This window comes from Rhinoderma darwinii, chromosome 2 (genome assembly GCF_050947455.1).
Source record: "Rhinoderma darwinii isolate aRhiDar2 chromosome 2, aRhiDar2.hap1, whole genome shotgun sequence".
Taxonomy (NCBI): domain Eukaryota; kingdom Metazoa; phylum Chordata; class Amphibia; order Anura; family Rhinodermatidae; genus Rhinoderma; species Rhinoderma darwinii.
The window spans coordinates 4,256,243-4,400,421 of record NC_134688.1 but is presented as its reverse complement, the minus strand read 5'-3'; the positions used below and the strand labels follow the sequence as shown (position 1 = coordinate 4,400,421).

The 144,179-nt window shown below is 45.1% G+C and overlaps 2 protein-coding genes across 2 annotated transcripts; one reads left to right on the top strand and one right to left on the bottom strand.

Moving 5' to 3' along the window:
* The first annotated feature begins 39,601 nt into the window (after positions 1 to 39,601).
* Positions 39,602 to 105,679, top strand: LOC142740326 (short transient receptor potential channel 2-like). The gene is made up of 13 exons (XM_075849873.1): positions 39,602 to 39,634; positions 66,642 to 67,334; positions 72,880 to 73,083; positions 73,577 to 73,741; positions 74,497 to 74,671; positions 96,497 to 96,697; positions 96,958 to 97,120; positions 97,766 to 97,858; positions 99,295 to 99,487; positions 101,484 to 101,611; positions 101,939 to 102,008; positions 102,110 to 102,239; positions 105,282 to 105,679. Exons 1-13 carry the CDS (start codon positions 39,602 to 39,604, stop codon positions 105,605 to 105,607), a joined length of 2,574 nt encoding a protein of 857 aa, XP_075705988.1. The 3' UTR covers positions 105,608 to 105,679.
* A 3,211-nt stretch (positions 105,680 to 108,890) lies between these two features.
* On the bottom strand, positions 108,891 to 131,149 carry LRIF1 (ligand dependent nuclear receptor interacting factor 1). The gene is made up of 4 exons (XM_075851282.1): positions 130,880 to 131,149; positions 116,293 to 117,583; positions 112,937 to 113,152; positions 108,891 to 111,422 (listed from the first exon to the last, which is right to left on the bottom strand). The coding sequence occupies exons 1-4, from the start codon at positions 130,927 to 130,929 to the stop codon at positions 110,949 to 110,951; spliced, it is 2,031 nt and encodes a 676-aa protein (XP_075707397.1). The 5' UTR covers positions 130,930 to 131,149; the 3' UTR covers positions 108,891 to 110,948.
* Positions 131,150 to 144,179: the final 13,030 nt, after the last annotated feature.

Below are 144,179 nucleotides of genomic sequence, written 5' to 3'. Positions count from 1 at the left end.
CCATCCTCCCCAGGACCAGCCTTTATATACCCCTCAGGGGTGGAACCTCCTCAGAGTGCCGGCCGCAGCTTCATCTCTCATTATACATCCAGGAGATCCCCCTCCTCCGCAGGACATGCCCTTATATACCCCTCAGGGGAGCAACATCCACAGAGCGCCGTCCGCAGCTTCATCTCTCATTATATATCCAGGAGATCCCCCTCTTCCCCAGGACGACCCCTTATATATTCCTCAGGGGAGGAACATTCCCAGAGCCCCGGCCTCCACTTCAGCTCTCATTGTACATCCAGGAGATCCTCCTCAGGACAAGCCCTTATATGCCCCTCAGGGGAGGAACATCCTCAGAGACCCGGCCACAGCTTCATCTCTCATTATACATCCAGGAGATCCCCTCCTCCCCAGGACAAGCCCTTATATACCCCTCAGGGAAGGAACTTCCTCAGAGCCCCGGCCTCAGCTTCATCTCTCATACATCCAGGAGATCCCCCTCCTCCGCAGGACATGCCCTTATATACCCCTCAGGGGAGCAACATCCACAGAGCGCCGTCCGCAGCTTCATCTCTCATTATATATCCAGGAGATCCCCCTCTTCCCCAGGACGACCCCTTATATATTCCTCAGGGGAGGAACATTCCCAGAGCCCCGGCCTCCACTTCAGCTCTCATTGTACATCCAGGAGATCCTCCCCAGGACAAGCCCTTATATACCCCTCAGGGGGAGGAGCAACCTCAGAGCCCCGGTCCGGCTTCATCTCTCCAGGAGATCCCCCTCCTCCCCAGGATCAGCCCTTATATACCCCTCAGGGGGGGGGGACATCCTCAGAGCCCCGGCCACAGCTTCATCTCTCCATATACATCCAGGAGATCCCCATCCTCCCCAGGACAAGCCCTTATATACCCCTCAGGGGGGGAACCTCCTGAGAGTGCCGGCCGCAGCTTCATGTCTCATTATACATCCAGGAGATCCCCCTCCTCCCGAGGACAAGCCCTTATATACCCCTCAGGGGAGGAACATCCATAGAGCGCCGGCCGCAGCTTCATCTCTCATTATATATCCAGGAAATCCCCTCCTCTCCAAGACGACCAATTATATACCCCTTAGGGGAGGTACATCCCCAGAGCCCCGGCCTCCGCTTCAGCTCTCATTATACATCCAGGAGATTCCCCTCCTCCCCCGGACAAGCCCTTATATACCCCCTCAGGGGAGAAACATCCCCAGAGCCCCGGCCTCCGCTTCAGCTCTCATTATACATCCAGGAGATCCCCCTCCTCCCCAGGACAAGCCCTTATATACCCCTCATGGGAGGAACATCCCCAGTGCCCCGGCATCCACTTCAGCTCTCATTATACATCCTGGAGATCCCCCTCCTCCCCAGGACAAGCCCTTATATACCCCTCAGGGGAGGAACATCCTCAGAGCCCCGGCCACAGCTTCAGCTCTCATTATACATCCAGGAAATTCCCCTCCTCCCCAGGACAAGCCCTTATATACCCCTCAGGGGGAGGAACATCCTCAGAGCCCCTGCCTCGGCTTCAACTCTCGTTATACATCCAGGAGATCCCCCTCCTCCCCAGGACCAGCCCTTATATACCCCTCAGGGGAGGAACCTCCTCAGAGGCATGGCCTCAGCTTCACCTCTCATTATACATCCAGGAGATGCCCCTCCTCCCCAGGACGAGCCCTTATATACCCCTCAGGGGAGGAACATCCTCAGAGCCCCGGCCTCGGCTTCAACTCTCATTATACATCCAGGAGATCCCCCTCCTCCCCAGGATCAGCCCTTGTATTCACCTCAGGGGGGGGGGCATCCTCAGAGCCCCGGCCTCAGCTTCATCTCTCATTATACATCCAGGAGATCCCCCTTCCCAGGACAAGCCCTTATATACCCCTCAGGGGAGGAACATCCTCAGAGCCCCGGCCACAGCTTCATCTCTCATTATACATCCAGGAGATCCCCCTCCTCCCCAGGACGAGCCCTTATATACCCCTCAGCGGGGGAACATACTCAGAGCCCCGGCCTCAGCTTTATCTCTCATTATACATCCAGGAGATCCCCCTCCTCCCCAGGACCAGCCCTTATATACCCCTCAGGGGAGGAACATCCTCAGAGCCCCGGCCACTGCTTCATCTCTCATTATACATCCAGGAGATCCCCCTCCTCCCCAGGACGAGCCGTTATATACCCCTCAGCGGGGGAACATCCTCAGAGCCCCGGCCTCAGCTTCATCTCTCATTATACATCTAGGAGATCCCCCTCCTCCCCAGGACAAGCCCTTATATACCCCTCAGGGGAGGAACATCCTCAGAGCCCCGGCCACAGCTTCATCTCTCATTATACATCCAGGAGATCCCCCTCCTCCCCAGGACGAGCCCTTATATACCCCTCAGCGGGGGAACATACTCAGAGCCCCGGCCTCAGCTTTATCTCTCATTATACATCCAGGAGATCCCCCTCCTCCACAGGACAAGCCCTTATATACCCCTCAGGGGGGGGGGGACATCCTCAGAGCCCCTGCCACCGCTTCATCTCTCATTATACATCCAAGAGATCCCCCTCCTCCCCAGGACCAGCCTTTATATACCCCTCAGGGGGGAACCTCCTCAGAGTGCCGGCCGCAGCTTCATCTCTCATTATACACCTAGGAGATCCCCCTCCTCCCCAGGACAAGCCCTTATATACCCCTCAGGGGGGGAACCTCCTCAGAGTGACGGCCGGAGCTTCATCTCTCATTATACATCCAGGAGATCCCTCTCCTCCCCAGAAGAAGCCGTTATATACCCCTCAGGGGAGGAACATCCACAGAGCGTCGGCTGCAGCTTCATCTCTCATTATACATCCAGGAGATCCCTCTCCTCTCCAGGACGACCCCTTATATACCCTTTAGGAGAGGAACATTCCCAGAGCCCCGGCCTCCGCTTCAGCTCTCATTATACATCCTGGAGATCGCCTCCTCCCCAGGACAAGCCCTTTTATACCCCTACAGGGGGGGGGCATCCTCAGAGCCCCGGCCTCAGCTTCACCTCTCATTATACATCCAGGAGATCCCCCTCCTCCCCAGGACAAGCCCTTATATATCCCTCAGGGGAGGAACATCCTCCGAGCCTCGGCTGCAGCTTCATCTCTCATACATCCAGGAGATCCCCCTCCTCCCCAGGACAAGCCCTTATATACCCCTCAGGGGGAGGAACATCCTCAGAGCCCCGGCCTTAGCTTCATCTCTCATTATAAATCCAGGAGATCCCCCTCCTTCCCAGGATGAGCCCTTATATACCCCTCAGGGGAGGAACATCCTCAGAGCCCCGGCCGCAGCTTCATCTCTCATTATACATCCAGGAGATCCCCCATCCTCTCCAGGACAAGCCCTTATATACCCCTCAGGAGGAGGAACATCTTTTCAGTCTCTAATCACCTTCATTATAATGACTTTAGTTTGTATTTCTACTGTCTGTATGTGAGTTGTGCTCTTTTGTACTATTATGTGTATTGCCACACCTGGGATGAGGACACAGGGGGGGGGGGGGGGGGGGGGCGGAGATAATTGTCTCTGCTTTGTTCGCTGTTCTACACTCAGCTGAGTGATGGTGGTGCCTCGTGATGACCCCCTGTGGAGACTGGACAATGAGGACACTTTATCTGTTGTGGCTGCACCTCTGACTCTGATTGTCCATAGGCTGGAGACACCACCTGTGGTACCTGATTACAGAATCATTTCTCTTTGCTGAGGGCTCACAATAAACCACACATAATGCACCATCACACTCATCATTGTTTATTCGCCGTTTACTGCATTCTGCACCACGGCCACCAGTAAATAGTAACGAAAAAGGACGAGTAGCTCAACCTATTAACCTGCAGTCCTAACCCAGAGAGAGATTTTCATAGTGTGACTGCTCTTACAGTAGAGGTTCCATAGTGTGACTGTTCTTACAGTAGAGGTTCCATAGTGGGACTGCTCTTACAGTAGAGGTTCCATAGTGTGACCGCTCTTACAGTAGAGGTTCCATAGTGTGACTGATCTTACAGTAGAGGTTCCATAGTGTGACTGCTCTTACAGTAGAGGTTCTATAGTCTGTCTGCTCTTACAGTAGAAGTTCCATAGTGTGACTGCCCTTACAGTAGAGGCTCCATAGTGTGACTGCTCTTACAGTGGAGGTTCCATAGTGTGACTGCTCTTACAGTAGAGGTTCCATAGTGTGACTGCTCTTACAGTGGAGGTTCCATAGTGTGACTGCTCTTACAGTGGAGGTTCCATAGTGTGACTGCTCTTACAGTAGAGGTTCCATAGTGTGACTGCTCTTACAGTAGAGGTTCCATAGTGTGACTGCTCTTACAGTAGAGGTTCCATAGTGTGACTACTCTTACAGCAGAGGTTCCATAGTGGGACTGCTCTTACAGTAGAGGTTCCATAGTGTGACTGCTCTTACAGTAGAGGTTCCATAGTGTGACTGCTCTTACAGCAGAGGTTCCATAGTGTGACTGATCTTACAATAGAGGTTCCATAGTGTGACTGCTCTTACAGTAGAGGTTCCATAGTGTGACTGCTCTTACAGTAGAGGTTCCATAGTGTGACTGATCTTACAGTAGAGGATCCATAGTGTGACTGCTCTTACAGTAGAGGTTCCGTAGTGTGACTGCTCTTACAGTAGAGGTTCCATAGTTTGACTGCTATTACAGTAGAGGGTCCATAGTGTGACTGCTCTTACAGTAGAGGCTCCATAGTGTGACTGCTCTTACAGTAGAGGTTCCATAGTGTGACTGCTCTTACAGTAGAGGGTCCATAGTGTGACTGCTCTTACAGTAGAGGGTCCATAGTGTGACTGCTATTACAGTAGAGGTTCCATAGTGTGTTCTATGGAGTGACGCTTCGCTATATGATGTGTTCTGTGGAGTGACGCTTCTGTATGTGACGTGTTCTGCGGAGTGACGCTTCTCTATATGACGTGTTCTGTGGAGTGACGCTTCTCTATGTGACGTGTTCTGTGGAGTGACGCTTCTGTATGTGACGTGTTCTGTGGAGTGACGCTTCTCTATGTGACGTGTTCTGTGGAGTGACGCTTCTCTATGTGACGTGTTCTGTGGAGTGACGCTTCTCTATATGACGTGTTCTGTGGAGTGACGCTTCTCTATATGACGTGTTCTGTGGAGTGACGCTTCTCTATGACGTGTTCTCTGGAGTGACGCTTCTCTATATGACGTGTTCTGTGGAGTGACGCTTCTCTATCTGGCGTGTTCTGTGGAGTGAAGCTTCTCTGTGTGACGTGTTCTGTGGAGTGACGCTTCTCTATGTGACGTGTACTGTGGAGTGACGCTTCTCTATGTGACGTGTTCTGTGGAGTGACGCTTCTCTATATGACGTGTTCTGTGGAGTGACGCTTCTCTATATGACGTGTTCTGTGGAGTGACGCTTCTCTATGTGACGTGTTCTGTGGAGTGACGCTTCTCTATATGACGTGTTCTGTGGAGTGACGCTTCTCTATATGACGTGTTCTGTGGAGTGACGCTTCTCTATATGACGTGTTCTGTGGAGTGACGCTTCTCTATATGACGTGTTCTGTGGAGTGACGCTTCTCTGTGTGACGTGTTCTGTGGAGTGACGCTTCTCTATATTACGTGTTCTGTGGAGTGACGCTTCTCTGTGTGACGTGTTCTGTGGAGTGACGCTTCTCTATGTGACGTGTTCTGTGGAGTGACGCTTCTCTATGACGTGTTCTGTGGAGTGACGCTTCTCTATGTGAGGTGTTCTGTGGAGTGACGCTTCTCTATGTGAAGTGTTCTGTGGAGTGACGCTTCTCTATGTGACGTGTTCTGTGGAGTGACGCTTCTCTATGTGAAGTGTTCTGTGGAGTGACGCTTCTCTATGTGACGTGTTCTGTGGAGTGACGCTTCTCTATATGACGTGTTCTGTGGAGTGACGCTTCTCTATGTGACGTGTTCTGTGGAGTGACGCTTCTCTATGTGACGTGTTCTGTGGAGTGACGCTTCTCTATGTGACGTGTTCTGTGGAGTGACGCTTCTCTATATGGCGTGTTCTGTGGAGTGACGCTTCTCTATGTTGCGTGTTCTGTGGAGTGACGCTTCTCTATGTGACGTGTTCTGTGGAGTGACGCTTCTCTATATGACGTGTTCTGTGGAGTGACGCTTCTCTATGTGACGTGTTCTGTGGAGTGACACTTCTCTATGTGACGTGTTCTGTGGAGTGACGCTTCTCTATATGACGTGTTCTGTGGAGTGACGCTTCTCTATGTGACATGTTCTGTGGAGTGACGCTTCTCTATATGATGTGTTCTGCGGAGTGACGCTTCTCTATGTGACGTGTTCTGTGGAGTGACGCTTCTCTATGTGACGTGTTCTGTGGAGTGACGCTTCTCTATGTGACGTGTTCTGTGGAGTGACGCTTCTCTATATGACGTGTTCTGTGGAGTGACGCTTCTCTATATGACGTGTTCTGTGGAGTGACGCTTCTCTATAGGACGTGTTTTGCGGAGTGACGCTTCTCTATGATGTGTTCTGCGGAGTGACGCTTCTCTATGTGATGTGTTCTGTGGAGTGACGCTTCTCTATATGACGTGTTCTGTGGAGTGACGCTTCTCTATGTGACGTGTTCTGTGGAGTGACGCTTCTCTATGTGACGTGTTCTGCTGAGTGACGCTTCTCTACATGACGTGTTCTGTGGAGTGACGCTTCTCTATGTGACGTGTTCTGTGGAGTGACGCTTCTCTATGTGACGTGTTCTGTGGAGTGACGCTTCTCTATGTGACGTGTTCTGTGGAGTGACGCTTCTCTATGTGACGTGTTCTGTGGAGTGACGCTTCTCTATATGACGTGTACTGTGGAGTGACGCTTCTCTATATGACGTGTTCTGTGGAGTGACGCTTCTCTATATGACATGTTCTGTGGAGTGACGCTTCTCTATGTGACGTGTTCTGTGGAGTGACGCTTCTCTATGATGTGTTCTGCGGAGTGACGCTTCTCTATGTGACGTGTTCTGTGGAGTGACGCTTCTCTATGTGACGTGTTCTGTGGAGTGACGCTTCTCTATGTGACGTGTTCTGTGGAGTGACGCTCCTCTATGTGACGTGTTCTGTGGAGTGACGCTTCTCTATGTGACATGTTCTGTGGAGTGACGCTTCTCTATGTGACGTGTTCTGTGGAGTGACGCTTCTCTATATGACGTGTTCTGTGGAGTGACGCTTCTCTATGTGGCGTGTTCTGTGGAGTGACGCTTCTCTATGTGACGTGTTCTGTGGAGTGACGCTTCTCTATATGACGTGTTCTGTGGAGTGACGCTTCTCTATGTGACGTGTTCTGTGGAGTGACGCTTCTCTATGTGACGTGTTCTGTGGAGTGACGCTTCTCTATGTGATGTGTTCTGTGGAGTGACGCTTCTCTATATGACGTGTTCTGTGGAGTGACGCTTCTCTATGTGACGTGTTCTGTGGAGTGACGCTTCTCTATGTGACGTGTTCTGCGGAGTGACGCTTCTCTATATGATGTGTTCTGTAGAGTGACTCTTCTCTATATGACGTGTTCTGTGGAGTGACGCTTCTCTATGTGACGTGTCCTGTGGAGTGACGCTTCTCTATATGACGTGTTCTGTGGAGTGACGCTTCTCTATATGACGTGTTCTGTGGAGTGACGCTTCTCTATGTGACGTGTTCTGTGGAGTGACGCTTCTCTATGTGACGTGTTCTGTGGAGTGACGCTTCTCTATGTGACGTGTTCTGTGGAGTGACGCTTCTCTATGTGACGTGTTCTGTGGAGTGACGCTTCTCTATGTGACGTGTTCTGTGGAGTGACGCTTCTCTATGTGACGTGTTCTGTGGAGTGACGCTTCTCTATGACGTGTTCTGTGGAGTGACGCTTCTCTATATGACGTGTTCTGTGGAGTGACGCTTCTCTATGTGACGTGTTCTGTGGAGTGACGCTTCTCTATGTGACGTGTTCTGCTGAGTGACGCTTCTCTACATGACGTGTTCTGTGGAGTGACGCTTCTCTATGTGACGTGTTCTGTGGAGTGACGCTTCTCTATGTGACGTGTTCTGTGGAGTGACGCTTCTCTATGTGACGTGTTCTGTGGAGTGACGCTTCTCTATGTGACGTGTTCTGTGGAGTGACGCTTCTCTATGTGATGTGTTCTGTGGAGTGACGCTTCTCTATATGATGTGTTCTGTGGTGTGACGCTTCTCTATGTGACGTGTTCTGTGGAGTGACGCTTCTCTATGTGACGTGTTCTGTGGAGTGACGCTTCTCTATGTGACGTGTTCTGTGGAGTGACGCTTCTCTATATGACGTGTACTGTGGAGTGACGCTTCTCTATATGACGTGTTCTGTGGAGTGACGCTTCTCTATATGACATGTTCTGTGGAGTGACGCTTCTCTATGTGACGTGTTCTGTGGAGTGACGCTTCTCTATGTGACGTGTTCTGCGGAGTGACGCTTCTCTATGTGACGTGTTCTGTGGAGTGACGCTTCTCTATGTGACGTGTTCTGTGGAGTGACGCTTCTCTATATGACGTGTTCTGTGGAGTGACGCTTCTCTATGTGACGTGTTCTGTGGAGTGACGCTCCTCTATGTGACGTGTTCTGTGGAGTGACGCTTCTCTATGTGACATGTTCTGTGGAGTGACGCTTCTCTATGTGACGTGTTCTGTGGAGTGACGCTTCTCTATATGACGTGTTCTGTGGAGTGACGCTTCTCTATGTGGCGTGTTCTGTGGAGTGACGCTTCTCTATGTGACGTGTTCTGTGGAGTGACGCTTCTCTATATGACGTGTTCTGTGGAGTGACGCTTCTCTATGTGACGTGTTCTGTGGAGTGACGCTTCTCTATGTGACGTGTTCTGCGGAGTGACGCTTCTCTATATGATGTGTTCTGTAGAGTGACTCTTCTCTATGTGACGTGTTCTGTGGAGTGACGCTTCTCTATGACGTGTTCTGTGGAGTGACGCTTCTCTATATGATGTGTTCTGTGGAGTGACGCTTCTCTATGTGACGTGTTCTGTGGAGTGACGCTTCTCTATGTGACGTGTTCTGTGGAGTGACGCTTCTCTATGTGGCGTGTTCTGTGGAGTGACGCTTCTCTATGTGACGTGTTCTGTGGAGTGACGCTTCTCTATGTGACGTGTTCTGCGGAGTGACGCTTCTCTATATGACGTGTTCTGTGGAGTGACGCTTCTCTATGTGGCGTGTTCTGTGGAGTGACGCTTCTCTATGTGACGTGTTCTGTGGAGTGACGCTTCTCTATATGATGTGTTCTGTAGAGTGACTCTTCTCTATGTGACGTGTTCTGTGGAGTGACACTTCTCTATGACGTGTTCTGTGGAGTGACGCTTCTCTATGTGACGTGTCCTGTGGAGTGACTCTTCTCTATGTGACGTGTTCTGTGGAGTGACGCTTCTCTATGTGACGTGTTCTGTGGAGTGACGCTTCTCTATATGATGTGTTCTGTGGAGTGACGCTTCTCTATGTGGCGTGTTCTGTGGAGTGACGCTTCTCTATATGATGTGTTCTGTGGAGTGACGCTTCTCTATGTGACGTGTTCTGTGGAGTGACGCTTCTCTATATGACGTGTTCTGCGGAGTGACGCTTCTCTATGTGACGTGTACTGTGGAGTGACGCTTCTCTATGTGACGTGTTCTGTGGAGTGACGCTTCTCTATGTGACGTGTTCTGTGGAGTGACGCTTCTCTATGTGACGTGTTCTGTGGAGTGACGCTTCTCTATATGACGTGTTCTGTGGAGTGACGCTTCTCTATATGACGTGTTCTGTGGAGTGACGCTTCTCTATAGGACGTGTTTTGCGGAGTGACGCTTCTCTATGATGTGTTCTGCGGAGTGACGCTTCTCTATATGACGTGTTCTGTGGAGTGACGCTTCTCTATGTGACGTGTTCTGTGGAGTGACGCTTCTCTATGTGTCGTGTTCTGTGGAGTGACGCTTCTCTATGTGACGTGTTCTGTGGAGTGACGCTTCTCTATGTGACGTGTTCTGCTGAGTGACGCTTCTCTATATGACGTGTTCTGTGGAGTGACGCTTCTCTATGTGACGTGTTCTGTGGAGTGACGCTTCTCTATGTGACGTGTTCTGCTGAGTGACGCTTCTCTACATGACGTGTTCTGTGGAGTGACGCTTCTCTATGTGACGTGTTCTGTGGAGTGACGCTTCTCTATGTGACGTGTTCTGTGGAGTGACGCTTCTCTATGTGACGTGTTCTGCTGAGTGACGCTTCTCTATATGACGTGTACTGTGGAGTGACGCTTCTCTATATGACGTGTTCTGTGGAGTGACGCTTCTCTATATGACATGTTCTGTGGAGTGACGCTTCTCTATGTGACGTGTTCTGTGGAGTGACGCTTCTCTATGATGTGTTCTGCGGAGTGACGCTTCTCTATATGATGTGTTCTGTGGAGTGACGCTTCTCTATGTGACGTGTTCTGTGGAGTGACGCTTCTCTATGTGACGTGTTCTGTGGAGTGACGCTTCTCTATGTGACGTGTTCTGTGGAGTGACGCTTCTCTATGTGACGTGTTCTGTGGAGTGACGCTCCTCTATGTGACGTGTTCTGTGGAGTGACGCTTCTCTATGTGACATGTTCTGTGGAGTGACGCTTCTCTATGTGACGTGTTCTGTGGAGTGACGCTTCTCTATATGACGTGTTCTGTGGAGTGACGCTTCTCTATGTGGCGTGTTCTGTGGAGTGACGCTTCTCTATGTGACGTGTTCTGTGGAGTGACGCTTCTCTATATGACGTGTTCTGTGGAGTGACGCTTCTCTATGTGACGTGTTCTGTGGAGTGACGCTTCTCTATGTGACGTGTCCTGTGGAGTGACGCTTCTCTATATGACGTGTTCTGTGGAGTGACGCTTCTCTATATGACGTGTTCTGTGGAGTGACGCTTCTCTATGTGACGTGTTCTGTGGAGTGACGCTTCTCTATGTGACGTGTTCTGTGGAGTGACGCTTCTCTATGTGACGTGTTCTGTGGAGTGACGCTTCTCTATGACGTGTTCTGTGGAGTGACGCTTCTCTATATGACGTGTTCTGTGGAGTGACGCTTCTCTATGTGACGTGTTCTGTGGAGTGACGCTTCTCTATGTGACGTGTTCTGCTGAGTGACGCTTCTCTACATGACGTGTTCTGTGGAGTGACGCTTCTCTATGTGACGTGTTCTGTGGAGTGACGCTTCTCTATGTGACGTGTTCTGTGGAGTGACGCTTCTCTATGTGACGTGTTCTGTGGAGTGACGCTTCTCTATGTGACGTGTTCTGTGGAGTGACGCTTCTCTATGTGATGTGTTCTGTGGAGTGACGCTTCTCTATATGATGTGTTCTGTGGTGTGACGCTTCTCTATGTGACGTGTTCTGTGGAGTGACGCTTCTCTATGTGACGTGTTCTGTGGAGTGACGCTTCTCTATGTGATGTGTTCTGTGGAGTGACGCTTCTCTATGTGACGTGTTCTGTGGAGTGACGCTTCTCTATATGACGTGTTCTGTGGAGTGACGCTTCTCTATGTGGCGTGTTCTGTGGAGTGACGCTTCTCTATGTGACGTGTTCTGTGGAGTGACGCTTCTCTATATGACGTGTTCTGTGGAGTGACGCTTCTCTATGTGACGTGTTCTGTGGAGTGACGCTTCTCTATGTGACGTGTTCTGTGGAGTGACGCTTCTCTATATGATGTGTTCTGTAGAGTGACTCTTCTCTATGTGACGTGTTCTGTGGAGTGACGCTTCTCTATGACGTGTTCTGTGGAGTGACGCTTCTCTCTGACGTGTTCTGTGGAGTGACGCTTCTCTATGTGTTCTGTGGAGTGACGCTTCTCTATATGATGTGTTCTGTGGAGTGACGCTTCTCTATGTGACGTGTTCTGTGGAGTGACGCTTCTCTATGTGACGTGTTCTGTGGAGTGACGCTTCTCTATGTGGCGTGTTCTGTGGAGTGACGCTTCTCTATGTGACGTGTTCTGTGGAGTGACGCTTCTCTATGTGACGTGTTCTGCGGAGTGACGCTTCTCTATATGACGTGTTCTGTGGAGTGACGCTTCTCTATGTGGCGTGTTCTGTGGAGTGACGCTTCTCTATGTGACGTGTTCTGTGGAGTGACGCTTCTCTATGATGTGTTCTGCGGAGTGACGCTTCTCTATGTGACGTGTTCTGTGGAGTGACGCTTCTCTATGTGACGTGTTCTGTGGAGTGACGCTTCTCTATGTGACGTGTTCTGTGGAGTGACGCTCCTCTATGTGACGTGTTCTGTGGAGTGACGCTTCTCTATGTGACATGTTCTGTGGAGTGACGCTTCTCTATGTGACGTGTTCTGTGGAGTGACGCTTCTCTATATGACGTGTTCTGTGGAGTGACGCTTCTCTATGTGGCGTGTTCTGTGGAGTGACGCTTCTCTATGTGACGTGTTCTGTGGAGTGACGCTTCTCTATATGACGTGTTCTGTGGAGTGACGCTTCTCTATGTGACGTGTTCTGTGGAGTGACGCTTCTCTATGTGACGTGTTCTGTGGAGTGACGCTTCTCTATGTGATGTGTTCTGTGGAGTGACGCTTCTCTATATGACGTGTTCTGTGGAGTGACGCTTCTCTATGTGGCGTGTTCTGTGGAGTGACGCTTCTCTATGTGACGTGTTCTGTGGAGTGACGCTTCTCTATATGACGTGTTCTGTGGAGTGACGCTTCTCTATGTGACGTGTTCTGTGGAGTGACGCTTCTCTATGTGACGTGTCCTGTGGAGTGACGCTTCTCTATATGACGTGTTCTGTGGAGTGACGCTTCTCTATATGACGTGTTCTGTGGAGTGACGCTTCTCTATGTGACGTGTTCTGTGGAGTGACGCTTCTCTATGTGACGTGTTCTGTGGAGTGACGCTTCTCTATGTGACGTGTTCTGTGGAGTGACGCTTCTCTATGACGTGTTCTGTGGAGTGACGCTTCTCTATATGACGTGTTCTGTGGAGTGACGCTTCTCTATGTGACGTGTTCTGTGGAGTGACGCTTCTCTATGTGACGTGTTCTGCTGAGTGACGCTTCTCTACATGACGTGTTCTGTGGAGTGACGCTTCTCTATGTGACGTGTTCTGTGGAGTGACGCTTCTCTATGTGACGTGTTCTGTGGAGTGACGCTTCTCTATGTGACGTGTTCTGTGGAGTGACGCTTCTCTATGTGACGTGTTCTGTGGAGTGACGCTTCTCTATGTGATGTGTTCTGTGGAGTGACGCTTCTCTATATGATGTGTTCTGTGGTGTGACGCTTCTCTATGTGACGTGTTCTGTGGAGTGACGCTTCTCTATGTGACGTGTTCTGTGGAGTGACGCTTCTCTATGTGATGTGTTCTGTGGAGTGACGCTTCTCTATGTGACGTGTTCTGTGGAGTGACGCTTCTCTATATGACGTGTTCTGTGGAGTGACGCTTCTCTATGTGGCGTGTTCTGTGGAGTGACGCTTCTCTATGTGACGTGTTCTGTGGAGTGACGCTTCTCTATATGACGTGTTCTGTGGAGTGACGCTTCTCTATGTGACGTGTTCTGTGGAGTGACGCTTCTCTATGTGACGTGTTCTGCGGAGTGACGCTTCTCTATATGATGTGTTCTGTAGAGTGACTCTTCTCTATGTGACGTGTTCTGTGGAGTGACGCTTCTCTATGACGTGTTCTGTGGAGTGACGCTTCTCTCTGACGTGTTCTGTGGAGTGACGCTTCTCTATGTGTTCTGTGGAGTGACGCTTCTCTATATGATGTGTTCTGTGGAGTGACGCTTCTCTATGTGACGTGTTCTGTGGAGTGACGCTTCTCTATGTGACGTGTTCTGTGGAGTGACGCTTCTCTATGTGGCGTGTTCTGTGGAGTGACGCTTCTCTATGTGACGTGTTCTGTGGAGTGACGCTTCTCTATGTGACGTGTTCTGCGGAGTGACGCTTCTCTATATGACGTGTTCTGTGGAGTGACGCTTCTCTATGTGGCGTGTTCTGTGGAGTGACGCTTCTCTATGTGACGTGTTCTGTGGAGTGACACTTCTCTATGACGTGTTCTGTGGAGTGACGCTTCTCTATGTGACGTGTCCTGTGGAGTGACTCTTCTCTATGTGACGTGTTCTGTGGAGTGACGCTTCTCTATGTGACGTGTTCTGTGGAGTGACGCTTCTCTATATGATGTGTTCTGTGGAGTGACGCTTCTCTATGTGGCGTGTTCTGTGGAGTGACGCTTCTCTATATGATGTGTTCTGTGGAGTGACGCTTCTCTATGTGACGTGTTCTGTGGAGTGACGCTTCTCTATATGACGTGTTCTGCGGAGTGACGCTTCTCTATGTGACGTGTACTGTGGAGTGACGCTTCTCTATGTGACGTGTTCTGTGGAGTGACGCTTCTCTATATGACGTGTTCTGTGGAGTGACGCTTCTCTATGTGACGTGTTCTGTGGAGTGACGCTTCTCTATGTGACGTGTTCTGTGGAGTGACGCTTCTCTATGTGGCGTGTTCTGTGGAGTGACGCTTCTCTATGTGACGTGTTCTGTGGAGTGACGCTTCTCTATGTGACGTGTTCTGCGGAGTGACGCTTCTCTATATGGCGTGTTCTGCGGAGTGACGCTTCTCTATATGACGTGTTCTGTGGAGTGATGCTTCTCTATGTGACGTGTTCTGTGGAGTGACGCTTCTCTATGTGACGTGTTCTGTGGAGTGACGCTTCTCTATGTGACGTGTTCTGTGGAGTGACGCTTCTCTATGTGACGTGTTCTGTGGAGTTACGCTTCTCTATGTGACGTGTTCTGTGGAGTGACGCTTCTCTATGTGACGTGTTCTGTGGAGTGAAGCTTCTCTGTGTGACGTGTTCTGTGGAGTGACGCTTCTCTATGTGACGTGTTCTGTGGAGTGACGCTTCTCTATGTGACGTGTTCTGTGGAGTGACGCTTCTCTATATGACGTGTTCTGTGGAGTGACGCTTCTCTATATGGCGTGTTCTGCGGAGTGACGCTTCTCTATGTGACGTGTTCTGCGGAGTGACGCTTCTCTATATGACGTGTTCTGTGGAGTGACGCTTCTCTATATGACTCTTCTGCGGAGTGACGCTTCTCTATGTGACGTGTTCTGCGGAGTGACGCTTCTCTATATGACATGTTCTGTGGAGTGACGCTTCTCTATGTGACATGTTCTGCGGAGTGACGCTTCTCTATATGACGTGTTCTGTGGAGTGAAGCTTCTCTATATGACGTGTTCTGTGGAGTGACGCTTCTCTATATGACATGTTCTGTGGAGTGACGCTTCTCTATGTGACATGTTCTGCGGAGTGACGCTTCTCTATATGACGTGTTCTGTGGAGTGACGCTTCTCTATGTGACATGTTCTGTGGAGTGACGCTTCTCTATGTGACGTGTTCTGTGGAGTGACGCTTCTCTATGTGACGTGTTCTGTGGAGTGACGCTTCTCTATGTGACGTGTTCTGTGGAGTGACGCTTCTCTATGTGACGTGTTCTGTGGAGTGACGCTTCGCTATATGATGTGTTCTGTGGAGTGACGCTTCTCTATGTGACGTGTTCTGTGGAGTGACGCTTCTCTATGTGACGTGTTCTGTGGAGTGACGCTTCTCTCTGTGACGTGTTCTGTGGAGTGACGCTTCTCTATGTGACGTGTTCTGCGGAGTGACGCTTCCCTATGTGACGTGTTCTGTGGAGTGACGCTTCTCTATATGACGTGTTCTGTGGAGTGACGCTTCTCTATGTGACGTGTTCTGTGGAGTGACGCTTCTCTATATGACGTGTTCTGTGGAGTGACGCTTCTCTATGTGACGTGTTCTGCGGAGTGACGCTTCTCTATATGACGTGTTCTGTGGAGTGACGCTTCTCTATGTGACGTGTTCTGTGGAGTGACGCTTCTCTATGTGACGTGTTCTGCGGAGTGACGCTTCCCTATGTGACGTGTTCTGTGGAGTGACGCTTCTCTATATGACGTGTTCTGTGGAGTGACGCTTCTCTATGTGACGTGTTCTGTGGAGTGCCGCTTCTCTATATGACGTGTTCTGTGGAGTGACGCTTCCCTATGTGACGTGTTCTGTGGAGTGACGCTTCTCTATGTGACGTGTTCTGTGGAGTGACGCTTCTCTATGACGTGTTCTGTGGAGTGACGCTTCTCTATATGACGTGTTCTGTGGAGTGACGCTTCTCTATGTGACGTGTTCTGTGGAGTAACGCTTCTCTATGTGACGTGTTCTGTGGAGTGACGCTTCTCTATGTGACGTGTTCTGTGGAGTGACGCTTCTCTATATGACGTGTTCTGTGGAGTGGCGCTTCTCTATGTGACGTGTTCTGTGGAGTGACGCTTCTCTATGTGACGTGTTCTGTGGAGTGACGCTCCTCTATGTGACGTGTTCTGTGGAGTGACGCTCCTCTATGTGACGTGTTCTGTGGAGTGACGCTTCTCTATGTGACATGTTCTGTGGAGTGACGCTTCTCTATGTGACGTGTTCTGTGGAGTGACGCTTCTTTATGTGATGTGTTCTGTGGAGTGACGCTTCTCTATGTGATGTGTACTGTGGAGTGACGCTTCTCTATGACGTGTTCTGTGGAGTGACGCTTCTCTATGTGACATGTTCTGTGGAGTGACGCTTCTTTATGTGATGTGTTCTGTGGAGTGACGCTTCTTTATGTGATGTGTACTGTGGAGTGACGCTTCTCTATGACGTGTTCTGTGGAGTGACGCTTCTCTATGTGACATGTTCTGTGGAGTGACGCTTCTCTATATGACGTGTTCTGTGGAGTGACGCTTCTCTATGTGGTGTGTTCTGTGGAGTGACGCTTCTCTATGTGACGTGTTCTGTGGAGTGACGCTTCTCTATGTGACGTGTTCTGTGGAGTGACGCTTCTCTATATGACGTGTTCTGTGGAGTGACGCTTCTCTATATGACGTGTTCCGTGGAGTGACGCTTCTCTATATGACGTGTTCTGTGGAGTGACGCTTCTCTATATGACGTGTTCTGTGGAGTGACGCTTCTCTATGTGACGTGTTCTGTGGAGTGACGCTTCTCTATATGACGTGTTCTGTGGAGTGACGCTTCTCTATATGACGTGTTCTGTGGAGTGACGCTTCTCTATATGACGTGTTCTGTGGAGTGACGCTTCTCTATGTGACGTGTTCTGTGGAGTGATGCTTCTCTATGACGTGTTCTGTGGAGTGACGCTTCTCTATATGGCGTGTTCTGTGGAGTGACGCTTCTCTATGTGACGTGTTCTGTGGAGTGACGCTTCTCTATATGACGTGTTCTGTGGAGTGACGCTCCTCTATATGACGTGTTCTGTAGAGTGACGCTTCTCTATATGACGTGTTCTGTGGAGTGACGCTTCTCTATATGACGTGTTCTGTGGAGTGACGCTTCTCTATATGACGTGTTCTGTGGAGTGACGCTTCTCTATGTGACGTGTTCTGTGGAGTGACGCTTCTCTATGTGACGTGTTCTGTGGAGTGACGCTTCTCTATGACGTGTTCTGTGGAGTGACGCTTCTCTATGTGACGTGTTCTGTGGAGTGCCGCTTCTCTATATGACGTGTTCTGTGGAGTGACGCTTCTCTATTTGACGTGTTCTGTGGAGTAACGCTTCTCTATGTGACGTGTTCTGTGGAGTGACGCTTCTCTATGTGACGTGTTCTGTGAGTGACGCTTCTCTATGTGACGTGTTCTGTGGAGTGACGCTTCTCTATGTGACGTGTTCTGCGGAGTGACGCTTCTCTATGTGACGTGTTCTGCGGAGTGACGCTTCTCTATATGACGTGTTCTGTGGAGTGACGCTTCTCTATATGACGTGTTCTGTGGAGTGACGCTTCTCTATATGACGTGTTCTGTGGAGTGACGCTTCTCTATATGACGTGTTCTGTGGAGTGACGCTTCTCTATGTGATGTGTTCTGTGGAGTGACGCTTCTCTATATGGCGTGTTCTGTGGAGTGACGCTTCTCTATCTGGCGTGTTCTGTGGAGTGACGCTTCTCTATGTGACGTGTTCTGTGGAGTGACGCTTCTCTATGTGACGTGTTCTGTGGAGTGACGTTTCTCTATATGACGTGTTCTGTGGAGTGACGCTTCTCTATATGACGTGTTCTGTGGAGTGACGCTTCTCTATATGACGTGTTCTGTGAAGTGACGCTTCTCTATGTGACGTGTTCTGTGGAGTGACGCTTCTCTATAGGACGTGTTCTGTGGAGTGACGCTTCTCTATGTGAGGTGTCCTGTGGAGTGACGCTTCTCTATGTGACGTGTTCTGTGGAGTGACGCTTCTCTATGTGAGGTGTCCTGTGGAGTGACGCTTCTCTATATGACGTGTTCTGTGGAGTGACGCTTCTCTATATGACGTGTTCTGTGGAGTGACGCTTCTCTATATGACGTGTTCTGTGGAGTGACGCTTCTCTATATGACGTGTTCTGTGAAGTGACGCTTCTCTATGTGACGTGTTCTGTGGAGTGACGCTTCTCTATAGGACGTGTTCTGTGAAGTGACGCTTCTCTATGTGAGGTGTCCTGTGGAGTGACGCTTGTCTATATGACGTGTTCTGTGGAGTGACGCTTCTCTATGTGACGTGTCCTGTGGAGTGACGCTTCTCTATATGACGTGTTCTGAGGAGTGACGCTTCTCTATGACGTGTTTTCTGGAGTGACGCTTCTCTATTGTCTCAGTCGGTTGGCCGGTTGGTTGGTTGGTTGGTTAGCTGGTTCTTCAGTCGGTTGGCTGGTTGGTTGGTTGGGTGGGTGGTTGGTTGGTTGGTTGGTTGGCTGGTTCTTCAGTTGGTTGGCTGGTTGGTTTTTTGGTTGGGTGGTTGGTTGGCTGGTTGGTTGGTTGGCTGGTTCTTCAGTCGGTTGGCTGGTTGGTCGGTTGGTTGGTCGGTTGGCTGGTTTGTCGGGGGAATTTGGTTGGAAGAACTTTATTGGACGCACAGAGTCCTGACCTGACCCCCATCCAACAGCTTTATGATGAACTAGGACGGAGATTACGAGCCCGGCCCCTCCCCACAATATCAGCGTCTGACCTCACAAATGATCTTCTGGATGAAGGGGCAAAAATTCCCGCAGACCCCAAAATCTTGTAGAAACCCCCAGAGGAGGGGAAGATGTTTAGAGGGGGGGGGGGGGCTCCATATTAATCTCTGTGGATTTATAATGGGACGTTGTAGAACCTCCTGGAGCTGGAGCGTGGGTGCGTCCCAATACTTTTGGCCATATCGTGTATTTCTAGTTGTGGATATATTTGGTGCTACGGCCCCCCGCACTCTTCTGCCGCCCCCGGGTGGGATGTATCGGCTCTCGGGGTCGTATTCTGCGCTTAGTATGGGATGGTCATGTGACTGGCGCCTTCTCTCCGGCTATAACGCTATACAGGGAGAACGAGACGGGAATAGGATTAACCCTTTCCTCCCCTTCCGCTGACTGGCACTGAGGGTGACAGGTGCTGGTGCTGCCACCTGTACGGCACTGCAGGGGTTAATGACAAAGTGAAAAAAACAGCAACAAGAGGAACATTTCATTTTGTTGCGTCCCCCGGGGGTGAGATCAGAGGTTTACACTTTCCATAATGACTCCCGGGAGACGGAGCTGGAAGCGCAGGTGAGAGACTGCAAGAGGACGGCGACAGCAGCACGGGATCCGGGAGCGATCGGACCGCTGCTTCCATAGACGGAACCGCCGCCATGGAAAACTTAACGGTGAGTGTTAACCCTTCATCTCCCTTATAGAGCCGCAGCCCGGAACATGACCCCTAAGAATTTAATATTAATTCGAAGTGGCGAAGGGGCCCGATTACTTAGTGTAAAATATAAAATGCCCCCTCCCCCGCTGCGCTAGGGGAGATGTACTGACTGACAGCGCTGCGCTGATGACCCCCATGTACTGACTGACAGCGCTGCGCTAGTGACCCCCATATACTGACTGACAGCACTGCGCTGACGACCCCCATGTACTGACTGACAGCGCTGCGCTAGTGACCCCCATATACTGACTGACAGCGCTGCGCTAGTGACCCCCCCATATACTGACTGACAGCGCTGCGCTGACAACCCCCATGTACTGACTGACAGCGCTGCGCTAGTGACCCCCATATACTGACTGACAGCGCTGCGCTAGTGACCCCCCATATACTGACTGACAGCGCTGCGCTAGTGACCCCCATGTACTGACTGACAGCGCTGCGCTAGTGACCCTCATTTACTGACAGCGCTGTGCTAGTGAACCCCATATACTGACAGCGCTGTGCTAGTGACCCCCATATACTGACAGCGCTGTGCTAGTGACCCCCATAAACTGACTGACAGCGCTGCGCTAGTGACCCCCATGTACTGACTAATAGCGCTGCGCTAGTGACCCCCATATACTGACAGCGCTGCGCTAGTGACCCCCATGTACTGACTGACAGCGCCGCGCTGGTGACCCCCATGTACCCCATGTACTGACTGACAGCGCTGCACTAGTGACACCCATATACTGACTGACAGCGCTGCGCTAGTGACCCCCATATACTGACTGACAGCGCTGCGCTGGTAACCCCCATGTACTGACTGACAGCGCTGCGCTAGTGACCCCCATATACTGACTGACAGCGCTGCGCTGGTAACCCCCATGTACTGACTGACAGCGCTGCGCTAGTGACCCCCATATACTGACTGACAGCGCTGCGTTGGTGACCCCCATGTACCCCATGTACTGACTGACAGCGCTGCACTAGTGACCCCCATATACTGACTGACAGCGCTGCGCTGGTAACCCCCATGTACTGACTGACAGCGCTGCGCTAGTGACCCCCATATACTGACTAACAGCGCTGCGCTAGTGACCCCCATGTACTGACTGACAGCGCTGTGCTAGTGACCCCCATGTACTGACTGACAGTGCTGCGCTAGTGACCCCCATGTACTGACTGACAGCGCTGCGCTAGTGACCCCCATCTACTGACTGACAGCGCTGCGCTAGTGACCCCCATATACTGACTGACAGCGCTGCGCTAGTGACCCCCATATACTGACTAACAGCGCTGCGCTAGTGACCCCCATGTACTGACTGACAGCGCTGTGCTAGTGACCCCCATGTACTGACTGACAGTGCTGCGCTAGTGACCCCCATATACTGACTGACAGCGCTGCGCTTGTGACCCCCATGTACTGACTGACAGCGCTGCGCTAGTGACTCTCATGTACTGACTGACAGCGCTGCGCTAGTGACCCCCATATACTGACTGACAGCGCTGCGCTTGTGACCCCCATATACTGACTGACAGTGCTGCGCTAGTGACCCCCATATACTGACTGACAGCGCTGCGCTGGTAACCCCCATGTACTGACTGACAGCACTGCGCTAGTGACCCCCATATACTGACTGACAGCGCTGCGCTGGTAACCCCCATGTACTGACTGACAGCGCTGTGCTAGTGACCCCCATATACTGACTGACAGCGCTGCGCTGGTAACCCCCATGTACTGACTGACAGCGCTGCGCTAGTGACCCCCATATACTGACTAACAGCGCTGCGCTAGTGACCCCCATGTACTGACTGACAGCGCTGTGCTAGTGACCCCCATGTACTGACTGACAGTGCTGCGCTAGTGACCCCCATATACTGACTGACAGCGCTGCGCTAGTGACCCCCATATACTGACTGACAGCGCTGCACTTGTGACCCCCATGTACTGACTGACAGCGCTGCGCTAGTGACTCTCATGTACTGACTGACAGCGCTGTGATAGTGACCCCCATGTACTGACTGACAGCGCTGCGATAGTGACCCCCATATACTGACTGACAGCGCTGCGTTAGTGACCCCCATGTACTGACTGACAGCGCTGCGCTAGTGACTCTCATGTACTGACTGACAGCGCTGCGCTAGTGACCCCCATCTACTGACTGACAGCGCTGCGCTAGTGACCCCCATATACTGACTGACAGCGCTGCGCTTGTGACCCCCATGTACTGACTGCGCTAGTGACCTCCATGTACTGACTGATAGTGCTGCGCTAGTGACCCCCATGTACTGACTGACAGCGCTGCGCTAGTGACCCCCATGTACTGACTGACAGCGCTGCGCTAGTGACTCTCATGTACTGACTGACAGCGCTGCGCTAGTGACCCCCATGTACTGACTGACAGCGCTGCGCTAGTGACCCCCATATACTGACTGACAGCGCTGCGCTAGTGACCCCCATGTACTGACTGACAGCGCTGCGCTAGTGACCTCCATGTACTGACTGATAGTGCTGCGCTAGTGACCCCCATGTACTGACTGACAGCGCTGCGCTAGTGACCCCCATGTACTGACTGACAGCGCTGCGCTAGTGACCCCCATGTACTGACTGACAGCGCTGCGCTAGTGACCCCCATGTACTGACTGACAGCGCTGCGCTAGTGACCCCCATATACTGACTGACAGCGCTGCGCTTGTGACCCCCATGTACTGACTGACAGCGCTGCGCTAGTGACTCTCATGTACTGACTGACAGCGCTGCGCTAGTGACCCCCATGTACTGACTGACAGCGCTGCGCTAGTGACCCCCATGTACTGACTGACAGCGCTGCGCTAGTGACCCCCATGTACTGACTGACAGCGCTGCGCTAGTGACTCTCATGTACTGACTGACAGCGCTGCGCTAGTGACCCCCATGTACTGACTGACAGCGCTGCGCTAGTGACCCCCATATACTGACTGACAGCGCTGCGCTAGTGACCCCCATGTACTGACTGACAGCGCTGCGCTAGTGACCTCCATGTACTGACTGATAGTGCTGCGCTAGTGACCCCCATGTACTGACTGACAGCGCTGCGCTAGTGACCCCCATGTACTGACTGACAGCGCTGCGCTAGTGACCCCCATGTACTGACTGACAGCGCTGCGCTAGTGACTCTCATGTACTGACTGACAGCGCTGCGCTAGTGACCCCCATGTACTGACTGACAGCGCTGCGCTAGTGACCCCCATGTACTGACTGACAGCGCTGCGCTAGTGACCCCCATGTACTGACTGACAGCGCTGCGCTAGTGACCCCCATGTACTGACTGACAGCGCTGCACTTGTGACCCCCATATACTGACTGACAGCGCTGCGCTAGTGACCCCCATATACTGACTGACAGCGCTGCGCTTGTGACCCCCATGTACTGACTGACAGCGCTGCACTAGTGACTCTCATGTACTGACTGACAGCGCTGCGCTAGTGACCCCCATGTACTGACTGACAGCGCTGCGCTAGTGACCCCCATGTACTGACTGACAGCGCTGCGCTAGTGACCCCCATATACTGACTGACAGCGCTGCGCTTGTGACCCCCATGTACTGACTGACAGCGCTGCGCTAGTGACTCTCATGTACTGACTGACAGCGCTGCGCTAGTGACCCCCATGTACTGACTGACAGCACTGCGCTAGTGACCCCCATATACTGACTGACAGCGCTGCGCTAGTGACCCCCATGTACTGACTGACAGCGCTGCGCTAGTGACTCTCATGTACTGACTGACAGCGCTGCGCTAGTGACCCCCATGTACTGACTGACAGCGCTGCGCTAGTGACCCCCATATACTGACTGACAGCGCTGCGCTAGTGACCCCCATGTACTGACTGACAGCGCTGCGCTAGTGACCTCCATGTACTGACTGATAGTGCTGCGCTAGTGACCCCCATGTACTGACTGACAGCGCTGCGCTAGTGACCCCCATGTACTGACTGACAGCGCTGCGCTAGTGACCCACATGTACTGACTGACAGCGCTGCGCTAGTGACTCTCATGTACTGACTGACAGCGCTGCGCTAGTGACCCCCATGTACTGACTGACAGTGCTGCGCTAGTTACCCCCATGTACTGACTGACAGCGCTGCGCTAGTGACCCCATGTACTGACTGACAGCGCTGCGCTATACATGCAGATATTTCCGTAACAGTGTAACTCTTTATTTTATAGAAAAGTACAAAACATAAACTGAAAAACAAATACATAACTAATTCCATATAACCAAAAAGTCACAACCAAATTCTTATAAACAAATTTTCTTCTATACATCTCTGTATATGAGAAGAGAAAACTATACCAGACCCCGCCACATACACCCCACTCTTATATACTTACATCTACACTTCATCCGAAGCTAAACAATAACTAGAATATATACAAACATCATATAAACGTAATCAAAAGTACCAACAGAAAATCCCCCGACCCGCGTCACCCAAGGGCCTAAAGAAACAACATAATAATGATGATAATAATCAAACAACATAATAATAACAAATAAAATAATATAATAATAATAATAATAATAACAAGTAAAATAATAATAATAATAATAATAATAATAATAAACAAAACAATCCCAAATATAATCATAATAATAATACTAATCTATATATATATTTTATTTATTTACTTATTTATTTATTTTTTTTAAATCACACTATACACATCCTGACTTTCCCTAACCTTACCCTTCTTACCTAATCTCCACCACCCCAGCCAGCATCTCGCCTCATGTCCTCTCACGTCCGCATAGTCCAGATGCTGGCCCCCACCACCACACCCAACACCCCAGCCCAGCCCCCCGCCCCATGTCCTCCCATGTCCGCATAGTCCGGGGCTGGGTCAGGCACACCCCCCCCCTACCCCCCTCCCAACCTATCTATTAACCCCCTTAAGTCTATCCCTATTCTAACAACATTTCTACAATATAATACAATACACATCACCAACTTGTCCAAATACCAAACCATATACAAAATACACCGTACCCGAAAGCACCAAGTTCGGTCGCTTGTAAACCTTTTTCCTGCCATTTCAATCCTAAACAAAACAAAAATCTTCCTGTGCTTACCTAGCCCATCACCAGAGAGAGAGAAGGGAAAGCCCCCCCCAGCGGCCAAGGTACCACGTCCACCGCTGCACCCTCCCTATCGCTTGCCCTATCTCCTTACCCTATTACTAGCCCTTTTCTTGACCCTATTGAAAGCTGACCCTATGCTGACCCTCACCTTTCCCTTATTCCGAGCCCTATCGCTATATTTTTTTTGGTGCCTCAGCGGAACGCAGACCCCCACCTCCAGTTGAGCACCGGTGACGACCGCCCCCCCTCATGGAGGTAAACACATTAAGGCACCCAAAAGGAAAAGCCCCTCCAAAGACGAGAGGCTTTGGATGCTCCCAATCTGCCGACCTCCAAAGAATGCACCTTCACCAGGTCACCCATGATATTGCTAACAACCTCATCCACTAGGAGGATTTTCTTCTGGGTAGAAACTAGACATCGTGCATTCCACATAAAGTGCCTGACCACTATACTGACTAGAAACAAGGTGCAATGGTCCCTACCACCGAGGTCTATGAACACTCCATAGGCCCACCCAGCATAGGAGAGGATGGTTAGGCCAGGCCAACCAATGGAGGCTCCCACCCTTTTGTATACCTCTGTATTGAAAAGGCAATGAAGCAGGAAATGCTCCATGCTTTCCAGCACTCCGCCGCACTCCTCCCGGGGGCAATCCCGATCATCAGAGCTTCTGCACTTTAGATTGTCCCTCACATACAGTCTCCCATGGAAGCAACGCCAAGCCAGATCCCAAAACTTCTGGGGAATCCTCGCTGAATTTAAAAGTTTTAATCCCACCCCGAGGTCACTACTTGGGCAGTCTTTGAGCGCCAGGGGCTTCTGGAAGTGGGTCATCAGGACCCTCCTGTCAAGAAATTTTCTCGACATGCTCCTGATCTCCCACACCTCCAGACCCCACCGGCGAACAATCTTCAGCGCCAGGGTGGCATAAGCCGGGAGATGTCCGTGAGGTGTGCGCAGGTCTTTCACTTGCCCTCCTCTCTCCCATTCCTGGAAGAAAGGCCGAAACCACCCCCTGCAGGAGGATATCCATCAAGGAGCCCTCTCTTGCCAGAGGTTTGCCAGGTTGATCTTAACAAAGGTGTTCACTAGGAACACCACTGGGTTAACCATACCTAACCCGCCTAGTGTCCTTGGTAGGTAAGTAACCTCCCTCTTAATTAGGTTAAGCCTGTTCCCCCATAAAAGCTGGAAGAACAGGCTATCGACCCGAGTCCAGAGAGGTTCTGGCAAGATGCACACACTGCCCAGGTAAAGCAACATGGGCACCAGGTAGGCTCTGGCCAGGTGAACTCTTTGCCTCAGGGTTAAGGACCAACCCTTCCATTGGCCGACCTTCTGGGCAACTAGATTCAGCCTATCCTCCCAGTTCTTCTTGGGGTAATCACCCGGGCCAAATTCGACTCCTAAGATCTTAGCAGACCCCTGAGGCTCTGGAAGGGTGTCTGGGAGATCAAAACCAGGATCTCCTCCTCCCAGCCAGAGACTTTTGCAATTATCCCGGTTGATCTTGGACCCAGATGCCAATGAGTAACGCTCCACTTCCGACATCACCCACTCTGCCTCCCCTCTCGAGGAGACAAAAATGGAGACGTTGTCTGCGTACGCAACCACCCTCGGAGTGGCTTCCGGCCCCTCCAGGCCAGCCCCGACTCCCGCCAATGGCCCACGATCGATCCTTTTAAGAAAAGGATCAATTGCAAACGCATATAGCAAAGGGCTCAAGGGACAACCCTGGCGGACACCAGACCCAACCTCAAAGGGGGTTCCAACCCAACTGTGCACCAGCGCAAAAGTCTCAGCCCCAGTGTATAAGGTCTGTAGCCAATTGACAAACCCCCCCGGTAGGCCGTACCTCAGAAGGACCGACCAGAGGTACTCGTGGTCCACCCGGTCAAAAGCCTTGGCCTGGTCCAAGGACAGGATGTACCCCTCCCACCGACCAGAATTTCCCTGCTCCACTGCCTCTCTGACACTGAGGACAGCACTAAATGTGCTGCGGCCTGGAACAGAGCAATGCTGGACAGGCGAAAGGAGCCGGGATGCAAACTTCACCAGCCGATTAAACAGCACCTTTGCGAGAACCTTTCTGTCCGTATTGAGCAGCGCTATGGGACGCCAATTCTCAATACGGGTTGAGTCTTTACCCTTCGATAAAACGATCAAGGCCGACCTCCTCATTGACATTGGCAAAGTACCCCAGAAAAGGCACTCATTAAACACCTCAGTCAAGAGGGGAACTAGGGTTCCTTTAAAAGTCTTATAAAACTCGGATGTTAAGCCATCCGGCCCTGGCGATTTTTTGAGGGCAAGCCCATCAATCGCCAGTCCCACTTCCTCTTCCTTGATCGAGTCTATCAAAACACAGAGAGAGGGGTCTACCCCTGGCTCAGGGATGGTTTCAGTCAGGAAAGCCGACATCTCGTCTCGGTTTGGATCTTGCTTCCCCAAGAGGTGCGAGTAGAAGGATCTGACGACCTCCAAGATCCCTGATTTGGATCTCTTCAGAGATCCTGTACTATCAATCAGTCCTGTCACAACCTTACGACTCACTGACATCTTACAGTTCCTGTAGGGGTCGGGCGAGCGGTACCTCCCGAAATCCCTCTCAAGAATCAAAGATGCGTGCCTATCATACTGACACCTCCTCAGCAAAGCTTTCACCGCGGAGATCTCCTCCCCACTACCCCAGGTTGAGACCAGATGTTCGAGTTTCCTCCTCAGTTCCTGATATAGGCGGTACCTACTCATGGACCTGAGGCTCGAGAGCCTGCGGAATAATCCTGCCACCCAGCCTTTAAACAACTCCCACCACTCAGACTTAGTACCACTGAGATCCAACAAAGGTACCTGGCTCTGAAGAAAATCCTCAAAGGCCTGTCTTATCTCCGCTTCTTACAAGAGAGTTGAATTCATTCTCCATATACCTCTTCCCATCTGGAGGGACTCTGCAATGTTCAAAGAGAAAATAATCATACTGTAACGACGGGGGTAGGGAAACGAACAAGTGAGCCCTAATCTACCCGCCACTCTGTCCCTGCCTACTTGCAACGACCCGCCCTAGGCGACGGGGTACAACTGGGCGGCGGTCCCTACGCTCAGTAAGTGCACGAGACAAACATACAAGGGAATACAAAGCAAAGGGAAAGGGGCAGTTGCCCACAGCAACACCGTGAGCAACCAGAGTGGTGAACGAGCCAAGTCAAACCAGGAGAGCACGAGTTACCAAACGCAGAGCAGGAGAGTAGTCAGTAAGCCAGGGTCAGTATGGAGCAGGATCAAATAGTTAGGAGCTGTAGCTGGGACAGGAAACCACACGGAAAGAATCACAAGCAAAGGAGGAACAGGAAAGGCAGGTATAAATAGACAGAAGGCGGGAGCTAGCTCCGTCTGGCCAGGCTGCGATAGGCTCTCCCACTCCTAAGCCTGCCATCCTGAGTGGTGGAAGATGGAGTCAGTCTCAGAGGCATAGACTCAGGTGCAGACTGATTACCTATGGGAGTTAACCCCGAAGCTGTGCCTGCCAGATCCTTTACAGTACCCCCCCTTTTATGAGGGGCCACCGGACCCTTTCTAAGTGGACCTGGTTTACTGGGGAAACGAAGGTGGAACTTCCTGACCAATTCCCCAGCGTGAACATCCCGGGCGGGTACCCAAGTCCTCTCCTCATACCCGTATCCTCTCCAATGGACCAGGTACTGGAGGGAGCCTTGGACCATCTTGCTGTCCACAATCTTGGCCACCTCGAATACCACCCCCTCAGGGGTGAGAACGGGAACAGGAGGTTTCCTCAAGGGAGCCAAGGACGGGGAGCAGCGTTTAAGGAGGGAGGCATGAAACACGTCGTGTATACGAAAAGATGGGGGTAACTCCAGCCGGAAGGAGACAGGATTGAGGACTTCAATGACCTTATACGGCCCAATAAACCGGGGAGCAAACTTCTTGGACGGGACCTTAAGACGCAAGTTCCTAGACGATAACCACACCAGATCCCCGACCATAAACAAGGGGTTAGCAGAACGTTTTCTATCAGCCTGAGTTTTTTGTACGCTCTGGGACGCCTCTAGGTTCTTCTGTACCTGGGCCCAGACTGTGCACAGTTCCCGATGAACGACCTCTACCTCGGGATTGTTGGAACTACCAGGTGAAACGGAGGAGAACCGTGGATTAAACCCAAAATTACAGAAAAAGGGGGAGACCCCTGACGAGTTACTGACCCGGTTATTAAGGGAAAATTCAGCGAGGGGAATGAATGAGACCCAATCATATTGACGGGAAATACCTGTGCGCCCAAGTGACCTCCCCGATAATCACTTAGGCGCGGATGTTCTCCGGCTGCATTCTAACGCTTAGGACAGTTGTTCACTTGATGCTTGTCATCCCCACAGTAGAAGCAGAGACCATTCTTCCTGCGGAAATCTCTATGTTGTTGGGGGGACACGGAGGCCCCGAGTTGCATAGGTACCTCTGAGTCTTCCGGGGAGGAACGAAGTACCGGAACCTCGGGAGGCATCATGGGGGAGTCGGAGGAGAAAACACATAAACGTTCACGTTGTCGTTCCCTAAGACGTCGGTCAAGTCGTACCGCTAAAGCCATAACCTGGTCTAGGGAGTCAGAAGAGGGATAGCTAACTAGCAGGTCTTTCAGGGCATTCGACAGACCCAACCTAAACTGGCACCTTAAGGCAGGGTCATTCCACCGAGAATCTACGCACCACTTCCTAAAGTCAGAACAATACTCCTCAACAGGTCTCTTACCCTGACGTAAGGTCACCAGCTGACTCTCGGCAAAGGCAGTCCTGTCAGTCTCGTCATAAATGAGTCCGAGAGCAGAAAAGAAACGATCAACGGAGGAAAGTTCAGGGGCGTCAGGAGCCAAGGAGAAGGCCCACTCTTGGGGCCCTTCCTGGAGCCGGGACATAATTATACCCACCCGCTGGTTCTCAGAACCTGAGGAATGAGGCTTTAAGCGAAAGTAAAGCCTACAACTCTCCCGAAAGGAGAGAAAAGGCCCCCGGTCCCCTGAGAACCGGTCGGGCAACTTGAGGTGGGGTTCAGGAGGTGAGGTGAGGGGAACTACCAAGGTAGCATCAGGCTGGTTGGCCCTCTGAGCCAGAGCCTGGACCTGTAGGGAGAGACCCTGCATTTGCTGAGCCAGGGTCTCAAGGGGGTCCATAGTGGTGTTAGGGACCAGGGTAGACTAGGTATGGGCTTGTGATTATGTAACGACAGGGGTAGGGAAACAAACAAGTGAGCCCTAATCGACCCGCCACTCTGTCCCTGCCTACTTGCAATGACCCGCCCTAGGCGACGGGGTACAACTGGGCGGCGGTCCCTACGCTCAGTAAGTGCACGAGACAAACATACAAGGGAATACAAAGCAAAGGGAAAGGGGCAGTTGCCCACGGCAACACCGTGAGCAACCAGAGTGGTGAACGAGCCAAGTCAAACCAGGAGAGCACGAGGTACCAAACGCAGAGCAGGAGAGTAGTCAGTAAGCCAGGGTCAGTATGGAGCAGGATCAAATAGTTAGGAGCTGTAGCTGGGCCAGGAAACCACACGGAAAGAATCACAAGCAAAGGAGGAACAGGAAAGGCAGGTATAAATAGACAGAGGGCGGGAGCTAGCTCCGTCTGGCCATGCTGCGATAGGCTCTCCCACTCCTAAGCCTGCCATCCTGAGTGGTGGAAGATGGAGTCAGTCTCAGAGACGTAGATTCAGGTGCAGACTGATTACCTATGGGAGTTAACCCCGAAGCTGTGCCTGGCAGATCCTTTACACATACAGTGATCGGAGAACTCCATCTCAACAACGGACACTGGAGAAGAGATGGCTTCCTCCTTCAAAAAAAACCTGTCTATCCTAGACCTACAACTAGCTCTACGATAGGTGAAACCCGAGTGGCCTGGGGTATGCCTGATGTGGATATCCACCAGGCGAGCATCGCTAACTATGCTATTTAATGCCACACTATCATAAGCCAGTCTATCTCTGGAACCTCCTCTGTCTCGGGGTCTAACGACAGTATTAAAATCCCCTCCAAAGATGACTTGTCGGCTCGTAAAAGGGAAAGGCTTAATTCTCATGAAGAGGCTTTTCCTTTCCCACTTGGTCTGGGGACCATAGATATTAATTAATCTTAGTTGTTGCCCCCTCATGAGAACATCTAGGATCAAGCACCTCCCCATTTCTAACTCAATCATCCGTCGGCATGTTACCGGAGCGGTGAAAAGAACCGCCACTCCGCTATACGGCTCAGCCGCAAGAGACCAGTAGGAGAGCCCGCGTCGCCACTCCCTCCTACATTTTAAGACTTCTGCCAAAAGTGACAGCCTGGTCTCCTGCAAAAACAAAATGTCGACTTCAACTCGGCCAAGAAAATCAAAGGCGTATCAGACTTAATGCTGGCAACGTTAATCGATGCCAGCGTCAACAGAGCGGGTGCCGCTATCTAAGATGATTGAGTTAGACGGCTTTCCTCTTCCCACCCTGCTTTTCTTTGTCTGAGGAGGACCCCTCAGATTTGTTCCCCTTTCCTCTTTTTTTAGAAACAGAAGAGTCCATATCTTCTGGACATTTTGCCTTCCCTTCCTTATCCTCCGACTCCAGGGCAACCCCCACCCCCGAGGCCAGTGCACCTCGCAAGGGAGGGGGTTCAGCATCCCTAGAGACCCCTACCTCACCCTCCTCCTCGCTTTGAGGAGCTGGAATATCCACGAGGGCTTGGTAGCGGTTGGGGGAGAGACCCAGAGGGCTGCAGGTCCTGCCTTCCATGGTCAGGGCAGAGCCAGATGTTCTTGGCTCTTTTAAGTTCTTTCCCTGTGTCTGTAATGACAGGGATAGGGAAACAGACAAGTGAGCCTTAATCTACCCGCCACTCAGTCCCTGCCTACTTGCAACGACCCGCCCTAGGCGACGGGGTACAACTGGGCGACGGTCCCTACACTCAGTAAGTGCACGACAGACAACCAGACAAGGAAACACAGAACAAAGGGAAACGGGGCAGTTGCCCACGGCAACACCGTGAGCAACAAGAGTAGTAAACGAGCCGAGTCAAACCAGGAGAGTACGAGGTGCCAAACGCAGAGCAGGAGAGTAGTGAACAAGCCGAGTCAAACCAGGAGTGTACGAGGTACCAAACGCAGAGCAGAAGAGTAGTCAGTAAGCCAGGGTCAATACGAAGCAGGGACAAGTAGTTCAAGAAGCTGCAGCAGGGCCAGGAAACCAAGAGAGAAGAATCACAAGCAAGGAGGAACAGGAAAGGCAGGTATAAATAGACAGAGGGCGGGAGCTAGCTCCGTCTGGCCAGGCTGAGATAGGCTCTCCCACTCCTAAGCCTGCCATCCTGAGTGGTGGAAGATGGAGTCAGTCTAACAGACATAGAAGCAGGTGCAGACTGATTACCTATGGGCGTGGATACAGAAGCTGTGCCTGGCAGATCCTTAACAGTACCCCCCCTTTTATGAGGGGCCACCGGACCCTTTCTAGATGGACCTGGTTTATTGGGGAAACGAAGGTGGAACCTCCTGACCAATACCCCAGCTTGAACATCCCGGGCGGGTACCCAAGTCCTCTCCTCAGGCCCGTATCCTCTCCAATGGACCAGGTACTGGAGGGAGCCTTGGACCATCTTGCTGTCCACAATCTTGGCCACCTCGAATTCTACCCCCTCAGGGGTGAGAACGGGGACAGGAGGTTTCCTCGAGGGAGCCAAGGACGGGGAGCAGCGTTTAAGGAGGGCGGCATGAAACACGTCGTGTACTCGAAAAGATGGGGGCAACTCCAGTCGGAAGGAGACAGGATTGAGTACTTCAATGACCTTGTACGGTCCTATAAACCGGGGAGCAAACTTCTTGGACGGGACTTTAAGGCACAAGTTCTTTGACGATAGCCACACCAGATCCCCGACCATAAACAAGGGGTTAGCAGAACGTCTTCTATCTGCCTGAGTTTTTTGTATGCTCTGGGACGCCTCTAGGTTCTTCTGAACCTGGGCCCAGACTGTGCACAGTTCCCGATGAACGACCTCTACTTCGGGATTGTTGGAACTACCAGGTGAAACGGAGGAGAGCCGTGGATTAAACCCAAAATTATAGAAAAAGGGGGAGACCCCTGAGGAGTTACTGACTCGGTTATTAAGGGAAAATTCGACGAGGGGAATGAATGAGACCCAATCATATTGACAGTCAGAGATAAAACACCTTAAATATTGTTCTAGAGACTGATTAGTCCTCTCGGTTTGGCCATTAGTTTCAGGATGGAAGGCAGAGGAGAAGGACAGATAAATCTCCAACTTTTTACAGAAGGCTCTCCAAAACAATGAAAACAATTGTACCCCTCTGTCAGAAACAATATTGACAGGGACCCCATGGAGACGCAGGATGTGTTTGACAAACAAGGTAGCTAACGTCTTAGCATTGGGTAGTTTTTTGAGGGGCACAAAGTGGCACATCTTACTGAAGCGGTCTACTACAACCCACACCACCGACTTGCCTTGAGATGGAGGCAAATCGGTGATAAAATCCATGGAGATATGGGTCCAAGGTCTCTGGGGAATGGGCAAAGAACGTAGTAAGCCCGCTGGTCAGGACCTGGGAGTCTTGGACCTAGCACAAACCTCACAAGCGGCGACGTAGGCCTTAACGTCTTTAGGCAACCCAGGCCACCAATAGTTTCTGGCAATGAGGTGCTTGGTACCCAGGATGCCTGGATGACCAGATTGTGCGGAGTCATGATTTTCCCTAAGTACCCTTAGCCGGAATTGCAGGGGAACAAACAGCTTGTTCTCAGGAAGGTTCCCGGGAGCTGAACCTTGATCAGCTGCAATATCAGAGACTAAATCAGAATCAATAGAGGAAATGATTATACCTGGAGGCAAAACACAAGCAGGATCTTCCTCCGAAGGAGGGCTGGCCATGAAGCTACGCGACAGTGCATCAGCCTTAATATTTTTAGACCCAGCCCTATAGGTAACCAAAAAATTGAATCTGGTAAAAAATAACGCCCATCGAGCTTGTCTCGGGTTTAGCCTTCGGGCCGATTCTAGGAAAACCAGATTCTTGTGGTCGGTAAGGACCGTTACCTGGTGCCTAGCCCCCTCCAGGAAGTGGCGCCACTCTTCAAATGCCCATTTAATGGCTAAGAGTTCGCGGTTGCCAATATCATAGTTACTCTCAGTGGGCGAAAACTTCCTGGAGAAGTAGGCACAGGGACGGAGATGGGTGAGGGACCTGGTACCCTGGGACAAGACAGCCCCCACTCCCAACTCGGACGCGTCAACCTCCACGATAAATGGCTCCATTTGGTTGGGCTGAACCAACACCGGGGCCGAGATAAAGCACTTCTTAAGGGCCTCAAAAGCCTGGACAGCCTCAGGAGGCCAGTGGAGGAGATCAGCACCCTTGCGAGTGAGGTCCGTAAGAGGCTCAGCGATGACCGAGAAGTTAGCAATAAATCTCCTGTAATAATTAGCGAACCACAAGAAGCACTGTAACGCCTTCAGGGAGGCAGGTTGGACCCATTCCGCCACAGCCTGGACCTTGGCGGGGTCCAATGCGAAATTCATGAGGAGTGAGGATTTGACCCAAAAATGGTATCTCCTGCACCCCAAACACACATTTTTCGGTCTTCGCAAACAGTTTGTTTTCCCGAAGGACCTGGAGCACCTTCCTGACATGCTCAATGTGGGAGGACCAGTCCTTGGAAAACACCACTATGTCATCAAGGTACACTACAAGAAATACCCCCAAGTAATCTCTTAAAATCTCATTTATGAAATTCTGGAAGACCGCGGGAGCATTACACAACCCAAAGGGCATGACGAGGTATTCGAAATGACGTTCGGGCGTGTTAAACGCAGTCTTCCACTCATCCCCTTCCCTGATGCGGATAAGGTTATATGCCCCCCGTAGATCAAACTTAGGGAACCATTGGGTCCCCTGAACCTGATTAAAGAGATCAGGAATCAAAGGAAGGGGATACTGGTTCCTTACAGTGACCTTATTCAAGTTACGGTAGTCAATGCATGGCCTAAGACCAACATCCTTCTACCCTACGAAGAAGAAGCCAGCACCTACCGGAGAAGTAGAGGGGCGAATGTAACCCTTGGCCAGGCATTCCTGGATATACTCTCTCATGGCTTCACGTTCGGGACAAGAGAGATTAAATATCCTACCCTTAGGGAGCTTAGCTCCTGGTAACAAATCGATAGCGCAATCGTATTCTCTATACGGAGATAACACTTCGGAGGCCTCCTTAGAGAAAATATCAGCGAAGTCCTGAACAAACTCAGGTAGCGTGCTCACCTCCTCAGGGGGAGAAATAGAATTAACAGAAAAACATGACGTCAAGCATTCATTACCCCATTTGGTAAGCTCCCCAGTATTCCAGTCAAACGTGGGATTATGCAACTGCAACCAGGGAAGGCCTAAAACCAAATCGGACGATAATCCCTGCATCAACAGTACAGAGCACTGCTCCAAATGCATGGAGCCAACAAGGAGTTCAAAAACAGGGGTATGCTGTGTAAAATAACCATTAGCAAGAGGAGTGGAGTCGATACCCACTACCGGGACAGGTTTAGGCAAATCAATCAATAGCTAGAGACATAGCAAATTCCACAGACATGATATTAGCAGACGACCCTGAATCCACGAAGGCACTGCCGGTAGCAGACCTACCACCAAAAGAGACCTGAAAGGGAAGCAAGATTTTATTACGTTTCATATTTACGGGAAATACCTGTGCGCCCAAGTGACCTCCACGATGATCACTTAGGCGCGGAAGTTTTCCGGCTGCTTATTCTTATGCTTAGGACAGTTGTTCACTTGATGCTTGTCATCCCAACAATAGAAGCAGAGACCATTCTTCCTGCGGAACTCTCTACGTTGTTGGGGGGACACGGAGCCCCGAGTGGCATAGGTACCTCCGAGTCTTTCATGGAAGAACGAAGCAACGGAACCTCGGGAGGCATCATGGGGGAGTCAGAGGAGAAAACACATAAACGTTCACGTTGTCGTTCCCTGAGACGTCGGTCAAGTCGTACCGCTAAAGCCATAACCTGGTCTAGGGAGTCAGAAGAGGGATAGCTAACTAGCAGGTCTTTCAGGGCGTTTGACAGACCCAACCTAAACTGGCACCTTAAGGCAGGGTCATTCCACCGAGAAGCTACGCACCACTTCCTAAAGTCAGAGCAATACTCCTCAACAGGTCTCTTACCCTGACGTAAGGTCACCAGCTGACTCTCGGCAAAGGCAGTCCTGTCAGTCTCGTCATAAATGAGCCCGAGAGCAGAAAAGAAACGATCAACGGAGGAAAGTTCAGGGGCGTCAGGAGCCAAGGAGAAGGCCCATTCTTGGGGCCCTTCCTGGAGCCGGGACATAATTATACCCACCCGCTGGCTCTCAGAACCTGAGGAGTGGGGCTTTAAACGAAAATAGAGCCTACAACTCTCCCGAAAGGAGAGAAAAGTCTTCCGGTCCCCTGAGAACCGGTCAGGCAACTTGAGGTGGGGTTCAAGAAGTGAGGTGAGGGGCACTACCATGGTAGCATCAGGCTGGTTGACCCTCTGAGCCAGGGCCTGGACCTGTAGGGAGAGACCCTGCATTTGCTGAACCAGGGTCTCAAGGGGGTCCATAGTGGTGTGAGGGACCAGGGTAGAGTAGGTATATGGGCTTGTGATTATGTAATGACAGGGATAGGGAAACAGACAAGTGAGCCCTAATCTACCCGCCACTCAGTCCCTGCCTACTTGCAACGACCCGCCCTAGGCGATGGGGTACAACTGGGCGACGGTCCCTACACTCAGTAAGTGCACGACAGACAACCAGACAAGGAAACACAGAACAAAGGAAAACGGGGCAGTTGCCCACGGCAACACCGTGAGCAACAAGAGTAGTAAACGAGCCGAATCAAACCAGGAGAGTACGAGGTGCCAAACGCAGAGCAGGAGAGTAGTGAACAAGCCGAGTCAAACCAGGAGTGTATGAGGTACCAAACACAGAGCAGAAGAGTAGTCAGTAAGCCAGGGTCAATACGAAGCAGGGACAAGTAGTTCAAGAAGCTGCAGCAGGGCCAGGAAACCAACAGAGAAGAATCACAAGCAAGGAGGAACAGGAAAGGCAGGTATAAATAGACAGAGGGCGGGAGCTAGCTCCGTCTGGCCAGGCTGTGATAGGCTCTCCCACTCCTAAGCCTGCCATCCTGAGTGGTGGAAGATGGAGTCAGTCTCACAGACATAGAAGCAGGTGCAGACTGATTACCTATGGGCGTGGATACAGAAGCTGTGCCTGGCAGATCCTTAACAGTGTCCCTTTTTCTTTAGGCTGACCACTTTAATAATGGGAGGACTGGGAGTCTTCAGCCACTTGCTCTCTCCGGATCCTCCTGATCTCCTCGTTCAGATCGGTCTCCCCAAGGGCATCTGTTTCTGGGGCAGGGTCTGGGTCAGGGCCAGAGATCACCCCAGTTGCCTGGGCTTCTCTCTGCTCCCTTTCCTTTCTACTTTTCTCCAACCTCCGCTGGTAAGAAGGGGGGCCTCTCTTGGTATTCTTCACTTGCCCTTGGGCTCCGCCGTCTCCGCATGCCTCCTCGCCTGCAGAAGCCACCCCACTTTCTTCCTCTACAGATTCGGAGACAGCATTGACCACAGAGCGAGGACACCTACTGAACGGGTGACCTAGGTCACCACACAGATGGCACCTAATCTGATCACACGATGCAGCCAGATGGCCTACCCCTCCACAACGAGCGCACTTCAGCACAGTGCAGCCCGCGCTCAAGTGTGAAGGGTCGCCACACCGGTGACACAGCTTCGGTTGCCCCTGGTAGAAGACCAGGATACGATCCCTCCCGAGAAAAGCGGAGGATGGAATGTGGGTCACAGTTTGCCCCAGACGTTTAAGTTTGACCATAAACATCCAGGCCCCTGACCAGATGCCAAATTCGTCCAAGTACTTCCTTGGCATCTCCGCCACCTCGCCATATCTGCTCAACCAGGTCATGATGTCAACGCAAGAAAGTGACTCGTTACGGGTAAGAACGGTCACCTTCTTGAGACCATTCTGGCGGGATATTGCTTGTACAGCAAAATCCCGCCAGCCGGGCTCGCTTTTCATCAACTCGTAGTTGCCCCAGAAGACCTCAAGGCCCCCCGGGTGAACAAAGCTGATGTCAAACTCAGCCGTACCATGAGGATGTATCAAGGCAAAGATGTCACTCGCCTTGAAGCCCATCTCCAGCAGCAGCTCCACCACCCTCTTTCCAGGAGGGCACGCATCATTGCCACGCCACCGGAGACGGACCACATTCCTCCTGGCAGCGGCCGGCCCGGTTGTTGGGAGCGACCACTGATCTCCTCTCTGCTCTCGGAAGGCATTCAGACCGTATCTCTCTATCCAAAAGGATAGGTCTCGCTGCACACCCCCTACGGTTAGTGTCTGCTTCCCCTCCCTTAAGGCCTCCAGGAGACGTTGTTGCAAGTTACCGTCCCTGGGGCCTGAGGATGAGGAAGGGTGAGCGGGTGGTCCCCCCCCTACGACTCCAGCATAAGATCTGCTGGGAGCAGTAGTAGAGGGAGCACCCGACCCCTCTAATCCCCTGGTTGACGCCCTATCACCTATACACATTCTACCACCAACACCAATCACATCTTTATTTACATTTGACACATTCCTAACCAGGTCTGGCTCAATGTTATTAATTTTCTCTTTTACTTTAGCCCCTCCTCCTTTTTTTCCCTCCGCATCATCAGGTGCTTTTGTGGAGGGACCGCCAGATGTTATGAGCGGTACCTCCACGCTACCCTCCACATCACTGGTGTTCATGGCAACTGAAGGGGGAGGGTCTACATCTCGGACAGAACCTTGCGGAAATGTCAACTGCGGGATTAGTATTAAACCGCCCCAACCTGGGCAGCGGTTTCAGAGCCACTCCCCCTTTCCACAGCGCGGTGGCTACCGGCCTGCTAACGCTCCTGTCCGCTCCGATACTGGGGATTCCAGGTCCCGGATCTGGGTGAGCACACCCGGGGGACGCTCGTCCTCTGACTCGGAGCTGCCTTCAGATGACGAGGTGGGAGGCAAATGGATATTATAAGCCTCCACCACCTTCTTTACCACTTTTGGTCTCTCCTCCTCCTCGCTGCCGGTTTCCCCAGTCTCTGGCAGCACCTCAGAGTCTCTTTCCTTCCTCAGAGGGGACCTGGTGGAGACTGGTGTCGATGGTGTGGTTAGTGTTCCTTTATTTTCTTTGCCTTTCTCTCTTTTGCTAGAGGACGCCATCTCTGCAAAGCGGTCATCATTTCTGAGTTTTTCCGCAAAGGCACCACCTCCGGACACAATTTCTTGGCGTCTTTCCTCCATCTCCGTTATTTCTCGCTCCATATTTTTCGCCTGTTTTTTGCTGCGAGCCCTCCTCGCCCCAGAGGACCTGGCCGCCCTGCCTTGGGCCACTACCAATTCCCCCCGGAGGCGCTGCAGGGACTTACTCAGGTCACGGAACTCCTGGATGTGGGCCGCCAGGCGGGAGCTGAACGTGGTGGTGTCTTCTCCCGGCCTTAGCGACCCCCATTCCAGGACGTCCCCGCAGCCCTGATGTTCCGGCCCCAGTCTTCTCCTAGCGGCTCCTCGCGGTGCCCCAGTCTCAGAGGGAGCCAAGACCACATTACTGTAGCCCCGAAGTGATTTCTCCCCCAAGGCTGGCTGTGCTTTCTTAGCTGGCTGGCTTGTCTCTCCACCCTCCACCAGCCTGTTCCGGAGGGTGAAGGACCGAGGCTCCATCCTAGGATGGAGCCCCTTCAGGGCCCTCTCCAAGCGCAGGTACGATGTTACAAACCTGGGCTGATGGTATAAGGAGAGTCCCTGGTCTGCGCCTGAATGCTGGAGTCCCAGGAGCTCCTCTGCACACAACCACACCCGTCCAGACTTCTCAGCAGGAATGAGAGAAACTCCACCTTCCTCATAACAGTGTATCATCCACAGATGTCCCCATAAGGCCGGATTCACACGAGCGTTTGCGTTTTGCGCGCGCAAAAGGTACATACCAGCTCCGTGTGTCAGCTGCGTATGATGCGCGGCCGTGTGATTTTCGCGCAGCCGCCATCATTATGACACTCCGTTTGGATGTTTGTAGCACGTGGTGCATTTCTGTTTTCATTCATAGTTTTTGCTGCTGTTGCGCGAATCACGCGCGTCTCACGGAAGTGCTTCCGTGTGCTGCGCGAGATTTTCATGCACCCATTGACTTCAATGCGTGCATGATGCGGCCATACGCTGCGTGAGAATCACCGACAGTCTGAACGGCCCCATAGACTAATATAGGTCCGTGCGAAGCGCGTGAAAATCACGCGCGTAGCACGGACGTATTACACGGTCGTCTGAATAAGCCCTAACAGTGTGGCTCTCGGGTCAGGTGACTGTATTGTACTCCCTGGATTTCCATAATGCCGAGTTATATTGCGAAGATTTTCTATATAATGATGTGTCTCCTCAGCCCTTATTCAGCACTCTCTGCCAGTCAGAACTGTCATGGGGCTTTCTGGACAACCATTAACATGGGACAAAGGTTAGGAAACGCTGACATCAGGGCCCAGCCTGCCCTTCTGATTGGTTAAAGTGTTTTTTCAGCTTTTATCTAAATAAAGCTTAATCACGGTATAAATGAAAAGTTCTACAACTTTCTAATAGACTGTGTTTTAATTCCTCACCATTTTTAAAAAAAATCTCTGCTTGCTGTCAGTGAATGAGAACTCTCTTGTTTACTTTTACAGGCAGCAAATCCTGTACTTACCGATTCCTGCTCATGTGGATGAGTCATGGTTACAATTGTATCAAAGTGACAATGCCCTGTAAGAAACAGCCGGAACTCCAGACTGATACATTGTAGCAAAGTACCAGAAAGATTTGTGTAGCTGCTGCTGATGTGTTTAGCTCACAGAGCATTGTCTAGACTGTGACAATTGTCTCCACTACTCTGCTGTACGAGCAGGACTAGTTATGCACAGGATTGCTGCCCATGAATATAAACCTAAGGGGGTAACAGGGCAGAGATCATCTTCATCCGATTTCTGGATCTTTCTAAAGTTCATTCCTAAGTGATGATGTCTGTCAGGATACAGATCTATACACAGGGCCGGCAGTGGGGGCGTGTGTATGTATATATATATATATTCGGGATCTATATGTATGGGGGGTTGCGGGTGACACTATTATCAACAATGCACAGTTTCCTCGGATCAGACATTCTGCGCTATCCTTGTGTGGATTCACAGGCTCTGACTCTCTGCACTGACGGCGCAGCTTTTATGGATCAGTAACAAGTCCAGTAGCTTCACCTGAGGTAACAGGACAAGGGGTAACACCTGTACTGGGGGAGGGGGAGGGAATGACCGGTCCTACTACCAATTCTACCCGTCATTCCATAGAAATCCAGGGCCGAAAAACAGACTTAGGGCAGGTTCAGACGCGGCGGAATTGCTGTGGAATCTCCTGCGGCCATTATTTACAGTTGTTTCTATACATTTTTAGGCAAGTTAGTTCAGACGTTGCGGAAAATTCCACTGCGGACCATAGGCTGCCATGCTGAATTTTCCCTCCACAGCATGCACTGACTGTTGCGGAGAAGAAGCGGAATTTCACTGCGGATTTCAGCCTCTGCAATGCAAGAACTGAAATCTGTGGCAAGTCCGCTGTGATATCTGCAACGTCTGAATTACCTGTCAAATATGTTGGTGCAGATTCATTGCGTAATTGACCCAAATCTGCACCAACATTTGCAGCGGAAAAACTCTGCCACGTCTGAACGTGCCCTAATAGTAGTTATATTCTTGTCTATAGGAGCAGTATTATAGTAGTTATATTCTTGTATATAGGAGGCAGTATTATAGTAGTTATATTCTTGTATATAGGAGCAGTATTATAGTAGTTATATTCTTGTATATAGGGGCAGTATTATAGTAGTTATATTCTTGTATATAGGAGGCAGTATTATAGTAGTTATATTCTTGTATATAGGAGCAGTATTATAGTAGTTATATTCTTGTATATAGGGGGCAGTATTATAGTAGTTATATTCTTGTATATAGGAGGCAGTATTATAGTAGTTATATTCTTGTATATAGGAGAAGTATTATAGTAGTTATATTCTTGTATATAGGAGGCAGTATTATAGTAGTTATATTCTTGTATATAGGAGCAGTATTATAGTAGTTATATTCTTGTATATAGGGGGCAGTATTATAGTAGTTATATTCTTGTATATAGGAGGCAGTATTATAGTAGTTATATTCTTGTATATAGGAGGCAGTATTATAGTAGTTATATTCTTGTATATAGGAGCAGTATTATAGTAGTTATATTCTTGTATATAGGGGGCAGTATTATAGTAGTTATATTCTTGTATATAGGAGGCAGTATTATAGTAGTTATATTCTTGTATATAGGAGGCAGTATTATAGTAGTTATATTCTTGTATATAGGAGCAGTATTATAGTAGTTATATTCTTGTATATAGGGGCAGTATTATAGTAGTTATATTCTTGTATATAGGGGCAGTATTATAGTAGTTATATTCTTGTATATAGGAGCAGTATTATAGTAGTTATATTCTTGTATATAGGAGCAGTATTATAGTAGTTATATTCTTGTATATAGGGGCAGTATTATAGTGGTTATATTCTTGTATATAGGGGCAGTATTATAGTAGTTATATTCTTGTATATAGGAGGCAGTATTATAGTAGTTATATTCTTGTATATAGGGGGCAGTATTATAGTAGTTATATTCTTGTATATAGGAGGCAGTATTATAGTAGTTATATTCTTGTATATAGGAGGCAGTATTATAGTAGTTATATTCTTGTATATAGGAGCAGTATTATAGTAGTTATATTCTTGTATATAGGGGCAGTATTATAGTAGTTATATTCTTGTATATAGGGGCAGTATTATAGTAGTTATATTCTTGTATATAGGAGCAGTATTATAGTAGTTATATTCTTGTATATAGGAGCAGTATTATAGTAGTTATATTCTTGTATATAGGGGCAGTATTATAGTGGTTATATTCTTGTATATAGGGGCAGTATTATAGTAGTTATATTCTTGTATATAGGAGGCAGTATTATAGTAGTTATATTCTTGTATATAGGGGGCAGTATTATAGTAGTTATATTCTTGTATATAGGAGGCAGTATTATAGTAGTTATATTCTTGTATATAGGAGGCAGTATTATAGTAGTTATATTCTTGTATATAGGAGCAGTATTATAGTAGTTATATTCTTGTATATAGGGGCAGTATTATAGTAGTTATATTCTTGTATATAGGGGCAGTATTATAGTAGTTATATTCTTGTATATAGGAGCAGTATTATAGTAGTTATATTCTTGTATATAGGAGCAGTATTATAGTAGTTATATTCTTGTATATAGGGGGTAGAATTATAGTAGTTATATACTTGTATATAGGAGCAGTATTATAGTAGTTATATTCTTGTATATAGGGGGCAGTATTATAGTAGTTATATTCTTGTATATAGGAGCAGTATTATAGTAGTTATATTCTTGTATATAGGAGGCAGTATTATAGTAGTTATATTCTTGTATATAGGAGGCAGTATTATAGTAGTTATATTCTTGTATATAGGAGGCAGTATTATAGTAGTTATATTCTTGTATATAGGAGCAGTATTATAGTAGTTATATTCTTGTATATAGGGGCAGTATTATAGTAGTTATATTCTTGTATATAGGAGCAGTATTAAAGTAGTTATATTCTTGTATATAGGGGCAGTATTATAGTAGGTATATTCTTGTATATAGGGGCAGTATTATAGTAATTATATTCTTGTATATAGGAGGCAGTATTATAGTAGTTATATTCTTGTATATAGGAGGCAGTATTATAGTAGTTATATTCTTGTATATAGGAGCAGTATTATAGTAGTTATATTCTTGTATATAGGGGCAGTATTATAGTAGTTATATTCTTGTATATAGGAGCAGTATTATAGTAGTTATATTCTTGTATATAGGGGCAGTATTATAGTAGTTATATTCTTGTATATAGGAGCAGTATTATAGTAGTTATATTCTTATATATAGGGGGCAGTATTATAGTAGTTATATTCTTGTATATAGGAGCAGTATTATAGTAGTTATATTCTTGTATATAGGAGCAGTATTATAGTAGTTATATTCTTGTATATAGGGGCAGTATTATAGTAGTTATATTCTTGTATATAGGAGCAGTATTATAGTAGTTATATTCTTGTATATAGGGGGTAGTATTATAGTAGTTATATACTTGTATATAGGAGCAGTATTATAGTTGATATATTCTTATATATAAGGAGCAGTATTATAGTAATTATATTCTTGTATATAGGAGCAGTATTATAGTAGTTATATTCTTGTATATAGGGGGCAGTATTATAGTAGTTATATTCTTGTATATAGGGGGCAGTATTATAGTAGTTATATTCTTGTATATAGGGGGCAGTATTATAGTAATTATATTCCTGTATATAGGAGCAGTATTATAGTTTATATATTCTTATATATAAGGAGCAGTATTATAGTAGTTATATTCTTGTATATAGGAGCAGTATTATAGTAGTTATATTCTTGTATATAGGGGGCAGTATTATAGTAGTTATATTCTTGTATATAGGGGCGGTATTATACTAGTTATATTCTTGTATATAGGAGCAGTATTATAGTAGTTATATTCTTGTATATAGGAGCAGTATTATAGTAGTTATATTCTTGTATATAGGAGCAGTATTATAGTAGTTATATTCTTGTATATAGGGGGCAGTATTATAGTAGTTATATTCTTGAATATAGGGGCAGTATTATAGTAGTTATATTCTTGTATATAGGAGCAGTATTATAGTGTTATATTCTTGAATATAGGGGCAGTATTAGGGCGGGTTCACACATGGCGGATTTTCACTTAAATTCCGCTGCGGACACTCCGCAGCGTTAATCCGCAGCGGAGCCGTTTCTCCATTGACTTTCACTTTAATTTCGCAGTGTTCGTTTACACGATGCGTACAATTCCGCTGCGGAGCATAGGCTGCGGAGCGGAATGTGGTGTCCGCAGCATGCTCTGTCTGTTGCGGAGCAGTGGCGGACTGGTTGCGGACTCATGGCGGAATTTCTCCATTGACTTCAATGGAGATTCTAAGTTCCGCAATGAAGTCCGCAGCTGTCATGCACATGTTATGTGTGGTGCGGAGCGTATTGGTTTTTTAACATGACATTTCTTCATTCTGGCTGGACCTATGTATTTCTAGGTCTACAGCCAGACTGAGGAAGTCAATGGGGCTCCCGTAATGACGGGAGCGTTGCTAGGAGACGTCTGTAAATAGTCACTGTCCAGGGTGCTGAAAGAGTTAAGCGATCGGCAGTAACTGTTTCTGCACCCGGGACAGTGACTATCGATCTCAATATACATGTATCTGTAAAAAAACATATAAGTTCATACTTACCGAGAACTCCCTGTTTCTGTCTCCAGTCCGGCCTCCCAGGATGACGTTTCAGTGGAAGTGACGGCTGCAGCCAATCACAGGCCAAGCACAGGCTGCAGCGGTCACATGGACTGGCGCGTCATCCAGGGAGGTCGGGCTGGATGCCGAAGGAGGGACGCGTCATCAAGACAACGGGCGGTAAGTATGAATTTCTTTTACTTTCACTAGGGAAAGTGCTGTCCCTTCTCTCTATCCTGCACTGATAGGGAGAAGGGAAGCACTTTTCCTGCAGTCCGCAGCGGCCAGTCCGCATCAATTTTCTGCACATTTTGTGCAGATCCGCAGCCGTAATCCGCAACCCGGATTAGGTGCGGCATTGATGCGGACAGTTGCGGAGGAATTCCGCCATGTGTGGTCATGCCCTTATAGTAGTTATATTCTTGTATATAGGGGCAGTATTATAGTAGTTATATTCTTGTATATAGGAGGCAGTATTATAGTAATTATATTCTTGTATATAGGAGGCAGTATTATAGTAGTTATATTCTTGTATATAGGAGGCAGTATTATAGTAGTTATATTCTTGTATATAGGAGCAGTATTATAGTAGTTATATTCTTGTATATAGGGGCAGTATTATAGTAGTTATATTCTTGTATATAGGGGCAGTATTATAGTAGTTATATTCTTGTATATAGGAGCAGTATTATAGTAATTATATTCTTGTATATAGGAGGCAGTATTATAGTAGTTATATTCTTGTATATAGGAGGCAGTATTATAGTAGTTATATTCTTGTATATAGGAGCAGTATTATAGTAGTTATATTCTTGTATATAGGGGCAGTATTATAGTAGTTATATTCTTGTATATAGGGGCAGTATTATAGTAGTTATATTCTTGTATATAGGAGCAGTATTATAGTAGTTATATTCTTGTATATAGGGAGCAGTATTATAGTAGTTATATTCTTGTATATAGGGGGCAGTATTATAGTAGTTATATTCTTGTATATAGGGGGCAGTATTATAGTAGTTATATTCTTGTATATAGGAGCAGTATTATAGTAGTTATATTCTTGTATATAGGAGCAGTATTATAGTAGTTATATTCTTGTATATAGGGGGCAGTATTATAGTAGTTATATTCTTGTATATAGGAGCAGTATTATAGTAGTTATATACTTGTATATAGGAGCAGTATTATAGTTGATATATTCTTATATATAAGGAGCAGTATTATAGTAGTTATATTCTTGTATATAGGAGTAGTATTATAGTAGTTATATTCTTGTATACAGGGGGCAGTATTATAGTAGTTATATTCTTGTATATAGGGGGCAGTATTATAGTAATTATATTCCTGTATATAGGAGCAGTATTATAGTTGATATATTCTTATATATAAGGAGCAGTATTATAGTAGTTATATTCTTGTATATAGGAGCAGTATTATAGTAGTTATATTCTTGTATATAGGGGGCAGTATTATAGTAGTTATATTCTTGTATATAGGGGCGGTATTATAGTAGTTATATTCTTGTATATAGGAGCAGTATTATAGTAGTTATATTCTTGTATATAGGAGCAGTATTATAGTAGTTATATTCTTGTATATAGGGGGCAGTATTATAGTAGTTATATTCTTGAATATAGGGGCAGTATTATAGTAGTTATATTCTTGTATATAGGAGCAGTATTATAGTGTTATATTCTTGAATATAGGGGCAGTATTATAGTAGTTATATTCTTGTATATAGGAGCAGTATTATAGTAGCTATATTCTTGTATATAGGGGACAGTATTATAGTAGTTATATTCTTGTATATAGGGGGCAGTATTATAGTAGTTATATTCTTATATATAGGGGCAGTATTATAGTAGTTATATTCTTGTATATAGTGGCAGTATTATAGTAGTTATATTCTTGTATATAGGGGGCAGTATTATAGTAGTTATATTCTTATATATAGGGGCAGTATTATAGTAGTTATATTCTTGTAAATAGGAGGCAGTATTATAGTAGTTATATTCTTGTATATAGGAGGCAGTATTATAGTAGTTATATTCTTGTATATAGGAGGCAGTATTATAGTAGTTCTATTCTTGTACATAGGAGCAGTATTATAGTAGTTATATTCTTGTATATAGGGGGCAGTATTATAGTAGTGATATTCTCAGTATTATAATTCTCAGTATTATAGTAGTAATACTGCTCCTATATACAAGAATATAACTACTATAATACTGCCCCTATATTCAAGAATATAACTACTATAATACTGCCCCCTATATACAAGAATATAACTACTATAATATTCTTGTATATAGGAGGTAGTATAAGGGCGGGTTCACACATGGCGGATTTTCACTTAAATTCCGCTGCGGACACTCCGCAGCGTTAATCCGCAGCGGAGCCGTTTCTCCATTGACTTTCACTTTAATTTCGCAGTGTTCGTTTACACGATGCGTACAATTCCGCTGCGGAGCATAGGCTGCGGAGCGGAATGTGGTGTCCGCAGCATGCTCTGTCTGTTGCGGAGCAGTGGCGGACTGGTTGCGGACTCATGGCGGAATTTCTCCATTGACTTCAATGGAGATTCTAAGTTCCGCAATGAAGTCCGCAGCTGTCATGCACATGTTATGTGTGGTGCGGAGCGTATTGGTTTTTTAACATGACATTTCTTCATTCTGGCTGGACCTATGTATTTCTAGGTCTACAGCCAGACTGAGGAAGTCAATGGGGCTCCCGTAATGACGGGAGCGTTGCTAGGAGACGTCAGTAAATAGTCACTGTCCAGGGTGCTGAAAGAGTTAAGCGATCGGCAGTAACTGTTTCTGCACCCGGGACAGTGACTACCGATCCCAATATACATGTATCTGTAAAAAAACATATAAGTTCATACTTACCGAGAACTCCCTGTTTCTGTCTCCAGTCCGGCCTCCCAGGATGACGTTTCAGTGGAAGTGACGGCTGCAGCCAATCACAGGCCAAGCACAGGCTGCAGCGGTCACATGGACTGGCGCGTCATCCAGGGAGGTCGGGCTGGATGCCGAAGGAGGGACGCGTCATCAAGACAACGGGCGGTAAGTATGAATTTCTTTTACTTTCACTAGGGAAAGTGCTGTCCCTTCTCTCTATCCTGCACTGATAGGGAGAAGGGAAGCACTTTTCCTGCAGTCCGCAGCGGCCAGTCCGCTTCAATTTTCTGCACATTTTGTGCAGATCCGCAGCCGTAATCCGCAACCCGGATTAGGTGCGGCATTGATGCGGACAGTTGCGGAGGAATTCCGCCATGTGTGGTCATGCCCTTATAGTAGTTATATTCTTGTATATAGGGGGCAGTATTATAGTAGTGATATTCTTGTATATAGGAGCAGTATTATAGTAGTTATATTCTTGTATATAGGAGCAGTATTATAGTAGTTATATTCTTGTATATTGGGACAGTATTATAGTAGTTATATTCTTGTATATAGGGGACAGTAATATAGTAGTTATATTTTTGTATATAGGGGGCAGTATTATAGTAGTTATATTCTTGTATATAGGGCAGTATTATAGTAGTTATATTCTTGTATATAGGAGCAGTATTATAGTAGTTATATTCTTGTATATAGGGGCAGTATTATAGTAGTTATATTCTTGTATATAGGGCAGTATTATAGTAGTTATATTCTTGTATATAGGGACAGTATTATAGTAGTTATTCTTGTATATAGGAGCAGTATTATAGTAGTTATATTCTTGTATATAGGAGCAGTATTATAGTAGTTATATTCTTGTATATAGGGACAGTATTATAGTAGTTATATTCTTGTATATAGGGGACAGTAATATAGTAGTTATATTCTTGTATATAGGAGCAGTATTATAGTAGTTATATTCTTGTATATAGGAGCAGTATTATAGTAGTTATATTCTTGTATATAGGGACAGTATTATAGTAGTTATATTCTTGTATATAGGGGACAGTATTATAGTAGTTATATTCTTGTATATAGGGAGCAGTATTATAGTAGTTATATTCTTGTATATAGGAGCAGTATTATAGTAGTTATATTCTTGTATATAGGGTGCAGTATTATAGTAGTTATATTCTTGTATATAGGGACAGTATTATAGTTGTTATATTCTTGTATATAGGGGCAGTATTATAGTAGTTATATTCTTGTATATAGGGGCAGTATTATAGTAGTTATATTCTTGTATATAGGAGCAGTATTATAGTAGTTATATTCTTGTATATAGGGGGCAGTATTATAGTAGTTATATTCTTGTATATAGGAGCAGTATTATAGTAGTTATATTCTTGTATATAGGGGGCAGTATTATAGTAGTTATATTCTTGTATATAGGGGGCAGTATTATAGTAGTTATATTCTTGTATATAGGGGCAGTATTATAGTAGTTATATTCTTGTATATAGGAGCAGTATTATAGTAGTTATATTCTTGTATATAGGGGGCAGTATTATAGTAGTTATATTCTTGTATGTAGGAGCAGTATTATAGTAGTTATATTCTTGTATATAGGAGCAGTATTATAGTAGTTATATTCTTGTATATAGGGGGCAGTATTATAGTAGTTATATTCTTGTATATAGGGAGCAGTATTATAGTAGTTATACTCTTGAATATAGGGGCAGTATTATAGTAGTTATATTCTTGTATATAGGGGGCAGTATTATAGTAGTTATATTCTTGTATATAGGGGCAGTATTATAGTAGTTATATTCCTGTATATAGGGGGCAGTATTATAGTAGTTATATTCTTGTATATAGGGGGCAGTATTATAGTAGTTATATTCCTGTATATAGGGGGCAGTATTATAGTAGTTATATTCCTGTATATAGGGGACAGTATTATAGTAGTTATATTCTTGTATATAGGGGGCAGTATTATAGTAGTTATATTCTTGTATATAGGAGTAGTATTATAGTAGTTATATTCTTGTATATAGGGGACAGTATGATAGTAGTTATATTCTTGCATATAGGGGACAGTATTATAGTAGTTATATTCTTGTATATAGGGAGCAGTATTATAGTAGTTATACTCTTGAATATAGGGGCAGTATTATAGTAGTTATATTCTTGTATATAGGGGGCAGTATTATAGTAGTTATATTCTTGTATATAGGGGCAGTATTATAGTAGTTATATTCCTGTATATAGGGGGCAGTATTATAGTAGTTATATTCTTGTATATAGGGGGCAGTATTATAGTAGTTATATTCCTGTATATAGGGGGCAGTATTATAGTAGTTATATTCTTGTATATAGGGGACAGTATTATAGTAGTTATATTCTTGTATATAGGGGGCAGTATTATAGTAGTTATATTCTTGTATATAGGAGTAGTATTATAGTAGTTATATTCTTGTATATAGGGGACAGTATGATAGTAGTTATATTCTTGTATATAGGGGACAGTATTATAGTAGTTATATTCTTGTATATAGGAGGCAGTATTATAGTAGTTATATTCTTGTATATAGGAGTAGTATTATAGTAGTTATATTCTTGTATATAGGGGGCAGTATTATAGTAGTTATATTCTTGTATATAGGAGGCAGTATTATAGTAGTTATATTCTTGTATATAGGGGCAGTATTTTAGTAGTTATATACTTGTATATAGGAGTAGTATTATAGTAGTTATATTTTTGTATATAGGGGGCAGTATTATAGTAGTTATATTCTTGTATATAGGAGCAGTATTATAGTAGTTTTATTCTTGTATATAGCGGCAGTATTATAGTAGTTATACTCTTGTATATAGGGGGCAGTATTATAGTAGCTATATTCTTGTATATAGGGGCAGTATTATAGTAGTTATATACTTGTATATAGTGGGCAGTATTATAGTAGTTATATTCTTGTATATAGGAGCAGTATTATAGTAGTTATATTCTTGTATATAGGAGCAGTATTATAGTAGTTATATTCTTGTATATATGGGCAGTATTATAGTAGTTATATTCTTGTATATAGGGAGTAGTATTATAGTAGTTATATTCTTGTATATAGGGGCAGTATTATAGTAGTTATATTCTTGTATATAGGGACAGTATTATAGTAGTTATATTCTTGTATATAAGGGCCAGTATTATAGTAGTTATATTCCTGTATATAGGGGGCTGTATTATAGTAGTTATATTCTTGTATATAGGACGAGTACTATAGTAGTTCTATTCTTGTATATAGGGGCAGTATTATAGTAGTTATATTCTTGTATATAGGGGCAGTATTATAGTAGTTATATTCTTGTATATAGGGGCAGTATTATAGTAGTATATTCTTGTATATAGGAGGAAGTATTATAGTAGTTATATTCTTGTATATAGGAGGCAGTATTATAGTAGTTATAGTCTTGTATATAGAAGGCAGTATTATAGTAGTTATATTCTTGTATATAGGGGCAGTATTATAGTTGTTATATTCTTGTATATAGGGGCAGTATTATAGTATTTATATTCTTGTATATAGGGGCAGTATTATAGTAGTTATATTCTTGTATATAGGGGCAGTATTATAGTAGTTATATTCTTGTATATAGGGGCAGTATTATAGTAGTATATTCTTGTATATAGGAGGAAGTATTATAGTAGTTATATTCTTGTATATAGGAGGCAGTATTATAGTAGTTATATTCTTGTATATAGGAGTAGTATTATAGTAGTTATATTCTTGTATATAGGGGGCAGTATTATAGTAGTTATATTCTTGTATATAGGAGGCAGTATTATAGTAGTTATATTCTTGTATATAGGGGCAGTATTTTAGTAGTTATATACTTGTATATAGGAGTAGTATTATAGTAGTTATATTTTTGTATATAGGGGGCAGTATTATAGTAGTTATATTCTTGTATATAGGAGCAGTATTATAGTAGTTTTATTCTTGTATATAGCGGCAGTATTATAGTAGTTATACTCTTGTATATAGGGGGCAGTATTATAGTAGCTATATTCTTGTATATAGGGGCAGTATTATAGTAGTTATATACTTGTATATAGTGGGCAGTATTATAGTAGTTATATTCTTGTATATAGGAGCAGTATTATAGTAGTTATATTCTTGTATATAGGAGCAGTATTATAGTAGTTATATTCTTGTATATATGGGCAGTATTATAGTAGTTATATTCTTGTATATAGGGAGTAGTATTATAGTAGTTATATTCTTGTATATAGGGGCAGTATTATAGTAGTTATATTCTTGTATATAGGGACAGTATTATAGTAGTTATATTCTTGTATATAAGGGCCAGTATTATAGTAGTTATATTCCTGTATATAGGGGGCTGTATTATAGTAGTTATATTCTTGTATATAGGACGAGTACTATAGTAGTTATATTCTTGTATATAGGGGCAGTATTATAGTAGTTATATTCTTGTATATAGGGGCAGTATTATAGTAGTTATATTCTTGTATATAGGGGCAGTATTATAGTAGTATATTCTTGTATATAGGAGGAAGTATTATAGTAGTTATATTCTTGTATATAGGAGGCAGTATTATAGTAGTTATAGTCTTGTATATAGAAGGCAGTATTATAGTAGTTATATTCTTGTATATAGGGGCAGTATTATAGTTGTTATATTCTTGTATATAGGGGCAGTATTATAGTATTTATATTCTTGTATATAGGGGCAGTATTATAGTAGTTATATTCTTGTATATAGGGGCAGTATTATAGTAGTTATATTCTTGTATATAGGGGCAGTATTATAGTAGTATATTCTTGTATATAGGAGGAAGTATTATAGTAGTTATATTCTTGTATATAGGAGGCAGTATTATAGTAGTTATAGTCTTGTATATAGAAGGCAGTATTATAGTAGTTATATTCTTGTATATAGGGGGCAGTATTATAGTTGTTATATTCTTGTATATAGGGGCAGTATTATAGTATTTATATTCTTGTATATAGGGGGCAGTATTATAGTAGTTATAGTCTTGTATATAGGGGGCTGTATTATAGTAGTTATATTCTTGTATATAGGGGGCAGTATTATAGTAGTTATATTCTTGTATATAGGGGGCTGTATTATAGTAGTTATATTCTTGTATATAGGGGCAGTATTATAGTAGTTATATTCTTGTATATAGGGAGCAGTATTATAGTATTTATATTCTTGTATATAGGATCAGTATTATAGTAGTTATATTCTTGTATATAGGAGCAGTATTATAGTAGTTATATTCCTGTATATAGGAGCAGTATTATAGTAGTTATATTCTTGTATATAGGAGCAGTATTAGGCTGGGTTCACACGTGGCGGAATTTCACTTAAATTCCGCTGAGGACACTCCGCAGCGTTAATCCGCAGCGGAGCCGTTTGTCCATTGACTTACACTTTAATTTAGCAGTGTTCGTTTAGACGAGGCGTAAAATTCCGCTGCGGAGCATAGGCTGCGGAGCGGAATTTGGTGTCCGCAGCATGCTCTGTCTGTTGCGGAGCAGTGGCGGACTCATGGCGGAATTTCTCCATTGACTTCAATGGAGAGTCAAAATTCCGCAATGAAGTCCGCAGATCTTATGTGTGCTGCGGAGCGTATTGGTTTTACTACCATGACATTTCTTCATTCTGGCTGGACCTATGTATTTCTAGGTCTACAGCCAGACTGAGGAAGTCAATGGGGCTCCCGTAATGACGGGAGCGTTGCTAGGAGACGTCTGTAAATAGTCACTGTCCAGGGTGCTGAAAGAGTTAAGCGATCGGCAGTAACTGTTTCTGCACCCGGGACAGTGACTACCGATCTCAATATACATGTATCTGTAAAAAAACATATAAGTTCATACTTACCGAGAACTCCCTGCGTCTGTCTCCAGTCCGGCCTCCCAGGATGACGTTTCAGTGTAAGTGACGGCTGCAGCCAATCACAGGCCAAGCACAGGCTGCAGCGGTCACATGGACTGGCGCGTCATCCAGGGAGGTCGGGCTGGATGCCGAAAGAGGGACGCGTCACCAAGACAACGGCCGGTAAGTATGAAAATCGTTTACTTTCACTAGGGAAAGTGCTGTCCCTTCTCTCTATCCTGCACTGATAGGGAGAAGGGAAGCACTTTTCCCGCAGTCCGCAGCAGCTAGTCCGCATCAATGTACTGCACATTTTGTGCAGATCCGCAGCAGAATCTGCAACGCAGATTCTGTGCGGCATTGATGCGGACAGTTGCGGAGGAAATCCGCCACGTGTGGTCATGCCCTTATAGTAGTTATATTCTTGTATATAGGAGCAGTATTATAGTAGTTATATTCCTGTATATAGGAGGCAGTATTATAGTAGTTATATTCTTTTATATAGGAGTAGTAATATAGTAGTTATATTCTTGTATATAGGGGAAGTATTATAGTAGTTATATTCTTGTATATAGGGGACAGTATTATAGTAGTTATATTCTTGTATATAAGAGCAGTATTATAGTAGTTATATTCTTGTATATAGGGGGCAGTATTATAGTAGTTATATTCTTGTATATAGGAGGCAGTATTATAGTAGTTATATTCTTGTATATAGGGGCAGTATTTTAGTAGTTATATACTTGTATATAGGAGTAGTATTATAGTAGTTATATTTTTGTATATAGGGGGCAGTATTATAGTAATTATATTCTTGTATATAGGAGCAGTATTATAGTAGTTTTATTCTTGTATATAGCGGCAGTATTATAGTAGTTATATTGTTGTATGTAGGGGGCAGTATTATAGTAGTTATATTCTTGTATATAGGGGCAGTATTATAGTAGTTATATACTTGTATATAGTGGGCAGTATTATAGTAGTTATATTCTTGTATATAGGGGCAGTATTATAGTAGTTATATACTTGTATATAGTGGGCAGTATTATAGTAGTTATATTCTTGTATATAGGGGGCAGTATTATAGTAGTTATATTCTTGTATATATGGGCAGTATTATAGTAGTTATATTCTTGTATATAGGGACAGTATTATAGTAGTTTTATTCTTGTATATAGCGGCAGTATTATAGTAGTTATATTGTTGTATGTAGGGGGCAGTATTATAGTAGTTATATTCTTGTATATAGGGGGCAGTATTATAGTAGTTATATTCTTGTATATAGGGACAGTATTATAGTAGTTTTATTCTTGTATATAGCGGCAGTATTATAGTAGTTATATTGTTGTATGTAGGGGGCAGTATTATAGTAGTTATATTCTTGTATATAGGCGGCAGTATTATAGTAATTATATTCTTGTATATAGGAGCAGTATTATAGTAGTTTTATTCTTGTATATAGCGGCAGTATTATAGTAGTTATATTGTTGTATGTAGGGGGCAGTATTATAGTAGTTATATTCTTGTATATAGGGGGCAGTATTATAGTAGTTATATTCTTGTATATAGGGGGCTGTATTATAGTAGTTATATTCTTGTATATAGGAGGAAGTATTATAGTAGTTATATTCTTGTATATAGGGGCAGTATTATAGTAGTTATAGTCTTGTATATAGAAGGCAGTATTATAGTAGTTATATTCTTGTATATAGGAGCAGTATTATAGTAGTTATATTCTTGTATATAGGGGGCAGTATTATAGTTGTTATATTCTTGTATATAGGGGCAGTATTATAGTATTTATATTCTTGTATATAGGGGGCAGTATTATAGTAGTTATAGTCTTGTATATAGGGGGCTGTATTATAGTAGTTATATTCTTGTATATAGGGGGCAGTATTATAGTAGTTATATTCTTGTATATAGGGGGCTGTATTAGTGTAGTTATATTCTTGTATATAGAGGCAGTATTATAGTAGTTATATTCTTCTATATAGGGGCAGTATTATAGTAGTTATATTCTTGTATATAGGGAGCAGTATTAGGGCATGGCCACACGTGGCGGATTTCCTCCGCAACTGTCCGCATCAATGCCGCACCTAATCCGGGTTGCGGATTACGGCTGCGGATCTGCCCAAAATGTGCAGAAAATTGATGCGGACTAGCTGCTGCGGACTGCGGGAAAAGTGCTTCCCTTCTCCCTATCAGTGCAGGATAGAGAGAAGGGACAGCACTTTCCCTAGTGAAAGTAAACGAATTTCATACTTACCGGCCGTTGTCTTGGTGACGCGTCCCTCTTTCGGCATCCAGCCCGACCTCCCTGGATGACGCGCCAGTCCATGTGACCGCTGCAGCCTGTGCTTGGCCTGTGATTGGCTGCAGCCGTCACTTAGACTGAAACGTCATCCTGGGAGGCCGGACTGGAGACAGAAGCAGGGAGTTCTCGGTAAGTATGAACTTCTATTTTTTTACAGGTTGCTGTATATTGGGATCGGTAGTCACTGTCCAGGGTGCAGAAACAGTTACTGCCGATCGCTTAACTCTTTCAGCACCCTGGACAGTGACTATTTACTGACGTCTCCTAGCAACGCTCCCGTCATTACGGGAGCCCCATTGACTTCCTCAGTCTGGCTGTAGACCTAGAAATACATAGGTCCAGCCAGAATGAAGAAATGTCAAGTTAAAAAAGCAAGACGCATCCGCAGCACACATAACATGTGCATGACCGCTGCATACTTCATTGCGGAAATTAGAATCTCCATTGAAGTCAATGGAGAAATTCCGCCATGAGTCCGCCACTGCTCCGCAACAGACAGAGCATGCTGCGGACACCAAATTCCGCTCCGCAGCCTATGCTCCGCAGCGGAATTTTACGCATCGTCTAAACTAACACTGCTAAATTAAAATGGAAGTCAATGGAGAAACGGCTCCGCTGCGGATTAACGCTGCGGAGTGTCCGCAGCGGAATTTAAGTGAAATTCCGCCACGTGTGAACCCAGCCTTATAGTATTTATATTCTTGTATATAGGATCAGTATTATAGTAGTTATATTCTTGTATATAGGAGCAGTATTATAGTAGTTATATTCCTGTATATAGGAGCAGTATTATAGTAGTTATATTCTTGTATATAGGAGCAGTATTATAGTAGTTATCTTCTTGTATATAGGAGCAGTATTATAGTAGTTATATTCCTGTATATAGGAGCAGTATTATAGTAGTTATATTCTTGTATATAGGAGCAGTATTATAGTAGTTATATTCTTGTATATAGGGGCAGTATTATAGTAGTTATATTCTTTTATATAGGTGGCAGTATTATAGTAGTTATATTCTTATATATAGGGGGCAGTATTATAGTAGTTATATTCTTGTATATAGGGGGCAGTATTATAGTAGTTATAATCTTGTATATAGGGGGCAGTATTATAGTAGTTATATTCTTCTATATAGAGGCAGTATTATAGTAGTTATTGTAAAGGATCTGACAGGCACTACGTCTGTGGATACTCCCAGGATTAATCAGTCGACACCTGAGGCCAGACCTCTTAGACTGACACCGGCTCCCACCAATCAGGGTGGCAGGCTCAGGAGTGGGAGAGCCTATCGCGGCCTGGTCAGTCGGAGTTAGCTCCGCCCCCTGTCCATTTATACCTGCCGTTTTCTCTTCCTCATTGCTTGTTATTCTTCTTGGATTCCTGGCCCTACTGCTGCCTTGCTTCTGCCGTGCTTCTGCCTTGCTTCAGTTCCCGCTTATCCTGCTTCGCTCTGCCCCTGGCTTGCTTCCTGCTCCGTGCTCTGCGTTTGTATACTCCACTACATCCTGTTCCTGACTGGCTCGTTCACCACTCCGTTTCCTCACGGTGTTCCGTGGGCTACTGCCCCTTCCCTTGCTTGTTCCCTGTTTGTATCCCCTTGCACTTAGTCAGCGTAGGGACCGCCGCCAAGTTGTACCCCGTCGCCTAGGACGGGTCGTTGCAAGTAGGCGGTGGGTAGATTAGGGCTCACTTGTTCCCTTCACCTCCTTCCTGCCATAACATAATAACAAGCCCATACCTAGTCTACCTTTTCTCCTACGCTGACGCTATCATGGACCCCCTTGAGACCCTGACCCAGCAGATGCAGGGCCTCTCCCTACAGGTCCAGGCCCTGGCTCAGAGGGTCAACCAGTCTGACGCTGCCATAGTAGTACCCCTCACCTCACCTCTAGAACCCGACCTCAAGTTACCTGACCGGTTCTCAGGGGACCGTAAGACTTTTCTCTCCTTCCGGGAGAGTTGCAGACTTTACTTCCGTCTAAAACCTCACTCCTCAGGTTCCGAGAACCAGCGGGTGGGTATCATTATATCCCGACTCCAGGAAGGGCCCCAAGAGTGGGCTTTCTCCTTGGCTCCTGACGCCCCTGAACTTTCCTCCGTCGATCGTTTTTTCTCTGCCCTCGGACTCATTTACGACGAGACTGACAGGACTGCCTTAGCCGAGAGTCAGCTGGTGACCTTACGTCAGGGTAGGAGACCTGTTGAGGAATACTGTTCTGATTTTAGAAAGTGGTGCGTAGCTTCTCGGTGGAACGACCCGGCCCTAAGGTGCCAGTTTAGGTTAGGATTATCTGACGCCCTAAAGGATCTGGTTGTTAGCTACCCCTCTTCTGACTCCCTAGACCAGGTTATGGCCCTAGCAGTACGACTAGACCGACGTCTCAGGGAACGTCAGCTTGAACGTTTCAATGTTTTCCCCTCTGACTTCCCTGCGATTCCCCCCGAGGTCCCGTCTCCTCGCTCTTCCACGGAAGACTCGCAGGTACCTATGCAACTCGGGGCCTCCATGTCCCCTCGACAACGTAGAGAGTTCCGCAGGAAGAATGGTCTCTGCTTCTATTGTGGGGGTGACAAGCATCTACTGAACACCTGTCCCAGGCGCAAGAATAAGCAGCCGGAAAACTTCCGTGCCTAAGTGATCATCGGGGAGGTCACTTGGGCGCACAGGTATTTCCCGTTAATATGAAACGCAATAAAATTTTGCTTCCCTTTCAGGTCTCGTTTGCTGGCCGGTCTGCCACTGGCAGTGCCTTCGTGGATTCTGGCTCATCTGCTAATATCATGTCTGTGGAATTTGCTATGTCTCTAAAAATGCCTTTTATTGATTTGCCTTATCCTGTCCCGGTAGTGGGTATCGACTCCACTCCTCTTGCTAATGGTTATTTTACTCAGCATACTCCTGTTTTTGAACTCCTTGTTGGCTCCATGCATTTGGAGCAGTGCTCTGTACTGGTGATGCAGGGATTATCGTCCGATCTGGTATTAGGTCTTCCCTGGTTGCAGCTGCATAATCCCACGTTTGATTGGAATACTGGGGAGCTTACCAAATGGGTTAATGAATGCCTGACGTCATGTCTTTCGGTTAACTCTATTTCTCCCCGGGAGGAGGTAAACACGCTACCTGAGTTCGTTCAGGACTTCGCTGATGTGTTTTCTAAGGAGGCCTCCGAGGTGTTGCCCCCTCATAGAGATTACGATTGCACCATCGATTTGGTACCTGGTGCTAAGCTTCCTAAGGGTAGGATATTTAATCTTTCATGTCCTGAACGTGAAGCTATGAGGGAGTATATCCAAGAATGCCTGGCCAAGGGTTTCATTCGCCCCTCGACTTCTCCTGTAGGTGCTGACTTCTTCTTCGTGGGGAAGAAGGATGGTGGTCTTAGGCCGTGCATTGACTATCGGAACTTGAATAAGGTCACAGTAAGGAACCAGTATCCCCTTCCTTTGATTCCGGATCTTTTTAATCAGGTTCAGGGGGCCCAATGGTTCTCTAAGTTCGATCTACGGTGGGCATATAACCTTATCCGCATCAAAGAGGGGGATGAGTGGAAGACTGCGTTCAACACGCCCGAAGGTCATTTCGAATACCTGGTCATGCCCTTTGGGTTGTGTAATGCCCCTGCCGTCTTCCAGAATTTTATTAATGAAATTCTGAGAGATTACCTGGGAAACTTTCTTGTAGTGTACCTTGATGACATACTGGTGTTTTCCAAGGACTAGTCCTCCCACGTAGAGCATGTCAGGAAGGTCCTCCGGGAAAATAATCTGTTTGCGAAAACCGAAAAATGTGTGTTTGGGGTACAGGAGATACCATTTTTGGGTCAAATCCTCACTCCTCATGAATTCCGCATGGACCCTGCCAAGGTTCAGGCTGTGGCGGAATGGGTCCAACCTGCCTCCCTGAAGGCGCTACAGTGTTTTTTGGGGTTCGCTAACTATTACAGGAGATTTATTGCCAACTTCTCGGTCGTCGCTAAGCCTCTTACGGACCTCACTCGCAAGGGTGCTGATGTCCTCCACTGGCCTCCTGAGGCCGTCCAGGCTTTTGAGACCCTCAAGAAGTGCTTTATCTCGGCCCCCGTGCTGGTTCAGCCCAACCAAAGGGAGCCATTTATTGTGGAGGTTGACGCGTCCGAGGTGGGAGTGGGGGCCGTCTTGTCCCAGGGTACCAGCTCCCTCACCCATCTCCGCCCCTGTGCTTACTTCTCTAGGAAGTTTTCGCCCACAGAGAGTAACTATGATATTGGCAACCGCAAACTTTTAGCCATTAAATGGGCTTTTGAAGAGTGGCGTCACTTCCTGGAGGGGGCCAGACACCAGGTAACGGTCCTTACGGATCACAAGAATCTGGTTTTCCTAGAATCTGCCCGGAGGCTTAATCCTAGACAAGCTCGATGGGCGCTATTCTTTACCAGATTTAACTTCTTGGTTACCTATAGGGCTGGGTCCAAAAATATTAAGGCTGATGCACTGTCACGTAGTTTCATGGCCAATCCTCCTTCTGAGGAGGATCCTGCTTGTATTTTACCCCCTGGTATAATCGTTTCTGCCACTGATTCTGATTTAGCCTCTGACATTGCGGCTGATCAAGGTTCAGCTCCCGGGAACCTCCCTGGGGACAAGCTGTTTGTCCCCCTGCAATACCGGCTAAGGGTACTCAGGGAAAACCATGACTCCGCACTATCTGGTCATCCTGGCATCTTGGGTACCAAACACCTCATTACCAGAAACTATTGGTGGCCTGGGTTGCCTAAAGACGTTAGGGCTTACGTCGCCGCTTGTGAGGTTTGTGCTAGGTCCAAGACCCCTAGGTCCCGACCTGCGGGCTTACTACGTTCTTTGCCCATTCCCCAGAGACCTTGGACCCATATCTCCATGGATTTTATCACCGATTTGCCTCCATCTCAGGGCAAGTCGGTGGTGTGGGTGGTAGTAGACCGCTTCAGCAAGATGTGCCACTTTGTGCCCCTTAAGAAACTACCTAACGCCAAGACGTTAGCTTCTTTGTTTGTTAAACACATTTTGCGTCTCCATGGGGCCCCAGTCAATATCATTTCTGACAGAGGGGTACAATTTGTTTCCTTATTTTGGAGAGCTTTTTGTAAAAAGTTGGAGATTGATCTGTCCTTCTCCTCCGCCTTCCATCCCGAAACTAATGGCCAAACGGAAAGGACTAATCAATCCCTGGAACAATATTTAAGGTGTTTCATCTCTGACTGTCAATTTGATTGGGTCTCATTCCTTCCCCTCGCCGAATTTTCCCTGAATAACCGGGTCAGTAACTCGTCAGGGGTCTCCCCGTTTTTCTGTAATTTCGGGTTTAATCCAAGGTTCTCCTCCGTTTCTCCTGGTTGTTCCAATAATCCAGAGGTAGAGGACGTTCATCGGGAACTGTGCACAGTCTGGGCCCAGGTTCAGAAGAACCTAGAGGCGTCCCAGAGCGTACAAAAGATTCAGGCTGATAGAAGACGTTCTGCTAACCCCCGGTTTGTCGTCGGGGATCTGGTGTGGTTGTCGTCTAGGAACTTGCGCCTTAAGGTCCCGTCCAGGAAGTTTGCTCCCCGATTTATTGGGCCTTATAAGGTCATTGAAGTCCTCAACCCTGTATCCTTCCGTCTGGAGCTGCCCCCATCCTTTCGCATACACGACGTCTTTCATGCCTCCCTCCTTAAACGCTGCTCCCCGTCCTGGTCCCCCTCGAGGAAACCTCCTGTTCCCGTTCTCACCCCTGAGGGGGTGGAATTCGAGGTGGCCAAGATAGTGGACAGTAGGATGATCCAGGGCTCCCTCCAGTACCTGGTCCATTGGAGAGGATACGGGCCGGAGGAGAGGACTTGGGTACCTGCTCGAGATGTTCACGCTGGGGTATTGGTCAGGAGGTTCCACCTTCTCTTCCCCACTAAACCGGGTCCTCTTAGTAAGGGTCCGGTGGCCCCTCATAAAAGGGGGAGTACTGTAAAGGATCTGCCAGGCACTACGTCTGTGGATACTCCCAGGATTAATCAGTCGACACCTGAGGCCAGACCTCTTAGACTGACACCAGCTCACACCAATCAGGGTGGCAGGCTCAGGAGTGTGAGAGCCTATCGCGGCCTGGTCAGTCGGAGTTAGCTCCGCCCCCTGTCCATTTATACCTGCCGTTTTCTCTTCCTCATTGCTTGTTATTCTTCTTGGATTCCTTGCCCCACTGCTGCCTTGCTCCAGCCTGCTTCTGCCGTGCTTCTGCCTTGCTTCAGTTCCCGCTTATCCTGCTTCGCTCTGCCCCTGGCTTGCTTCCTGCTCCGTGTTCTGCGTTTGTATACTCCACTACATCCTGTTCCTGACTGGCTCGTTCACCACTCCGTTTCCTCACGGTGTTCCGTGGGCTACTGCCCCTTCCCTTGCTTGTTCCCTGTTTGTATCCCCTTGCACTTAGTCAGCGTAGGGACCGCCGCCAAGTTGTACCCCGTCGCCTAGGACGGGTCGTTGCAAGTAGGCAGGGACAGGGCAGTGGGTAGATTAGGGCTCACTTGTTCCCTTCACCTCCTTCCTGCCATAACAGTTATAATCTTGTATATAGGGGGCAGTATCATAGTAGTTATATTCTTGTATATAGAGGCAGTATTATAGTAGTTATATTCTTGTATATAAGAGCAGTATTATAGTATTTTTATTCTTGTATATAGGGGCAGTATTATAGTAGTTATATTCTTGTATATAGGAGCAGTATTATAGTAGTTATATTCTTGTATATAGGGGTAGTATTATAGTAGTTATATTCTTGTATATAGGAGCAGTATTATAGTAGTTATATTCTTGTATATAGGGGGCAGTATTATAGTAGTTACATTCTTGTATATAGGAGCAGTATTAAAGTAGTTATATTCTTGTATATAGGAGCAGTATTATAGTAGTTATATTCCTGTATATAGTGGCAGTATTATAGTAGTTACATTCTTGTATATAGGAGCAGTATTATAGTATTTATATTCTTGTATATAGGAGCAGTATTATAGTAGTTATATTCCTGTATATAGGAGCAGTACTATAGTAGTTATATTCTTGTATATAGGAGCAGTATTATATTAGTTATATTCTTGTATATAGGGGCAGTATTATAGTAGTTATATTCTTGTATATAGGGGGCAGTATTATAGTAGTTATATTCTTGTATATAGGGGGCAGTATTATAGTAGTTATATTCTTCTATATAGAGGCAGTGTTATAGTAGTTATAATCTTGTATATAGGGGCAGTATTATAGTTGTTATATTCGTGTATATAGGGGCAGTATTACAGTGGTTATATTCGTGTATATAGGGGCAGTATTATAGTAGTTATATTCTTGTATATAAGAGCAGTATTATAGTAGTTATATTCTTGTATATAGGGGCAGTATTATAGTAGTTATATTCTTGTATTTAGGGGCAGTATTATAGTAGTTATATTCTTGTATATAGGGGCAGTAGTATAGTAGTTATATTCTTGTATATAGGGGGCAGTATAATAGTAGTTATATTCTTGTATATAGGGGCAGTATTATAGTAGTTATATTCTTGTATATAGGGGCAGTATTATAGTAGTTCTATTCTTGTATATAGGGGGCAGTATTATAGTAGTTATATTCTTGTATACAGGGGCAGTATTATAGTAGTTATATTCTTGTATATATGGGCAGTATTATAGTAGTTATATTCTTGTATATAGGGGCAGTATTATAGTAGTTATATTCTTGTATATAGGGGCAGTATTATAGTAGTTATATTCTTGTATATAGGAGCAGTATTATAGTAGTTATATTCTTGTATATAGGGACAGTATTATAGTGGTTATATTCTTGTATATAGGAGGCAGTATTATAGTAGTTATATTCTTGTATATAGGGGGCAGTATTATAGTAGTTATATTCTTGTATATAGGGGGTAGTATTATAGTATTTATATTCTTGTATATAGGAGCAGTATTATAGTAGTTATATTCTTATATATAGGGGGCAGTATTATAGTAGTTATATTCTTGTATATAGAGGCAGTATTATAGTAGTTCTATTCTTGTATACAGGGGGCAGTATTATAGTAGTTATAGTCTTGTATATAGGAGCAGTATTATAGTAGTTATATTCTTGTATATAGGGGCAGTATTATAGTAGTTATATTCTTGTATATAGTGGCAGTAATATAGTAGTTATATTCTTGTATATAGGGGCAGTATTATAGTAGTTATATTCTTGTATACAGGGGGCAGTATTATAGTAGTTATAGTCTTGTATATAGGAGCAGTATTATAGTAGTTATATTCTTGTATATAGGTTGCAGTATTATAGTAGTTATATTCTTGTATATAGGAGCAGTATTATAGTAGTTATATTCTTGTATATAGGGGGCAGTATTATAGTAGTTATATTCTTGTATATAGGGGCAGTATTATAGTAGTTATATTCTTGTATATAGGGGGCAGTATTATAGTAGTTATATTCTTGTATATAGGGGGCAGTATTATCGTAGTTATATTCTTGTATATAGGGGCAGTATTATAGTAGTTATATTTTTGTATATAGGGGCAGTATTATAGTAGTTATATTCTTGTATATAGAGGCAGTATTATAGTAGTTATATTCTTGTATATAGAGGCAGTATTATAGTAGTTATATTCTTGTATATAGGGGGCAGTATTATAGTAGTTATATTCTTGTATATAGGGGCAGTATTATAGTAGTTATATTCTTGTATATAGGCGCAGTATTATAGTACTTATATTCTTGTATATAGGGGCAGTATTATAGTAGTTATATTCTTGTATATAGGGGGCAGTATTATAGTAGTTATATTCTTGTATATAGGAGCAGTATTATAGTAGTTATATTCTTGTATATAGGGGCAGTATTATAGTAGTTATATTCTTGTATATAGAAGCAGTATTATAGTAGTTATATTCTTGTATATAGGCGCAGTATTATAGTACTTATATTCTTGTATATAGGGGCAGTATTATAGTAGTTATATTTTTGTATATAGGGGCAGTATTATAGTAGTTATATTCTTGTATATAGGAGCAGTATTATAGTAGTTATATTCTTGTATATAGGGAGCAGTATTATAGTAGTTATATTCTTGTATATAGGAGCAGTATTATAGTAGTTATATTCTTGTATATAGGGGCAGTATTATAGTAGTTATATTCTTGTATATAGAGGGAGTATTATAGTAGTTATATTCTTGTATATAGGAGCAGTATTATAGTAGTTATATTCTTGTATATAGGGGCAGTATTATAGTAGTTATATTCTTGTATATAGGAGCAGTATTATAGTAGTTATATTCTTGTATATAGGGGGCAGTATTATAGTAGTTATATTCTTGTATATAGGGGCAGTATTATAGTAGTTATATTCTTGTATATAGGAGCAGTATTATTGTAGTTATATTCTTGTATATAGGAGCAGTATTATAGTAGTTATATTCTTGTATATAGGGGGCAGTATTATAGTAGTTATATTCTTGTATATAGGGGCGGTATTATAGTAGTTATATTCTGGTATATAGAAGCAGTATTATAGTAGTTATATTCTTGTATATAGGGGCAGTAGTATAGTAGTTATATTCTTGTATATAGGGGGCAGTATTATAGTAGTTATATTCTTGTATATAGGGGCAGTAGTATAGTAGTTATATTCTTGTATATAGGAGCAGTATTATAGTAGTTATATTCGTGTATATAGGGGCAGTATTATAGTAGTTATATTCTTGTATATAGGGACAGTATTATAGTAGTTATATTCTTGTATATATGGGCAGTATTATAGTAGTTATATTCTTATATATAGGAGCAGTATTATAGTAGTTATATTCTTGTATATAGGGGCAGTATTACAGTAGTTATATTCTTGTATATAGGGGCAGTATTATAGTAGTTATAGTCTTGTATATAGGAACAGTATTATAGTAGTTATATTCTTATATATAGGAGCAGTATTATAGTAGGTATATTCTTGTATATAGGGGGCAGTATTATACTAGTTATATTCTTGTATATAGGGGGCAGTATTATAGTAGTTATATTCTTGTATATAGGAGCAGTATTATAGTAGTTATATTCTTGTATATAGGGGCAGTATTATAGTAGTTATATTCTTGTATATATAGGGCCAGTGTTATAGTAATTCTTACACATTAGATTATATATATATTTGTATCCTGTATATTGTTTCTGTTGATGGTATATAATCCATTTCTTACTTTCTATTTTCTTAGCAAGCTAATTGGAGAGAAATCGTCAATAAGAAGCTCAAGTTCCCAGTAACTCTTATCAATGCTATCCATGATGGGAATCTCCCGCAGGTGCAGCAGCTTCTGCAGGTTAGTGACGGGATCCTGCGCCAGCTGGACGACAGTGAAGACCGATCATGGCGGGAGGCTCTTAATCTCTCCATTCGTACAGGGAATGAGGAAATCATGAAGACCCTGTTGCATTGTGTGAAGTTTGACTTCAGACAGATACATGAGGCGCTCTTAGTAGCTGTCGACACCAACCAACCGCATGTGGTTAAAATGTTACTGGATCGATTGGACCAAGAGAAAGGGCTGAAGATGGATATCAAGTCATTCTCAATGGCTTTCTTTGACAACTCCATTGACAACTCCCGCTTTGCTCCTGGCGTAACCCCGCTCACCTTGGCCTGCGAGAAGGACCTCTATGAAATTGTGGAGATGCTTATGAAGAAAGGGCATGTGATCACCACACCGCACAAGATATCCTGCGCCTGTCTGGAGTGCAGCAATGGGCGCAAGTACGACCTCCTCAAGTTCTCACTTTCTCGGATCAACACATACAAAGGAATGGCCAGCAGGGCCTACCTGTCTATTGCGAGTGAAGACGCCATGTTGAGAGCGTTCAAGCTGAGCCGGGAACTTAAGAGACTGTCAAGAAAAGAGCCGGAGTTTAAGGTTTGTGGTAGTAAAATTCTTCCAGGTCGCTCTCATTTCTAGCAGAACAGATATTATAGCTGCGACCTGTGGTTGTTGCTGGGAGAACATTTATCTGCTTCTTCTGCTGCTGCTGATAGACGACTACTCACAAAATTGCTGAACGTCGTCTAAATGTGTATTGGGACATAAGAAGTGTCATATTAGGGCATTTATCTACAGAGTGAAGTCCCTGGTGTGCAGTGGTTTAGTGTCCTAGTCCCTGGTGTGCAGTGGTTTAGTGTCCTAGTCCCTGGTGTGCAGTGGTTTAGTGTCCTGGTCCCTGGTGTGCAGTGGTTTAGTGTCCTAGTCTCTGGTGTTCAATGGTTTAGTGTCCTAGTCCCTGGTGTTCAATGGTTTAGTGTCCTAGTCCATGGTGTGCAGTGGTTTAGTGTCTTAGTCCCTGGTGTTCAATGGTTTAGTGCTACAGACTCTGGTGTTCAGTGGTTTAGTGTCCTGGTCCCTGGTGGGCAGTGGTTTAGTGTCCTGGTCCCTGGTGGGCAGTGGTTTAGTGTCCTGGTCCCTGGTGTGCAGTGGTTTAGTGTCTTAGTCCCTGGGGTTCAATGGTTTAGTGTTCTAATCCCTGGTGTGCAGTTGTTTAGTGTCCTAGTCCCTGGTGTGCAGTGGTTTATGTCCTAGTCCCTGGTGTTCAATGGTTTAGTGCTATAGACCCTGGTGTTCAGTGGTTTAGTGCCCTGGTCCCTGGTGAGCAGTGGTTTTATGTCCTAGCCCCTGGTGTGCAGTGGTTTAGTGTCCTAGTCCCTGTTCCTTGATTTAGTGCCCTGGTCCCTGGTGTGCAGTGGTTTAGTGTCCTGGTCCCTGGTGTGCAGTGGTTTTATGTCCTAGTCCCTGGTGTTCTATGGTTTAGTGTTCTAGTCCCTGGTGTACAGTGGTTTAGTGTCCTAGTCCCTGGTGTACAGTGGTTTAGCGTCCTAGTCCCTGGTGTGCAGTGGTTTAGTGTCCTAGTCCCTGGTGTACAGTGGTTTAGTGTCCTGGTGTGCAGTGGTTTAGTGTCCTAGTACCTGGTGTACAGTGGTTTAGTGTCCTAGTCCCTGGTGTACAGTGGTTGTGTCCTAGTCCCTGGTGTACAGTGGTTTAGCGTCCTAGTCCCTGGTGTGCAGTGGTTTAGTGTCCTAGTCCCTGGTGTACAGTGGTTTAGTGTCCTAGTGCCTGGTGTGCAGTGTTTTTATGTCCTAGTCCCTGGTGTACAGTGGTTTAGTGTCCTAGTACCTGGTGTACAGTGGTTTAGTGTCCTAGTCCCTGGTGTACAGTGGTTTAGTGTCCTAGTCCCTGGTGTACAGTGGTTTAGTGTCCTAGTCCCTGGTGTACAGTGGTTTAGTGTCCTAGTCCCTGGTGTTCAATTGTTTAGTGTCCTAGTCCCTGGTGTGCAGTGGTTTAGTGTCCTAGTCCCTGGTGTGCAGTGGTTTAGTGTCCGAGTCCCTGGTGTGCAGTGGTTTAGTGTCCTAGTCCCTGGTGTTCAATGGTTTAGTGTCCTAGTCCTTGGTGTGCAATGGTTCAGTGTCCTAGTCCCTGGTGTGCAGTGGTTTAGTGTCCTAGTCCCTGGTGTGCAGTGGTTTATGTCCTAGTCCCCGGTGTTCAATGGTTTAGTGCTATAGACCCTGGTGCTCAGTGGTTTAGTGTCCTAGTCCCTGGTGTGCAGTGGTTTTATGTCCTAGCCCCTGGTGTGGAGTGGTTTAGTGTCGTAGTCCCTGGTGCTCAGTGGTTTAGTGCCCTGGTCCCTGGTGTACAGTGGTTTAGCGTCCTAGTCCCTGGTGTGCAGTGGTTTAGTGTCCTAGTACCTGGTGTACAGTGGTTTAGTGTCCTAGTCCCTGGTGAACAGTGGTTTAGTGTCCTAGTCCCTGGTGTTCAATTGTTTAGTGTCCTAGTCCCTGGTGTGCAGTGGTTTAGTGTCCTGGTCCCTGGTGTGCAGTGGTTTCATGTCCTAGTCCATGGTGTGCAGTGGTTTAGTGTCTTAGTCCCTGGGGTTCAATAGTTTAGTGTCCTAATCCCTGGTGTGCAGTTGTTTATGTCCTAGTCCCGTGTGTACAGTTGTTTAGTGTCCTGGTCCCTGGTGTGCAGTGGTTTTATGTCCTAGTCCCTGGTGTTCTATGGTTTAGTGTTCTAGTCCCTGGTGTACAGTGGTTTAGTGTCCTAGTCCCTGGTGTACAGTGGTTTAGCGTCCTAGTCCCTGGTGTGCAGTGGTTTAGTGTCCTAGTCCCTGGTTTGCAGTGGTTTAGTGTCCTAGTCCCTGGTGTGCAGTGGTTTAGTGTCCTAGTCCCTGGTGTGCAATGGTTCAGTGTCCTAGTCCCTGGTGTGCAGTGGTTTAGTGTCCTAATCCCTGGTGTGCAGTGGTTTATGTCCTAGTCCCTGGTGTTCAATGGTTTAGTGCTATAGACCCTGGTGCTCAGTGGTTTAGTGCCCTGGTCCCTGGTGTGCAGTGGTTTAGTGTCCTAGTCACTGGTGTGCAGTGGTTTTATGTCCTAGCCCCTAGTGTTCAATGGTTTAGTGCTACAGACCCTCTTGTTCAGTGGTTTAGTGCCCTGGTCCCTGGTGTGCAGTGGTTTAGTGTCCTGGTCCCTGGTGTTCAATTGTTTAGTGTCCTAGTCCCTGGTGTGCAGTGGTTTAGTGTCCTAGTCCCTGGTGTTCAATTGTTTAGTGTCCTAGTCCCTGGTGTGCAGTGGTTTAGTGTCCTAGTCCCTGGTGTGCAGTGGTTTAGTGTCCTAGTCCCTGGTGTGCAATGGTTTATGTCCTAGTCCCTGGTGTGCAGTGGTTTAGTGTCCTAGTGCCTGGTGTGCAGTGGTTTTATGTCCTAGTCCCTGGTGTACAGTGGTTTAGGGTCCTAGTACCTGGTGTACAGTGGTTTAGTGTCCTAGTCCCTGGTGTTCAATGGTTTAGTGTCCTAGTCCCTGGTGTTCAATGGTTTAGTGTCCTAGTCCATGTTGTACAGTGGTTTAGTGTCCTAGTCCCTGGTGTTCAATTGTTTAGTGGCCTAGTCCCTGGTGTGCAGTGGTTTAGTGTCCTAGTCCCTGGTGTGCAGTGGTTTAGTGTCCTAGTCCCTGGTGTGCAGTGGTTTAGTGTCCTAGTCCCTGGTGTACAGTGGTTTAGTGTCCTAGTACCTGGTGTACAGTGGTTTAGTGTCCTAGTCCCTGGTGTTCAATGGTTTAGTGTCCTAGTCCCTGGTGTGCAGTGGTTTAGTGTCCTAGTCCCTGGTGTTCAATGGTTTAGTGTCCTAGTCCCTGGTGTGCAATGGTTTAGTGTCCTAGTCCCTGGTGTGCAATGGTTTAGTGTCCTAGTCCCTGGTGTGCAGTGGTTTAGTGTCCTAGTCCCTGGTGTACAGTGGTTTAGTGTCCTAGTCCCTGGTGTGCAGTGGTTTAGTGTCCTAGTCCCTGGTGTACAGTGGTTTAGTGTCCTAGTCCCTGGTGTTCAATGGTTTAGTGTCCTAGTCCCTGGTGTGCAGTGGTTGTGTCCTAGTCCCTGGTGTTTAATGGTTTAGTGTCCTAGTCCCTGGTGTGCAGTGGTTTAGTGTCCTAGTCCCTGGTGTTCAATGGTTTAGTGTACTAGTCCCTGGTGTACAGTGGTTTAGTGTCCTAGTCCCTGGTGTGCAGTGGTTTAGTGTCCTAGTCCCTGGTGTACAGTGGTTTAGTGTCCAATCCCTGGTGTACAGTGGTTTAGTGTCCTAGTCCCTGGTGTTCAATGGTTTAGTGTCCTAGTCCCTGGTGTGCAGTGGTTTAGTGTCCTAGTCCCTGGTGTTTAATGGTTTAGTGTACTAGTCCCTGGTGTGCAGTGGTTTAGTGTCCTAGTCCCTGGTGTTTAATGGTTTAGTGTACTAGTCCCTGGTGTGCAGTGGTTTAGTGTACTAGTCCCTGGTGTGCAGTGGTTTAGTGTACTAGTCCCTGGTGTGCAGTGGTTTAGTGTACTAGTCCCTGGTGTGCAGTGGTTTAGTGTACTAGTCCCTGGTGTGCAGTGGTTTAGTGTACTAGTCCCTGGTGTGCAGTGGTTTAGTGCTACAGACCCTGGTAGTTGTTTTGACCCTTTGACTGCCAGGGACACGGTTATAATATCATCTCTCCACTGTACAGCCGCCAATCACCCCAGGAACGGGGATACAGGAGCCGCTCTTGATGTTATCGCCCCCTGGGAGGATATGTGCTTTCTTATTGTCACATTTAGGGGGGAGTCTGCTTTCTACTATGGGGGTACACGTGTAATCCCCCTCCCCCTCACCTCATCAGGACGTGTCTGGACTCTGCAGCATCTGGATCTCTGATAGTCTTTGGTCTCCAGTTCTGGGGGTTCTGTGTAGACATAAGGGACATGTGTGACCCCCAGACATCTTATACCTTTATATTCAGAGGTGTCGTGAGTCGCAGGCTGCGCCAGGGTCGCACCTTCAGCCACACAGAAGTTTTTATACATTTTTTATACATTATACTTTGATGTGACGTTGCGTGAAGGCGCTCATGAGTGTAACTACTGGATGGCATTATTACAATGGGGCATCTGGGGCAAACGCCGTTTTTTTAAAGAGGAGTTTCCAAAAGCGTAACTTCTACAAGTTATTTTGGCCACGCTCCCCCTGGTTTTTACATCACGAGTAGTGGTCTGCACGTATCCAGAAGCCGAGCCCTTTACATTACAAGCTCGAATATAAAAGGCTACTCTAGTGGATATGTGCAGACCACTACTTATAGCGTAAAGACCAGGGGATTGCGGGACTGTGTCGAAATAAAGGGGTTGAATACTGGCCCTAGATGGTCCCTAGCCACGTGGGCTTTCCCCCATCCCACACATCAAGCGGTGGCCTTCACCCCTCCGCGTGGAGCATCATATCCAGTATCTTCTCGCCGTTATTGCCTCGGCTGTGTGGACGCTCTGCATGGCAGGGAGCTCACTGCTCCCCACCGCACTACGCCAGGCTGCCCTGCACCGACATCAGCCATCACCGGAGTCAAGAAGAGGCGGGGGAGAGACGCAGGCGACAATAAAAAGAATAAGGCGCCAGGAGTCACAGGGGGCTTTAGGGGCAACTGGAAACCTCCCCTGCATGCAGCGCTGGATTTGGGCGGTATAATAGGATATTTTTTATTTTAGAATTTGCTTGATTTGTGAAGGTCAGAAGTGTGAAATTGTGTCAGCAGTAAAAGGGTTAAAGTCTCGTGCTGTGCTCAATGCCCCGGAAGACAGCGTGTAGATCCGGAGTAATATCAGAACTGGAATGCACGTACGTTTTTAGTCCTGCCTTGATGGCAGCTATCAGACATTAGATGGAAGGAGAAATAGGAGCGGCTGTCATTGAACAGCAGTACCAGCATATAATACGTTATATCAGATGTTCTTGTTTCATATAATGCAGCATGGCTTGTGTGTAGTGTATGGGGTTGGGGAGTGTCAGGAATGGCGCTTCTCTAGTCATCTCTGATATAAAGTATTAACCCCAACAAATGGCTCCATCTGGATTTAAAATTCGCAGAAAAAGATAAACATTGAATGTCCCTCCATAAAGTGCACTGTCCTGTGATCCCTGCAGCCCGAGTACCTGAGCCTGGAGGACCTGTCTCAGGAGTTTGCGGTGGAGCTGCTGGGAATGTGTCGTAATCAGAGTGAAGTCACCGCCGTCCTCAATGACTGTGGAGATGACAGCGACGAAGAAGAGATGGACAACCAGACGTTCGAGGAGGGAATCCCCAACCTGGCCCGGCTGCGGCTCGCTGTGCACCATAACCAGAAGCGGGTAACCTGCTCTATATACAGGGACCTGCACGGACTCTATATACAGGAACCTGCATGGACTGGAGCGCCCCTAAATTCAGTAGGGTCCCACTTTCAGGCACGATCACTTTGCTGGAATCTCCATTTTTATCTTATTCTGATTTCAATGGTTATACTCCAGTCACATGCAAAGCTGCATTCACAATTCTGATGGTCTTATAATGCAATATTCCTGAGTGCAGAACATTATAGGATTTCAGCTCACCTATGTTGACAGATTCTAATTGGCAGTCAACGGAATTTTGAATGCAGCTTTGAATGTGAATGGAGTATAAAACAAGACTTAACATTAGGTGTAGATTTCACCTGTGAAATGATGTCGATGAGACAATTTGTGCTTTACGGAGCCCCCTCAGACTCTTCCATAATCTGCACCAGGCTCCGCTCTGCCCTCTAGTGTAGAAACACTATACCGTGGGGTATTTATAATGGTGTCCTTCATCCTTCTCCACCAGTTTGTGGCTCATCCCATCTGCCAGCAAGTCCTGTCCTCTATCTGGAGCGGGAAATTATCGGGCTGGAGGGGCAGCAACACCATCTGGAAGATCTTCGTTGCCTGTGCCATCTTCCTCACCATGCCCTTCTTGTGCCTCATCTACTGGTTGGCCCCCAAGTCTAAGGTAAGCAGAAAATTATATATACAAGATTATAATATTATTATTTTGAACCCCCTCTGGATCAACCAATGACTTTACAGGTCATGTTTACCCACTGATAGCTCCTCAGTACTGTCTAAGGGATAGAGGTGGTATAAGAAATCAGTGCCCCACCCCCACGTCACCCACTGTACGAAAAAAAAACCTAATAATAAATATAATTCTGTAGTAAAAATGTTTCTATATTTTAGGACATAAGAAAAAAACTATTTAAAAAAAATCAATGCCACTGTGAAACCAAGGCATGGCCCTGACTCCACATCCCGCTGATATGTACAAAGTGTCAAAAAAACATAATAAATTTTTTAATTTTTGGGGGTAGAATTCTGCTGCAAAATGCAAAACAACATACAGTACATGAATATAACCAGCAGGGGGCGAACTAAGTACATCATATCTGCATACGACTATGATATGGCTTAGTTTACATGTAAGACTCACTTGTACCTCTACAGGATAAAAGCAGGTACTACATGTACAATTTTATTTAAAGGGCTTTTCCACTTTGTTCTGTCCTAATATCTTCCTGTGAGAGCTTTTATTACAATAATAAATGATCCTAAGCTTGTAGTCAGGAGGAAGCAGCTCTATAGTAAACTTACCTCCAAATACAACTTCCACATGACATCGGCACTTTATGTGATGAGGATTTAAGTGTTAAAGCCTCCAAACCTCTACGTGAAAATTTTTATTTTTATTTTTTAAAATTAATTATGTAGGTGGGAAAAATTCTGAAGATTCCAGTCATAAAGTTTCTTCTTCACTCGGCCTCCTACTTGTGGTTCCTGGTATTTCTCCTGGTGGAGTCCTTAATCATGGAGAGAAGGCACGATATATATGAAGGCAGAGACCAGACCATATGGCAGAACTCTCTACACATGATCTGGGTGACAGGTCAGTCTATAGTGCAGCCCCAGGATACATCAACCTTTATTACCTGGTGACCGATCGTTCCACACCAGAACTTCAACAGCTCCAGACACTACTTACATTAATGTCCCCGAAGCAGCTAGAACTACTATAATACTGCCCCTATATACAAGAATATAACTACTATAATACTGCTCCTATATACAAGAATATAACTACTATAATACTGCCCCCTATATACAAGAATATAACTACTATAATACTGCCACCTATATACAAGAATATAACGACTAATACTGCCTCCTATATACAAGAATATAACTACTATAATACTGCCCCTATATACAAGAATATAACTACTATAATACTGCCCCCTATATACAAGAATATAACTACTATAATACTGCCTCTATATACAAGAATATAACTACTATAATACTGCCCCCTATATACAAGAATATAACTACTATAATACTGCCTCCTATATACAAGAATATAACTACTATAATACTGCCCCTATATACAAGAATATAACTACTATAATACTGCCCCCTATATACAAGAATATAACTACTATAATACTGCCTCTATATACAAGAATATAACTACTATAATACTGCCCCCTATATACAAGAATATAACTACTATAATACTGCCTCCTATATACAAGAATATAACTACTATAATACTGCTCCCTATATACAAGAATATAACTACTATAATACTGCCCTTATATACAAGAATATAAATACTATAATACTGCCCCTATATACAAGAATATAACTACTATAATACTGCCCCTATATACAAGAATATAACTACTATAATACTGCTCCTATATACAAGAATATAACTACTATAATACTGCCCCTATATACAAGAATAAAACTACTATAATACTGCCTCCTATATACAAGAATATAACTACTATAATACTGCCCCCTATATACAAGAATATAACTACTATAATACTGCCCCCTATATACAAGAATATAACTACGATAATACTGCCCCTATATACAAGAATAAAACTACTATAATACTGCCCCCTATATACAAGAATATAACTACTATAATACTGCCTCCTATATACAAGAATATAACTACTATAATACTGCCCCCGATATACAGGAATATAACTACTATAATACTGCTCCTATATACAAGAATATAACTACTATAATACTGCCCCCTATATACAAGAATATAACTACTATAATACTGCCCTTATATACAAGAATATAACTACTATAATACTGCTCCTATATACAAGAATATAACTACTATAATACTGTCCCCTATATACAAGAATATAACTACTATAATACTGCCCCTATATACAAGAATATAACTACTATAATACTGCTCCCTATATACAAGAATATAACTACTATAATACTGGTCCTATATACAAGAATATAACTACTATAATACTGCTCCCTATATACAAGAATCTAACTACTATAATACTGCCCCCTATATACAAGAATATAACTACTATAATATTGCCTCCTATATACAAGAATATAACTACTATAATACTGTCCCTATATACAAGAATATAACTACTATAATACTGCCTCTATATACAAGATTATAACTACTATAATACTGCCCCTATATACAAGAATATAACTACTATAATACTGCTCCTATATACAAGAATATAACTACTATAATACTGCCCCTATATACAAGAATATAACTACTATAATACTGCTCCTATATACAAGAATATAACTACTATAATACTGCCTCCTATATACAAGAATATAACTACTATAATACTGCCACTATATACAAGAATATAACTACTCTAATACTGCCTCCTATATACAAGAATATAACTACTGTAATACTGCCCCTATATACAAGAATATAACTACTATAATACTGCCCCCTATGTACAAGAATATAACTACTATAATACTGCTCCTATATACAAGAATATAACTACTATAATACTGCTCCTATATACAAGAATATAACTACTATAATACTTCTCCAATATACAAGAATATAACTACTATAATACTGCCTCCTATATACAAGAATATAACTACTATAATACTGCCCCCTATGTACAAGAATATAACTACTATAATACTGCCCCTATATACAAGAATATAACTACTATAATACTGCCCCTATATACAAGAATATAACTACTATAATACTGCCCCTATATACAAGAATATAACTACTATAATACTGCCCCTATATACAAGAATATAACTACTATAATACTGCCCCTATATACAAGAATATAACTACTATAATACTGCCCCTATATACAAGAATATAACTACTATAATACTGCCCCCTATATACAAGAATATAACTACTATAATACTGCCCCTATATATAAGAATATATCTACTATAATACTGCTCCCTATATACAAGAATATAACTACTATAATACTACCCCTTATATACAATTATATAACTACTATAATACTGCCCCTATATACAAGAATATAACTACTATAAGGGCATGACCACACATGGCGGAATTCCTCCGCAACTGTCCGCATCAATGCCGCACCTAATCCGGGTTGCGGATTACGGCTGCGGATCTGCACAAAATGTGCAGAAAATTGATGCGGACTGGCCGCTGCGGACTGCAGGAAAAGTGCTTCCCTTCTCCCTATCAGTGCAGGATAGAGAGAAGGGACAGCACTTTCCCTAGTGAAAGTAAAAGAAATTCATACTTACCGCCCGTTGTCTTGATGACGCGTCCCTCCTTCGGCATCCAGCCCGACCTCCCTGGATGACGCGCCAGTCCATGTGACCGCTGCAGCCTGTGCTTGGCCTGTGATTGGCTGCAGCCGTCACTTCCACTGAAACGTCATCCTGGGAGGCCGGACTGGAGACAGAAACAGGGAGTTCTCGGTAAGTATGAACTTATATGTTTTTTTACAGATACATGTATATTGGGATCGGTAGTCACTGTCCCGGGTGCAGAAACAGTTACTGCCGATCGCTTAACTCTTTCAGCACCCTGGACAGTGACTATTTACTGACGTCTCCTAGCAACGCTCCCGTCATTACGGGAGCCCCATTGACTTCCTCAGTCTGGCTGTAGACCTAGAAATACATAGGTCCAGCCAGAATGAAGAAATGTCATGTTAAAAAACCAATACGCTCCGCACCACACATAACATGTGCATGACAGCTGCGGACTTCATTGCGGAACTTAGAATCTCCATTGAAGTCAATGGAGAAATTCCGCCATGAGTCCGCAACCAGTCCGCCACTGCTCCGCAACAGACAGAGCATGCTGCGGACACCACATTCCGCTCCGCAGCCTATGCTCCGCAGCGGAATTGTACGCATCGTGTAAACGAACACTGCGAAATTAAAGTGAAAGTCAATGGAGAAACGGCTCCGCTGCGGATTAACGCTGCGGAGTGTCCGCAGCGGAATTTAAGTGAAAATCCGCCATGTGTGAACCCGCCCTAATACTGCCCCTATATACAAGAATATAACTACTATAATACTGCCCCTATATACAAGAATATAACTACTATAATACTGCCCCTATATACAAGAATATAACTACTATAATACTGCCCCCTATATACAAGAATATAACTACTATAATACTACCCCTTATATACAAGAATATAACTACTATAATACTGCCCCTATATACAAGAATATAACTACTATAATACTGCCCCTATATACAAGAATATAACTACTATAATACTGCTCCTATATACAAGAATATAACTACTATAATACTGCTCCCTATATACAAGAATATAACTACTATAATACTGCCCCTATATACAAGAATATAACTACTATAATACTGCCCCTATATACAAGAATATAACTACTATAATACTGCCCCTATATACAAGAATATAACTACTATAATACTGCCCCCTATATACAAGAATATAACTACTATAATACTAACCCTTATATACAAGAATATAACTACTATAATACTGCCCCTATATACAAGAATATAACTACTATAATACTGCCCCTATATACAAGAATATAACTACTATAATACTGCCCCTATATACAAGAAAATAACTACTATAATACTGCCCCTATATACAAGAATATAACTACTATAATACTGCCCCTATATACAAGAATATAACTACTATAATACTGCCCCTATATATAAGAATATAACTACTATAATACTGCCCCATATGTACAAGAATATAACTACTATAATACTGCCTCCTATATATAAGAATATAACTACTATAATACTGCTCCTTTATACAAGAATACAACTATTATAATACTGCCCCTATATACAAGAATATAACTACTATAATACTGCCTCCTATATACAAGAATATAACTACTATAATACTGCCCCTATATATAAGAATATAACTACTATAATACTGCCCCATATGTACAAGAATATAACTACTATAATACTGCCTCCTATATATAAGAATATAACTACTATAATACTGCTCCTTTATACAAGAATATAACAACTATAATACTGCCCCTATATACAAGAATATAACTACTATAATACTGCTCCTATATACAAGAATATAACTACTATAATACTTCTCCCTATATACAAGAATATAACTACTATAATGCTGCCACTATATACAAGAATATAACTACTATAATACTGCCCCCTATATACAAGAATATAACTACTATAATACTCCTCCTATATACAAGAATATAACTACTATAATACTGCCCCTATATACAAGAATATAACTACTATAATACTGCCCCTATATACAAGAATATAACTACTATAATACTGCCCCCTATATACAAGAATATAACTACTATAATACTACCCCTTATATACAAGAATATAACTACTATAATACTGCCCCTATATACAAGAGTATAACTACTATAATACTGCCCCCTATATACAAGAATATAACTACTATAATACTGCTCCTATATACAAGAATATAACTACTATAATACTGCTCCCTATATACAAGAATATAACTACTATAATACTGCCTCCTATATACAAGAATATAACTACTATAATACTACTCCTATATACAAGAATATAATTACTATAATACTGCCCCTATATACCTGAATATAACTACTATAATACTTCCCCCTATATACAAGAATATAACTACTATATTACTGCTCCCTATATACAAGAATATAACTAATATAATACTGCCCCCTATATACAAGAATATAACTACTATAATACTGCCCCTATATACAAGAATATAACTACTATAATACTGACTCCTATATACAAGAATATGACTACTATAATACTGCACCCTATATACAAGAATATAACTACTATAATACTTCCCCTATATACAAGAATATAACTACTATAATACTGCCCCCTATATACAAGAATATAACTACTATAATACTGCCCCTATATACAAGAATATAACTACTATAATACTGCTCCTATATACAAGAATATAACTACTATAATACTGCCCCCTATATACAAGAATATAACTACTATAATACTGCCCCTATATACAAGAATATAACTACTATAATACTGCTCCCTATATACAAGAATATAACTACTATAATACTGCTCCTATATACAAGAATATAACTACTATAATACTGCCCCCTATATACAAGAATATAACGACTATAATACTGCTCCTATATACAAGAATATAACTACTATAATACTGCCCACTATATACAAGAATATAACTACTATAATACTGCTCCCTATATACAAGAATATAACTACTATAATACTGCCGCTATATACCAGAATATAACTACTATAATACTGCTCCTATATACAAGAATATAACTACTATAATACTGCTCACTATATACACAAGAATATAACTACTATAATACTGCCTCCTATATACAAGAATATAACTACTATAATACTGCCCCCTATATACAAGAATATAACTACTATAATACTTCCCCTATATACAAGAATATAACTACTAAAATACTGCTCCTATATACAAGAATATAACTACTATAATACTGCTCCTATATACAAGAATATAACTACTATAATACTGCTCCTATATACAAGAATATAACTACTATAATACTGCCACTATATACAAGACTATAACTACTATAATACTGCCACATATGTACAAGAATATAACTACTATAATACTGCTCCTATATACAAGAATATAACTACTATAATACTGCCCCCTATATACAAGAATATAACTACTATAATACTGCCTCCTATATACAAGAATATAACTACAATAATACTGCCACCTATATACAAGAATATAACTATTATAATACTGCCCCCTATATACAAGAATATAACTACTAGAATACTGCCCCCTATATACAAGAATATAACTACTATAATACTGCCTCTATATTCAGGAATATAACTACTATAACACTGCTCCTATATACAAGAATATATCTACTATAATACTGCTCCTATATACAAGAATATAACTACTATAATACTGCCCCCTATATACAAGAATATAACTACTATAATACTGCTCCTATATACAAGAATATATCTACTATATTACTGCTCCTATATACAAGAATATAACTACTATAATACTGCCCCCTATATACAAGAATATAACTACTAGAATACTGCCCCCTATATACAAGAATATAACTACTATAATACTGCCTCTATATTCAGGAATATAACTACTATAACACTGCTCCTATATACAAGAATATATCTACTATAATACTGCTCCTATATACAAGAATATAACTACTATAATACTGCCCCCTATATACAAGAATATAACTACTATAATACTGCTCCTATATACAAGAATATATCTACTATATTACTGCTCCTATATACAAGAATATAACTACTATAATACTGCCCCCTATATACAAGAATATAACTACTATAATACTGCCCCCTATATACAAGAATATAACTACTATAATACTGCTCCCTATATACAAGAATATAACTACTATAATACTGTCCCTATATACAAGAATATAACTACTATAATACTGCCCCTATATACAAGAATATAAATACTATAATACTGCCCCTATATACAAGAATATAACTACTATAATACTGCCCCCTATATACAAGAATATAACTACTATAATACTGCCCCTATATACAAGAATATAACTACTATAATACTGCCCCTATATACAAGAATATAACTACTATAATACTGCTCCTATATACAAGAATATAACTACTATAATACTGCCCCTATATACAAGAATATAACTACTATAATACTGCCCCTATATACAAGAATATAACTACTATAATACTGCCTCTATATACAAGAATATAACTACTAATAATACTGCCCCCTATATACAAGAATATAACTACTATAATACTGCTCCCTATATACAAGAATATAACTACTATAATACTGCTCCTATATACAAGAATATAACTACTATAATACTGCCCCTATATACAAGAATATAACTACTATAATACTGCCCCTATATACAAGAATATAACTACTATAATACTGCTCCTATATACAAGAATATAACTACTATAATACTGCCCCCTATATACAAGAATATAACTACTATAATACTGCCCCTATATACAAGAATATAACTACTATAATACTGCCTTCTATATACAAGAATATAACTACTATAATACTGCCACCTATATACAAGAATATAACTACTATAATACTGCCCCCTATATACAAGAATATAACTACTAGAATACTGCCCCCTATTTACAAGAATATAACTACTAGAATACTGCCCCCTATATACAAGAATATAACTACTATAATACTGCCACCTATTTACAAGAATATAACTACTATAATACTGCCTCCTATATACAACAATATAACTACTATAATACTGCCCCCTATATACAATAATATAACTACTATAATACTGCTCCCTATATACAAGAATATAACTACTATAATACTGCCCCTTATATACAAGAATATAACTACTATAATACTGCCCCTATATACAAGAATAAAACTACTATAATACTGCCCCTATATACAAGAATCTAACTACTATAATACTGCCCCTATATACAAGAATCTAACTACTATAATACTGCCCCTATATACAAGAATATAACTACTATAATACTGCCCCCTATATACAAGAATATAACTACTATAATACTGTCCCTATATACAAGAATATAACTACTATAATACTGCCCCCTATATACAAGAATATAACTACTATAATACTGCTCCTATATACAAGAATATAACTACTATAATACTGCCCCCTATATACAAGAATATAACTACTAATAATACTGCCCCCTATATACAAGAATATAACTACTATAATACTGCTCCCTATATACAAGAATATAACTACTATAATACTGGTCCTATATACAAGAATATAACTACTATAATACTGCCCCTATATACAAGAATATAACTACTATAATACTGCCCCTATATACAAGAATATAACTACTATAATACTGCTCCTATATACAAGAATATAACTACTATAATACTGCCCCCTATATACAAGAATATAACTACTATAATACTGCCCCCTATATACAAGAATATAACTACTAGAATACTGCCCCCTATATACAAGAATATAACTACTATAATACTGCCCCTATATACAAGAATATAACTACTATAATACTGCCTCTATATACAGGAATATAACTACTATAATACTGCTCCTATATACAAGAATATATCTACTATAATACTGCTCCTATATACAAGAATATAACTACTATAATACTGCCCCCTATATACAAGAATATAACTACTATAATACTGCTCCTATATACAAGAATATATCTACTATAATACTGCTCCTATATACAAGAATATAACTACTATAATACTGCCCCCTATATACAAGAATATAACTACTATAATACTGCTCCCTATATACAAGAATATAAATACTATAATACTGCCCCTATATACAAGAATATAACTACTATAATACTGCCCCCTATATACAAGAATATAACTACTATAATACTGCCCCTATATACAAGAATATAACTACTATAATACTGCCCCTATATACAAGAATACAACTACTATAATACTGCCTCCTATATACAAGAATATAACTACTATAATACTGCTCCTATATACAAGAATATAACTACTATAATACTGCTCCTATATACAAGAATATAACTACTAGAATACTGCCCCCTATATACAAGAATATAACTACTATAATACTGCTCCTATATACAAGAATATAACTACTATAATACTGCCCACTATATACAAGAATATAACTACTATAATACTGCTCCCTATATACAAGAATATAACTACTATAATACTGCCGCTATATACCAGAATATAACTACTATAATACTGCTCCTATATACAAGAATATAACTACTATAATACTGCTCACTATATACACAAGAATATAACTACTATAATACTGCCTCCTATATACAAGAATATAACTACTATAATACTGCCCCCTATATACAAGAATATAACTACTATAATACTTCCCCTATATACAAGAATATAACTACTAAAATACTGCTCCTATATACAAGAATATAACTACTATAATACTGCTCCTATATACAAGAATATAACTACTATAATACTGCTCCTATATACAAGAATATAACTACTATAATACTGCCACTATATACAAGACTATAACTACTATAATACTGCCCCATATGTACAAGAATATAACTACTATAATACTGCTCCTATATACAAGAATATAACTACTATAATACTGCCCCCTATATACAAGAATATAACTACTATAATACTGCCTCCTATATACAAGAATATAACTACAATAATACTGCCACCTATATACAAGAATATAACTATTATAATACTGCCCCCTATATACAAGAATATAACTACTAGAATACTGCCCCCTATATACAAGAATATAACTACTATAATACTGCCCCTATATACAAGAATATAACTATTATAATACTGCCTCTATATTCAGGAATATAACTACTATAATACTGCTCCTATATACAAGAATATATCTACTATAATACTGCTCCTATATACAAGAATATAACTACTATAATACTGCCCCCTATATACAAGAATATAACTACTATAATACTGCCCCCTATATACAAGAATATAACTACTATAATACTGCTCCCTATATACAAGAATATAACTACTATAATACTGTCCCTATATACAAGAATATAACTACTATAATACTGCCCCTATATACAAGAATATAAATACTATAATACTGCCCCTATATACAAGAATATAACTACTATAATACTGCCCCCTATATACAAGAATATAACTACTATAATACTGCCCCTATATACAAGAATATAACTACTATAATACTGCCCCTATATACAAGAATATAACTACTATAATACTGCTCCTATATACAAGAATATAACTACTATAATACTGCCCCTATATACAAGAATATAACTACTATAATACTGCCCCTATATACAAGAATATAACTACTATAATACTGCTCCTATATACAAGAATATAACTACTATAATACTGCCCCCTATATACAAGAATATAACTACTATAATACTGCCCCTATATACAAGAATATAACTACTATAATACTGCCTTCTATATACAAGAATATAACTACTATAATACTGCCACCTATATACAAGAATATAACTACTATAATACTGCCCCCTATATACAAGAATATAACTACTAGAATACTGCCCCCTATATACAAGAATATAACTACTAGAATACTGCCCCCTATATACAAGAATATAACTACTATAATACTGCCACCTATTTACAAGAATATAACTACTATAATACTGCCTCCTATATACAACAATATAACTACTATAATACTGCCCCCTATATACAATAATATAACTACTATAATACTGCTCCCTATATACAAGAATATAACTACTATAATACTGCCCCTTATATACAAGAATATAACTACTATAATACTGCCCCTATATACAAGAATACAACTACTATAATACTGCCCCTATATACAAGAATCTAACTACTATAATACTGCCCCTATATACAAGAATCTAACTACTATAATACTGCCCCTATATACAAGAATATAACTACTATAATACTGCCCCCTATATACAAGAATATAACTACTATAATACTGTCCCTATATACAAGAATATAACTACTATAATACTGCCCCCTATATACAAGAATATAACTACTATAATACTGCTCCTATATACAAGAATATAACTACTATAATACTGCCCCCTATATACAAGAATATAACTACTAATAATACTGCCCCCTATATACAAGAATATAACTACTATAATACTGCTCCCTATATACAAGAATATAACTACTATAATACTGGTCCTATATACAAGAATATAACTACTATAATACTGCCCCTATATACAAGAATATAACTACTATAATACTGCTCCTACATACAAGAATATAACTACTATAATACTGCTCCTATATACAAGAATATAACTACTATAATACTGCCCCCTATATACAAGAATATAACTACTATAATACTGCCCCCTATATACAAGAATATAACTACTAGAATACTGCCCCCTATATACAAGAATATAACTACTATAATACTGCCCCTATATACAAGAATATAACTACTATAATACTGCCTCTATATACAGGAATATAACTACTATAATACTGCTCCTATATACAAGAATATATCTACTATAATACTGCTCCTATATACAAGAATATAACTACTATAATACTGCCCCCTATATACAAGAATATAACTACTATAATACTGCTCCTATATACAAGAATATATCTACTATAATACTGCTCCTATATACAAGAATATAACTACTATAATACTGCCCCCTATATACAAGAATATAACTACTATAATACTGCTCCCTATATACAAGAATATAAATACTATAATACTGCCCCTATATACAAGAATATAACTACTATAATACTGCCCCCTATATACAAGAATATAACTACTATAATACTGCCCCTATATACAAGAATATAACTACTATAATACTGCCCCTATATACAAGAATATAACTACTATAATACTGCCTCCTATATACAAGAATATAACTACTATAATACTGCTCCTATATACAAGAATATAACTACTAGAATACTGCTCCTATATACAAGAATATAACTACTAGAATACTGCCCCCTATATACAAGAATATAACTACTAGAATACTGCCCCCTATATACAAGAATATAACTACTATAATACTGCCCCTATATACAAGAATATAAATACTATAATACTGCCCCTATATACAAGAATATAACTACTATAATACTGCCCCCTATATACAAGAATATAACTACTATAATACTGCCCCTATATACAAGAATATAACTACTATAATACTGCCCCTATATACAAGAATATAACTACTATAATACTGCTCCTATATACAAGAATATAACTACTATAATACTGCCCCTATATACAAGAATATAACTACTATAATACTGCCCCTATATACAAGAATATAACTACTATAATACTGCTCCTATATACAAGAATATAACTACTATAATACTGCCCCCTATATACAAGAATATAACTACTATAATACTGCCCCTATATACAAGAATATAACTACTATAATACTGCCTTCTATATACAAGAATATAACTACTATAATACTGCCACCTATATACAAGAATATAACTACTATAATACTGCCCCCTATATACAAGAATATAACTACTAGAATACTGCCCCCTATATACAAGAATATAACTACTAGAATACTGCCCCCTATATACAAGAATATAACTACTATAATACTGCCACCTATTTACAAGAATATAACTACTATAATACTGCCTCCTATATACAACAATATAACTACTATAATACTGCCCCCTATATACAATAATATAACTACTATAATACTGCTCCCTATATACAAGAATATAACTACTATAATACTGCCCCTTATATACAAGAATATAACTACTATAATACTGCCCCTATATACAAGAATACAACTACTATAATACTGCCCCTATATACAAGAATCTAACTACTATAATACTGCCCCTATATACAAGAATCTAACTACTATAATACTGCCCCTATATACAAGAATATAACTACTATAATACTGCCCCCTATATACAAGAATATAACTACTATAATACTGTCCCTATATACAAGAATATAACTACTATAATACTGCCCCCTATATACAAGAATATAACTACTATAATACTGCTCCTATATACAAGAATATAACTACTATAATACTGCCCCCTATATACAAGAATATAACTACTAATAATACTGCCCCCTATATACAAGAATATAACTACTATAATACTGCTCCCTATATACAAGAATATAACTACTATAATACTGGTCCTATATACAAGAATATAACTACTATAATACTGCCCCTATATACAAGAATATAACTACTATAATACTGCTCCTACATACAAGAATATAACTACTATAATACTGCTCCTATATACAAGAATATAACTACTATAATACTGCCCCCTATATACAAGAATATAACTACTATAATACTGCCCCCTATATACAAGAATATAACTACTAGAATACTGCCCCCTATATACAAGAATATAACTACTATAATACTGCCCCTATATACAAGAATATAACTACTATAATACTGCCTCTATATACAGGAATATAACTACTATAATACTGCTCCTATATACAAGAATATATCTACTATAATACTGCTCCTATATACAAGAATATAACTACTATAATACTGCCCCCTATATACAAGAATATAACTACTATAATACTGCTCCTATATACAAGAATATATCTACTATAATACTGCTCCTATATACAAGAATATAACTACTATAATACTGCCCCCTATATACAAGAATATAACTACTATAATACTGCTCCCTATATACAAGAATATAAATACTATAATACTGCCCCTATATACAAGAATATAACTACTATAATACTGCCCCCTATATACAAGAATATAACTACTATAATACTGCCCCTATATACAAGAATATAACTACTATAATACTGCCCCTATATACAAGAATATAACTACTATAATACTGCCTCCTATATACAAGAATATAACTACTATAATACTGCTCCTATATACAAGAATATAACTACTAGAATACTGCTCCTATATACAAGAATATAACTACTAGAATACTGCCCCCTATATACAAGAATATAACTACTAGAATACTGCCCCCTATATACAAGAATATAACCACTATAATACTGCCACCTATTTACAAGAATATAACTACTATAATACTGCCTCCTATATACAACAATATAACTACTATAATACTGCCCCCTATATACAATAATATAACTACTATAATACTGCTCCCTATATACAAGAATATAACTACTATAATACTGCCCCTTATATACAAGAATATAACTACTATAATACTGCCCCTATATACAAGAATACAACTACTATAATACTGCCCCTATATACAAGAATCTAACTACTATAATACTGCCCCTATATACAAGAATCTAACTACTATAATACTGCCCCTATATACAAGAATATAACTACTATAATACTGCCCCCTATATACAAGAATATAACTACTATAATACTGTCCCTATATACAAGAATATAACTACTATAATACTGCCCCCTATATACAAGAATATAACTACTATAATACTGCTCCTATATACAAGAATATAACTACTATAATACTGCTCCTATATACAAGAATATAACTACTATAATACTGCCCCTATATACAAGAATATAACTACTTTAATTCTGCCTCCTATATACAAGAATATAACTACTATAATACTGCCACCTATATACAAGAATATAACTACTATAATACTGCCCCCTATATACAAGAATATAACTACTAGAATACTGCCCCCTATATACAAGAATATAACTACTATAATACTGCCCCTATATACAAGAATATAACTACTATAATACTGCCTCTATATACAGGAATATAACTACTATAATACTGCTCCTATATACAAGAATATAACTACTATAATACTGCCCCCTATATACAAGAATATAACTACTATAATACTGCTCCTATATACAAGAATATATCTACTATAATACTGCTCCTATATACAAGAATATAACTACTATAATACTGCCCCCTATATACAAGAATATAACTACTATAATACTGCTCCCTATATACAAGAATATAAATACTATAATACTGCCCCTATATACAAGAATATAACTACTATAATACTGCCCCCTATATACAAGAATATAACTACTATAATACTGCCCCTATATACAAGAATATAACTACTATAATACTGCCCCTATATACAAGAATATAACTACTATAATACTGCCCCTATATACAAGAATATAACTACTATAATACTGCCTCCTATATACAAGAATATAACTACTATAATACTGCTCCTATATACAAGAATATAACTACTAGAATACTGCTCCTATATACAAGAATATAACTACTAGAATACTGCCCCCTATATACAAGAATATAACTACTAGAATACTGCCCCCTATATACAAGAATATAACCACTATAATACTGCCACCTATTTACAAGAATATAACTACTATAATACTGCCTCCTATATACAACAATATAACTACTATAATACTGCCCCCTATATACAATAATATAACTACTATAATACTGCTCCCTATATACAAGAATATAACTACTATAATACTGCCCCTTATATACAAGAATATAACTACTATAATACTGCCCCTATATACAAGAATACAACTACTATAATACTGCCCCTATATACAAGAATATAACTACTATAATACTGCCCCTATATACAAGAATCTAACTACTATAATACTGCCCCTATATACAAGAATATAACTACTATAATACTGCCCCCTATATACAAGAATATAACTACTATAATACTGTCCCTATATACAAGAATATAACTACTATAATACTGCCCCCTATATACAAGAATATAACTACTATAATACTGCTCCTATATACAAGAATATAACTACTATAATACTGCCCCCTATATACAAGAATATAACTACTAATAATACTGCCCCCTATATACAAGAATATAACTACTATAATACTGCTCCCTATATACAAGAATATAACTACTATAATACTGGCCCTATATACAAGAATATAACTACTATAATACTGGTCCTATATACAAGAATATAACTACTATAATACTGCCCCTATATACAAGAATATAACTACTATAATACTGCTCCTATATACAAGAATATAACTACTATAATACTGCCCCCTATATACAAGAATATAACTACTATAATACTGCCCCTATATACAAGAATATAACTACTTTAATTCTGCCTCCTATATACAAGAATATAACTACTATAATACTGCCACCTATATACAAGAATATAACTACTATAATACTGCCCCCTATATACAAGAATATAACTACTAGAATACTGCCCCCTATATACAAGAATATAACTACTATAATACTGCCCCTATATACAAGAATATAACTACTATAATACTGCCTCTATATACAGGAATATAACTACTATAATACTGCTCCTATATACAAGAATATAACTACTATAATACTGCCCCCTATATACAAGAATATAACTACTATAATACTGCTCCTATATACAAGAATATATCTACTATAATACTGCTCCTATATACAAGAATATAACTACTATAATACTGCCCCCTATATACAAGAATATAACTACTATAATACTGCTCCCTATATACAAGAATATAAATACTATAATACTGCCCCTATATACAAGAATATAACTACTATAATACTGCCCCCTATATACAAGAATATAACTACTATAATACTGCCCCTATATACAAGAATATAACTACTATAATACTGCCCCTATATACAAGAATATAACTACTATAATACTGCCTCCTATATACAAGAATATAACTACTATAAGGCTGGGTTCACACGTGGCGGAATTTCACTTAAATTCCGCTGCGGACACTCCGCAGCGTTAATCCGCAGCGGAGCCGTTTGTCCATTGACTTTCACTTTAATTTAGCAGTGTTCGTTTAGACGATGCGTAAAATTCCGCTCCGGAGCATAGGCTGCGGAGCGGAATTTGGTGTCCGCAGCATGCTCTGTCTGTTGCGGAGCAGTGGCGGACTCATGGCGGAATTTCTCCATTGACTTCAATGGAGATTCTAATTTCCGCAATGAAGTCCGCAGATGTCATGCACATGTTATGTGTGCTGCGGATGCGTCTTGCTTTTTTAACTTGACATTTCTTCATTCTGGCTGGACCTATGTATTTCTAGGTCTACAGCCAGACTGAGGAAGTCAATGGGGCTCCCGTAATGACGGGAGCGTTGCTAGGAGACGTCTGTAAATAGTCACTGTCCAGGGTGCTGAAAGAGTTAAGCGATCGGCAGTAACTGTTTCTGCACCCGGGACAGTGACTACCGATCCCAATATACATGTATCTGTAAAAAAAAATGAAGTTCATACTTACCGAGAACTCCCTGCTTCTGTCTCCAGTCCGGCCTCCCAGGATGACGTTTCAGTCTAAGTGACGGCTGCAGCTAATCACAGGCCAAGCACAGGCTGCAGCAGTCACATGGACTGGCGCGTCATCCAGGGAGGTCGGGCTGGATGCCGAAAGAGGGACGCGTCACCAAGACAACGGCCGGTAAGTATGAAATTCGTTTACTTTCACTAGGGAAAGTGCTGTCCCTTCTCTCTATCCTGCACTGATAGGGAGAAGGGAAGCACTTTTCCCGCAGTCCGCAGCAGCTAGTCCGCATCAATTTTCTGCACATTTTGTGCAGATCCGCAGCAGAATCTGCAACGCAGATTCTGTGCGGCATTGATGCGGACACTTGCGGAGGAAATCCGCCACGTGTGGTCATGCCCTAATACTGCCCCCTATATACAATAATATAACTACTATAATACTGCCCCTTATATACAAGAATATAACTACTATAATACTGCCCCTATATACAAGAATACAACTACTATAATACTGCTCCTATATACAAGAATATAACTACTATAATACTGCCCCCTATATACAAGAATATAACTACTATAATACTGCCTCTATATACAAGAATATAACTACTATATTACTGCCACTATATACAAGAATATAACTACTATAATACTGCCCCTATATACAAGAATATAACTACTATAATACTGCCCTTATATACAAGAATATAACTACTATAATACTGCCCCCTATATACAAGAATATAACTACTATAATACTGCTCCTATATACAAGAATATAACTACTATAACACTGCCCCCTATATACAAGAATATAACTACTATAATACTGCCCCTATATACAAGAGTATAACTACTATAATACTGCCTCTATATACAAGAATATAACTACTATAATACTGCCCCTATATGCAAGAATATAACTACTATAATACTGCCCCTATATACAAGAATATAACTACTATAATACTGCCCCTATATACAAGAATATAACTACTATAATACTGCTTCTATATACAAGAATATAACTACTATAATACTGCCCCTATATACAAGAATATAACTACTATAATACTGCCTCCTATATACAAGAATATAACTACTATAATACTGCCCCTATATACAAGAATATAACTACTATTATACTGCTCCTATATACAAGAATATAACTACTATAATACTGCTCCCTATATACAAGAATATATCTACTATAATACTGCCCCTATATACAAGAATATAACTACTATAATACTGCTCCTATATACAAGAATATAACTACTATAATACTGCCCCCTATATACAAGAATATAACTACTATAATACCGCCCCTATATACAAGAATACAACTACTATAATACTGCCTCCTATATACAAGAATATAACTACTATAATACTGCCCCTATATACAAGAATCTAACTACTATAATACTGCCCCTATATACAAGAATATAACTACTATAATACTGCCCCCTATATACAAGAATATAACTACTATAATACTGTCCCTATATACAAGAATATAACTACTATAATACTGCCCCCTATATACAAGAATATAACTACTATAATACTGCTCCTATATACAAGAATATAACTACTATAATACTGCCCCCTATATACAAGCATATAACTACTATAATACTGCCCCTATATACAAGAATATAACTACTATAATACTGCCTCCTATATACAAGAATATAACTACTATAATACTGCCACCTCTATACAAGAATATAACTAATATAATACTGCCCCCTATATACAAGAATATAACTACTAGAATACTGCCCCCTATATACAAGAATATAACTACTATAATACTGCCCCTATATACAAGAATATAACTACTATAATACTGCCCCCTATATACAAGAATATAACTACTATAATACTGCTCCTATATACAAGAATATATCTACTATAATACTGCTCCTATATACAAGAATATAACTACTATAATACTGCCCCCTATATACAAGAATATAACTACTATAATACTGCTCCTATATACAAGAATATAACTACTATAATACTGCCCCCTATATACAAGAATATAACTACTATAATACTGCTCCCTATATACAAGAATATAACTACTATAATACTGTCCCTATATACAAGAATATAACTACTATAATACTGCCCCTATATACAAGAATATAACTACTATAATACTGTCCCTATATACAAGAATATAACTACTATAATACTGCCCCCTATATACAAGAATATAACTACTATAATACTGCCCCTATATACAAGAATATAACTACTATAATACTGCCCCTATATACAAGAATATAACTACTATAATACTGCCCCTATATACAAGAATATAACTACTATAATACTGCCCCTATATACAAGAATATAACTACTATAATACTGCTCCTATATACAAGAATATAACTGCTATAATACTGCCCCTATATACAAGAATATAACTGCTATAATACTGCCCCTATATACAAGAATATAACTGCTATAATACTGCCTCTATATACAAGAATATAACTACTAATAATACTGCCCCCTATATACAAGAATATAACTACTATAATACTGCTCCTTATATACAAGAATATAACTACTATAATACTGCTCATATATACAAGAATATAACTACTATAATACTGCCCCTATATACAAGAATATAACTACTATAATACTGCCCCTATATACAAGAATATAACTACTATAATACTGCTCCTATATACAAGAATATAACTACTATAATACTGCCCCCTATATACAAGAATATAACTACTATAATACTGCCCCTATATACAAGAATATAACTACTATAATACTGCCACCTATATACAAGAATATAACTACTATAATACTGCCCCCTATATACAAGAATATAACTACTAGAATACTGCCCCCTATATACAAGAATATAACTACTATAATACTGCCCCCTATATACAAGAATATAACTACTATAATACTGTCCCTATATACAAGAATATATCTACTATAATACTGCCCCCTATATACAAGAATATAGCTACTATAATACTGCCCCTATATACAAGAATATAACTACTATAATACTGCCCCTATATACAAGAATATAACTACTATAATACTGCTCCTATATACAGGAATATAACTACTATAATACTGCCCCTATATACAAGAATATAACTACTATAATACTGCCCCTATATACAAGTATATAACTACTATAATACTGCCCCCTATGTACAAGATTATAACTACTATAATACTGCCACCTATATACAAGAATATAACTACTATAATACTGCCTCCTATATACAAGAATATAACTACTATAATACTGCCCCCTATATACAAGAATATAACTACTATAATACTGTCCCTATATACAAGAATATAACTACTATAATACTGTCCCTATATACAAGAATATATCTACTATAATACTGTCCCTATATACAAGAATATATCTACTATAATACTGCTCCTATATACAAGAATATAACTACTATAATACTGCCCCTATATACAAGAATATAACTACTATAATACTGCCCCTATATACAAGAATATAACTACTATAATACTGCCTCCTGTATACAAGAATATAACTACTATAATACTGCTCCTATATACAAGAATATAACTACTATAATACTGCCCTCTATATACAAGATTATAACTACTATAATACTGCCCCTATATACAAGAATATAACTACTATAATACTGCCCCCTATATACAAGAATATAACTACTATAATACTGCCCCTATATACAAGAATATAACTACTATAATACTGCCCCTATATACAAGAATATAACTACTATAATACTTCCTCCTGTATACAAGAATATAACTACTATAATACTGCTCCTATATACAAGAATATAACTACTATAATACTGCCCCCTATATACAAGATTATAACTACTATAATACTGCCCCTATATACAAGAATATAACTACTATAATACTGCCTCCTGTATACAAGAATATAACTACTATAATACTGCTCCTATATACAAGAATATAACTACTATAATACTGCCCCCTATATACAAGAATATAACTACTATAATACTGCCCCTATATACAAGAATATAACTACTATAATACTGTCCCTATATACAAGAATATAACTACTATAATACTGCCCCTATATACAAGTATATAACTACTATAATACTGCCCCTATATACAAGAATATAACTACTATAATACTGCCCCTATATACAAGAATATAACTACTATAATACTGCTCCTATATACAGGAATATAACTACTATAATACTGCCCCTATATACAAGAATATAACTACTATAATACTGCCCCTATATACAAGTATATAACTACTATAATACTGCCCCCTATGTACAAGAATATAACTGCTTTATCGTTTCTGCAGGTTTCTTGTGGCATGAGTGTAAGGAGGTGTGGATTGAGGGGCTGAGGAGTTATTTCCTTGACTGGTGGAACTTTCTGGACATTGTGACTATCAGCATGTATCTGGCGTCGTTCTCGCTGAGGATCCTGGTGGCGGTGAAGGGTTACTTTTCCTGCAATGAAGATCCTGATTCAGATATTTGCTTCTATTACACTAAGTCCGGTGAGGCGCTGGATGGAGACTTGGATGGTGTTTTATTATGTAATGGTTTTTAGGGATTAGACAGGGACCATACAACAACAGGTGACCCATCACGTAGATTATGATTGGTGGAGGTACCGGTCTCTTTGACCTCACTAGTGTCTCTCAAGCACCTGAACCTCTATGGATATTATGTAACATGTATAATCCCACATTGTCTTAGATTGGGACATTTTAGGGTCAATGTAAAATGGGTTATAACGTTGGGATTTGTTTTGTAGGTCGATCGGATTGGAACACGGAGGATCCACAGTTCATCGCTGAGGTCTTGTTTGCTATGACCAGTATGCTGAGCTTCACACGTCTGGCTTACATCCTTCCTGCCCATGAGACCCTCGGGACCCTGCAGATATCAATAGGCAAAATGATTGATGACATGATACGGTGAGCAGCTCTACCAAACCAAGATCCTTTGGGTCACCAGAAGAGGTTTCTTTTAGATATGATGTCATATCTCCAGCAGACCCAATCACAACAGCAGAAATAAGCTCCGCCCCTTTGACTTTTTAAAGACTTATTAAACCTCTTAGGAGTCAGGACTCCAGGAAAGACTGTCATATGACCTCTCTCTGCTCTGGTTATTTGTAGATTTATAGAGGGGACGATATATGTGGCAAGTCATTAAGGGGTGCAATATCCCCCCCACCTTTTGTCCAGTGATGTCATCTTCTGACATGTCTATTGCTGGAGACTACTAAAGTTCGGAGTCCCCTTTAAGAAACAATGGGTAAAGTTTGTGTTTGAGGCTTATGAGAGGTCAGAAAGTCGAGCCTTCATTCTTTTTAGGTCTTCGACACAAATTTCTTCTTGATGACCTTCGGTACTTCCCACATTTTACCTGTTTTTATATTACTGGAACACTCCCATATGAATTAACAATGACATTGACTTTTTCTAAATCTTCCCTCCCAATGGCTACATTCACTGCCTGTATGGATTCAAACCCCCATTGGTGGAATAATCCTATAAAACTTCTGGTTATAACCCAACGACTACTACAACTAATATGACCATGTCTCCTTTGACCAGGTTCATGTTTATCCTGATGATCATCCTCACTGCCTTCCTATGTGGGCTCAACAACATCTATGTCAACTACAGCGACGCAGAAAAACTGGGCAAGTATGTATTCGATCGCCCTGCCATTGTGTAATGGTTAAAACCAGTTAGTATTGCTCCTTTGTGTCCTCCGTTTAGTCATCAGAGGTCTGATATGGCTGCACGGCCTCACAGTGATCAGTAAGGGCGGGTTCACACATGGCGGATTTTCACTTAAATTCCGCTGCGGACACTCCGCAGCGTTAATCCGCAGCGGAGCCGTTTCTCCATTGACTTTCACTTTAATTTAGCAGTGTTCGTTTACACGATGCGTACAATTCCGCTGCGGAGCATAGGCTGCGGAGCGGAATTTGGTGTCCGCAGCATGCAAGGGATGTTGCGGAGCAGTGGCGGACTGGTTGCGGACTCATGGCGGAATTTCTCCATTGACTTCAATGGAGATTCTAAGTTCCGCAATGAAGTCCGCAGCTGTCATGCACATGTTATGTGTGGTGCGGAGCGTATTGGTTTTTTAACATGACATTTCTTCATTCTGGCTGGACCTATGTATTTCTAGGTCTACAGCCAGACTGAGGAAGTCAATGGGGCTCCCGTAATGACGGGAGCGTTGCTAGGAGACGTCAGTAAATAGTCACTGTCCAGGGTGCTGAAAGAGTTAAGCGATCGGCAGTAACTGTTTCTGCACCCGGGACAGTGACTACCGATCTCAATATACATGTATCTGTAAAAAAACATATAAGTTCATACTTACCGAGAACTCCCTGTTTCTGTCTCCAGTCCGGCCTCCCAGGATGACGTTTCAGTGTAAGTGACGGCTGCAGCCAATCACAGGCCAAGCACAGGCTGCAGCGGTCACATGGACTGGCGCGTCATCCAGGGAGGTCGGGCTGGATGCCGAAGGAGGGACGCGTCATCAAGACAACGGGCGGTAAGTATGAATTTCTTTTACTTTCACTAGGGAAAGTGCTGTCCCTTCTCTCTATCCTGCACTGATAGGGAGAAGGGAAGCACTTTTCCCGCAGTCCGCAGCAGCTAGTCCGCATCAATTTTCTGCACATTTTGTGCAGATCCGCAGCCGTAATCCGCAACCCGGATTAGGTGCGGCATTGATGCGGACAGTTGCGGAGGAATTCCGCCATGTGTGGTCATGCCCTAATGGAGAGAATACATTTAGCCATCAAGCTCAATGTCAGTCTGCAGCAGGGAAAGCCAATGATTCTTGTGTGCACAGAAAATTCTGGTCATGATTTTTAACAGGAATGAGTAAAAGTCAGATATGATGAAGACCTCAGCCATTATATCTGCTATAAAGCTGCCCACATATACTACAATATTACAGGCGACTAGTCCTATCTCTTACAAGTTGAAACCTGTGGACTATAGTCCGTGACTGTACATGAGATCCCAATCTTCATTAGGATAATAGGACACAACAATGATACATGTCAACGGCTTATAATTTATTACGACGTCTCGTTGTGTCTTTTGGCTTTTTGCAGCTTTAATGAGACCTTCCAGTTCCTTTTCTGGACCATGTTTCAGATGGTGGAGCGGACGTCTGTGGACATGAATCACTATGTGGTGGCAGAGTTTGCTGGCCGAGCCTTGTATGGTCTCTTTACTATCATCATGGTCATTGTCCTGCTCAACATGCTCATTGCTATGATCACCAACTCATTCCAGAAGATCGAGGTGAGAGCGCTACATCCTCATGTCAGAGAAGTTACTTATAGATACATTTTGGATGAACTTATCCTTTAATTATGTATAGTCACAGGGCAGGACTTTATTATACCATGTTATTATTACAGTTCAGTGATGTCAGTAACAGGGGGCGGGGCTGTGACAACCTCTCACACATGATATACAGGCTGGTTGTCAGTAGTAATAGATGAATAGCTGTTACTGTATATAAGATGTGTGGATCTCATGTCTGATCACAGTGTAATTATATTATATATCAGTGATGTCAGTAACAGGGGGCGGGGCTGTGACAACCTCTCACACATGATATACAGGCTGGTTGTCAGTAGTAATAGATGAATAGCAGTTACTGTATATAAGATGTGTGGATCTCATGTCTGATCACAGTGTAATTATATTATATATCAGTGATGTGAGTAACAGGGGCGGGGCTGTGACAACCTCTCACACATGATATACAGGCTGGTTGTCAGTAGTAATAGATGAATAGCTGTTACTGTATATAAGATGTGTGGATCTCATGTCTGATCACAATGTAATTATATTATATATCAGTGATGTCAGTAACAGGGGGCGGAGCTGTGACAACCTCTCACACATAATATACAGGCTGGTTGTCAGTAGTAATAGATGAATAGCTGTTACTGTATATAAGATGTGTGGATCTCACGTCTGATCACAATGTAATTATATTATATATCAGTGATGCCAGTAACAGGGGGCGGGGCTGTGACAACCTCTCACACATGATATACGGGCTGGTTGTCAGTAGTAATAGATGGATAGCTGTGACTGTATATAAGATGTGTGGATCTCATGTCTGATCACAGTGTAATTATATTATATATCAGTGATGTCAGTAACAGGGGGCGGAGCTGTGACAACCTCTCACACATGATATACAGGCTGGTTGTCAGTAGTAATAGATGAATAGCTGTTACTGTATATAAGATGTGCGGATCTCATGTCTGATCACAATGTAATTATATTATATATCAGTGATGTCAGTAACAGGGGGCGGGGCTGTGACAACCTCTCACACATGATATACAGGCTGGTTGTCAGTAGTAATAGATGAATAGCTGTTACTGTATATAAGATGTGCAGATCTCATGTCTGATCACAGTGTAATTATATTATATATCAGTGATGTCAGTAACAGGGGGCGGGGCTGTGACAACCTCTCACACATGATATACAGGCTGGTTGTCAGTAGTAATAGATGAATAGCTGTTACTGTATATAAGATGTGTGGATCTTATGTCTGATCACAGTGTAATTATATTATATATCAGTGATGTCAGTACAGGGGGCGGGGCTGTGACAACCTCTCACACATGATATACAGGCTGGTTGTCAGTAGTAATAGATGAATAGCTGTGACTGTATATAAGATGTGTGGATCTCATGTCTGATCACAGTGTAATTATATTATATATCAGTGATGTCAGTAACAGGGGGCGGGGCTGTGACAACCTCTCACACATGATATACAGGCTGGTTGTCAGTAGTAATAGATGAATAGCTGTTACTGTATATAAGATGTGTGGATCTCATGTCTGATCACAATGTAATTATATTATATATCAGTGATGTCAGTACAGGGGGCGGGGCTGTGACAACCTCTCACACATGATATACAGGCAGGTTGTCAGTAGTAATAGATGAATAGCTGTTACTGTATATAAGATGTGTGGATCTCATGTCTAATCACAATGTAATTATATTATATATCAGTGATGTCAGTAACAGGGGGCGGGGCTGTGACAACCTCTCACACATGATATACAGGCTGGTTGTCAGTAGTAATAGATGAATAGCTGTTACTGTATATAAGGGCGGAGCTGTGACAACCTTTTAGTCGCTATCATGCTATAATACAGTAACAGGGTGATTGTTAGTGTTACTGTTATTTGTTCAGAATTGATTATATATATATATGTCCTCTCCGTGTGGAGCTGATCCCTCGATGTTGTCTCTATAGGATGATGCGGATGTTGAATGGAAATTTGCTCGCTCCAAATTGTATCTTTCCTATTTCCGAGAAGGCTTGACCCTGCCGGTTCCATTTAATATCATCCCTACTCCTAAATCTCTCTTCTACATTATCAGGTACGGCTTCCAGGTCTCTGATCTCACGTCGAGTAATGTCATCTGCTCGGACATCGCAGATTCTGCCAATGTGATGTACGGGGCTGTGGGGGGGATTGATGGTTTGGTAAGTCTGACACCCAATGATGTTGGACCGGATGCTTTTCTATCAGAGTTTTCCTTTCATACAACAGCCAAAAAATTATATTTCAATGTCTATTTCCTAAAAAGTTTTCCAGGAGAGTTGTCATTCTACCATATTCCGCGGATGCTGAAACACAATATTGTGGAACTGACCTTTAAATGCTGTAAAGACTGAAGCTCCCGTGTTCTTTATTATAATTGCAGAGGGATTTTCAGATTCTTATGCTGCTACAAACCCAAGAAGAAACCAGAGTATCCTCCGATCACCACAATCGTAAGTGGCCAGGACCCCCCCCACCCCCTGCGCTCCACATGTGATACATTATTTCCTGCTGTTTCTATTCCATCTGTTACATTGTCTTTACATTGATTCAGTCCAACAGGGGAGTTGGCGGAGACTCGTTCGGTGAGAGTCGTACATCGTACCGCCTGCAGGTGATCAAGGCTCTGGTCCAGAGATACATAGATACGGCCCGAAGGGAGTTTGAAGAAGCCAAACGGAAAGGTAACAGAGGATTAGAGATCAGTTAGGATTTAGATATTTACCCATCCCCCACCCCTCATGCACGTTGTAGATTCTGGATTGTAAACGATCGTTCTTAAATTCCTTGATATCGTCTTATTCAGGTTTTTTTCTTCATACCTGATAATCGAGCTCACAGCAGATTTGTTTTTGCTTCTTCTGGATCACGTAGAGCGGCCCATAAACTTTAGCTAGCTCTTCCCCCCCGACTCCCCCTATACAAGTGCGCTCAGCTCCGCCATGGGAGCAGAAGATGGGGCATGTTACCCCATACGCAATAGTCATCCAGTCCCACCAAAAACGTTCGGCCGACTTTCATCTAATGTGTATGGGCACCTTAAGAAAACCTGGAGGATAAAGAAGTCGGCGCCTCCTTTTCTATTCAGAGAAAATACAAACCCAGTGAATTTGATCTTCTATTTTCTCATATCCCCATGACAGCTCCGCCGCGTCCTAGGTTGGGGGTAACCTCCGGAAAATCACCTCTTAAGCTGAGTTCACACGTTGCGGATTTGTCGCAGATTTTGTTGCGGTTTTGACGCAGATCTCAACCTTTTGCATTGTAAAGTGTAAAATATGCGCTGAAAATCTAGGTGAAATCCGCGACGTGTGAACTCAGCCTTATCAGCCACAAGTGAGGTGTCCGCAGCAGCAATGTGGCTGCTTCTCTCTTGGAATCTTCAGAACGACTTAAAGAGGTTCTGTCACCAGATTCTCTAACCCCTGTCTCCTATTGCATGTGATCGGCGCTGCAATGTAGATAAGAGTAACGTTTTGTTTTTTTAAAAACGATCATTTTTGGCCAAGTTATGAGCAATTTTATATTTATGCAAATGAGCCTTTCTAATGGACAACTGGGCGTATTTTCTCTTATTTCCAACTGGGCGTGTCTTGTGTTAACATCTGGGCGTGTCTTGTGTTTGTAACATCTGGGCGTGTCTTGTGTTTGTAACATCTGGGCGTGTCTTGTGTTTGTAACATCTGGGCGTGTCTTGTGTTTGTAACATCTGGGCGTGTTTACTTGTTTTACTAGCTGGGCTTTGTGGGGGCAGTTTTTGGGACCGTTATGGGGGTATAGTGTGGCTTGCACTTTTATCAGGGGCAATGTGTGTGTGGCACCCTGTGGCCTGCACTATTATGGGGGGCACCCCGTGGCCTGCACGGTCATGGGGGGGGGGGCAACCTGTGGCCTGCCCTGTCCTTGGGGGCACTCTGTGGCCTGCACTGTTATGAGGGGACAATGTGTGACTAGCACTGTTATTGGGGGGCACTCTGTGGCCTGCCCTGTTGTGGGGGGGGGGGGGGGGCACTCTGTGGCCTGCACTGTTATGGGGGTGACAATGTGTGACTGGCACTGTTATGGGTGGGGGGGTTCTATGAAGCAGCACTTTTAAGGGATACCGGTGTGGACATTTGTCTGATTTCAGCGCTCCAGAGGTGTCGGAGCAGGCGTGCCGCTCTCTTCATCATAGTATACGGCAGTTATGAAATGTTCTATGTTCACACGGGGTATTTTGCCGAGTTTTTTGACGGGGAAACCGCGTCGCAAAACTCGGCAGAAACGGCCCGAGAACGCCTCCCATTGATTTCAATGGGAGGCGTCGGCGTCTTTTTCCCGCGAGCAGTAAAACTGCCTCGCGGGAAAAAGAAGCGACATGCCCTATCTTCGGGGGAGGCAGGAGAAAGCGTATATCTCGCTGTTTCATGCCCGCGGCACTCAATGGCCGCGGGCGAAAAACGGCGCGATAATTGCCGCGAAAATCGGCGTGCAGGGAGAGGAATATCTGCCTCAAAGTTCCAAACGGAATTTTGAGGCAGATATTCCTCCCCCAAAATACTCCGTGTGAACATACTGTTTCCCGAACTCCTATAAACAGGAGTAACAGCCGTCTCCTCGCTGGGGGGCCAAACAGGGGAGCAGAGGACCCCATTCTCCCAAAAGTGGAACCCCATCTATCAGACATTGATGTAATATACAGTCTATGTACCATGAACGTGTCAGGAGGCAATAACCCCTTATGTTTTATTTTGGCCCCTTAGAAGAAGTACAATTTGAGAATGTGGCCCTCGGAGCAGGAAAGGCTACGGGTCATCAATGTTCATGCTCGTCCTTACTGCTTTTAATAATGGCGGTGCCATTGGAAAGATACTTCATCAGCCTTCGTCTTCCTCCTAAGGCCTCATTCAGACGGCCATAAAACAGCCGCAGATCCAATGACCCAAACTATCCGCTTCATAGGGATCCGCAGTCTTGCCGGGCCGGCAGCCGTAACACGGACGTTAAAATGCGGCCATATTACATCCGTCTGAATGAGAAGCCAGAGCGCCCCCCTCTGAGACTCTTTTCACTATTTAGTCTGACAAACTCGGGTCTTATATGTCGACTCCTAAGACATCTCTTCATTGACTTCGAGGAAATGTAAGGAATCTCAGATTTCACCGACACATGGAGTCAAGTCCACCCGGTTGAGGGTCTTGTTTGGCTCTCCCGGTTCATCTCCTGAGCACTCCCCTCCAGAAGCCTCCATCTTGTATCTTGGAGAAGGTTATGACGAAACTGCCGTTTATATTGGGCCAGGACTGTCTGGGAATTGCCTCCCATTAGGGTCCTCATGCCTATACCAGCCCCTATGGAGATGGCTACATCTACTGTCCTATGTATCCAGGACCTTCCAAAGATAAATGTCTCATCTTCAGGGAGGAGAAAAAGGATGAAGCAACTTGTAGCCACAGACTGGATCTAGTAGACAATGGGAGGGTACGTGGTCACCGGTCCCTGTAAGAGACGATCAGCGGTCCCTGTAAGAGACGATCAGCAGTCCCCTCCAACTGTTAGGACGAGGTCCTCAGACTTGGAGACGTCTCCACTGGGCACGGATGCTGCGGGGGCTTCAGGGCCCCTCCTGCCACAGCTGCTGCACACTTCATCCCCTATAATTCCTGTTTTTATTTCCGGCCGCTTTTCTTGCCCCATCAGTGATGTATTATAAGATGTCTCCTGACGGTGACCTTCTATTTCTGCAGATCTCGGGAACCGTATCACAGAGCTGAACAAGAACGTCATCCGTCTGCAGTCCGAGGTGAAGCACCTGAGACGTTCCCTGGTGGACACCGGATCGCACGTCGCCCCGAAAGAAAACGAAAATGTGCTGAGCCGCTACATAATGAAGGTTAAGAACAGTTTCCAGAGTTACGACCAGGAGTCGGTCAGTTCCGGGAAGGATTCTTCTGAAGTCACTGTCCACCCTGATAGTTTTAAGAGCATTCTCCCGGAGGACGACTGCCCCCCGTACCCAGATGTGCCCTTTACTGACGACCTAGACAATGCAGAGGTCGGAGAAGACATGTGACTACGAGGACCGGCTGCACCGACCAGAACATGGTCATAAGAAGGAAGCGGCATTGCCTGCTGCGTGCACGTGACCCCAGCGCTCTGATTCCTTCGGAACTTTATAACACATTTCAATCAGCCCTATATGTGTCTAATGAGAACTGGGGGCCCCCCGGGAACAGGGACTGAATAGGGAATACAAAGCAATAGATTCAGAGTGTACAGCTGTGTTATAACAGGAGCGGCTGATATCAGTCCCATCTTATTACAGTACAGCAGCGTTATAAGAGGAGCGGCTGATATCAGTCCCATCTTATTACAATACAGCTGTAAATGTTTCTGAGGTCTTCCACTCGAGAACCCCGAGTCTCTTGTATATTCATTCCCTCCCCAGTCTGATAACAGAGAACAATAGATTGTATTCACCTGTCCTACAGTCATCCTCCCCCAGCCTGCCATGTCTGATAACAGAGAACAATAGATTGTATTCACCTGTCCTACAGTCATCCTCTCCCCAGCCTGCCATGTCTGATACCAGAGAACAATAGATTGTATTCACCTTCCTACAGTCATCCTCCCCCAGCCTGACATGTCTGATAACAGAGAACAATAGATTGTATTCACCTGTCCTACAGTCATCCTCTCCCCAGCCTGACATGTCTGATAACAGAGAACAATAGATTGTATTCACCTGTCCTCCAGTCATCCTCCCCCAGCCTGACATGTCTGATAACAGAGAACAATAGATTGTATTCACCTGTCCTCCAGTCATCCTCCCCCAGCCTGACATGTCTGAGAACAATAGATTGTATTCACCTGTCCTACAGTCATCCTCCCCCCAGCCTGACATTGGGGGGGGGGGGGGGGGGGATATAGAATGTTACTTTGTATCGTTTGCTGATCTAACCTCCTTGTTGATATAGAATTCCTCTCTAACGTATCCACATGTAAAGGTCTATGATATATAACACAACGCTGTATATTTACTGGACAAATAAAACACACACAATGACTTCTGGGTAATGGTGATGTCACGTAAAGGGACCCCAGACCTAAAAATGAGAATAACAGAAGCTTTCCTAGATGTCAGTCTACAGGGATTCCTGCAAGACCCTTGTGTAAATCTGTCAGAGATGGGGGAGGGGTTCACATTTTATTTAGTCTCCGATGCAGGAAAACCAGTGAGATTTCAAGTTAAGCCACACCCCATAGATAAGCGTCATAAAGCGGTCTTCAAACCAGAGCAACATTTTATATAGATATATATTCATTCTACATAAACATTTCAGTCACTTGGTAAATACATGACATTATCTGTTACTGAATTTTACTCCAGAGCTGCACTCAGTTATGCATGCCTCAGAGATCAAATCCCCCAACATACCCTGCTTCTTCAGTGTCTGCCCCAAGCTTATTCTGGTAAATTGCATTATGAGAAGTGACATTTTTTTTGACCATGAACTAAACTGTCACCTGATGTAGGATAACAAAACTTTCTGTCAACAAGCTTGCTGACTGTTTCCAAAAACAACATGAAGACAATAATAAACAGTATAATACAGGATGTAACTCAGGATCAGTACAGGATAAGTAATGTAATATATGTAGACAGTGTCTCCACCAGCAGAATAGTGAGTGCAGCTCTGGAGTATAATACAGGATATAACTCAGGATCAGTACAGGATAAGTAATGTAATATATGTAGACAGTGTCTCCACCAGCAGAATAGTGAGTGCAGCTCTGGAGTATAATACAGGATGTGACTCAGGATCAGTACAGGGTAAGTAATGTAATGTATGTACACAGTGACTCCACCAACAGAATAGTGAGTGCAGCTCTGGAGTATAATACAGGATGTAACTCAGGATCAGTACAGGATAAGTAATGTAATGTATGTACACAGTGACTCCACCAGCAGAATAGTGAGTGCAGCTCTGGAGTATAATACAAGATGTAACTCAGGATCAGTACAGGATAAGTAATGTAATGTATGTACACAGTGACTCCACCAGCAGAATAGTGAGTGCAGCTCTGGAGTATAATACAGGATATAACTCAGGATCAGTACAGGATAAGTAATGTAATGTATGTACACAGTGACTCCACCAGCAGAATAGTGAGTGCAGCTCTGGAGTATAATACAGGATGTAACTCAGGATCAGTACAGGATAAGTAATGTAATGTATGTACACAGTGACTCCACCAGCAGAATAGAGAGTGCAGCTCTGGAGTATAATACAGGATGTGACTCAGGATCAGTACAGGGTAAGTAATGTAATGTATGTACAGTGACTCCACCAGCAGAATAGTGAGTGCAGCTCTGGGGTATAATACAGGATGTGACTCAGGATCAGTACAGGGTAAGTAATGTAATGTATGTACACAGTGACTCCACCAGCAGAATAGTGAGTGCAACTCTGGAGTATAATACAGGATGTAACTCAGGATCAGTACAGGATAAGTAATGTATGTACACAGTGACTCCACCAGCAGAATAGTGAGTGCAGCTCTGGAGTATAATATAGGATGTAAGTCAGGGTCAGTACAGGATAAGTAATGTATGTACACAGTGTCTCCACCAGCAGAATAGTGAGTGCAGCTCTGGAGTATAATACAGGATATATCTCAGGATCAGTACAGGATAAGTAATGTAATGTATGTACACAGTGACTCCACCAGCAGAATAGTGAGTGCAGCTCTGGAGTATAATACAGGATGTAAGTCAGGGTCAGTACAGGATAAGTAATTAGTCTGGTTCACTGGTGATCAACCATCTATACTGTGGGGGCCCAAAATTGCAGCCCTTGCGAGTAGACACACTATTTTTTTTTAACACTTGTATAAGGCCACATGTTTGCCCCTATATTACGGTTGGAACTCCCAGTTTCATAGGAATCGATGATCGGGTCAGGTGAGGTCATTAGACCAGGGTTGGGCTAGGCTTGCGGCTGCATTACAACAGTCTGTGGAGTTTTTGTCCATACATTGTGTAGCTGGAGACAGGTTTGGACTCGGCAGAGTGCGGCTTTGGCCTGTAACACAGAACAGCGATGCTCTCTCCTCTGGACTCGGCTGCAGTTGCTCTGGTCAGGCTTTCCTTTAGAAGCGCTCCACATTCAGTGATTCTAGGGGAGACCTTCGTCCGAGAGCCCGGCCTGAGATGGAGAACGCTGCAATGTGTCTACCGCCGGGGGAGTAGACATGGCCCCATTACTCTGCTGTAACACCGTACTTGGGATCATTGCGGTCCAGGTCGTGACCATCATAAATGAAAACATAAATTTGCTGAATGGATAACAAAATTTGAAAGAAAAATCTGTTTAATGGATCATTTGGGCTGTAGTGTCAGGACACAGTGTAATGACAAATCACAACACTAGGGGCAAAATGTGAAGAACATAAGAAAGTCGCCGTACCCCGAGAGAAGGGAACGGAAATACTGAGGATCCAGGGCCTGAAGGGTTAATCACATCTATTAAAAAGGGAAAGCTGAAATACTTTGGAGGATACAGAAGCCCCTCATCAGACATCGCTGCAAGTATAGACCCCCCCCCCGGCCCCACACCTTACAAACTGGTCCCTAAGCGGAGAAGTCAGGGACCGCGCCACATGGATCCACCTACGTCCGAGCTGCAATTCTACGTGTGATCATGAAAGGCTTCAGAAGATCGTCCGCTCCTCAAATCAACAAACCTACGAAGACCCCAAAACGTCCATTAACAGGGGGAACGGCTGAACTGTGCGGGATCCTTCACTTGTCGAGTTAAGGACGTAGAAACCTTTAAAATACCTTCACCTACAAGTTCGCCTTTTTCTTTTAGCAACAAAGCACAACTTAAGTAAATAATCCTCAGCGAGGGCGGCTCTTAAAAGAGAACCTAAAAAAAAGGTCAATAGACCGGGTCCCTTTAAAGTAGGGATTTATGACCTCACAACGGGGTGTCTGAGGCCAAAATATAGTGTAACATCCGACCGAGCATCGTCCAGCAGTCAGAGGTACAGACGGGACTCCCGAGACACCCCGAATACTCAGTCCGAGCCCCTCCTGCATTAGACAGGTCTATGGGGCGACTACATGTGACCCCTCCTGCATTAGACAGGTCTATAGAGAGACTACATGTGACGACAGGTCTATAGAGAGACTACATGTGACCCCTCCTGCATTAGACAGGTCTATAGAGAGACTACATGTGACGACAGGTCTATAGAGAGACTACATGTGACCCCTCCTGCATTAGACAGGTCTATGGGGGCAACTACATGTGACCCCTCCTGCATTAGACAGGTCTATGGGGCGACTACATGTGACCCCTCCTGCATTAGACAGGTCTATGGGGCGACTACATGTGACCCCTCCTGCATTAGACAGGTCTATAGAGAGACTACATGTGACCCCTCCTGCATTAGACAGGTCTATGGGGGCAACTACATGTGACCCCCTCCTGCATTAGACAGGTCTATGGGGCGACTACATGTGACCCCTCCTGCATTAGACAGGTCTATGGAGCGACTACATGTGACCCCTCCTGCATGTCTGATGGATTCACAATGCAGTCAGGCGACATGTTATAAGTACAGAGCACCCCCCCCATCACCTCACCCGCTGGCACTTCTTTGGTGCCCTTATTTGCAGGGGTCGCAGTGCCAGAAGCGCTCACTGACTACACTGGTTTGGTCGCTACTTATCAAATAAAAGGAAAAAAAAAGTTCTATAAATACAATCCAGATCACAAGCAGCTTTCTATAATGTAGGCGAGACGGACTCCCAACACTACACACACGAGGGACTACTCCCCACTGGCACCACGTCCGGTGAGGGTATTCTACCGGATCACAACAGTAAAGACTCCCCCAATCACATGAACACAACTTCCTATATTAAATACATTTGGCCGCTGTGGAATACGTCAAACTTTTCTTTATTGGGTTGAAGGAATTAGAAGAACACGGCTGATTTTTTTCCCAGAAACAGCGCCAGATCCGTCTACAGGTCGCATGTGGTATTGCAGCTTATCCCCATTCACTACAATGGAGCGGAGCTGTGATACGTGACACGACCAATGGACAGGGGTGGCGCTATTCCTGGGAGAGAGCCGCCATGTTTTCTAATCCAGAACAACCCCAGTAAACCGGTCTTAATACATTTTCTGAATAACGGATCGGGTTTCCATTGGTTGGGCGTAAACGTTTTCGTGGCTACAGATTAGCGGTCAGACTGGCCAAATGATCAGCCTGTCTACGGCCTCCGTAAAACTACAGAGCGCAGTAACAGTCTAGCTGCCATCCTATATACTGATCTTTACCTGAGGCCTCGGATGCCAATGTCAGAAGCCCCGGACATGAACGCTTAGTCCGTGCAGCTAAGGCTTCTTCTGGCGGCGTAAAGCTTCCAGCGCCTTCTCGCGCTCCTTCAACACTTCCTTCAGTCTCTGGATTTTTTCGTCCTTTGTGGTCTCGTCGGGATACAGAGAGGAGAGAGTCTCAATATGAAATCTCTGACTCGGCAGCGACACTTCACTGACGGGTCCTGGAATATCCTGATCGATCTGGAAGTCTTCGCTGTCTGCGGGACACGGCTCTTCTTCCCCAGAGTGGAGCGCGGACCGGGTGGAGCTGGACTTCTCAGTGGTTTCGAGATGTACAGGAGGACTTCTCCCCCCGGGGGCAGAATTGTGGCTGAATCCAAATGATGGAGAGTTTGTGGGCACGTCCGGAGTCGCCGAGTCAGGATTTGGATCGCGGTCTTCGGCGCTCTTCTGCTTCTTTGAATCTTTTACAGTCTGTTGGTTTGCTGATTTTCGTTTTAGTTGGTGCGGTTGCGTTTCTGCAGGAACCTATCGAGGTGGGGAAAAAAAAAAAAAGGCACAAGTTGTAGAAGACCTGAAAATACAGCGTATATACTTTGTGCACGGTCAGGTCAGGATTGCTTCTCAGGGTGTAAACAATGTTTCTATTAACGGACTGGAAACAAATTTAAACACGAAGAACCGTATTTTTCGGACTATAAGACGCACTCCGGTTTTAGAACACAACTTCATATTTTACTACTTTTACAAAAGAAAAAAAAACGATGTTAAAAAATCTATTTATTCTGCTTCACCACATCCCGAGAGGCAGAACGTTGATATTTTTTGCGGGATGAGCTGTAGTTTTTAGTGGCACCATTTCTTGGTACATAAGATTTTTTGATCACTTTTTTTTAGCGCGAAGGTGACCCAAAAACGATTCTGGTGTTAACATTTTTTTTTTTAACAGCATTCGAGTTAAAGAACGGTACATTGTAATCGTTATACAGACTTTACAGGACGCAGCGATACTCATTTTTTGAATTTATTTTTTAAATTGTGCCTGGGGAAAAACAGGAAAAGTTGTTATTTTGAACTTCAATATTTTTTTTTACACTCCTGAATTTTTTTTTTTTTCTACACACATTTTATTAGCTCCCCCTAGGGGACTTGAACCAGCGATCGTTAGATCGCTGGTACAATACAAACGGATTGCAGTATATTGTCATTTTTACAGGCCTCTGCTAAGCCCTCATTAGGCCCCCAAGGCTGCCATGGCAACGATCGGCGCCCCCCAATCGCGTTGTGGCTGTCGGAGGGAGCCACCTCTCCTAATGGATTAAATGCTGCGGTCGCTATTGACTGCGGCATTTAACTAGTTAGACGGGCAGGAATGATCGCCGTTTCTGGCTGTTCGAGCAGTGGGTCAGCTGTAACACACAGTTGGCACCTGCAGTGTATCGAGCGGACTCAGCACGTGAGCCTGCACCAAACATCACCACCCCCCACTCCCTGACATGCCGACACCTCATGGGTCGGGAAGGGGGTTAAGGAAGTGGTCAGGCTGGCTGCGTCAGGCCCCTTTACTGCCAACTATAAGACGCAGGGACTTTTTAGCAAGATTTATTTTTGCTAAAAAGTGCGTCTCATAGTCCGAGAAAGCAGAACTGGGAGGATTTGTTAGGCCCCTGGTTACCATGAAAACCCATAGGCAGCTCGTTGTAACGTTGTGGAGTGTGGAGGCACTGGATGGGGTGGGAGAGAGCCCTCTCCCTCTGTTAGACTCCGTAGGTATCACAGCCACTATTGACCATGGCATCGGAGGGGTAAAACAGCCAGAGTAACCTGCAATCCCGGCCGCTACAGTGGGACGTTAGCTGTAAGTTGCAGCCGCTTGTGATGGCGCGGACGCCGCTCCTGCATCATAACCGTGATGTAATAGTACAGCGGAGCGCAGGAACCACCAGCTGACCGGGCTGTACTATCAAGTCACGGGGCAGGAAACGGTTAACAAAGGCCGGACAACCAAGAGGCAGCTACAAGTGAAGCCGTAAAGGACTCACCGCCATGTCCTGCCCAACAGGAGAACTCGGGTCCTTCTGGGGACCTGCGTCAGACCTGGATGGGCCCTGCGCCCGCACTAGAGGAATCTTCCTCACGATAATCTTTTCTTTCTTCAATAAACCAAACTTTAGCCTCCAGCTTCTATCATCCATCCTGTTCAGCTCCGGAGACTTTGCAGCAGTTGTGATTTCTGTCTCTCGTGACTCGGGGAGCGGCTGCGAAAACATAAAACAAAGATAAGACGTCTGCACCGCGACGATACGAATACAACACAGCGGGGCTGTGCGCGTAACGCGGAGTCTATACAGTATCATAATACAATCACAGTATAGCACATGGGGCTGCGCGCGTAACGCAGAGTCTATACAGTCTCATAATACAATCACAGTATAGCACATGGGGCTGCGCGCGTAACGCGGAGTCTATACAGTCTCATAATACAATCACAGTATAGCACATGGGGCTGCGCGCATAACGCGGAGTCTATACAGTCTCCTAATACAATCACAGTATAGCACATGGGGCAGCGCGCGTAACGCGGAGTCTATACAGTCTCCTAATACAATCACAGTATAGCACATGGGGCTGCGCGCGTAACGCAGAGTCTATACAGTCTCATAATACAATCACAGTATAGCACATGGGGCTGCGCGCGTAACGCGGAGTCTATACAGTCTCCTAATACAATCACAGTATAGCACATGGGGCAGCGCGCGTAACGCGGAGTCTATACAGTATCATAATACAATCACAGTATAGCACATGGGGCTGCGCGCGTAACGCGGAGTCTATACAGTCTCCTAATACAATCACAGTATAGCACATGGGGCAGCGCGCGTAACGCGGAGTCTATACAGTATCATAATACAATCACAGTATAGCACATGGGGCAGCGCGCGTAACGCGGAGTCTATACAGTCTCCTAATACAATCACAGTATAGCACATGGGGCAGCGCGCGTAACGCAGAGTCTATACAGTCTCATAATACAATCACAGTATAGCACATGGGGCTGCGCGCGTAACGCGGAGTCTATACAGTCTCCTAATACAATCACAGTATAGCACATGGGGCAGCGCGCGTAACGCAGAGTCTATACAGTCTCATAATACAATCACAGTATAGCACATGGGGCAGCGCGCGTAACGCGGAGTCCATACAGTCTCATAATACAATCACAGTATAGCACATGGGGCTGCGCGCGTAACGCAGAGTCTATACAGTCTCATAATACAATCACAGTATAGCACATGGGGCAGCGCGCGTAACGCAGAGTCTATACAGTCTCATAATACAATCACAGTATAGCACATGGGGCAGCGCGCGTAACGCGGAGTCCATACAGTCTCATAATACAATCACAGTATAGCACATGGGGCTGCGCGCGTAACGCAGAGTCCATACAGTCTCATAATACAATCACAGTATAGCACATGGGGCTGCGCGCGTAACGCGGAGTCCATACAGTCTCATAATACAATCACAGTATAGCACATGGGGCTGCGCGTCTGCCTTGGACAATCCGTACTGGTCAGGCTCAGTTCACACGTAGCGGAAATACTGCAGAATTTCCATGTATCGTATTACAGTAAAACAAATTACATTGAACAAATCTCATCCACGCGCTGCGGAAAAAAAGGTGAAGAAAAGCGCGGAAACCGACCTGCAGCGAGGAACCGCATGTCCAAATGTCTTGCGAAAATGCTGCGGAACTTCTGCACGGAAATTCATCAGTGCTTACGCTGTGTGTGAATTTAGCCTAAGATGGGTCCCTTGACCATAAGCAGATCACAAAGTGTCCCCCTGCTGAGATCCCCAGCGATCAGCTGTGATCTGTGGGGAAACCTGGCAGTAAGTGTTCAGTATTCCTGCAGCGCCACCACAGGAGAAATTAAGTATTACAGTGTCCATTCCTATCAATGTGTTTGTGTAGTACAGGACGGGTCCTCCAGTGAGAGAGAGATGCTCTATGTAACCGCTCTCCACTCTGACCAAGAGATGAGGATCTGCAACAGAGGACACCCGCTATTATGGCAATGTTTTTTTTTTTTTTTTTTAAATGGACAATCCCTTCAATCAGCACCAATGTAGATCATACCAGGGTCAGTATTTATACTGCCATGCTACTGCAGAGGCTCTGCTCCTTCCCTGACAAGCAGGACAGAGTTTTTTTTCTATTGGCTGCTCTGCAATTAACGGAGGATCAGTGTGCGGAGACCTGGCTGAGTAACGGAGCATGTGTGTCCACCAGCTCTCAGCTCATCAGGTGGACGTGCACGCTGCTATACACCAGGCGGGGCCGCACTATGTAAATATCAGAACTCCTTACTGGATCTATATCTATTTTTTTAACATCATGAAAACGGAAAACATTGCTCATTTAATATTATATGCCGGGACAACCCTTTTAAAGGGGTTGTCCAGATCCTAAAAAAATGTATGGCCTATCCTCAGGATAGACAGTCAATATGTGATCGGTCGGGGTCCGACTACCGGCAGATCAGCTGTTTTGAAGGGGACACAGCTCTTGTACAGATGATCGGGAGTCGGACCCCGGCCAATCACATACTGATGGCCAATCCTTTGGGACTGGACAACCCTTTTAAGTGCAATATGTCTTGCAACAAGACGTTCAGATATAGATATATAGGTTACTGATGCTAATGACAGGGTATATGTAACATGCGCATGTAGTCACTGCCGCCTCCCATAATTCCACGCACTGGACCCACACAATCGTTCAGCCGGAGCGTCAGGATCATCTTTACTACAGTCCTATATTCTGACACTTGTATATGCCGTGCAGCACGAGACTCTACAGGACAATGCCCGCTCAGGGTCTGTAGAAAGATGAGTAACCGTCACTGTGGGCATCGTTACCAGGCTAAATAAATCTTGTAAGATCGGCGCCACACAACCCGGTTGAGAAGCGATTTAAATAAAGTTTTATGCGACAGACCCGCCTTCTCTCCTGCGGAGACAAAGGACGCTGGATGATGTCGGAGACCGTCCTCAGATCCACGCAATCAGTACCGGGATCTACGAACGGCAAGTAGCAAAACCCAGTCATCAGGGCAATGCCAGTCACCCCGGCGGCAGCCCTGGACCATGTATAATACAATTACTCTATACAAATATTACTTTATGATATGGAGAACATTACAGTCCGTTTCAAAGCATCGAACGGCCGATAACAGAGAACAATAGACTGCATTCACCTGCGAGGAGGGAAAATAGACTGTAGGCGCAGTGTCCTTTAAAAAGAAAAATGATGGGCAGAGGATATAACCCGGTGAACACGGCCGCGGTTCATTTCCTCTGATGAATGCATTTCCAGAATTAATATTGCACCCACCTGATCATTTTTCCTCACAGAGTCACCTTTATCAGCGGCGGTTGCTGCCGAGGCGCTGGCAGGGACCATCGGGGGGTCCGCAGGCTTCACAGAGACGCAGTCCTCATCGTCGGGAATATAAATGACGGGGTCCCCTCTAACAGCTCGAGGGGTAGAACTCTTCCTTTTGGGTTTTGCGGTACTTACGACATTGGACTGTACCGACTCTTTAGCGCTTGGAGGGGGAGCCTTGTTTTTGGAAAGTACCACTTGCACCACTTTATTGGACAGGTCTTTCATCGGATCGAGCAGTGCCGCTGGTTTGTCCGGGGGCTGCACAGGTGCCAGATTTTTACCTCCTGCGTCGAGGAACTCGGACCCTTTTTTGGTCAAGAAGAAAATTTTATTGTTACACATCACGAGGGCGTTGTCCTTTATTTGCACGATCTTCGAGTGATCGGCATTGGTCAGGTTCACGTCCTCCTTCTTGGTTTTCGACATCATCTGTAGAATTTTTGAAGCCGTATCATTGGAGGACTTGACGGGAACGATGCAGGCGGCAGACTCCTGGCTTTCCTGGACAAACCATTTCATGGGTCCTTTAGGGGTTTCCGTCCCGCTGGAGGGCGGCATTTGCCGAGGCGATTTTGTCGCGGAGCTTATACTCGGGGTATTCGGGACCGGAAGAAGCAGGGAGCTCTGTTTGTTCATGGATTTGACAGTATTTACCGGCGACACGTAGATAACGGAGGGGATCTTGCTGAGGTCGGAGCAGTTCCCCTGGGGGAGTATTTTTTGCTGGATGGAGAAGGGCAGCGAAGAAACCGGAAGGGTTATCACTTCGGCATGAGACGGTATTTGCAGCGAGTGTCCGGAGGGTAACATGGGGGTCGGTTTTGCAGGACCGGCTGCTTTCGTATTCATCATGATGAGCGTTGGGTTTCCCGGCACAGAATTTGATGGAAAAGTCAGTTGTGAATTATCCAAGAATAAAGTCGCTTCCTGACTTACCGAAAATGGATTTTCAACATGGAGACTGTTGGTAAGATTATTCTGCGCCGCGATAAAATAGTTCCCTACGGCGGGCGCCGGTGCCAGCGGCACGCTCACAGCGCCGGGGCGCGATACGATGGAGACTTGTGGTGAGGAAATGACTGTTTGAGGTACATTTAGCACAGGCGCGCCGGGCGTGGATGGAGAGGGCACCGCGGGAACGGGATTATCCTTGGATTTCAGTACCGGGAGGAGCTTGAGAACGTTCGACCCTTGCAGTCCAGTTGCTTGAACGACTTGATAGAGACAGCCTGTAAGACTGAAACAGAATGACGGATTATAAAGAGACATTACACACGGAGTATCATCATCATCATCATCACTGCGCGTGCGTCCAGTCCCCTCAACGGGATATATGACACGGGCCAATGATCGAGCGCGTCATACGAGCGCTCGTCCCCAATCATTGCCCCGGCCCAAAAAATGGTCCCTTATCGGAAGCACATACACCCGTGTAAAGAGAGCTGTGCTGCCGACAGGACGTACGGGGACGGTCCATCGCATTAATCTGTCCCCGTTCATTCTGAGGACCGATCAACGGGCTGCATAAATCGATCGACGCTCATTTACCTGGCAAGGAATTTTTTACCTTTACACAGAAAATGAATAAACTTTTTAAAATGAGTTTCATGGGTTAATATCTCATGCCGCGTTATTACAATTGGCCACACGTCATAAGGTGACAACCGGTAAGTATCCGGGCGCCAGGCTTACGTGACTTCATTTAGCCGCAAAATTTTAAAATCCATCGTTATTGCATGTAAAATAAATCATTTACACTAAACTGTGGACCGCCCAGTGGCAGCGCCAACAGAAATGATGCGTTCTACATTTCTGCAACCACCAGTAGGGGGAGCTCACAGTATAGTCTTACATTGATCTCAGTAATAGTAACAGTTTACAGTAGGCTCCCCCTAGTGGCGGCTGCAGGGACACAGAATCTCAGGTTTAGATCTCTCTATGCGGCAGCCTCCGGGATTTACACTTTGGCGCCTTAGACTGCACGTTTAGGAGCCGAGTGATACATTTTTTGGATGTACTTGAAGAAAACCCTTTAATTATAAAAAAAAAAATTCTAGACATTTCTAATATATATATTTCAAAAGGTTTCTGTTTGCTGTCGGTGAATGGAAATATTCTTGTTTACATTCAGAAGCTGAACTAGTCCTGCTCACACAACTGACAGTTTGTTGCAAGGCATCAGTGTAAATACGATCAATAAGCCTGCAGTGGAGGGCATAGATTTGTGCTCCACTGATTCTTTGTACTTCGTTACAATGTGTCACAATCAGTTCTGCAAGATGACTGGGACCCCCCCCCCCCCCCCAGAATTCCTTCTTAAAGGGGTTGTCCAGAATTCGAAAAACATGGCTGATTCGTGAATGGGGCTAAGCTGCAATACAACAAACAACCTACAGACAGGTGTGGCGCTGTTTTTAGAAGAAAGCAGCCATGTTTTTCTGGTTTTGGATAACAAGTGGCAGCAGGTTTACAACACGCCAGCGGATGTTGGCGGGACCGGAGAAGTCCGGGCAGAAGTCCGATCCAGGATTCAGCCGGCCGCAATGTCTCCTCTGCCTTATAAATGGCAGTTCTTCCTGGTGACTGAGTGGCCGCAGCATCTTCCAGTCGGAGTAGTCGCCGGCTCCACGTGCCGCAGAATCGGTGTGTCCGGTGCCCTCCCGGAAATCTCTTCAACTTAAACGATTCGTCTCATCCACACAATATTCTACGTGGAACCTGCAGCGAGTCGGACTGTTCAACCGCTGACCCGAGCGAGGAAACTGGACGGCGCGTTTCTGTTGACGATGTCGTCACGTTATTCCAGTGCCGCATCCCTGACAGGAGGGTCAAGAACATTTATTTGCATTTGCTCCGATGCATTTAAGAAAAAAAGAAAGCGATTTGAAAATAGTCTTGATTAAAAAAAATCTCCAGTTTCATGTCTACAGCTCCTATGCAGAGCTATGTGTCTCCATGGTTACGGAGTCTTATCATATAGACACGCATTACTCCACTCCCTCTACTGTCTGAGTTATCAAGAATAGGAGACCGAGGGAGTAACACGTGACTGCAGCATCAGACTGGGTTTGTTTGTAGTCTGTAACCATGGAGACACATAGGTCGGCATAGGAGCTGTAGACACAAAACAGCAGATTTTGAATCAAGTTTATTTGCAGCGGCTTCATTTATGGTTTTCGTTGGAATCAGCACTGAACACTATAGACACGGAGACTTCCGGCTGTATTGTGCGCGCTTCTCCCTCGCAGGAGCGGTGTGCGTTACATAGCGGCAGCCACGGGTCTATGATTACAGATATTTGCTGCAGTTTTCAAAAAATCCCAGAAGAGCAGATGTGACCGCGACAATAAACCCAGCAACACCGCACTCACCGGCCAATCACATCATCGCCAGGAACCGCACAACACACCCAGCGACACCGCACTCACCGGCCAATCACATCATCATCAGGAACCGCACAACACACCCAGCGACACCGCACTCACCGGCCAATCACATCATCATCAGGAACCGCACAACACACCCAGCGACACCGCACTCACCGGCCAATCACATCATCATCAGGAACCGCACAACACACCCAGCGACACCGCACTCACCGGCCAATCACATAATCACCAGGAACCGCACAACACACCCAGCGACACCGCACTCACCGGCCAATCACATCATCACCAGGAACCGCACAACACACCCAGCGACACCGCACTCACCGGCCAATCACATCATCATCAGGAACCGCACAACACACCCAGCGACACCGCACTCACCGGCCAATCACATAATCACCAGGAACCGCACAACACACCCAGCGACACCGCACTCACCGGCCAATCACATCATCACCAGGAACCGCACAACACACCCAGCGACACCGCACTCACCGGCCAATCACATCATCATCAGGAACCGCACAACACACCCAGCGACACCGCACTCACCGGCCAATCACATCATCACCAGGAACCGCACAACACACCCAACGACACCGCACTCACCGGCCAATCACATCATCACCAGGAACCGCACAACACACCCAGCGACACCGCACTCACCGGCCAATCACATCATCGCCAGGAACCGCACAACACACCCAGCGACACCGCACTCACCAGCCAATCACATCATCATCAGGAACCGCACAACACACCCAGCGACACCGCACTCACCGGCCAATCACATCATCATCAGGAACCGCACAACACACCCAGCGACACCGCACTCACCGGCCAATCACATCACCACCAGGAACCGCACAACACACCCAGCGACACCACACTCACCGGCCAATCACATCATCACCAGGAACCGCACAACACACCCAGCGACACCGCACTCACCAGCCAATCACATCATCACCAGGAACCGCACAACACACCCAGCGACACCGCACTCACCAGCCAATCACATCATCACCAGTAACCGCACAACACACCCAGCGACACCGCACTCACCGGCCAATCACATCATCATCAGGAACCGCACAACACACCCAGCGACACCGCACTCACCGGCCAATCACATCATCATCAGGAACCGCACAACACACCCAGCGACACCGCACTCACCGGCCAATCACATCATCATCAGGAACCGCACAACACACCCAGCGACACCGCACTCACCGGCCAATCACATCATCACCAGGAACCGCACAACACACCCAGCGACACCGCACTCACCGGCCAATCACATCATCATCAGGAACCGCACAACACACCCAGCGACACCGCACTCACCGGCCAATCACATCATCATCAGGAACCGCACAACACACCCAGCGACACCGCGCTCACCGGCCAATCACATCATCCACAGGAACCCCACAACACACCCAGCGACACCGCACTCACCGGCCAATCACATCATCCACAGGAACCCCACAACACACCCAGCGACACCGCACTCACCAGCCAATCACATCATCATCAGGAACCGCACAGCACACCCAGCGACACCGCACTCACCAGCCAATCACATCATCATCAGGAACCGCACAACACACCCAGCGACACCGCACTCACCGGCCAATCACATCATCATCAGGAACCGCACAACACACCCAGCGACACCGCACTCACCAGCCAATCACATCATCATCAGGAACCGCACAACACACCCAGCGACACCGCACTCACCGGCCAATCACATAATCACCAGGAACCGCACAACACACCCAGCGACACCGCACTCACCGGCCAATCACATCATCATCAGGAACCGCACAACACACCCAGCGACACCGCACTCACCAGCCAATCACATCATCATCAGGAACCGCACAACACACCCAGCGACACCGCACTCACCAGCCAATCACATCATCATCAGGAACCGCACAACACACCCAGTGACACCGCACTCACCGGCCAATCACATCACCAGGAACCGCACAACACACCCAGCGACACCGCACTCACCGGCCAATCACATCATCCACAGGAACCCCACAACACACCCAGCGACACCGCACTCACCGGCCAATCACATCACCAGGAACCGCACAACACACCCAGCGACACCGCACTCACCGGCCAATCACATCATCACCAGGAACCGCACAACACACCCAGCGACACCGCACTCACCGGCCAATCACATCATCACCAGGAACCGCACAACACACCCAGCGACACCGCACTCACCGGCCAATCACATCATCATCAGGAACCGCACAACACACCCAGTGACACCGCACTCACCGGCCAATCACATCATCGCCAGGAACCGCACAACACACCCAGCGACACCGCACCCACCGGCCAATCACATCATCCACAGGAACCCCACAACACACCCAGCGACACCGCACTCACCGGCCAATCACATCATCGCCAGGAACCGCACAACACACCCAGCGACACCGCACTCACCGGCCAATCACATCATCACCAGGAAAGGCACAACACACCCAGCGACACCGCACTCACCGGCCAATCACATCATCACCAGGAACCGCACAACACAACCAGCGACACCGCACAACACACCCAGCGACACCGCACTCACCAGCCAATCACATCATCACTAGGAACCGCACAACACACCCAGCGACACCGCACTCACCGGCCAATCACATCATCATCAGGAACCGCACAACACACCCAGCGACACCGCAATCCCATCATCACAAGGAACCGCACAACACACCCAGCGACACCGCACTCACCGGCCAATCACATCATCATCAGGAACCGCACAACACACCCAGCGACACCGCACTCACCGGCCAATCACATAATCACCAGGAACCGCACAACACACCCAGCGACACCGCACTCACCGGCCAATCACATCATCACCAGGAACCGCACAACACACCCAGTGACACCGCACTCACCGGCCAATCACATCATCGCCAGGAACCGCACAACACACCCAGCGACACCGCACTCACCGGCCAATCACATCATCACCAGGAACCGCACAACACACCCAGCGACACCGCACTCACCGGCCAATCACATCATCACCAGGAACCGCACAACACACCCAGTGACACCGCACTCACCGGCCAATCACATCATCGCCAGGAACCGCACAACACACCCAGCGACACCGCACTCACCGGCCAATCACATCATCCACAGGAACCCCACAACACACCCAGCGACACCGCACTCACCGGCCAATCACATCATCACCAGGAACCGCACAACACACCCAGCGACACCGCACTCACCGGCCAATCACATCATTTCCAGGAACCGCACAACACACCCAGCGACACCGCACTCACCGGCCAATCACATCATCACCAGGAACCGCACAACACAACCAGCGACACCGCACAACACACCCAGCGACACCGCACTCACCAGCCAATCACATCATCACTAGGAACCGCACAACACACCCAGCGACACCGCACTCACCGGCCAATCACATCATCATCAGGAACCGCACAACACACCCAGCGACACCGCAATCCCATCATCACAAGGAACCGCACAACACACCCAGCGACACCGCACTCACCGGCCAATCACATCATCATCAGGAACCGCACAACACACCCAGCGACACCGCACTCACCGGCCAATCACATAATCACCAGGAACCGCACAACACAACCAGCGACACCGCACTCACCAGCCAATCACATCATCACCAGGAACCGCACAACACACCCAGTGACACCGCACTCACCGGCCAATCACATCATCATCAGGAACCGCACAACACACCCAGCGACACCGCACTCACCGGCCAATCACATCATCATCAGGGACCGCACAACACACCCAGCGACACCGCACTCACCGGCCAATCACATCATCATCAGGAACCGCACAACACACCCAGCGACACCGCACTCACCGGCCAATCACATAATCACCAGGAACCGCACAACACACCCAGCGACACCGCACTCACCGGCCAATCACATCATCGCCAGGAACCGCACAACACACCCAGCGACACCGCACTCACCGGCCAATCACATCATCACCAGGAACCGCACAACACACCCAGCGACACCGCAATCACATCATCACAAGGAACCGCACAACACACCCAGCGACACCGCACTCACCGGCCAATCACATAATCACCAGGAACCGCACAACACACCCAGCGACACCGCACTCACCGGCCAATCACATAATCACCAGGAACCGCACAACACACCCAGCGACACCGCACTCACCGGCCAATCACATCATCACCAGGAACTGCACAACACACCCAGCGACACCACACTCACCGGCCAATCACATCACCAGGAACCGCAGAACACACCCAGCGACACCGCACTCACCGGCCAATCACATCACCAGGAACCGCACAACACACCCAGCGACACCGCACTCACCGGCCAATCACATCATCGCCAGGAACCGCACAACACACCCAGCGACACCACACTCACCAGCCAATCACATCATCACTAGGAACCGCACAACACACCCAGCGACACCGCAATCACCGGCCAATCACATCATCGCCAGGAACCGCACAACACACCCAGCGACACCGGCCAATCACATCATCACCAGGAACCGCACAACACACCCAGCGACACCGCACTCACCGGCCAATCACATCACCAGGAACCGCACAACACACCCAGCGACACCGCACTCACCGGCCAATCACATCATCGCCAGGAACCGCACAACACACCCAGCGACACCACACTCACCAGCCAATCACATCATCACTAGGAACCGCACAACACACCCAGCGACACCGCAATCCCATCATCACAAGGAACCGCACAACACACCCAGCGACACCGCACTCACCGGCCAATCACATCATCACCAGGAACCGCACAACACACCCAGCGACACCGCACTCCCCGGGCCAATCACATCATCACCAGGAACCGCACAACACACCCAGCGACACCGCACTCACCGGCCAATCACATCATCACCAGGAACCGCACAACACACCCAGCGACACCGCACTCACCGGCCAATCACATCATCGCCAGGAACCGCACAACACACCCAGCGACACCGCACTCACCAGCCAATCACATCATCAGGGACCGCACAACACACCCAGCGACACCGCACTCACATCATCACCAGGAACCGCACAACACACCCAGTGACACCGCACTCACCGGCCAATCACATCATCACCAGGAACCGCACAACACACCCAGCGACACCGCACTCACCGGCCAATCACATCATCGCCAGGAACCGCACAACACACCCAGCGACACCGCAATCACATCATCACAAGGAACCGCACAACACAACCAGCGACACCGCACTCACCGGCCAATCACATCATCAGGAACCGCACAACACACCCAGCGACAACACACTCACCGGCCAATCACATAATCGCCAGGAACCGCACAACACACCCAGCGACACCGCACTCACCGGCCAATCACATCATCGCCAGGAACCGCACAACACACCCAGCGACACCGCACTCACCGGCCAATCACATCATCATCAGGAACCGCACAACACACCCAGCGACACCGCAATCCCATCATCACAAGGAACCGCACAACACACCCAGCGACACCGCACTCACCGGCCAATCACATCATCGCCAGGAACCGCACAAGACAACCAGCGACACCGCACTCACCAGCCAATCACATCATCGCCAGGAACCGCACAACACACCCAGCGACACCGCACTCACCGGCCAATCACATCATCATCAGGAACCGCACAACACACCCAGCGACACCGCACTCACCGGCCAATCACATCATCGCCAGGAACCGCACAACACACCCAGCGACACCGCACTCACCGGCCAATCACATCATCACTAGGAACCGCACAACACACCCAGCGACACCGCACTCACATCATCACCAGGAACCGCACAACACAACCAGCGACACCGCACAACACACCCAGCGACACTGCACTCACCAGCCAATCACATCATCACTAGGAACCGCACAACACACCCAGCGACACCGCACTCACATCATCACCAGGAACCGCACAACACAACCAGCGACACCGCACAACACACCCAGCGACACCGCACTCACCGGCCAATCACATCATCATCAGGAACCGCACAACACACCCAGCGACACCGCAATCCCATCATCACAAGGAACCGCACAACACACCCAGCGACACCGCACTCACCGGCCAATCACATCATCGCCAGGAACCGCACAACACAACCAGCGACACCGCACTCACCAGCCAATCACATCATCCCCAGGAACCGCACAACACACCCAGTGACACCGCACTCACTGGCCAATCACATCATCATCAGGAACCGCACAACACACCCAGCGACACCGCACTCACCGGCCAATCACATCATCACCAGGAACCGCACAACACACCCAGCGACACCGCACTCACCGGCCAATCACATCATCATCAGGGACCGCACAACACACCCAGCGACACCGCACTCACCGGCCAATCACATCATCATCAGGAACCGCACAACACACCCAGCGACACCGCACTCACCGGCCAATCACATAATCACCAGGAACCGCACAACACACCCAGCGACACCGCACTCACATCATCGCCAGGAACCGCACAACACACCCAGCGACACCGCACTCACCGGCCAATCACATCATCACCAGGAACCGCACAACACACCCAGCGACACCGCAATCACATCATCACAAGGAACCGCACAACACACCCAGCGACACCGCAATCACATCATCACAAGGAACCGCACAACACACCCAGCGACACCGCACTCACCGGCCAATCACATCATCATCAGGAACCGCACAACACAACCAGCGACACCGCACTCACCGGCCAATCACATCATCGCCAGGAACCGCACAACACACCCAGCGACACCGCACTCACCGGCCAATCACATCACCAGGAACCGCACAACACACCCAGCGACACCGCACTCACCGGCCAATCACATAATCACCAGGAACCGCACAACACACCCAGCGACACCGCACTCACCGGCCAATCACATAATCACCAGGAACCGCACAACACACCCAGCGACACCGCACTCACCGGCCAATCACATAATCACCAGGAACCGCACAACACACCCAGCGACACCGCACTCACCGGCCAATCACATCATCACCAGGAACCGCACAACACACCCAGCGACACCGCACTCACCGGCCAATCACATCACCAGGAACCGCACAACACACCCAGCGACACCGCACTCACCGGCCAATCACATCACCAGGAACCGCACAACACACCCAGCGACACCGCACTCACCGGCCAATCACATCATCACCAGGAACCGCACAACACACCCAGCGACACCGCACTCACCGGCCAATCACATCACCAGGAACCGCACAACACACCCAGCGACACCGCACTCACCGGCCAATCACATAATCACCAGGAACCGCACAACACACCCAGCGACACCGCACTCACCGGCCAATCACATAATCACCAGGAACCGCACAACACACCCAGCGACACCGCACTCACCGGCCAATCACATAATCACCAGGAACCGCACAACACACCCAGCGACACCGCACTCACCGGCCAATCACATCATCACCAGGAACCGCACAACACACCCAGCGACACCGCACTCACCGGCCAATCACATCACCAGGAACCGCACAACACACCCAGCGACACCGCACTCACCGGCCAATCACATCACCAGGAACCGCACAACACACCCAGCGACACCGCACTCACCGGCCAATCACATCATCGCCAGGAACCGCACAACACACCCAGCGACACCACACTCACCAGCCAATCACATCATCACTAGGAACCGCACAACACACCCAGCGACACCGCAATCACCGGCCAATCACATCATCGCCAGGAACCGCACAACACACCCAGCGACACCGGCCAATCACATCATCACCAGGAACCGCACAACACACCCAGCGACACCGCACTCACCGGCCAATCACATCATCGCCAGGAACCGCACAACACACCCAGCGACACCGCACTCACCGGCCAATCACATCATCATCAGGAACCGCACAACACACCCAGCGACACCGCACTCACCGGCCAATCACATCATCGCCAGGAACCGCATAACACACCCAGCGACACCGCACTCACCGGCCAATCACATCATCGCCAGGAACCGCACAACACACCCAGCGACACCGCACTCACCGGCCAATCACATCATCACCAGGAACCGCACAACACACCCAGCGACACCGCACTCACCAGCCAATCACATCATCACCAGGAACCGCACAACACACCCAGCGACACCGCACTCACCGGCCAATCACATCATCGCCAGGAACCGCACAACACAACCAGCGACACCGCAATCACATCATCACAAGGAACCGCACAACACAACCAGCGACACCGCACTCACCAGCCAATCACATCATCACCAGGAACCACACAACACACCCAGCGACACCGCACTCACCGGCCAATCACATCATCACCAGGAACCGCACAACACACCCAGCGACACCGCACTCACCGGCCAATCACATCATCATCAGGAACCGCACAACACACCCAGCGACACCGCACTCACCGGCCAATCACATCATCATCAGGAACCGCACAACACACCCAGCGACACCGCACTCACCGGCCAATCACATCATCATCAGGGACCGCACAACACACCCAGCGACACCGCACTCACCGGCCAATCACATCATCACAAGGAACCGCACAACACACCCAGCGACACCGCACTCACCGGCCAATCACATCATCATCAGGAACCGCACAACACACCCAGCGACACCGCACTCACCGGCCAATCACATCATCCACAGGAACCGCACAACACACCCAGCGACACCGCACTCACCGGCCAATCACATCATCACCAGGAACCGCACAACACACCCAGCGACACCGCACTCACCGGCCAATCACATCATCACCAGGAACCGCACAACACAACCAGCGACACCGCACTCACCGGCCAATCACATCATCATCAGGAACCGCACAACACACCCAGCGACACCGCACTCACCGGCCAATCACATCATCCACAGGAACCCCACAACACACCCAGCGACACCGCACTCACCGGCCAATCACATCATCGCCAGGAACCGCACAACACACCCAGCGACACCGCACTCACCGGCCAATCACATCATCGCCAGGAACCGCACAACACACCCAGCGACACCGCACTCACCGGCCAATCACATCATCGCCAGGAACCGCACAACACACCCAGCGACACCGCACTCACCGGCCAATCACATCATCGCCAGGAACCGCACAACACACCCAGCGACACCGCACTCACCGGCCAATCACATCATCACTTCCGCCACCGTTATAGGGGGAGGGGGGACGTCACTTCCGCCACCGTTATGGGGGGGGGAGGGACGACGTCACTTCCGCCACCGTTATGGGGGGGAGGGACGACGTCACTTCCGCCACCGTTATGGGGGGGAGGGACGACGTCACTTCCGCCACCGTTATGGGGGGGAGGGACGACGTCACTTCCGCCACCGTTATGGGGGGGGAGGGACAACGTCACTTCCGCCACCGTTATGGGGGGGGGAGGGACAACGTCACTTCCGCCACCGTTATGGGGGGGAGGGACGACGTCACTTCCGCCACCGTTATGGGGGGGAGGGACGACGTCACTTCCGCCACCGTTATGGGGGGGAGGGACGACGTCACTTCCGCCACCGTTATGGGGGGGAGGGACGACGTCACTTCCGCCACCGTTATGGGGGGAGGGACGACGTCACTTCCGCCACCGTTATGGGGGGGAGGGGGGACGTCACTTCCGCCACCGTTATGGGGGGAGGGGGGACATCACTTCCGCCACCGTTATGGGGGGAGGGGGGACATCACTTCCGCCACCGTTATGGGGGGACGTCACTTCCGCCACCGTTATGGGGGGGGGGGGGCATCAGTTCCGCCACCGTTATGGGGGGGGGGGGCATCACTTCCGCCACCGTTATGGGGGGAGGGGGGGCATCACTTCCGCCACCGTTATGGGGGAGGGGGGACATCACTTCCGCCACCGTTATGGGGGGGGGGGAACGACGACATCACTTCCGCCACCGTTATGGGGGGGGCATCACTTCCGCCACCGTTATGGGGGGAGGGGGGGCATCACTTCCGCCACCGTTATGGGGGGAGGGGGGGCATCACTTCCGCCACCGTTATGGGGGGAGGGGGGGCATCACTTCCGCCACCGTTATGGGGGGGGGGGACATCACTTCCGCCACCGTTATGGGGGGGGGGGGGGAACATCACTTCCGCCACCGTTATGGGGGGGGACGGGACGGGGACATCACTTCCGCCACCGTTATGGGGGGGGGGCATCACTTCCGCCACCGTTATGGGGGGGGGCATCACTTCCGCCACCGTTATGGGGGGACGTCACTTCCGCCACCGTTATGGGGGGGGGGGGGGCGACGACATCACTTCCGCCACCGTTATGGGGGGGGGGGGGGGACGACGACATCACTTCCGCCACCGTTATGGGGGAGGGGGGACATCACTTCCGCCACCGTTATGGGGGGGGGGGGGGAACATCACTTCCGCCACCGTTATGGGGGGGGGCATCACTTCCGCCACCGTTATGGGGGGGGGGGGGCATCACTTCCGCCACCGTTATGGGGGGGACGGGGGACGTCACTTCCGCCACCGTTATGGGGGGAGGGGGGACGTCACTTCCGCCACCGTTATGGGGGGAGGGGGGACGTCACTTCCGCCACCGTTATGGGGGGAGGGGGGGCGTCACTTCCGCCACCGTTATGGGGGGACGGGGGACGTCACTTCCGCCACCGTTATGGGCGGAGGGGGGACGTCACTTCCGCCACCGTTATGGGCGGAGGGGGGACGTCACTTCCGCCACCGTTATGGGGGGAGGGGGGACGTCACTTCCGCCACCGTTATGGGGGGAGGGGGGACGTCACTTCCGCCACCGTTATGGGGGGAGGGGCTACTTTCTTCTTTGCTGAATGGTACATAGTATGTAAAGGGGGGGGGGGGTTGGTGATTGTAACATTATATATATATATAAAATACAGGACGGTGATTACATAATAGCGCAACATCCTCTGTGCTGCTGTGAGCTGCATTTCCTCACGCAGAGCTGTACTCACCATTGATTGGTGGGGACTGTCCTCACCGGAAGCTTCTGGAGGTTAGACATGGAGCGGCTCTCCTAATATCTTCCCGCTTATACCGAGCATCGAGGAGCCCGTCCTGCAGCAGCCGCGGTCATGTCGGAGCCGCCTGCTGTGAGAGAAATGGCGCCGCCCGGAGCCCCCAGTGACTACAATCTCACCCTCCTGAGAACAACAGGGTCCCCCGCCCACACGGCTCCCCGAAGATGGCGGCCGCACAGTCCCGACAGAACGCTGCAGGAGCGACACTTACCGGAAGCTCCTTCTTCACGCATTCCCGCCTACTGGAAACGCATTGGCCGACGCATAACGTCTCCACCAATAGGAAGCGACTTCCGGTGGGCTGTATTTCCGGTTAACATTATGGATGAAGGCGTGGCCAAATGCAGCTTCCGGTTGGATAGTAGAGTAATGTAATGTGTGAGGAGGATCAGGAGGAGATCATTATAATATTCATGTGTTATTACAGATCATTATAATATTCATGTGTTATTACAGATCATTATAATATTCATGTGTTATTACAGATCATGCTGCTGCATCCTGTACCTGTAATACTGTTATATGAGAATTACTAGAAGTCATGTAGGAATCGGGCTAATATATAAGATGGTCGCTCGTGAACGAACCGCAAATATCTCTGTGTAGTTTTAGACATGTTTTCTATTGGCTATATAACCTATAGGCTTTGTGAACAATGAAAATGTTCTATCTTTATAAACCCCGCCCCACAAGACCAGGCCACACCCCTATAACGACAGCCGAAAAGCCGACCTTTGTTCTGTAAACTGAAGGTTGAGAAGATTCCTCCAGGGCGATCATTTGGTTCTGATCACTTCTTGGGACCGTCTTCTTAGAGACGCGTGTAGGAGGAATCAATGAAAGTCAGTGCAAGAGGACCTGTAATAGAGTCCAGACAGACACGAGATGTAGCAGACGCTTTGGCGCAGATGACAAAGGACGTGGCAGATGGAACAAACATGACTCCAACTCTAGACTTCACTAGACAAACACGGTTACAGGATACGGGAACATTTAAACTAACATGAGAAGACAACAAGGCTCAGGCAAGGAGGAAGACGGCAGGGAGAGTAGGGATTTTATAGAGCTTTTAGTATGTGCGCGCGCTGGCCCTTTAAGGCCGGGAACACGTGCACCCTATCAGCAGCCGAGGACAGTACAGTGCCTGCGTCTCAGAGGAGGGAGATGTCAGCATGAGCACATAGGTCTGCGGTCACGGCCATCGGGTGAGTAATGCCGGTGGTCCACGACCGCGGCCATAACAATACCCATTCAACCTTAATTTCACCAACTCACCAAAAAAGGTCTGTGAATGTTCTTCCATCTTCTGTAATTGTTCTCTGAAGCTTCTTCCATCTTCTGTAATAGTTCTATGAAGCTTCTTCCATCTTCTGTAATTGTTCTCTGAAGCTCCTTCCATCTTCTGTAATGGTTCTCTAAAGCTTCTTCCATTTTCTGGAATGGTTCTGTTAAGCTTCTTCCATCTTCTGGAATGGTTCTCCCAACTTCTTCCACCTCTGGAATAGTTCTCTGAAGCTTCTTCTATCTTCCGGAATTGTTCTCTGAGGCTTCTTCCACCTTCTGTTATGATTATCTTAAGCTTCTTCCACCTTCTGTAATGGTTCTCTGAAGTTCCTTCCATGTTCTGGAATGGTACTCTTGTGCTTCTTCCACCTCTGGAATGGTACTCTGAAGCTTCTTCCATCTTTTGTAATAGTTCTCTGAAGCGTCTTCCATCTTCTGTAATGGCTCTCTGAAGCTTCTTCCATCTTCTATAATGTTTCTCTGAAGCTCCTTCCATCTTCTGTAATGGTTCTCTAAAGCTTCTTCCATTTTCTGGAATGGTTCTGTTAAGCTTCTTCCATCTTCTGGAATGGTTCTCCCAACTTCTTCCACCTCTGGAATAGTTCTCTGAAGCTTCTTCTATCTTCCGGAATTGTTCTCTGAGGCTTCTTCCACCTTCTGTTATGATTATCTTAAGCTTCTTCCACCTTCTGTAATGGTTCTCTGAAGTTCCTTCCATGTTCTGGAATGGTACTCTTGTGCTTCTTCCACCTCTGGAATGGTACTCTGAAGCTTCTTCCATCTTTTGTAATAGTTCTCTGAAGCGTCTTCCATCTTCTGTAATGGCTCTCTGAAGCTTCTTCCATCTTCTATAATGTTTCTATGAAGCTCCTTCCATCTTCTGGAATGATTCTCTGAGGCTTATTCCATCTTCTAGAATGGTACCCTGAAGCTACTTCCATCTTCTAGTAATGGTTCTTTGAAGCTTCATCTATGTTCTGTAATGATTCTCTGAAGCTACTTCCATCTCATGTCACGGAGCGGGTTAGTGGACCCACTAGGCCGTACCGCCGCAGCGGGGAGGCAGCTGGCCAAACAACAGGACACCCCAGAAATAGAATGTCCCGCACAAGGGTACCTGAATAGTCCAGATGGTGGCCGCAGCTCTGGCACAGATGAGATGGGTGCAGCAGATGACGCCAAACGTGGCGGATGACACAGGAGCCGCAAGTTGCGCCAGACGTGGGGGACTCCTCCGGGCGTGGCAGAAGACACAGGACGTGGCGGATTCCTCCGGACGTGGCAGATGACACAGGACGTGGCGGATTCCTCCGGACATGGCAGATGACACAGGACATGGCACGACTCGATACTAAGGCACAGCACGGGAAACAGGAACGGGTAACAAGGCACGGGTAACAATTGGAACGGGAAACACTAAGGGACCATTTGCAAGACAGACTGGGAGAACTAACAACGCTCAGGCAAGGATTAGAAGGCCAGGGGCCTTCTTATAGACCAGGAAATCGTGGCAGTTGATGATGATGACAATTTCCTATTTGCGCGCGCTGGCCCTTTAAGGCCGGGCGCGAGCGTGCGCGTGCACCCTACGGGACACAGCCGAACGGAGCAGAAGTGAACGCTGGCGTGTCCTAGGAGGGAGACAGGGACCAGCGCTCACGGATCCATGGCTGCGGGCGTTGGGAGGTGAGTGAACCCGACGGCCCGCAGCCATGGACGCTACAGTATCCCCCCTCTTACGCCCCCTCTTCTTGGGGCGAGAGGAAGAGAGGAATTTTTTAATAAGAGCAGGAGCGCTGAGGTTCTCTTCTGGCTCCCAGGACCTCTCCTCAGGACCAAACCCTCTCCAGTCCACCAAATAGAATGTCCTTCCTCCTACCTTTTTGCAGTCCAGGATCTCTTTTACCTCGCATACATCAGAAGGACCGCTGGGGGCAACTTTGGAACTAGAAGTCTTGCTGTAGTGGTTCAGGACCACTGGTTTCAGGAAGGACACATGGAAGGAGTTAGGGATTCTGAGGGTAGGAGGCAGCCGCAGCTTATAGGAGACGGGGTTGATCTGTTGCAGTATCTCGAAAGGACCAAGGAACCTGGGAGCAAACTTGTATGAAGGCACCCTCAAGCGAATGTTCCGAGAGGACAGACAAACTTTAGTCCCTGGAAGATACTGAGGCGGCTCTCTTCTCCTAGTATCCGCCGTTCGCTTCATGCGATCTACCGCCAGCAAAATAGAGGACCGGGTCTGTTGCCAGATTTGCAGGAAGTCCCCATATGCAGAGTCAGCAGCGGGTACCTGAGATGAAGTCGACACAGGAAGAGGGACTCTGGGATGTTGACTGTACACGATGTGAAATGGAGTGGAAGTGGTGGACTCACTTGTGTGGTTGTTGTATGAAAACTCGGCCCATGGAAGAAGCTGTACCCAGTTATCGTGCTGTGAAGAGATGAAGTGGCGGAGATAATTCTCCATGATCTGGCTGATCCTCTCAACTTGCCCATTGGACTGGGGGTGATAGGCTGAGGAAAAGTCCAAACTCACATCCAGGAGTTTACAGAGGGCTCTCCAGAACTTTGACGTAAACTGAACACCCCGATCTGACACGATGTGAAGAGGCAGGCCATGCAAGCGAAAGATGTGTAGAATGAAGAGACTCGCCAGACGAGAAGCAGAAGGTAGGCCGGTCAGCGGGATAAAATGTGCCATCTTAGAGAACCGGTCCACCACCACAAAGATGGTATTGCATCCTGCTGAGGGAGGAAGGTCTGTGACGAAGTCCATTGCAATGTGCTGCCAGGGGGCACTGGGTACAGGCAGAGGTTGAAGCAGGCTTGGAGTGAGTCACTTTGTTAGAGGCACACACCGTGCAAGCAGAGACAAAGTCCAAAACATCTTTAGGTAGCGTGGGCCACCAGAAGTGACGAGCAATCAGGTCTCGGGTTTTACGGACACCAGCGTGCCCAGCCAGTTTAGAACTGTGTCCCCAGCGGAGAATTCTTCTCCTGTCTGCAAACCGAACAGGAGGGATGCCTATAATCTGCAGAGGATAAGCGGTGACAACGCAGGACGGGTCTATGATAGTCTGAAGGGACTCCACAGTGTCTTCCGTCTCAAACGATCTGGACAGGGCATCGGCCCTCACTTTCTTGTCCGCGGGACGGTAGTGGAGCAGAAATTGGAAACGGGTGAAAAACAGCGACCACCTGGCTTGACGGGGATTCAGTCGTTGTGCAGACTGCAGGTAGGTGAGGTTCTTGTGGTCGGTGAAGATCAGGATGGGGTGAGCAGCGCCCTCTAGAAGATGTCTCCACTCCTCCAGGGCCAATTTGATGGCCAGTAGCTCCCGATCTCCAATGGAGTAATTGCGCTCAGCAGAAGAAAACAGTCTTGAGTAGTAGCTACATACCACTGCCTTTCCTTTTAGAGCTCCTCTGGAACAGAAGTGCACCTGCACCAACAGAGGAAGCGTCCACTTCCAGAGATAACTGCCGAGATACGTCAGGATGATGGAGGATCGAGGCTGAAGTGAAGGCTCTCTAGAGGCTAATAAATGCGGACTCTGCCTCTGGAGTCCACACTTTGGCGTTCACACCCTTCTTGGTAAGGGACGAGATGGGGGCCGTCAGAGAAGAGAAGTTAGGAATAAACTGCCGGTAGAAATTGGCGAATCCCAGGAACCGCTGTATGGCCCTTAAGCCTTGAGGACGTGGCCACTCCAGGACAGCTTTCACTTTCTCAGGATCCATCTTGAGGCCTTGATCCGAGATGATGTAGCCCAGGAAGGGCAGAGAACTCTTCTCAAAGACGCACTTCTCCAGCTTGGCGTATAAATGATTCTCTCTTAATCGTAGTAGAACCTGACGGACATGCCTCCGATGAGTCGTCTGATCTGGGGAGAAAATCAAAATATCATCTCGATAAACAACAACACAGACATAGAGTAGATCTCGGAAGATATCGTTAACGAACTCCTGAAACACTGCGGGAGCGTTACACAGTCCGAAGGGCATCACCAGGTATTCGTAGTGCCTGTCCCGGGTGTTAAAAGCCGTCTTCCAATCATCACCCCGGCGAATCCGGACTAGATTGTAAGCCCCCCGCAGGTCTAGCTTAGAACATTTTTTGGCTCCTCGTATGCGATCAAACAGCTCAGAAATGAGTGGCAACGGGTATTTGTTCTTGACTATGATCAGGTTGAGGCCCCTGTAGTCAATGCAGGGACGAAGGGATCCGTCCTTTTTAACGAAGAAGAATCCAGCCCCAGCCGGGGAAGAAAGACTTTCGTATGAAACCCCTCTCCAGATTCTCCTTGATATAGGCCGACATGGATAGAGACTCTGGCAAGGAGAGAGGATATACCCGTCCACGGGGGAGAGAGGCATTAGGAACCAGTTCAATGGGGCAGTCATAAGTCCGATGTGGAGGCAGAGTCTCAGCCTCCCTTTTGCTGAAAACATCTGCATACTGAGCAAATTGGGGAGGCAGTCCCGCCAACGACTGAGGCAGAGAAGGCTTGACAGGATGGATCTGCAACAGATAACGACCATGGCACTTGGAGCCCCATTGGAGAACCTCTCCAGAATTCCAGTCCAGGACTGGGGCATGTAGTCGAAGCCAAGGCAGGCCCAGCAGAACAGGGTTGATGGCCTTGGGCAAAACAAGGAAAGAAATTAATTCGAAATGCAGGACTCCAACCTGGAGCTTCAACGGCTTGGTCTTAGAAATGATGGGATCAGGCAGAGACAGTCCATTAACTGAGGCAACAGCCAAAGATATCTCCAGGGGAACTGTGGGCAGCTGAAGATGATCCACAAGCTCTTTCTGGATGAAGTTTGCAGCAGAGCCAGAGTCAAGATAGGCAGAAACCTGATGCATCCTGTCGCCGGATACTAGGGTTACAGGAATAGTCAATTTGGAACCGAATGCTCTGTTAGGTTCCGTTCCACCTAGGGTTGTCTCTCCAACGAATCCTAGGCAAGGGGGTCTCTCTGGCTTCTGGGGACACAGACGCACAATATGGCCTCCATGGTCGCAATACAAACAAAGTCCAGAAGTGCGTCTGCGTTGTCTCTCCTGGGTAGACAACTTGACATAATTCCTCTGCATCTAATCCTCTGGTGGAATGACTGAGGGGGATTGCGGGACAGCAGAATCCAGCCTGGGAAGTTCTCTCTCCCGTAGAACCTCTTGGGAACGTTCCCGGATCCTCATGTCAACTCAGGAGGCGAGTAAGATAAGATCGTCCAGGGTAGATGGCAGATCGCGAGCAGCCAGCTCGTCCTTGATCCCTGAAGACAGTTCCTGCCAGAATGTAGCCACCAAAGCCTCGTTGTTCCAGGTCAATTCAGCAGCCAGGATACGGAACTGGATGGCATACTCGCCCACGGGAGGTCTCCCTGGTGTAGGGTTAGCAAGGATGCAGCAGCCGAAGAAACTCTCCCAAGTTCCTCAAAGATCGAGCGGAAGGTCTGTAGGAAGCACTGCAAGTCCCGGGTCTCTGGTCCCTGATGTTCCCACAGAGGATTAGCCCATACCAGGGCATTGCCAGTAAGGAGAGAGATGATGAAGGCGATCCTGACGTCATCCGAACAGAAGGACCTGACATGTAGTCTGAAATGGATCAGGCACTGATTCAAAAATCCCCGGCAGGACCTCGGATCTCCGTCATAGCGTGGAGGTAGCGGCAAGAAACACAGGAGGTTGGTACCGCTTCAGACAGGAAGTGTAGCAGGCGGAACCGCAGGAACGGGTGCGGTGATGACTGTGGTTGGAGCAAGCAGCCGATGGGCTATGGCGTTCACCGACAGGAGGAGCTGGTCTTGTCGTGACTGGAGATCCTCCATCTCGGCCAGCATGGCTTGTGTCGTCAAAGTCTCAGGTTGACCAGCGGGGTCCATGGCCTGAGCATACTGTCACGGAGCGGGTTAGTGGACCCACTAGGCCGTACCGCCGCAGCGGGGAGGCAGCTGGCCAAACAACAGGACACCCCAGAAATACAATGTCCCGCACAAGGGTACCTGAATAGTCCAGATGGTGGCCGCAGCTCTGGCACAGATGAGATGGGTGCAGCAGATGACGCCAAACGTGGCGGATGACACAGGAGCCGCAAGTTGCGCCAGACGTGGTGGACTCCTCCGGGCGTGGCAGAAGACACAGGACGTGGAGGATTCCTCCGGACGTGGCAGATGACACAGGACGTGGCGGATTCCTCTGGACGTGGCAGATGACACAGGACGTGGCACGACTCGATACTAAGGCACAACACGGGAAACAGGAACGGGTAAAAGGCACGGGTAACAATTGGAACGGGAAACACTAAGGGACAATTTGCAAGACAGACTGGGAAAACTAACAATGCTCAGGCAAGGATTAGAAGGCCTGGGGCCTTCTTATAGACTAGGAAATCATGGCAGTTGATGATGATGACGATTTCCTATTTGCGCGGGACACAGCCTAACGGAGCGGAAGTGAGCGCTGGCGTCTCCTAGGAGGGAGACAGGGACCAGCGCTCACGGATCCATGGCTGCGGGCGTCGGGAGGTGAGTGAACCTGACGGCCCGCGGCCATGGACGCTACACATCTTCTGGAATGGTTCTCTGAAGCTTCTTCGAACTTCTGGAATTGTTCTCTGAAGCTTCTTCCATCTTCTGGAATGGTTCTCTGAAGCTTCTTCCATCTTCTGGAATGGTTCTCTGAAGCTTCTTCCATCTTCTGGAATGGTTCTCTGAACTTCTTCCACCTCTGGAATAGTTCTCTGAAGCTTCCTCTATCTTCTGGAATTGTTCTTTTAGGCCTCTTCCATCTCTGGAATGGTTCTCTGAAGTTTATCCTATCTTCTAGCACCACTGCCCCCCTTGAAAATAGCAGCACTGCCCCACCCCCCTTGAAAATAGCACCACGTTCTCCCCCTTGAAAATAGCACCACTGCCCCCACCTTGAAAATAGCAATAACAATTATGTGTAATGGTTACAGAAGACTGAACAGTCCTGGAATCAGTGGGAACGTCGGCCGAGCTGTGACCTCCCCATCCAACTTTACTGGTTACAAGGTAATTGGCTCCTGTAAAGGGGGTTCTGCACCGGGCGATTATCGAGCAGAGGAGCGTTCATAGAAATCTCGTTGCCAATAATTCTCCTGTGTAAACAGATCAGCGATCAGCAGATGAACGAGCAAATGCTGGAGATGAACGAGCAAACGCTGGAGATGAACGAGCAAACGCTGGAGATAAACGAGCAAACGCTGGAGATAAACGAGCAAACGCTGGAGATAAATGAGCAAACGCCGGATCATCTGCCGGTCGTATCGTTTTAGAAAAGTGAAATATTCTGGTTGTCGGCAGCGCGTCTTCGTGTGTAAACAGGGAGACGCGCTGCGGACCTGATAATAATGTATGGGGACGAGGGATCGGAGTAACGAGCGCTCGCCCCATCCATATCTCCATATGACAGGAACAAACTAGCGGGTGATCAACGAGCTGTCTCATTGATCGTCGATCGCTGCACCGGCCAAAATGGTCCGGCCTTAACTTGTATATTTGAATATCTGATAATTATGCAGCATGTATAATAGCCTCTTGTATTGTGTTGTTCAGTATTAGTCTGGGTCCTGGGTCAGAAGGAGGGGACACATGAGCACAGACCTTCCTTCTATACAATTAGAACAGGAGAGGTGTAGACACGGGTAATGACCAACAAATGGCTCGTCTCACCCATCACACCCTCTACAATGTAACGCAAACGTCTGCAGGGTCCTTGCAGTTCTCTTAGACAATATCTATTCCGTAAAAGATAAACTACGGGGAAAAAAACAATTATCTACCACTGACTGATATCCTTAAAGGGACATGGACATAAATAGCTCTCATAGAGACATCAAGCATTACACATGGACGTTTTATTTTCCAAAAACTTTGCCCCATTATTTTTTTCTCCTGTTATTCTCTTTCCTGAGGTCGTTAGTGACCTGTCCCCCACTATTCTGCACCGTCCGCAGTCGGAGTGGTGACATCATCACCTGTGCGGATCTTTATTGACGATCAGTTTTCAGGAGAATGTTATCATGTTACCCGTGCAGGGGATTTGGACTCTGTATCTGAAAAATCGAGCTCCGACCTCTATCACCATCGATGTTTTTTTGTTTTTCTTTTAAATAATAAACTTTATTGAATTTTTTACTTTACCAGTATATAAAAAAGATAACAAACATCTCCAGACTTCCCAGCAGCCCCTCTAATAGCTCCCCCCCCCCCGAGTGGAAAGAAGAAACCATTCACAAAGAACTAACAGTAATTCCATTAAAGAGGCTCTGTCACCAGATTTTGCAACCCCTATCTGCTATTGCCTGTGATCGGCGCTGCAATGTAGATTACAGTAACGTTTTTATTTTTAAAAAACGAGCATTTTTGGCCAAGTTATGACCATTTTTGTAGTTATGCAAATGAGGCTTGCAAAAGTCCAAGTGGGTGTGTTTAAAAGTAAAAGTCCAAGTGGGTGTGTATTATGTGCGTACATCGGGGCGTGTATTATGTGCGTACATTGGGGCGTGTTTACTACTTTTACTAGCTGGGCGCTCTGATGAGAAGTATCATCCACTTCTCTTCACAACGCCCAGCTTCTGGCAGTGCAGATCTGTGACGTCACTCACAGGTCCTGCATCGTGACGGCCACATCGGCACCAGAGGCTTCAGTTGATTCTGCAGCAGCCTCGGCGTTAGCAGGTAAGTCAATGTAGCTACTTACCTGCAAACGCTGATGCTGCTGCAGAATCAACTGTAGCCTCAGGTGTCGATGTGTCCTCGCTCGTCTGACACGATGCAGGACCTGTGAGTGACGTCACAGCGTGATCTGGCAGAAGCTGGGCGTTCTGAAGAGAAGTGGATGATACTTCTCGTCAGAGCGCCCAGCTAGTAAAAGTATTAAAAACGCCCCGATGTACGCACATAATACACGCCCCGATGTACGCACATAATACACGCCCCGATGTACGCACATAATACACGCCCACTTGGACTTTTACTTTTAAACACGCCCACTTGGACTTTTGCAAGCCTCATTTGCATACCTACAAAAATGGTCATAACTTGGCCAAAAATGCTCGTTTTTTAAAAATAAAAACGTTACTGTAATCTACATTGCAGCTCCGATCACATGCAATAGCAGATAGGGGCTGCAAAATCTGGTGACAGAGACTCTTTAAGGACTGAGCTATTTTTCATTTTTTCGTTTTCGTTTTTCCATCAATAGAGCGATGTGAGGGCTTATTATTTGCGGGAGGAGTTGTAGTTTCTAAGCATCTAAAATGTACTGGGAAACGGAAAAAAAAATCTTCGTGGGCTGAAATTGGAAAAAACGGCGATTCCTACATGTTTTTTTTTTTGTTTTCGTTTTTACGGCTTTCACCGTGCGGTAAAAACGGCAACTGAACTTTATTCTGCGGGTCAATACGATTACGGCGATACCAAATTTATGTATTTTTTTTAAATATTTTACTAGTTTTAAAAAGAAAAAAACCTTTTTGTTAAAAAAATAATTGTTTTGCGTCACTGCGTTCTGAGAGCCGTCACTTTTTTATTTTTCCGTGGATTGAGCGGTGCGAGGGCTTATGTTTTGCAGGACGAGCTGTCGTTTTTATTGGCATCATTTTTTGGTACGTACAACTTTTTTATCACTTTTTATTACATTTTTTTTGCGAGCTAAAGTGACCAAAAAAAAAGCGATTCTGGCGGTTGAATTTTTTTGTTTTTTACTGCGTTCACCGTGCGCATTAAATAATGGTATATTGTAATAGTTCAGACTTTTACGGACGCAGCGATACCAATTTTGTTTATTTTTTTTATTTTGTACATCCCTTTGGAGGAAAAATCGGAAAAGTGTTTTTTTAAAATCTTTTAACATATACATTTTTTTCACTACTAATAACTTTATGAAACTTTTTTTTACACCATTTACTACTCCCCCTGGGGGACTTAAACCAGTGATCTTTAAAGAGGCTCTGTCACCAGATTTTGCAGCCCCTATCTGCTATTGCCTGTGATCGGCGCTGCAATGTAGATAACAGTAACGTTTTTATTTTTAAAAAACGAGCATTTTTGGCCAAGTTATGACCATTTTTGTATTTATGCAAATGAGGCTTGCAAAAGTCCAACTGGGCGTGTTGAAAAGTAAAAGTCCAAGTGGGCGTGTATTATGTGCGTACATCGGGGCGTGTATTAGGTGCGTACATCGGGGCGTTTTTACTACTTTTACTAGCTGGGCTTTCTGATGAGAAGTATCATCCACTTCTCTTCACAACGCCCAGCTTCTGGCAGTGCAGACACAGCCGTGTTCTCGAGAGATCACGCTGTGACGTCACTCACAGGTCCTGCATCGTGTCGGCCACATCGGCACCAGAGGCTACAGTTGATTCTGCAGCAGCATCGGCGTTTGCAGGTAAGTATTGATTCTGCTGCAGAATCAACTGTAGCCTCTGGTGCTGATGTGTCCTCGCTGGTCCGACACGATGCAGGACCTGGGGCAGGAAGTGACGTCACAGCGTGATCTCTGGAGAACACGCTGTGTCTGCACTGCCAGAAGCTGGGCGTTCTGAAGAGAAGTGGATGATACTTCTATACACAACGCCCAGCTAGTAAAAGTAGTAAACACGCCCCGATGTACGCACATAATACATGCCCCGATGTACGCACATAATACACGCCCACTTGGACTTTTACTTTAAACACGCCCAGTTGTACTTTTGCAAGCCTCATTTGCATAAATACAAAAATGGTCATAACTTGGCCAAAAATGCTCGTTTTTTAAAAATAAAAACGTTACTCTTATCTACATTGCAGCGCCGATCTGCTGCAATAGCAGATAGGGGTTGCAAAATCTGGTGACAGAGCCTCTTTGACGCCTTAAATGCTGCGATCGCTGTTCCCGGCCGTTAGTCTGGGCTGTCAGTTGTAAAACACAGCTGACACCCGCAGGGTATGGAGGGTGTTTTAACCTCTTCATTACATATCTAGACTTCATTACATTTTCAGCGAAGTTCGGACCTGATAGAAGTAACTGCTCCCCCAATATACACAGCACCGGATCCAGACTTATGAGTTCGCCCCAGAATCTGTATAACCTCAGACATCTCCGGAGAAGGTGGATCTCTGCCCCGTCTCTTGATTTATGAAATACTTGGTCAAACCTCTTGTATATTTTAATCTCTCGTGCTTTATATATTGTTCCCACATCCAGTTAGGGTTACCCCAACCCTATTACAGTGTATTTTATATAAGCCCAGGTAAAGGTAACAACATAAATATTCTGGAAATAAAACCCCTTCTTTCCAAAGTGTTTTTAAAAAATCTTTACATAGCTTGTTATCTCTTAATGTTTTTAATGGAGGTGCGCTTCCATTTATCATAAATTCTCTACAATGGCCTTAAAGTGAAGTAAAAGAATGTTACAGCTATGGGATCTGTATATATCTATATATAGAGAGCTCCCCCTAGTGGTGACTGCAGGCAGAGAAGTCTTATAATGTAACTCTATGGTAGCTGTATATATCTGTATGTACTGAGCTCCCCTAGTGGTGGCTGCAGGCAGCAGAATGTTATCATGTAACTTTATTGGACCAGTATATATCTGTATGTATAGAGCTCCCTCTGGTGGTGAGTGACTGCAGGCAGCAGAATGTTATCTTGTAACTCTATGGGGGCTTTATATATCTGTATGTAGAGAGCTCCCTCTGGGGGTGACTGCAGGCAGCAGAATGTTATCATGTAACTCTATAGGAGCTGTATATATCTGTATGTACTGAGCTCCCCTAGTGGTGACTGCAGGCAGCAAAATGTTATCATGTAACTCTATGGGAGCTGTATATATCTGTATATAGAGAGCTCCCTCTAGTGGTGACTGCAGGCAGCAGAATGTTATCTTGTAACTCTATGGGAGCTGTATATATCTGTATGTAGAGAGCTC

Coding starts and splice junctions, on each gene's coding strand:
- LOC142740326 (XM_075849873.1), top strand. CDS start 39,602: ATGGAGCCCCTTCAGGGCCCTCTCCAAGCGCAG. Junction 73,742..74,496: donor GGTTGGCCCCCAAGTCTAAG/GTAAGCAGAAAA, acceptor TTAATTATGTAG/GTGGGAAAAATTCTGAAGAT. Junction 99,488..101,483: donor ACTCATTCCAGAAGATCGAG/GTGAGAGCGCTA, acceptor TTGTCTCTATAG/GATGATGCGGATGTTGAATG.
- LRIF1 (XM_075851282.1), bottom strand. CDS start 130,929: ATGTCTAACCTCCAGAAGCTTCCGGTGAGGACAGTCCCCACCAATCAA. Junction 113,153..116,292: donor CTGTGAGGAAAAATGATCAG/GTGGGTGCAATA, acceptor ATGTTTTCGCAG/CCGCTCCCCGAGTCACGAGA. Junction 111,423..112,936: donor CTGTTGGGCAGGACATGGCG/GTGAGTCCTTTA, acceptor CCACCTCGATAG/GTTCCTGCAGAAACGCAACC.